The 121896-nt window shown below is 42.8% G+C and overlaps 7 protein-coding genes across 20 annotated transcripts in view; 4 read left to right on the top strand and 3 right to left on the bottom strand.

Moving 5' to 3' along the window:
* Positions 1 to 333: 333 nt before the first annotated feature.
* Positions 334 to 6357, bottom strand: prdm13 (PR domain containing 13). Its single transcript, XM_064342343.1, has 4 exons — positions 6120 to 6357; positions 4081 to 4212; positions 3854 to 3974; positions 334 to 1977 (listed from the first exon to the last, which is right to left on the bottom strand). Exons 1-4 carry the CDS (start codon positions 6258 to 6260, stop codon positions 506 to 508), a joined length of 1866 nt encoding a protein of 621 aa, XP_064198413.1. The 5' UTR covers positions 6261 to 6357; the 3' UTR covers positions 334 to 505.
* A 7026-nt stretch (positions 6358 to 13383) lies between these two features.
* zgc:172323 (uncharacterized protein LOC564165 homolog) lies at positions 13384 to 20341 on the bottom strand. Its single transcript, XM_064342329.1, has 11 exons — positions 20058 to 20341; positions 17188 to 17344; positions 16711 to 16860; positions 16071 to 16190; positions 15619 to 15714; positions 15275 to 15409; positions 14961 to 15071; positions 14625 to 14735; positions 14347 to 14471; positions 13789 to 14031; positions 13384 to 13553 (listed from the first exon to the last, which is right to left on the bottom strand). Exons 1-11 carry the CDS (start codon positions 20276 to 20278, stop codon positions 13550 to 13552), a joined length of 1473 nt encoding a protein of 490 aa, XP_064198399.1. The 5' UTR covers positions 20279 to 20341; the 3' UTR covers positions 13384 to 13549.
* A 6049-nt stretch (positions 20342 to 26390) lies between these two features.
* Positions 26391 to 30556, bottom strand: tstd3 (thiosulfate sulfurtransferase like domain containing 3). The gene is made up of 4 exons (XM_064342320.1): positions 30293 to 30556; positions 29712 to 29900; positions 29271 to 29430; positions 26391 to 27328 (listed from the first exon to the last, which is right to left on the bottom strand). Exons 1-4 carry the CDS (start codon positions 30432 to 30434, stop codon positions 27262 to 27264), a joined length of 558 nt encoding a protein of 185 aa, XP_064198390.1. The 5' UTR covers positions 30435 to 30556; the 3' UTR covers positions 26391 to 27261.
* A 3140-nt stretch (positions 30557 to 33696) lies between these two features.
* On the top strand, positions 33697 to 75800 carry usp45 (ubiquitin specific peptidase 45). Of its 5 annotated transcripts, none has more exons than XM_064342255.1 (18): positions 33697 to 33949; positions 36117 to 36225; positions 36581 to 36750; positions 37010 to 37110; positions 38100 to 38200; positions 50095 to 50243; positions 53298 to 53393; positions 55164 to 55294; positions 63103 to 63190; positions 67565 to 67646; positions 67916 to 68007; positions 68439 to 68495; positions 68747 to 68881; positions 69324 to 69915; positions 70871 to 70968; positions 71072 to 71158; positions 71299 to 71440; positions 72855 to 75800. In XM_064342255.1, exons 2-18 carry the CDS (start codon positions 36123 to 36125, stop codon positions 72983 to 72985), a joined length of 2355 nt encoding a protein of 784 aa, XP_064198325.1. In that variant the 5' UTR covers positions 33697 to 33949; positions 36117 to 36122; the 3' UTR covers positions 72986 to 75800. The 5 variants fall into 5 exon arrangements, with proteins under 5 accessions (XP_064198325.1, XP_064198317.1, XP_064198345.1 ...); XM_064342247.1 differs by having other exon boundaries at positions 36114 to 36225; XM_064342269.1 differs by having other exon boundaries at positions 33717 to 33736.
* A 4960-nt stretch (positions 75801 to 80760) lies between these two features.
* Positions 80761 to 89625, top strand: pnisr (PNN-interacting serine/arginine-rich protein). Of its 5 annotated transcripts, XM_064342218.1 has the most exons (13): positions 80899 to 81032; positions 81547 to 81664; positions 82509 to 82624; positions 82958 to 83137; positions 83739 to 83971; positions 84342 to 84495; positions 84813 to 85006; positions 85637 to 85783; positions 85935 to 86034; positions 86675 to 86728; positions 87119 to 87316; positions 87732 to 88794; positions 89239 to 89625. In XM_064342218.1, the coding sequence occupies exons 3-13, from the start codon at positions 82537 to 82539 to the stop codon at positions 89267 to 89269; spliced, it is 2442 nt and encodes an 813-aa protein (XP_064198288.1). In that variant the 5' UTR covers positions 80899 to 81032; positions 81547 to 81664; positions 82509 to 82536; the 3' UTR covers positions 89270 to 89625. The 5 variants fall into 5 exon arrangements, with proteins under 5 accessions (XP_064198297.1, XP_064198272.1, XP_064198306.1 ...); XM_064342227.1 differs by lacking the exon at positions 81547 to 81664 and having other exon boundaries at positions 80761 to 80908; positions 87735 to 88794; XM_064342202.1 differs by lacking the exon at positions 81547 to 81664 and having other exon boundaries at positions 80761 to 80908.
* A 25-nt stretch (positions 89626 to 89650) lies between these two features.
* On the top strand, positions 89651 to 95835 carry coq3 (coenzyme Q3 methyltransferase). Of its 3 annotated transcripts, none has more exons than XM_064342307.1 (6): positions 89651 to 89758; positions 91361 to 91510; positions 92752 to 92851; positions 93775 to 94017; positions 94427 to 94586; positions 94962 to 95835. In XM_064342307.1, exons 1-6 carry the CDS (start codon positions 89742 to 89744, stop codon positions 95180 to 95182), a joined length of 891 nt encoding a protein of 296 aa, XP_064198377.1. In that variant the 5' UTR covers positions 89651 to 89741; the 3' UTR covers positions 95183 to 95835. The 3 variants fall into 3 exon arrangements, with proteins under 3 accessions (XP_064198377.1, XP_064198367.1, XP_064198357.1); XM_064342297.1 differs by lacking the exon at positions 89651 to 89758 and adding an exon at positions 89941 to 90546 and having other exon boundaries at positions 91361 to 91498; XM_064342287.1 differs by lacking the exon at positions 89651 to 89758 and adding an exon at positions 89942 to 90546.
* A 22870-nt stretch (positions 95836 to 118705) lies between these two features.
* Positions 118706 to 121896, top strand: part of fbxl4 (F-box and leucine-rich repeat protein 4) — an 11500-nt gene continuing 8309 nt past the window's right edge. The window contains exons 1-3 of one of the 4 annotated variants that reach the window (XM_064342163.1): positions 118706 to 118861; positions 119824 to 120440; positions 121026 to 121344. In XM_064342163.1, coding sequence (XP_064198233.1) covers positions 119938 to 120440; positions 121026 to 121344 — 822 coding nt within the window. In that variant the 5' untranslated portion in view covers positions 118706 to 118861; positions 119824 to 119937. Of the gene's footprint in view, positions 118862 to 118921; positions 119180 to 119255; positions 119278 to 119823; positions 120441 to 121025; positions 121345 to 121896 lie in introns of those variants that run through there. The other 3 variants (XM_064342190.1, XM_064342171.1, XM_064342182.1) reach the window with 3 other exon arrangements.

Here is a 121896-nt window from a genome sequence, read left to right as displayed (position 1 = left end):
TCATTTATAGATTTGAACGAGTTTCAAATTCCTACCCGTAATTTGAAGTGCAGCCGTTGAATCGTGGCAACCTGTCCTTCTGTGTTCTATGGCTCGGGTATGATAATTTTTTAAAGATGTATGGAATAAGTGATCTGAGTGACTCACTTGACCGTTCTAATTTTATAAATAATTACAACAGTTTTTTAAACGGTGTGGACACTTAGATGTATTTATGTAAACCTGCCATTTTGATGGTTTTTTTTAAATAGACCATACAAAGTTAAGCCATTTAAATAGATACAATTACGGGGTGAGTAACAGATACAACTATTTCATTAATAAAACGAGCTGTTGTGATTCAAGAACAAACATTTATTTTGCATTGACAAATTTCCAACTTCTCTGTTTTTGCCACCCACTTGGTTAATTAATAAGCATTTTTGTATTTTTACTTGATTGGAAAACATAAATTATACTTAAATCTAAACATAATTAAATCATATACAATAAAATATACAATTCCTTATTGGTCATTATTTTTACTGGACTCCTGGTCGCTCTGGTCGTCGGTGAAGCACACGTCAACATCACTGTCATTGTCACTTCTTTGTTCCTGGTCCTGAAAAATACTGCCCGTTTTGTCATCGGTTTTTTTCATAGTTTGGCCCGGATGCCTTGATTTTACGTGTCTTTCCAAGTCTCTCCTACGAACCAGCACCTTTCCGCAGAACTCGCACCTGTAGGGCGTGTTCCCCTCCGCGTGCAGGCGAATGTGTTTGTTGAGGTTGCTTGGGTCTCCGAAGGGACGAAAGCAGACTTTGCATTTGAGTGGTTTGTACCCTGTATGTGTTCGCATGTGGATCTTTAGGCCGTATTTCCTGGAGTACAGTTTGCCACAGTAAAGACACAGGTGCCCTTTTTTTGGCTTGCTCGAGCCTGATGGGGTGGTGGGAATGGACTCGAGTCTGGCTCGGTTCTTCTCGACCGCAATCTCAGATAGTTGCTGCGCGTGCATGGCAATCTCCCTATCAATGTTTGGGATGGAGCTCAGGTCCGGATTGAGTGACGGGGCACCGAAATACGACATGGACTCGGGATACTTCAGGAGGTTGCTAAAATGAAATTTGAGTGGGTAGTAAGGTGAGCTGTAGAGCAATTCGCCGTTATAGACCGTAAAGGGCATGAGAGGGATATTGCAGTCTCCACTGTATGGCTTAACACCGTCAAACTGGGGGAGGGAGAAGCGCTCGAAATGGAATCCGGAGGAGATCTGAGAGTAGCGTGAGGGGGAGAGCCCTGAGTGCAGGCGGCTCTCCACGTGTTTGAAAGCAGAGGTTTCCTCGAAGTGAGGTAGTAAAGGAAACCCTCGGATGGCATTAGTGCAGGACACCATCGACGGTGAAGATTCAATTGGATGGGCGCACTTGGAAGGGTGGCTTCCAGTCAAAGGTTCGTTCAAAGTGCGCGTGGATTTCATATTCCCTAAAAGTTTACTGAATCCTAGTCCATTTGGTTTAACGTTAGGCTCCTCTCGTGGTCCCTCTGTGGAAGTAATTTTGGACAGTCCCGTGGGTTTGAAAGCCGACCGCACACCTGGATGAAATCCCATGTTGTTTAACATTGAGGAAGTTCCACTGAGACCCAAAAGATGGCCAGGATTCCGACCCGAAGTCACGCTCATGTCGAGGGCCCTGTCCTGCTCTTCCGAACTCGATTTCTTCGACATCCCAGCCTTGTTCAGAAAGGGCGAGGAAGACGCGGTCCGCCTGATAGAGTCGGGACCAGAAGTGCTTTGGCCGTTCCTTGGCGACGCTGTAGCATTTGGAGTATCCCCGGATTTAGGGGACCTACTGAAGTTTTCCGAGCTCCTAGCCTGCTCGCCGTTTACGAAGCTCCGTCCGTTACTTAAAGCGCATTGGAAGTGGACGTGTGCTTTGAGTGTATTGGGATATTTGAAAATTCTCCAACAGTACCAGCAGATGTACCGTTCCTCGCCTGTAACAGAAAACAACAGTTATACATTAGGTCATTGATCTATCTGTTATTGGTCTAGACTGAGGATAATATGATTACATTCGCCGTTGATAATGGAATTAAGTAGCATTTGGCTGTGTACCACTGTCCTTTCCTTTGAAGTTAGACAAGACACCAGTTGAGCTCTGACAATTTACGATCAATCATTTCGATGTAATGATTTTGTAATCCTTATGTGGTTGTTGTTTATGATTAGCCTAAAAAGAGCAAATGCCAGTCCAATCTGGCGCACAGAAGAGCCAGTACTGTATTCTGAATGGGGACTCTCTCTCTCTGTGCTCTTTTCCCGTGGAACCGATAGCAGCTGTTGCCTGAAATCGCGAGGCGCGACAGACAATGCGGCCGGCCCATCTGTTGACGCTGAAGAATAGGAAGCGTATGTCAAGGAGCGCGCGGTGTATTGGCCGGAGAGGAGCACACACAGCGGTACCTCGCAAATCAGGGCAATATACATCCCACATAAAAGTTAGCATTCATTAGACAACAATACCTTACCGTAGCCAGCTAATTTACCGTAGAGCACCTTTTTGAATTTATTTGCTTTTGAATACATGAATATTAATGATGGTGACATTTGTTAACCCCTCTTGGGTTGAATTATTATTATTAGCCACAATGATCAGAATGAGGCGATGCTCAACAATGCTTTTATATGTAGCATTACTCAGTATAGTGATTATTACAATCCCTGGAAGTATAATGATACTGAATAATACTGAAGAATAATTTTATTATGAAAACAAAAAGTTATGAATTTAGTAGTTTATTTTGTATGAGGTCCATGGTAAGGCGTTTGTGCTTTTTTGAAAAAAAGAAAAGAAAAATCAAATTATGATCATATGATGATCCCATCTTATAGTATAGGCCTATATGAAGTTGTTTTTGTTTAAATTAATTTGCTTAACCGCACACCGAAAATGTTGGTTGCCATCTAAATATATAAATATAAGGAGTTTTATGTTTTTTAATAAACAAAGTTTAGAATAACGCATAACGCACTCAAGTTTGGTGAAATGTAATTCATTTTTGAGCAGGTGCTGTTGTCTTTAACGCTGGCTCCGGAAGTCATTAATTCCGATCAACTTTTCCGTTTTTCCTCAATCATAAAAAACTATGATAATTCCTGCATATATTCCGTTATAATAATAGTAATAATAATAATAGTTATTATTATTATTATTTTTATTTTATTTTATTTTTTAATTTTTTTTTTTAAATAATAAAAGCAGCGTCACCAGCAGCAGTAGTGTAATTTATCTAGCTATTCGATGTATATATATATATATATATTATGCCCAGTAATATTTCATGATGTAGGCTGGTTGAGGCTTGCTAAAGAACAGTTAAAGGCTACTAAAGCCTGGTAAATATTGCTGTTATGTGGAATCAAGATTAGGAAATGTCGCTTACTGCTCACAAGTAGCCTAACCAAGCGACAACTGAACTGAATTTATTATTGAATTGGTCTTAACATTTGCAGTAAAGCCCATTGATTGGCCTTAAACTGCACTATGAAGGACTGCACAAAACATCAATGGACAGCAATAGGGATGTACAAACATTAATCATTGCCTGCACGCTTGTTGAAATTAACCTATATATTAATAATCCAAGCGTAAATTTGGAAGGGATTAATCTATTCACCCTAAACAGTTTTAATTTAAACGCATGTTTTATTTTAAATGACTAGAAATAACACACTCCATTGAATAACCTCTCACTAGAATTTGTTAATATATTTTAAGTACTGTATCGCCTTATTTCACCATTCAGAATATTGTTTTTTGAAGGAGACGCCAGCGTAAAACCCATAGTAAGATGCCATGCAAGATTTTACCTTTTTCATCATGTGTTGGTGTGGCGGTAGTGGGGATGTCGAACCATTGGGCCAATGAGTTGGAGTACCAGACGCTCAGCTCCTCTCCAGGCTGGACGTCTCTCAGCACGCGGTAGAAGATCTGTTTTATATGTACGAATAAACGTCACTTATTTTCAATGGACACTTGTGAGCCTGTACAGTTCCAAACAACGCGATAACATGTGTTAATGATATTCGAATCTTACCTGACCCCCGGGTAAGTCTGAGATCGCCTCAAGGTTCTGTTCTTGACCGTTTCTGGCTGAGCGGATAAGCCCTATCCAGTCAGACACTGGACCGCCAGCTTCGTCCACAAAATCCCCCCTTAGAAGACGAATCTGTTCGTTTCGGGAAACGAGAAGACCATTAGCCTATGAGTAAGCACATTTTTAATGTCTTTGCTTAAACAGATATAACATGGGATCATTGAAATTAAACAATTATTTATTAGGCTATTAAAATGGAAATGTGTGCTGAACTGTGAATAGGCACACTGGTAAGTGCACCCATAAAAGATCAAAACGCAACGTTTTTCAGCGAAGATAAGGCTAAATGTTCAAAAATTAAAAAGTGGAGTTTGATATGACATTAAAGGCTAACTATTTTTTTCTTTCTGTTTTCCTTTTTTATTTTTATTTTTTATTTTTTGCAGTTGCGAACCAATACCTGGGTGTTTCGAAAATTAGTGGGTAGTTTATTTTTTCCGTTTGATGTTCTTAGCCTTATTGCATTTCAGCAAGAAAGCTATTTTAAAGTTCAATGCCATTATTATTTTAACTTTTTTTTTCTTGGGGGCTAAATTAAATTACCTACCTGGGGGTATTTTTAACAATGCCGCCGTTAATGCGTCTTTATCTGCTCTATTAAATAGCGTTGATCATTTTCAAGGGAAAACGCCGTATAATTGAGTTGATACGAGAAACGAATTTGAAGAGTGTCAAAGCGTTTCTAAACTGTTCAAGCAAATTAAAAATTAAAGCGTGACATTTGACAGGGGGAGTGCACCTGATGATCGCGCGCAGCCCGGAGCGCTACACACTCAGCGGCATCAATCAAAGACAGACAGCATAATGACCGAGGGACGGTCTATTTACAAACCATTATGGCATTTAAAATCCAATTTTAAAAATATTAAATAAATTATTTAAAACCAAACATATCTAGGCTAACTGATATACTTATATACGTATATCAGTGTGTAAATATAAACCCGAGGGTCTGTGCACCCTCTTTAAATTTATTTTTGCATGTTACCGTATTCCATTCATCTATTTTTCCCCTTTCGTGATTTAATGATCTATTTTATTCCTTTTTTCATGACTGGAGGTCATGTTTCTAGTGCAATCTTTCCCTGGCCAGATTACATTAAGATTAAATTGTTCATCGAAATAACTAGCTTACTAGCCTGTAAAAATGTGAAGGGCGAGGGCATGGAATCTCACATATCAACTCAGGTCTCCCTATTAGGGCGGTTAAGTACTGGCGCAGATTGACAAGTTGTCCCACTAATATAGCTCAATTATTTCCAACCTGACAGCGCAAACCAATTAATAATCATACGACCAATGAATTGTGACAGGCCTGTTTCATGGTTAGAAAAAAGCCCCGTTCCCTTTACCTGCTCGCCGCTCCGCAAATAGTCCAATTAATTAAACGTTAGCCGAATGTAATACAATTATATATTTGCAAAATATATTTTTTCGTTTTCATTAAAGAAATTTAATTCTGGTACGGCTTTAGCAGATGAGTTACTTGCTTTGTGCATTTAATCTTCCTAGAGATTATAAACCGTAAGCGAAAATCTATTCACATCTATAACCCCGCATGGGCACGATTTCATAATGATAATTGAATGTCATTCATTCATATTATTATAATATAAAATATGTTTGGCTTTATTGATTTTGACATTTTTCCTATCTTCATCATCAGTAGTTTAAAAATACATGTTAATGATAATAGATGCTAAAACATTTATAATATAGGCCTAGTGCTCCTTAAAATATGAATAAATCTAAAATATTATGGAAATTTTGTGGTTCAATTTAATAAACTATGTAGCCTTATTTGGTTTAAAATTTGAAGTATACTTAAGTAGCCTAATCCAAGAAAGTTGTCGTATAATTATCGTGACAGTAACTTCTGCCGTTATACATTAATTGTGTCAGCGAAGTTGTGCTGAAGGAGATTAAAGATTATTCTTGTAAAAATAAAAAATAAGAATAAAGAAAACAAGTTATTTTACCTTCTTCTTTAGGCCGGGCTCTCTGCGGTCCGACATGTACCTCCCCAGTGTGCAGGTGCCCGGCAATGGTCCCATCCGAAGGCCGGCCGGGATGCTACAGTCTGCACTCACGCTGATGGTGGGCGCCCGGATCGCTTGCATGGCTAGCTCGGTGCACCGCGGGATCAGAACCAGGAATACCAAGCAGGGAGTGATTGAGACGAGCAGAGATGAGGACTGGCTAATCTCCGCCCGCAAAGTGACGCGGTGGCGTATGTGATCCGGCTTTTCAAATGGAGCAGCAAGGTGCCCCTCGGCACATGAATGCGCAGGGGCGCGCATGGGGCGCGCGGCGCGGTGGGAGAGTTTGGCTTCTTTAGCAGCTGTGGAGAATCCTCATAGAGGGTCACATGGAGTCTTTCCCTCACTCGGCGCATAATGAACCGCTCCAAACGGTCAGAAGACAATAGGCCAGGCGACCTTCCCATCCCCAAAATCCAATTTGTCAAGGGCAGAGAAAAGAAAGTGCTGAATGAAAGGTCTGAAGCGACCATTAATCCTCAGCATGTGGCTTTGTCCTCCAGACAGTTCCGATATTTTAACTGACAAATCCACTGTATAATTTCTCCATAAATTCTCCCTTCTCTTATTGTCTCCATACAAACCCGTTTTTGGAAATCAGTGACTACTTTAAATCTACTTCGATGCATCCTTTTAGCTTTAATATACTTCAAAGCTCTTTATTCTGTCCTCTTGGCTGCATTGTATGGGTCCGATTAACAAAAGGAGCAGGAATGTTTGGAAGACTTGTTAACTTCTATTGACTCCCGGCGTGTGCCAGGCTGAAATCGGGCAGGTACTCGACGGGAGAACCGGCAGAAAAATAACCACGATCTTATCATCTCACACTAGTGGTTTTCTTGTCACGAGCTTCCTTCTTGTGATGGTTTCATTGCTCATTATTATGCCACAATACATAGCGCCAAAGCCCTTACTGCTTAGCGAGTTAGAACATTTCTAAAGACTGTAGAGTTTATTTTTCTATTATTTTATTAAGATCGGGACAAATGCTAAAATTCACAAGAATAAGAACATATCATTTGAAATGTTCATTTATAACCATATCTTTGTGAGATATATATTTTTGATATCGGTTGTAGTAGGCTAGTCTACTATTTATTTGCGTCTGTAATTTTTATTAAATAATATAATTTATCTAACTGCCTTCTCATTTTATATTAGGACACTTTTGGGACACGTTTAAAATAGGCTGTCTCACAGGGGCAATTGATATAGGATATTCTGAATTTAGACCTATTGTGATTTGTCACCACGTCTTTTCTAAATGTTTCCGTCAATGTAATTTTGTTACAGTTGGTTCATATTACATATATTGAACACTTTGACCATGATGGTGCGAAAAATACAACAAAATCCAATGTCCCCCGTTTTAATAGACGATTTTGTTGAAGTGCTCATGCAGGGGGATTTGTGTTCTAAGAACTCTTCCAGGCCTATCACGGGGAAGGAGCGTCCAGCCGCTTTGTGACCGCAGGTTTTAAAACTGAGTTTGACCCCTTTGATCATTGGCCTGAATGGCACAACAGAAGACGGAGCAAAACAAGAATTTGTGGGCGATAAATTCAAGCCATGAACATGTCCTGCTAACCTCTGCCCTGGCGACTCCGCGATGACACTGCGGTGTAATTGGGGGAGCAGAGGTGGGATCTTTCGCCACGCAAAGGTACCCCACTGTTCCATTCCGGGCGTTGCTCTTTTACCCGCTTAATGAGTCAAAGAGCGTGAACGACACGCGAACAATTTTATCAATAGACGCATGTAAAGGCCGGCTGTGCAGAGGGTTATTTATTAATGTCGTCACTGGCGACTGGTTCCCATCCGCCCGAGAATAGAGAGTCCAGCCTCTGAAGCGCTCACACCAGCCAGCCAATTCTTATTCTTGTCCTGTGGCTCAAAGCTGAAGTTCTCCAAGTGAAATAAATTGTTCACAAAAGAGGGAAGGAAGACATTTTCTTTTATATTTTCCTTACCCCGAAATCAAGGGTGAAACCCATCTAACGCGTTCACTCGAGCAGAGTGCACCCTGAAAGACTGGGTGTTAAAAGTGAACGCAGTGTTCGAAGCAAATGGGATGGAAAATTAAATGAAATTAAATAGCTTGAACGGCGGCATTGTCCGCCTTTAGAAAGACACATTAATTACATGGTCGCAGCTTTATTCAGGCACAATATTGTGGGCTCAATCAAAACATTCCAGTACTCTTTTTATGGACTTCGCCGCTCAGAAAGTGGCAGTGAAGGATCGAACTCAGAACTGTAGAAAAGTTCTGGAAAAGTTATTTCACTCCCCGGGTTCTTACAGTCGGGACTGACAGGGCATCCACTTTACAATTCCGGTTTTAATGCGGGTTTTGATTTAGCAGATTGCCACATAATGAACCGCGATTGTACGGGAACAACGGGCATTTAAAGCGGCAAAATTTCGAAAGGCAAAATATCCCACCAGGGTAGTCTTTTCAGGGCGGCAGAGTGCGGAGGCTTCAACACTTAATCCACATCGGCCACAATGCCTTCTAGGCCCGCTGTCCAGGGAAAGAATATTTTGACATCCCCATTTTTGAAACACAGAGGCCCTTGTAAATGAATAAATGGGTATTCGTATTTAGTGTCAGTGCTTTGTTTCAATGCTTCTTTTTCAAATAATTTCAAATCCTGTTGGCCTACTCAATGCGAAAACTATATGACTTCCGTGAGTGTTTTTCTGGTTGCATTACCATACATTCTCGCATAACTTTTGTGCGTGTTTGTGATGCGAATTAGTAGTAACCAGAAACAGTTCAACAGGTTAATGAATCAATAAACAGTGAAGTTAGCACACACAACTAAATAATTCCGGCTACCCTTGAGAATTCTGGGGCAGGAGAAATTGTCCTTGAATATTTGATCCCACGGCATGATTTGTGTTATAATGACTTTTAAGAAAAAAAAGTCATATGGTACCTTTCACACACAATTATTTCCCAGGATGTGTAACGTTTAATGCGCTTCGCCTTTCACTCTTTCTGCGGGAAAGACTGGGCGGCACAAAAGCTGGACCAGCTGCGCTGCAGATAGAGATGCGGGTGGGACATTACAGGCGCTTTTGAATAGTAATTATGCTTGTATGGGAGTCCCACCAGATGACATGATTGGGATTTTAACCCAGACTAATATTCAAAATCGCATTAGAAAGTGGCGAAATAAGTGGCAACTGATTCGATGCTGTTCATGCGTGCTCTCATTCTTAAACGCTCTCCTCGGGAAAAAGAGGGAGCTGCTTCATTTCAGATTCAAAGCCTGAACAAAGTTAGCGCCGCCTTTTCAAGCGAATTTCCACAACTTTAGCTCACTTGTTTCGGTTGAAAAGGCGCGGATAAAAGGGAGTAAAGTTATCTGAATTGAAATGTTTCGGTGTACCTTATAAATTCATACCTTCTCTCACTCGAGTGCCTCAGAAAGACCTCTCTGTCTATTAGGTTCTCTGTGCTGTCGACCGCATTTAGCGCGGACTCTATTTGTGAAGTTCATTTCTAGGCAAATGTATTCAGGGAGGGCGGCACATGAATAGCCGTGTGTGTCAGCCGGCCCTAATTGGGATTAAAGCACTTAAACCATATGCAAGAAGTGACAGAAATTCTCAGGTTTCAGAGGAGACTAACTTTTGCCCTCGGACGCAGTGTGAGATCGTGGACTGGAAGAAAAAAAGGAAAATATTTTTCATGATGTGAAAATATGAAGATAGATATGTCGTTGTTTCGATAATAGGCTGCATGTTTTAATGAAATGGTTGCACGAGCGTGTGTATGCGTCAGTGTATATGTTAATTCATATATCGATCCAGGTCATTATTGCATATAATACTATCTGCATTTACTTGCTGATTGTTTCTAGACTAGGCTAATTAAGAGGATCATATTTTTCATATGGGCTATTTTTTCATTTTTGGAATTTCAATGATGTCATTATTCTCTCTCTCTTTCTCTCTCCCTCTGTGCGTGTGTGTGTGTGTGTGTGTGTGTGTGAAAGAGAGAGAGAGAAAATAAAGGATGAATGAAAGACGATGTGTCATGTGAACATGAAAATGGCACAAAATGTAACTAAGTGAATTTATGAGAATTATGTCTGTTCGTAGCCTACAGAATTTTAACAGCTGTGGAGTCTAGTCATGGACTTCCCAACTATGAGATGGACTGTACACATTAAACCCGGTGTTATGATGTGTGAATGTATAATTCTTGTTTTTATTTTTATTCTTATGCTTATTTTTATATAATAGGCTTTAAGATTCGGGTAGACTTTGATTTAATGTTTGCGAAAAGCGAAGAGGTTCTTACACCTTTTATTGCTTTTATATTGGCTTTTTATTTACTTGGTTGTATATTCGTTTCATATTGTATTGTCTTATTCAGTTGCAATTACTGTTACCCATTTCAGTTGTGTCATATACTTAAAAAATGTCTGCGTATAGTGTTCTTAATGGATAAATCAAATTTTCATTGTTATCTGTCGCTATATGGAATTATGATTTATTTTATTTTATATTTTGGAATCCAGTATCCCCATGACTGCAAACGGACAACTGAACATTAATCACAAATTATTAACTGAAGAGGCATACGCATGACGAATTTTGAGAGATCGATGCAGAGAAATGCGGAATGTCGAGAATATAAACACGTGAAATAAGAAGCTATATAACATGTGCCCTTTAGGTAGGCTATCTGGAATTCTTAGTCCTTGCGTCGACATGGCAAGACTGGGCGTGCAGAAGGGAATTAATTAGTATGTTATTATGGTAGTGCTAGCACAAAGTTACTGTTATTTGACATTTAGTGAGAACATCAGGGCGATGTGGAATTTAATATTAACACAGAGCGAGTCAAATTAAGGAACGATTAGGAAATGCGAAGGCTTTATAGTTTATTTATTAATATATTTGGGGCTATATTTTAACGTGTAACGGTGTTCATCTCTATTTTCTGCCGTATAATTGTACCAAGTTGAACGCTACAAATGTTTCTGTGCTAAGGAATCTGCTTTTTGTAGTAAATTATGTGTACATTGCTTATGGAAAACTTCAAGTTGAGTGAGGTCTGTATACAGATAGACAAACCACTCCAATATGAACATAGTATTGAAGAATAACATCTAGGTTTCCTGGTTTTTTATTTGTACTTTTTTTAAAGATGACAATGCTGTCGTGTACGCGCAGTTTAAAAACCAGAGGCGGAAATGCTCTTGACAGGACCCTGGATAGCTCCCGGTCGCGTGGCTTAGGGAGCAGAAATGTCCTGACCGCAGCTCGGCATAATGCAGTTAATTATGTAATACAGAGTGCTGGGCGTATTTGGCTAGCCTTTTTCATGGTGGTGTATTTCTTGAAAATTGAGAGACCTGGAATTTCTGTAGGTCGGGGGCACATGGCAGGGACCAAATATAAACTAATGATCTAAATCAGTGGCGGTCAGGGTAGGGAGACGGTTTCTCGGTTCCTCATTAGAGAGCGGGATTGACAGTTCTGGGTTTAATAATCTCCGGTCCATTTCTAGAAAGAATAAGACTCTCGTGTATTAATTACGCCTCTGTTTCGGGTGGAATGAGCTTGTGGAAATGATGGCCTGGGTAGTCGCTGGCTATTGATTAACTCAATATACATCTAAGTTCATACCGTGAGTCATCTAGATAATTGTAGACGTCATATTCAAATAGCCCACCATCCTGCCTTTGTTCTGGAAGCAGACTTTTCATTTTATACAAATGTTCAGCATATACTGGAAAGCAAAATTTAACACACAGACACATCTCAAAACATTTGTCCTTCATTCTTTATATGTGATCATCTGTGCCAGTTATGCAAGTCCAGTTAGTGTTTTTCGGTGAAATAGAAAATGATTCTTAATATCTGAAAAAATGTATGTGTTGAACATATTCTCTTTTCTATTGCAAAGTAATGGATAAAACAACAGGAGTGTGGAGGCCCTGGGACAGAAAGCTGAGTTTTTAAAATTCTGTGCTTGATATGTTACTGCTTGTGTTCATTGGGTTCTGTTTATGTTTATGTGTCTTATACATATCAAATGAATACTTTCCCTGATCTATATCATTGTCCTCAACTTCCTTTTTTTTACTTTATCTTTTTATTTTACTTTAGCTCAAGGATATAGTGGTGGAGGCCCAATCTTTAACCATAAGGCCAAAGTTTGTTCCTGGCAAACTCTTCAAAGTTGTGGAAATCATATTTCATTTCTGAATGCTATTTTTTAAACATTACCGGGCCGGTACGCTCTGTCTATTTTAAATGCCTACACCCAAGGCTCAGTCGGTCGCTGAGTGTGCTCGAATGAATCAGTCTGTGCTCTTAATTGTCCAGTGGTCACAGGACGAAGGAGGTTAAAGTTCACTGTACCTGGCTGGATTGACTCATATGATAAGTGCAGGAATTATCTACACATTCTCTCGAAGTGGTGAGAGATGTTCCTGTGGTCAAGCAGAAGACTAGTGTGGCACAAGCCCCTGACCATCTCCCTCTCATCCCAAGCGCTTCCATGGTTAAGGCCGCTTAACTCCTCTGTAGATCACAACATTTCTGCAATGAGTCCAGCTTGGTGCATGCCATTCAGGGAGATTTTAAAGTGTATACCAGGTAGCTACTTAGCTGTAATGTTCATTTACAATGTTTTTTATTTTTTTATTTTTAATCTCAATTGCCCCAGAAATAGAATATCTGCATTTCTGATGGATAACTGTTGAGATCTTAGTAACACAGCTCTGTCAAACTCACCTCACCTCAAGCCCCCCCCTCCCCCCCCAATCCCCAACGGGATGCTGAGAATTTTTGGGAGATGGGATCACTACCAATCGGCAACAGATGGAGAGGGTGTCTCTCACAAAAGACATTTTTCATCTTAAAGGAACTTTCTGGCAAATGAAGGTGAATTGGTGGGGAGAAGAGATCCAATATTTTTGAAACAAAAATAAATTATTTGCAATTAAACTAGATCATTTTGCCATTCTCTAACTCTCTCTCTGTTTGAGGAACCATGACTTCTTAATGTTTTTGTAAAAGATGTTTTTTTAATATGGCCACATAGCAACTAGTGGATCCATGTTATGTGAAGAAACAGAGGAACTCATTTAGTAGATTGCTGATCATTTTATTTGAGCTTGTAGGCACGTTGCAAAGGGCACGCAGAAGGTTTTAATATTTGTGGTAAAGCTATGCAAGGCACTGTGTTGCTGGGGAGTCTGAGCCAAAGCTCGACCCGTGGATTCCAGGCTGTGGAGGGGTTAGAGGAGGAGGAGCATCCTTGCTCTTCGTCCGTGTCATCAGCTGCTCCGGAGATGATGATGTTTCTCTCCTGTATGTCACTTTGCGCTGTGACACCTTCTGTCTTAACTGTTCCGAGATAAATGCAGACAATTATTAAGCACTTCTCTTATTGTCTTCTGTCAGACATTAACATTTTCAGTTTTTACTCTGGAAAACTTTTAATTACACTGAAAAAATCCATATCTGCTATGGGTTTGTCAAACATTTTCCTTATATTATTATTATTATTATGTTGCCATGGTATACATAGTACGTGTGCCCTGTGTTTCTATGCATTTTTAAAAAAACAAGCTACTGTTACCTGATGAGCACAGTCTTCTTCTCTGTCATTTCCACTGCTTGTCCAGAGTAGCTTTCAATGACTCCCCTCTCACCACTGCTGCCACCGCCCAGGCCTACGCCCATTCCGCCGGCCAGGCCTATGCCCATTCCGCTGCCCAAGCCCACGCTTGTCCCAGCACTCAAAGCACTCATGCTACTGCTCATTAGCGACATGCCCTGCACCATGCCTGTCAGTCGCAAGTCTTCTCCTTCAATCAGTTTCCTGATAGAAAAGAAAACAACACCAGCACCTGATATGTAATCAACCTGGAACAGCACAGTAAACAGAACAAGTAAGGCTGAAACAAATTGTAAGCCCTTCCTCTTTGGCACCAGCAGTTGGCACCACTGTACCAATCCAGTAAAAACAAAAGGATGACAGACAGTGTGGTGTCTTAGTTTCAGATGGATCCATCTGTTTAATCGTGTCATTGCTTGGGATTAGGGGAAATATTGACTACTCCAGTCAAAGATAATAAGCAGGACTGAATCCTTTGGGATCCCTTAAGCATTTTGAGTCTGATATAGTTGCTCTTACCTGTATGTGGTGATTTCAATCTCCAAGGCCATCTTTATGTTCAGGAGGTCCTGGTATTCACGGAGGTGCAGGGCAATTTTCTCCTTGGTGATTTTCATCTCCAGTTTCAGGCTATCTATCTTTGCCTGATAAATATTAATATACATTTATTTATATATACATGTATATACTTTATTTTTTATTTCTACATTTAGCCCTTCTTGATCAGAAAATCCTGCTGTGATTTATTTTATTACCAGAATTTCATTATTTCGTTTAGGTGATTATAGATGTCAAACCTGTAGTTCCTCCAGTTCCTTCTTGTACTTTTCTTGCCTCTCGCGGATTTGTGCTTCCAGTGTCTCATTTCTGGTTTTCAAGGCCTCGAGATCGCGCTCCTTGTTCTGGATCTACGCAGGATATATTGGCTTCTCAGCAATCGTTTCACTCATGGATACATTAAACTATGAGTCATGGATATATTTTACAGCCTTGATTGACTCATTTTGACTTTGCATCATGGGAAAATCCCCGTGAACAAAAAATCATCAGAAAGTATTCGTGAAATCAAACTTAATTTTTTAAAAATGTGCAGTAATGTGATTACAGCTGGGATAAAATCTCGAGTTACTCACGTCTTTCTTAGCGCCGGAAATCTCCTGCCTCACACCTCGAACACTTTCCACATGTTTTGTAGAAGCATGATTTAAGTCCTCGAATTTCGTCTTATACCAAGAATCCATCTCCTGAAAAATAGATATATAATATATGTCGGGCACGTGATTAATGTCTGTTCGTTTTAGGCTAAATTTCCTCCAGACGAAAGCATAAAACTCCAACGCATTAGTGACATAATCGTCCACTTGCAAACAACACCATACGCATTATCAACCATATAGCACAATTGTGACCGTTTGGCTAACTTAAAGCCAAACAAGACTTGGTATACCTGTAAGTTTTTAGCAGCGATGAAGTCGTATTGATCTTGCACTTGTTTGAGAGCAGTCGCGAGGTCTGGGACAGAAAAAGCTATATCCACTGTGCCCGATGCTTTATATATTTGTTGCATTAGCTCCTCAATTTCCTGAAAAAGAAATAGTTTTCAATAAATAAATAAATAAATAAATAATAATAATAATAATAATAATAATAATAATAATAATAATGCCAGTTACACTAACATTATTATTATTGGTATTATTATTATTATTATTATTCTATAGACTTTGAAAAACTGTATCAAAAATTAAGAAATTTAGAAAATTTTACAGTGAGTTTTCAAATCGATTTTACCTCCCTGTGAACCCTCCGGAGGAACTCAATTTCCGCCTCCAAATTCTCCAGATGTTTCTCCAGAGCAATGCGCGCGGATGTAGCTGCGTCAACATCCTACAACCCAAGAGAAGTCATGTAAACTAATGAAAACACATTTCTATAGCTGTATTTCAAGTGAATGTGAGGATTCGATTCTTCCACTGTTGGCCTACATGTAACTCATAACTTAAATGTCATTTGCATTAAATAAAGAATAAATAACTTTTCCAATTAGGCTATTAGACAACCTTCGATATGATATTTGATATGATATGTTTGTTCATTGTGAGGGAAATTAAGTTTTTTTTTTTTTTTAAATAAAATGCAAGTTAAGACAAAAGGTAAAACTTTATTAGGCTATATGTCCTCTAGTCCAACGATACAGGGTATTATTTCGGGACCGCTGGAGAAACGGTGACATTGGCTCTCACCGGGCGGAAAGCCTCTATCTCCAACTCGGCCTTCTTCCTCATCTCCACCGCCTCCTCATACTTCGCTTTGAGCATCTCGAGTTGACCAGCCATAGCATCTTTAGCGGCAACAGCCATGTCCTGGAAAAGGCAAGTCATATATGAAGCGTAGCCTACAAGACATGTTGTAAATGCATATGGAGAGCACCCCACATAGTAACATTTTATGAAACATAGCTTGTTATGGGAAATAAAGACGCATTTGTAGTAGGCCTAATAATAATAATGATAATAATAATAATAATAATAATAATAACGACAAATATAAATAATATTAATTAGGCTATTTTAAAAAATATTATTATTACAATAAGCAGGCTTTTATACGAGCAGATTCATTATAATTCTATATGAACAGTTAAACATGGGCACGGCCTAACCTTATCCGACGTGTACTTCCCTCCCTCTGCGTTTAATATAGGCTATAATAAACCATAGCCTCTGTAACGTATCGTATGCTCGTCTCGTGTATGTATATAAAGAACATAGACTATTCATAGAAAACAGAAAATTGTCGGGAATTTGTGCATAGGCCTGTGCGCTTTGATGGTCATCAATGAGGTAAACAATTTAACTGTTGTTGTGTAAACGAACATCATACCCGCTCCCTTTTCATCTGATCAGCGACCCTCTTCATCTCTCTCAGCTGTTCCTCGTAGAGCATCCGCAGACCTGACGGCTTTACGAAACGGTTCTGCAGGGCCTCAATCTCTGCCTCCAGCTGCTTGTTCTGCTGCTCCAGTGTCCGAACCTTTTTAGAAGGAACAAAGATCATAGATTATTCCATGCGCGGTTTGTGTGTGTGTGTGTGTGTGTGTGTGTGTGTGTGTGTTTATGTGTGAAATGTATGCTGGCTACTACATGCTCGAATATGCTTGATGACCATGTAACTGAAAGTAATGCGCGGCTTCTTCTCCGATGCCAGGAGGCGCATTCCGACACCGCCACTCTGTGTGGCACACTCAAGCGTGGTAAAATCAGACAAATTCTGTCACGGACGGGCCCAGACCACAGTGACGTTTTCCAAGCGTTGCCAAATATACAGCATAAAATGTGGGAGGCAAGGGAAAGGCCTTGCCTTCTCAATGTAGGCCGCCAGTCTGTCGTTGAGCACGACCATCTCCTGCCTCTCGCTGCTGCGCGTGCTGAGGAATTCCTGGTTTTCGGCGGCGGCAGCGTCCAGATCCAGGGCCACTCCGGCCCCGGCGCCGTAACAGATTGCTCCCATGGTTAAACTGTAATGAAGCAATCCTTGTAAATCACCTGATATGCTGTAATCGGTTAAATAAATAAATACATTAAAAAAATTATTTAAAAAATAGTCATGTATTTCTAGCTCGTGTGTAGGCGAATTGTAGCCTATTTATTTGCTTTCAGTATTCGCACAGACATTTGAAAGAATGGAGGGTGTTCACATTCCTCTGCACATACTACACAAATACCTCTGGAAGTTACTGATTTTCCGGCAACAATGTCTGCATCAATGTCTTGTTTAGGTGTAGCCTATTTTGTTCACAGCCCTCCTCGTGACCCTGGAGGTAAGCTACTTGTAGATAAATTAGCGCTTGTCTTGCACACACATATATCCGGCTAACCAGCTTACAGTATTACAAAGCAGGTCTATACCTTATCTGACGAAACGCAATTTAGGGAATAAAGGAAACACCAAACTTTAAGATGATATATTTTATTAATGTGTAAATGTCGATTTGGTTCCTCGTAAGATCGATTTCACATTTAAGAATCACCAATTCATTTACCTAATGTTTGATTCTTTTATTTTAGCTTCTTAACATATTTATATGTTGCATTACGTACAGCAAACAACGATCCGGCTCCTTTTTAATAGTAAAGACGGGAACTAGTATTATATACTTAATTACAGGAAACTGTAACCTTTTTAAAAATAAAAAAACTCGTGGCATAATTGGTAAATTGGCAATGTAGCTACACAAAGCGAGTGGAACAAATCCAATTAGCGATGGAAGTGTTTTTTTTCCATTAGGTCTTATGGCAAGTCTTGTGTACTGGCGTCTCCAATATCGTCGTAGCCGATATCGTCGTAGCCAATATGTGATTGCAGATAGTAAAATAGCCTTATATAGTCTAATGTGCCTGATAAAATGTCGAATTTATTTATACTATTATACTTTTCAACATATCTTTTGATGTTTTGAAAACTGTTTTGGAATAAACGCCAATTAAAACCCTATAAACACAATTATTATTATTATTATTATTATTATTATTATTATTATTATTTATTATTTATTTTTTTAATGCCTGGCTTGCGTACATTTTTGTAATGTAACGGTAGATTTTTAATGTTGTTATAAGCTTACTATCACTTCAAAGAACGGAACACGTTTGAATGTACAACTTTATTTTTCAATACTGAATTTTTTTTTTTTTTTTTTACAGGCCTGATCTCAACACAAATGAGATCAGGCCTGTAGCAAATATTACTGTCAGAAGGGAAAATGTTAAAACATGTAAGAAGATTAAATTCAGATAATTATTTTGTATGTTTTTATTTTTATTTTATTAGCATAGAATACGTTCTTATGTTTGTTGCTTTGTAAAATTAAATAAATAATGTGACAATAATAGTCTCCCTCCATGTATTTTGCAATAATGACGCACAATCAGTGGCATAGGATACTCTATTGTGCCATACACTTGTTTTGAAGATTTAGGCCATCAAAAATAGTAAATTACTTTAGCGCAGTTCGGATTCACTTAGAGACGTAGGCTAATATTTTGTTTTTCACGTGTTAAATGTATTATTTACATAATTATTGAATTAATAATTACATGTCTATATTTTTGGCCGGTAGTCAATGCAGATTAATGGTAAAAGTTCCTCGGTGATGCTCTGGAGGGAATTAGAAACTGAGGAAGTGAATAAAGCTCTTAATGTGACGCAGTACGATGTTCGATTTACATCATGGCAATGTTCTGAGGCTAAATTAGATAAGTAACATTACTTACCATTGATTCACGTTATTGAGAGACGCTCTTTTGATAGTAGTGACGTTCAACAATGTATATCATACAGAACAGTTAGCTCTGAATAATAGGCATACAGTGTCTAATCGTGTTTGGCCCTGGTGTGTTCAAATGCTGATTAAATGTAACAACGAAGTTCACATCGCATTGCTTGGAGAATTAAAAATGAAAAAAATACAGTAGTCGTTAATGAACTGGCGCATCAATAAGTATGTGACACAGACTGCTCAGATTTACACTCTAAGTAGTCATTTACATGAGGGTAAGAGTTGGAAGGTGAAGTAGACATGAATTATCCATGAAATCCGTTATTAAATAACGCTTGTCTTTTGGATAGTAGGTGAGGGTTATCATACTAATGGCAATCATGCACGAACAGTTTATGGAGTCAGTGCTAGAAATATAGGCTCAGTGTTAATGTTTGTTTTGTTTGTCGCTGGGCTGGGGTCACGTGTTTCATAATATTGCTTTGATAATATTGTAACAAGACTGCTTTCAAAATGTGGTTTGCATCCTTCCCATCTTGCTTTTTAGTATTAAATGAATTGTAGCCATCAAAAAATTATCCCAGTAAGGCAATGTGTGCATGCCATACCGTGTTTGTGGCCGTTCAGTTTTTAATTGAGTATGTGAGGAGCATCAGATGTTTACAATGTTCTGTTAACAAGTTAAGTACATAATTTGTACGATAGAGCAGATGGTAGGTGATCAGAACTTGGCTGCTGGGGACAGGAGACACTCTGGTTCTGGGCTGACCAGGATCAGAGGCTGACAGTCCCAGTGTCAAAGTCAGAGCCTGTAAGGATGCAGTTTTGTTTTTGATTTATTATTACTATTATTATTATTATTATTTGCCTGCTGGTGTATCTGTCGCAGCAGTAGGAGGCCAGGCAGGTGCTGTGTGTGTACACACCGCCTGGTGGCAAGGGCGTGTCCTACCTGGCCATGCGGGGACTACGCGTGATGGAGGCAGTCCTCCGGCCCATGACCTCGGCACGCATGCCGGTCGCCGCGGCGCTGCGGGTGTAGCTGGCGGAGCGGAGGCAGGCCTCCCGACGAGTGGGGGAGGGGCTGGTCACCCGAACCTGGTACAGTGAGCCGCCGGCGCCGTCCTCGAAGTGGCGGCGGTAAGAAGAGATCCTCTCAGGGCTGTGGCTCATGGCTGCGTGGCTGTTTCTTTCTGGGTCACTCGCAGTGAAACGGGGGGGAAGGCTCCACCTGGACGCTGCTGTGCTGTTCTCCCAAACCCTTCCCCGGGTCTTTATACCCCGCGCAGGCCCTGCCCTGCACATGAGCCGGCCCCTGTGGAATCTCGAGCGTCCGCTCCAACACACAGCCTGGCCTCCCCCCTCGCATATCTGTCGGGGCCTTGTCAAACGGGCCTAATCTGGTAAAAATAGCGTGGGTTAGCTGCACGGGCCTATTAGGCATTAGGTACCTCCATGATTTGATGTGCTCTGATTTGACCGGGGCAGGGGGGGGGATTAATTTAACACAGAGTGAGGCCAGGAGCGACCTGATGAAGTCATTCTGCTAAGGACGTCTGTTGCAAAGATTTGACATAAGTGGTCATTAGTTGATCTGCTCTCATGAACAGGAGAGAGGGCAAAACATGAGAGCTCAAATTAGCTAGTGTAGCCTGCGAGTTAATGAGGGGGTATGAAGGCTGGCAGGGGGTGCATGCCTGGTATAGCTGAGGGAAACCGGTGCAGACAATGGCAATCTGCACTGCGCATACAAAGACCACACAGGCCACATGCAATGAGGGGCCTCACAAGATAGAGAGCAGTGACCAGAGGCCTCACAAGGTCAAGTACAGCGACCAGGGGCCACACATACCCAGTGCAGTGGGTCACGCAGTGGTATTAGATTTTTTAAAACAAGATACAGCTGATCACGTTTAACAAAAAACAAAAACACCAGTTGAACCCAAAAATAATGATTTTTTCTTTTTAAATATTTATTTTTTTACCAAATACCCATAACTCTTACGTAATACACAAAGGTGTCTCTGCAGTTTTGAACTAAAACAAAAGCCCAGGAGTATCCTTTTGGCAGAGGCTAGGCAATGGAAGGAAACTTCACAGTGGTTCAGCGATCACACTTCAGCTGTTAAGCGGTTGTGATTTTTTCAGTCCCCGTAGCAACCTCGGAACAGGCAGGCATGCAACAGGCAACTCACCCCTCTCAGTAATGTAATCAAACGTTTAAATGAGCTGAAAATGCAATGAGCTGTGCTGTCCTCTTTACCATTAGGAATATTGTTGATGGACTTAAGAACTATTGTTAATGGACTAATACATCACTGCATAATGTATGTAAATACAGTATATTGAAATTCAAAGTAGATCTTATAGATGAGTTATCATATGCAGCTATTCTTGAGCTGTAGCCATTCAGCTTTTTAACTCTTTTAACACAGAGAAAGCTATGAGTAATTATTTAAATACAAATTCAGTTTGGAAAATTCCAATCTGTTTTTTTGTGCAAAGCATAACACTGAGACATCTATAATTAAAGTCGTAAATGACATCAGAGTAAATTAATAATAGAAATCTTTCTGTCCTGGTACTTTTAGACCTTCATGCAGCATTTGACACAGTGGACCATGAAGTCCTAATTTCCAGGTTAAAAAAATAGGTTGGTCATTCGGGCACAGTTCTTACTTGATACAGATCGGCTAGGTAGTTAATGCTATGTCTCCCTTTATGATTTCTCCTCAAAGAGAGTCAGCATCACATGCCCATTTCAATCCTAAGACCCAGCCTATTCAGCTTATTCATGCTTCCATTTGGGACTATCATCTGCAGACACAACATACATTTCCACAGTTTTGGATGATACCAAGTTATGTATCTTTGTCATGCCAAATGATCTTTGTCTTATTGATACTCTTCTAAATTGTATGACTGGCCATAAGAGTAGTGTGGTGCTCCCAGTGAGACAACCTGCTTTGTAGATTTCAGAAAACACAATCGGGCATAAGGCCAAATGGAAATGTGGTGACAAAGATGCCCACACCCAGACTCTTTATCTCTCAAAAGCTGTGTATACAGCACAAGCACAGATGGGATTTACATATAAATGTGGCTGTGTAGGCATTTCATTGCAATTAATAGGGAAAATGGTAGGGACACTATGTTCTGTTCCTGTGAAGCTGAAAGATGTAATTTTGCTATATAGACTAAATATTTCAGCTGTGTATGTGAGATGGAGCCGTGTGTAAAGTAGTACAGCATGTAAGAGAGCTTGGTGTGTCAGTGTAGAGCAATAAGCCTCATTCCCTACACTGCTCAGGGTGTAGGACAGGATCAGCCTACGATTCCACACTTTGCATTTTGCATAGTGGTTTTTCATGGTACCTGGCAACTGCAAGAACATTGACTTGTAATTATTTATTAGATTACCTCTACTTTCATTATTATTATTATTATTATTGTTATTATTATATTTTATTAAATTATTTTTTATTTTATTTGTAAGTCATTTTTACGGTACCAGTGTTTTTCATACTCCTTACTTTGTACTCAGTTTTATCTGCTTGGCACTTTTACATTGCATTACATTACAGGCATTTGGCAGATGCTCTAGACTAAACCCTAGAGAGAAGACAGAAGTACCAGTCCAAGTGCAGGGAACAAGTAGGACCCTGTAGGTTAATCTGATTAGCACTAACACAAACAAGAACAGCAACAGCGCAGTCTATGCAAAAAATACAAGCAGTAGTTAAGATGAGTGCATTAACTAAGTCAACTAAGAAACAGCTACCTAGATAAAACCTTAAGCTTACAGTCAATTTAGAGATTGCGGGGAGGTAGGGAGGGATGGGAAGAGGTGCACCCTGAAGAGGTGAGTCTTCAGTTGACGCTTGAAGGTGGTCAGGGTCTCAGCTGTTCTGACCTCCACGGGGGGGTCATTCCACCATCGTGGGGCCAGAACAGACAGTAGACGTGATCGGGAAGCGCAAGCGCAAGTGCGAAGAGGGGGAGGTGCCAGGCATCCTGAGGTAGCGGAACGGAGGGGTCTGGCTGGCATGTAGGGTTTGAAGATCTTGTGGAGGTATGCTGGGGCTGATCCCTTGACTGCCTGGTATGCTAGGACCAATGTTTTAAATTTGATGCAAGCCATAACAGGCAACCAGTGGAGGGTAGTGGGCAGGGGAGTGATGTGGGATGTTGAAGACCAGACGAGCTGCAGCATTCTGAATGAGTTGCAGAGGTCTGATGGCAGAAGCCGGTAGTCCAGCCAGAAGAGAGTTGCAGTAGTCCAGGCGGGATAGTACCATTGCTTGGACCAGGAGCTGGGTTGAATAGGTGGTGAGAAAGGGGCGGATTCTCCGGATGTTGTACAGAAAAAATCAGCACACCCAGCTTACCGCTGCGATGTTCTTGGAGAGGGACAACCTGTTGTCCATCACCACTCCAAGATTCTTGGCACAGGATGATGATGTCACTAAGGTGACTAAGGCTCTTTTAATCTTAAATGTATGAAAAGTGTTTAAAAATATTATTTCATCATCATCCTCATCATCATAATTTAGATTTTAGAATTTACTGAGAACAATTGTGTACATTTACATAATTGCCTTCAAAATAGTTTGTCTTTAACCAGAAAGACCAAGCGTCTGACAAACAACATACGAGAGAAGGGGAAAGGGGGCGTGGCTAGGGTGTGGGTGAGAAATGAGGTCATCAGCAGAGAGAGGACTCTCTCCTGAAGACCCAAGATGACACCAGCTCCACATGCCTCTGTCCCGGGACAGAATCCTAAATGCGTAGGCTGCCTGCAGGAGCCTGGGATGTAGCACTGCGGTGTGAATTCTGACTGCTGGTGTGTGATGGTGAGGACACACTGATGACCAGTTTCCATCGTCTCAATGTCCTTCTCCCGTTTTGTCAGGTTCCAGCAGGTCTTTCTTGGCAAGAGGACAGATTATGAAACTTCAGCACCCTGTGAACAGCACTTCACACCAGAACGGTTCATTTGCCTGTCATGTCACATCGGAGACGCATGCATTACGCACTGTTGCTGTGTCGTGGTTTTAGCTCCAGCTGATGTTAACAATTAAGTTTGATTGATCTGTTGAATGCATATTTGACATTCTTCATTATCAGATTTATGTAACTTACAAAATAAATGTAATGTGTGAGGTGTATGCAGTATTCAATGAGTTTTGCTTTAAGCATTTAAGCCCTTTGAAAAAATGAGGTCACATTTAATTGTATTTGTTATGCACCCCATTGTACAGCTTATTGTTCTAAATTAACTTACTATTACTATTTAATAGAAACCCCAGTGTGACTGTGCTATATCACGTTAACCCCTCCTGTACTGCCCCGTTTTAACACAAGCCTGAATATGGCATACTCAAAACAAAATGGTTACATTATTCTATAACCCTTTCAACTACCGGCCTAATCCAGATACCCTTTGGAAGTTTGTTTTCCAAGAGTCAGAATTACTCTAAATATTAATGAAACAAAGTAACAGAATATGGGGCCAGATTAGGGTCAAAAGTTTTGTAACTGGAAAAAAGAAACATTCACGATTCCACAATAAGAAAGAGATGGCAAAAATGGGACTCATGGGAGAGCAGCAAGGCAGAAACTACTGCTAACCAAAAAAAAAACATCAATGCTCATCTCACATTTGCAAAAAATAAATAAATAAAATAAAATAAAATAAATACACCTGGATGATCCCCAAGCCTTTAATAATGTTTTTAAAGACAGATGAGTCAAAAGTAGAACTTTTTGAATGACACAGGTCCCCTTATGTCTGGCATAAAGCAACCCCCCCACCCCCCACTTCTCAGTTGGGATGAGGTGTTGGTGAACAGGGCTTTTCCCCCTACAAACACAGCATTGCACATTCCTCCTAAAAAGTTCAACTTTTGTCTCATCCATCCCTAAAACATTGTTCTAGAAGCATTGTGGAACATCCAGGTGGTCTTTCGCAAACTTGAGACGTCCAGCAGTGGTTTCCTCTGTGGGGTCCTCCCATGAATACCATTCATGTTTACTGTTTTTCCCATGGCACGCAGGAACTTCCACCATGGGTCCTGCGTGGAAAATTGTAGTCACTTACTCACGGACCATCTGAGAGGGAATTTTAGTAGGACGCATGCGCAGGTGGTGCTTCATTTAGTAGTAGGCGAAATGCGAACATGTCAGGGTTAGCTAAAGTAATGTTATGCAATAAAGCTGTGCTTAAAAATGTCGTGCTGTTCGAAGTGGTGATTTTGGGAGATGTAGACAGATAAAGGTGTTGCGCGAACTAGGTTAACCTAGTTAGTGCGTAAGGATCACTTACTTTAGTTAATGTAGTTAGCACGTACGGATGCTATCCTGCACGCATAAGTAGGAGCTAAGGACACAGCTACAACCACAATACAGATGTATGGACACACGGAGGACAACAAATAACGTTACAGAGGTGAGGACATGCCATAGCTACCTAGCCATATAGTTAGTACAGTTGCTCCATAGGTCTGGACGGTTTCGTGCTTGTTTTTTATAGTGGAGACATGAACAGAGACTTCAGCAAGTTCAAGAGATTTCGTCAGGTCTCTCACTGTTACCGTAGAGGTCTTTTTTTTAACTGCTTCAGCATTGCATGCTGCGCAGGATGCCCACTCCTAGGGTGAGTAGTAACAGTACTGAATCCATTCCCTTTTTTACGCAACTTGTCTTATTATGGATTGATGAACACCCTGGCCTAGAAATGCTTTTGTAACCTTTTCCAGCTTTATGCATCTCTGCAATTCCCTTTTCCAGCTGTATGCATCTCTACGATTATTCCTCTAAGGTCCTCTGAAAACTGTTTTGTTTAGAGCATGGTTCATATAAACAGATGTTTCTTGAGAAGAGCAGACTGTCAATAACCAAACTTTGTGTGCCTTTTTTATAGGGCAGGGCACCTCCAACCCACACCTTCAATCTCATTGATTTGAAACCTGGCTCCTATTAGCTTGGGAGGAAAACTGTCCCAAAAATATTTGGAATTGTCAAATTTTGTTATTTACCAGTAGTGTTCTGTAATTTCATGTTATCATTTATCATTTAGAGAGTAGAAAATTACGGTCCATAAAAAAACAGAATCTATGCAAATAATCCCGCGCTGGCTCAGTGCGATTTAAAGGGTTAATCTTAGATGTCCCATGAAATGGGAAGCAGGCTGCTATGTGTACTGGCATAGTTCAAGTCAGATAACTTCAATGAATTACCGATGTACTTAGATCTCTTTCTGAAATGCTCCACGTTTGAGAAATGGTATAGACAGGGGTAGATGTTTATTGAGGGCTTGCACAGACGCAGACCAGAAGGTATGAGGTACAGGGGCACCGCCAGGGTACCCCAGGCCACCCCACAAAAAAGAAAAAGAATCCATGATTTTTATTACTACATTTTCAGTAAAATATTAATGTCAGATTCAATAACCGACCAATGAAAAGTCATGAATATTATATTCTAATATTTTTGAGGGCCCCTGTCATTCAGGACCTTTGGAATCATCCTATTTCCTATGCTGCTTTGGCATGCAGTCCAAGAGCACCCAATCAATCAGTAAGGGTCTCTAGAGAGTGATGAAACGCAGACCCCTAACCGAAAGTCCTCTTGCAATCACCAACTGCGCAAGCCCTATGAAGCTATAGTAGAGTCACATCAATATTTATCATTATATGAGAATATATTCCTTTTTATTATATGCAACTCAGGCAGTACAATGTACATTATCAAAAATGAAAGATTTGTGCAAATCAAAACACATTTTCAAAAAATGTGTCTTTACATAATAGTTTGAATGTTAAATATATTATAACTTTTTTGTCATTTATATGTATATATATATATATATATATATATATATATATATATATATACACACACATATTTAAATGAAATATATTACTTTCTTTTATTGATCCTGACACTGGTCAAAAATGACAGCTTTAATCAAAATTATTTCTCAATGAAGAGCCAGAATGAGGACAGTTAACCTTCATTATATAAAATCAACTCAAAAGCCTGACACCATTTAAAAATATAAAAATGATTCCTTGCATGCAGTCCTTTACTTGAAACATTTTCGGGAACCAGTGCTTGCACAAGTGCACTCAGACATTTGGTGAAAGAACGACACTTCAATGTTTAGTCGGTAATACTTCATTCTTTGCCCAATCTTCAAATCCACCAGGATAATGTTGTACTCTGAAGACAAAGAGGGTGAGAGAAAAGAGAAGTAATTAAAAATATGGCATCTTAATATCCAGAAATATGTCCATTTCTCAACATGGTCTCAATGAAGATTGACAAAGAAGCATTCACTTGGCAGAAGCCATACTCATTGACACTGATGCATTCTGGGAAATGCGCTTTATTACCTCCATAGGAACACTGCTGAGTTCTACACTCCCTACGGCATCAGTCAAACACAGTTTCTCTCTTCTGTCTCTTGCATTTTAAAATAAGCTTTAGGTGGAAAACATGCCTAAACCCATCAAACTGTTACCTCCATATCATCACAGTAAAGCTACTTCTTCCAGGTGACACTAGAACCCCAACAGACAGAACTGTTTATCTGTTCTAGGACTTGTGTTTGTCCCCAACATTGTTTCAAAACACAATGACCATTTTTTGGCACAGGCAACCAAATTTCCTTATTTTATAGTGAGACCTAGAACCATCAGAGCACAATCACGTCAATTTATTTGTTTTTTTTTTTTTGTTGCCGTTACTCCACCACTTTCTCAGTTCTGACTGAACCACATGGCCTATTTTACTGATATGACGGAGCTAAAGCTTTTATGGTTGTTCATAAGATGCACCGTGGCTACCATGCCAAATTTGAAGGAGTCTCTCCAAAAAACACCAGCGAATACACTGTGGGAAGCTGGATCATTGGAGGAGCTTCCCCCCTCTGCTACTCCAGGTGCTAAAAATGTTCAGACGATCAATCTGATGTGCATGCAGCAATACAGATCTATTTAGCTAAGCATAAAATAGAAAGAAATATTATTTTAAAATAATAAAGCATTTTACAAATAGTACATAAGAGAGTGAAATCACAGCACTCACTCAAAGGCCTCCTAAAATGTATTCACTTAATGTTTTATGCAATTACTTTCATTGTACAGTTGAGTGCTACATTTTGTTCACTCGCAGTTACTTGCATCTTTGGTGCTGTGGTTAGTTGTGGTAGGTTGACCATTGTCCTCCCCTATACTTCAGGAAATATTACACCAACAAAAAGGCTATTTACATAGTGAAAATCTTAGTAGCTGCTGTAAAACATTAATACGAAAGAAAATGAGCAGTGATTGCTTTTAAATGACATCTTCCAATTAAAAGATGGAATTGGTTGATTTGCTGATAAAAGGCACTGAAAATGGAAATAAATTAGCCATCTACATATTACAAAGGAGAGAAATGAAAGAAACAAGAGCTTTAAAAATGTAGACATCCCAAACCTTCAAAATGAAATTTAAATATATGAGAAATATATTCCTGTATCCGTGGGTTAAAATTGTAGTATCGAGACATCATATGGGGATCAACAGATTTTCGGTTGTTTGTGCAACTATCGATTGATTGATCTAAGACACCACTTAAACGCTCTACAAGTGGTCCAAGGCAGTAATTAAGTTACGATGGTTTTTAAGCTCAACATTAATTAAGAGGGGATAGGGAAACAACTCCAGCATTAGCAATACACTGCACCAGGAATCTTATACAAAGATGGTTTTGGTCCTGGTTGGTTTTTATTAAACCTGGCACACTGATAGAGGGGTACAGTACATGGCCAGGGTACAATGACCTAAGGACATGAAAAGGACACTCAATCCTGCATGCCACAAAGTAAAAATTTGCCTCAAGGACCCTTAAAGTCTGTCATATTGAATTTTACACCATAGAGTTAAAAACTAAAATAAATATACTAAATAAACTGCTTAGCAGTTTGACTGTCTTGTACAAAAGTTGGTATGCATAATGACTTTACCAAGTACAGTTCAATAACCTAAACTACCACAATACTCACAAAAATGCTAACAAATGCAAAATGTTCTGTCATATAATATGAAATATGGTGCTCTCATTGACAGCTATATGAAGCATTTGCAGTACACTTCAGTTAAAAGACATCTTCACTCACTTGGAGTATCCTAAAGAGACAGCTGTGTCCAGGGCTTTTTTACTGCGAATGCCAGCCAGGCAGGAGAAGACGATGTTGTCAGAGTGAGAGGGCTTGTCTCCTCCGTATTTCTCCTTGAACTTCTCAGGGTTGAGCTGCAACGCCAGATCCACCTGCCCAACTGCAATAACACACGACCAGAATACAAGGTAAGACTGCAGAAATCTCACTGGTAATTTCACCGAATAGGTAAAGAGCATGTTTAGAATCTGGCTGAGGATACAGTGCGTGAACTTTTTTAAGGGGGAGAGCCCAGCAGGTGTGAAGGTAGGCCTACTATGCACAATTGGGGCATAAACACCCTAAACATGTAACAAGCAAAATGTAAATAGGCCACTGTGACGGATTTAAGATGTTTGGCCACAAACGTTCAGCTAGTGTGGTTAGGAAAATTGAACTGACGAGGAATATTAACTGTTCCAGGAATGATTCCGTATTCTCGGAGTTCCCATGGTTCACGGACATCGATGACCACACCCGTCCGACTAGCGAGTAGCTGCTTCAGCTGCTCACGGGAGATATTTATTTCTGTATCCGACGCGGAGGAGTAACTGCGCAACAAAGTTCCCCTGCTGAAGGTGACATTCGATGCTGTGGAGAAAGTGCAACTAATGTTAGTCTAAGGAAGAAATTACATTTCCCATGTCAGTATGTTTCTGTCTCCCAGCTACATTTACGCTGTTACTAGCCAGGTTTGACTAACTACGTAGCACAAAAACCAGAGCGCAGCCAACAAGCTAGCGCTGCGGACTAGCTGCCTCACTAACTAGTTAGTTTAATTAGGCTAGGCTAGCTACGGACTTTGTCTGACAAGCTAGCGAGCCGATTCTATTTACGTTATCTACGCTTTCTAGGCTGTATCCATGGTGGTAACTTCAATGCAAACGAGGTAATGCGACCCTACTCGAACTGTTAACTCGTGTAAATGTAAATAAATCTCTGACAGGCATATGCAGAAAAGACCTAGCAGTAGTAACACTCACACGGCACATGAACAGATTGAGTCGTGCAGGTGGAGCAAGGCAAAAATGATCTTCTAGGGTAAGCGAGTGAAATGAAATTCCTTTTGGACAAAATATGTGGAAGTATTCCGGTTATCTTCGAAAATTCTTTGAAAGCCATCATGGTGATTTTTTAAATGTTTAGATAAGGAAGTCCTACGGCAGTACAACAGAGGTTGACCATCTAACGTCACTGTTCCCAGCTTGACTTTAGTTGACAGTTACGTATGCCGGGCTCGTAATGATGCGCATGCGCATGTGTGGGCCTGTTGCTGAATGTGAATCGAATGAGCTTGACCGTCGGCATTAATGTAACGTAGGGGCAGCAGGGCCGGATCAAGGTGCAATTTTTCATGTTACGAGTGGATACTCAAGCCAGGTGTGTTTAGCACGAAACCCTGTATGCAGTTGCGTGTTGTATCGTAGTTCCTGATTGGAATATGATTTATTACAATAAAAATTATCACCAAAGCGGGGAGGATGTGAGGAAATTCTCCAAGAAAATGGACGAAAAACTGTTGTGGCACAATTCTGATATTAACCTCCTGACCACATTCACATAACTGGACATGTGTATAAAATTGCACGGAAAGGGAAAAGATAGGGTCAGTGATCTTGAGTTTTTTTACGTTTTTATTTTTAACCGGCGATATAGCTCAGGAGGTAAGACCGATTGTCTGGCAGTCGGAGGGTTGCCGGTTCAAACCCCGCCCTGGGCATGTCGAAGTGTCCTTGAGCAAGACACCTAACCCCTAACCTCTAACTGCTCTGGCGAATGAGAGGCATCAATTGTAAAGCGCTTTGGATAAAAGCGCTATATAAATGCAGTCCATTTACCATTTACCATTTAACCACCGAGCAATGCAGGCATGTACAGTTAGTCATCATTAAGAAAAATAAAGTTGAACTAAACTACAACTTTAGACAAGAGAAAATAATATACAGTGCGATCTGTAAGTTTTTGGGCAGTCGCACAATTTTTGTTGTTTTTCAGCACATTGGATTTGAAATGAAATGGGGTTAAAGTACAGGCTGTCAGCTTTAATTTGAAGGTATTTACAGTACATCCATTATGGGTGATCAGTGTTGGAAGTTCAGCCCTTTTTATACACAGTCCCCCATTTTGTGGGACCAAAAGCAATTAGACATTTGGCTGCTCGGCTGGTTCTTCTGTGTGATTTTTGCATCATCAGTTCATGCATAAGAAAGCTAACATAAGCTCTAGAGTCTATTCTAGGAGTGGAATTTCCGTTTGGAATCTGCCGCTGTTGTCTCTCGACATGAGGATAAAAAAAAGTGTCAGTGTATAACAGGCCATCATGACTGTGTCAAAATCAACTGTTTGATACATGCACTGGTGAGCTCAGCAATAGCAGACAACCTGGTAGACCACAGAAGACCACTGTAGTGGATGTCAGAAGAATACTTGCAATTGTAAGGACAAGCTCCTTTTCAGTCAAACAGATCAAGACGACACTCCAGGTTGTCGGCATAAATGTGTCAAAGACTACCATAAAGACTGCACCAGCATAACCTCAGAGAGTTCACCACAAGATGCATACGGTCAGATTACAGTTTGCTACCAGGAGTTGCAGCCCAGTGGGTGAGCACAAAACAAAAAGAGAGAGGGAGCCTCAGAACTTCTCCAGTTCACCTCCTTATCTAGGTAACTCTTTCAGAGGAAGTCTTTACCTGGGCCTCCGATAGGTGTGCAATTAGAAATATGACACCCGTGCAGACCAGCGCCCACCACTGAGTGCAGAGCAATGTAACAAGGAGTTTTTCAGGGCCAAAAACTGGAATGGTCTTGGCTGGCCAAGTCAATAACCCAACATAAATCCAACTGAACATGCATTTCACTTCCTGAAGACAAGACTGAAACAAATAAGAACCAAAGATGGCTGCAGTTCATGCCTGACAGAGCATCACCAGGGAAGATACCAAGCATTTGGTGATGTCCATGGGTGGCAGACTTCAGGCAGTCATGGAATGCAAAGGATTTGCAACCAGGTACTAAATATGGGGGGTAAAAATGGTTGTAATTCCTACACAGATCACCCAATATGGATGTAAATACCCTCAACTCAGAACGAACAGTCCGCACTTTAACCATGTATCCACGGTGCTGGAGTACAGCATCAAAACAATAAAAATTGTGTCACTGTCCAAATACTTGGTGACTGCACTGCATATAATACACACTGCAACATACAAAGAATGAAAAAAGCCTGCAAACTGCATGACAATCAGAGCAGTCTAGATCTGGTGCTGAGGGGCAGATTAGTGTCTGGAGCCCTGGTGCTTGCCACTCTTTTTCATTTAGATTACAATAATATTATTTCCAAGTTATGTAGTGCAACTTGAGTGCCTTTACACAAATTAATGTTTCAATAAAGAATACAAATGATTTCTTCAATAATGTTGTGCTAAATACAGATAAAGTTTTATTCCCCTTTCTGTAACATTGTAGCTGTTCCTGGGAGGGGTAATAAGAAAAACCAACCGCCAGGGGGTGCTAATGTAGTACAACCACACCACTCCCATTTTAAAGAGGCGGAAGCCCTCTTTACCATTCATTTCTAACACATGTAGCCAATGCGTGAGATGGCAGCTGCACACATTTTGTCAATCGGAAACAGCAAAGAGGAGAATTAACTTATGCACCCCAATTTAATTATATCATCCCAAAACACTGAAAAAATAAGAGTGTACAAACACACATAATAATACACTGTTTAATCAATTCATGCTTATCTAACTAAATTGTACTCGCTACAGTAGCCTGTATACAACACTGAAAAATCAGCCATATAAAAAATGTAGCTCAGTTGGCACAAATACTTAGTTATTCAATGTGTTTGTATGGCATTAATCACAGTAGATCTACAACATGACCATACAGCACTGGACCATTACATAGCGAACTATATTTGCATGGATATGTATCTGATTTACAAGATAATTGAAGACAGACCACACCAAACTTTCAATAATACTGTCAAATTTTTACACTACAATATATATGTAAAATGTGTCAATTAAAGTTAATGTCGGCTATATTAAATAATTTACTGGGAAAGAGCATCTGCTAAATGCCTGAACTGTATCAACCATTTAAAATGCAGAAAATTTATATTTCTTCAAGCTCATACGAAATTCACAGTCCACAGATATATTCGCTGTCAAAAGCCATGTTGTATAACCCCTAATAACTCTATCCTTATTGAAAGAAAACCATTTTGAGAGTGTAGTGTAGCTCTTGTACATTCCTATGTTTATGAGAGGATAAAGCCTGATTACTCTTCATCAATGACGTTAACGGGGTACCTTATGGAAGTTTCTGCACTATGTTTTAACTATTTGGGCTTCCGTAGTTCGTCACAAATTGCTTTGGCAATGTGACCGTGTGAGTGGCCTGACAGAGGGGTGTGTGATCCGTTGACTTGGGAAACTGAAACTAGTATTTTGTAATCTGTCTTCCTTCAAAATATATGTGATATAACATTACTATACTTCTAATTATAAATTGAAGCGTAGAATACCAGTCCAACTAATCAATTTAATAATTTACCGCAACGTACAAACTAACCAAGCTAGCCAGCGAGCTAGCTAGCAAAACAGACAGTCAGCACCAGAAAGGTAAGCAAGCAAGCATCTAGCAGCTAGAAGCTAGCTAACCATGTCTACCTAACTTAGCAAGTCATCGATAGCCACTCTCCGAAGGGAAATTCCGTTTCAATATTCTTGAGCGAAACATCTCACTGAAACTGATTGTTGCTGTCTAAAGACAGTTAGCTCACTCATTTAATTTAACCAAATTGGCTTGGTAAAACTAACGGTAGCACTCGTGGCTATAACGTTAGCAATTTTTTTCGAAAGGGACATGTCGCTAGCTTTATATCGCCAAGAAAATACATTGAAACTATTTTTAATTTCAAAGCTGTCGTTGGTGTTACCTTACGTTACGATATAAAAGCAACGTTTAAGAACTTGGTGGCATTACTATCTACATGGATCATCTTCCCAAGATTGATTTCGCTAAACAGCTGGCGAGCTATCTTGTTAGCGACTAAATAATGCCTGTCCCCAGGTTGTCAACCTTGGATATTAAGTGTGTGGCCTGTCGTTAATGAGTTTAAAATCGACAAAGATCCACGTTGTAAAGTTAATGTTATTTTACGTCATGTGGGTCATTGCTTAAAGGCGATTTCAGCTACGCTAGAGAACATGTGGAGGATGTAATTTCTATGACAGCGATAATGAAGGGCAAAATACAGTGTCAGAGGAGATCAGCATAAATCAGACGCTGGTGACTGTTCGGGAGCTAGCATAGCTAACCTTAACTAGTTCACCCCGCTCACTAACAAAATTGCACAGATGAACCTTGTTGTGAGTCTGGAACCTTTCATATTGACACTTTTCGGCTAATTACCTGGATTATTAACGATAGTTTTCATTTCCAATTTATAAAAAGGCAAGTTACTCATGTAGAAACCATATCAATTTTGGGATCACATTTCCCAAAATCTGTGTAGCAAATTATTCATATCGAAATTGTCATCACTTGTTTGCTTTCTTCGAATTTTAAAAACTTTAAATATAATATTGAGACTTAAAGGATGTTGCACGAGAACCCAGCACATGATCATATATGTAATATATTTTATGTTTAAATAATATATTTAAAGAATTTTCACATTCTTTCTAGTTTCAGTAATGTTTGTAAGGACCGAGAGTCTGTAGCCATTGTGGTCATTTGGAGAATTTGGAGAAACCTTGAAAATTGCCAAATTCTCAGTGATGCTTAGATACTGAATATGACCCATCAACCCATACATTGGCAGATGGCATACCTGGCATCCCAGTATTTTCAGAATATGTTGGTTCAAACAATGGATGGTTTGCTGTGGCTTTATTATTTTTTGGCTTTATATTTTTTTTGAGGGAGAAAAACTTTAGGGCAAAGATTGATTCCTGTATAGCTAACAATTTTAGGTACCTGTGCTTGCACAAGGTTGTTGTGAAATTTTGCACCAATGGAAAATAAAACTTCATATAATAAAACAGTTTATGCAACAATGATTTTATAATTTTGAGATAAGAAGCAGTGGATATAATTAAACTTATGGTCAGACTTTCAAATATTGCTCAATAGGTTTCTAAAACATCTCAAAACAAAATAGGTAGTTTTCTATATTGAAAAACCTGTGAACTATAGGTAACAAACTTTAATTCTCAGTCCCATGGATTGTCCCCTGATTGTAATTGTAATTACACAGTAAAACATGTTTCTCTGTCACCAAAATGTATGATATAGAAAGGATTCTATAGAAAACAAAGTAATAATACGCTTTTTACATTATCAAAAGGAAAAGAACCTTTGAGTTAATGTATTAATCTACAACTTAATGAATCTGCTATTCTGTCCATAAGTACATTGGTGAGTCATATGTAAATGGTGAGACACTCCTCCATTGTCCTCAGTTCAAAGGAAACCTCTGACATCCTACTAAAGTGTTTAATATTATTATTGCAGTCATAATGAAATGCAGAAAGGGTATTCAAGAACTCAGGAGTCTCATATAATAGATAGTTTAATGTATGTATGCTGCCATGTGACAGAGAGAGGGATTTGTATAATCAGAATTCCGCATGATTCTATCCTTTCATGTGGTTAAGTATTCCTGCACGGTTTGATCCATGTTCCAAGGTGACGGTTCTTTTTCCTCACTGACGGATCTCAGCACACTGCAGCTGTGACACAGGCCGAGTGAAATGCACTGAGGTTTGTCTCTCCCATCAGCAGGTCCCAATGCGGCTAAAAGACCCGTTTTCTCTAAAGACCGCCGACATGACGAAGCGGACGAACAAACCGAAAAAACCTCGCGGAGAGGAATCATCCGACGAAGTCAGTGGTGAGAATTCGGTTCCTCCTCATCTCTCTTCCCTCATCAGAAGCACATGACCCAAGTACAGCGCTGTTTGATGAAGTGACTAGACCATGCAAAGGTTTGATATAATATTAAAACATGGATTATAATGTAGTTTATTAATCTCTGCTGAAGAAATTCACGTTGTCACCAGAAACAGAATTAAATCACTCAACATGTAGCCTTGTATGCACGGAATAGACAACTTATTCAAATAGCATGAAAAGCAAAATGCAGAAGGTTGACAGCATTTAGTAGTTTAAGAACAGTGTTGTGAATGAACTTGACGGTGCATCTACAGCATGCATCCATCTAAACATGTGACCATTGCCTACCCCAGGGTTGACTTGCCAGCATGTCAGCAAGGCAGTGGACCTGAGCTCGGTGAAGAAGGCTGTCATGCAGGGGCTGTGGTCTGTCTGCGCCGAGTGCCTGCGGGAGAGGACTGTGCACGACGGGGATGCCGCGGGGTCCTTCGACATCCTCCTGTGTCTCAAGTGTGGCTTCCAGGTGAGTCACGCACTCTTTGAGCTGGGTTGAGGCACCTGAGGCTGCAGGTGCTGATAGTGTGTCATTTTGGTCATCCCTGCAGCCGTAAGGATTTTTAATGGCTTGATGCTTTATTGAGTTCAGATTCTTGATTCCGAACATATGGTATGTAGATACGAGATAAGTAGTTTTCTCTCAATCTCTCTCTGTCCCCCTCTCTCCCACTCTCCCATCTCCCTCCCTCCCTCCATCTTCCTCAACCCCTTCTCCCTGCCCACAGGGCTGCAACCAATCAGAAGGTCAACATGCCACTAAACATCAGCAGGCTTTGCACCCAGAATCCCACTGTATCACCGTGAGCCTCAGCACGTGGAGGGCCTGGTGAGCCATAATAATGCGTCTACAACATTTAGACAATGTTTATACAACACACATACAGCCATAACTAGGTTTAACCATGCACAGTGTCTAACTCAAGACATGGCAGGTTTGGTGAGATAATACAACATTTGCATAACAAAATTCTGGTGGTTATACTACCACAACTAGTCTTGACCCTGCACGCGCATTTCACCACCAGCCTTAGCACCTAAAGGGCTGTGTGAGTTCACAGAATTCATACATATTTGTAAAATGTCATCCCATCCCCATGCAACAAAAGATTACGTACTGTATTTTCATCAAGATAATTGAATTTGTGTGACTTTTTCTTTTACCTAATTTATGAATATGAACTAATCTAAGTATTGTAAATAGTACATGTGTCTTTCTTCATTTAAGGCATTTTTCAAGTCTCTGTGATGCTCACGTCTGGAGTTGTAAAGCCTTAAATAGAACACCCTCTTAATGGTCATTCACTTGATCAGAATCCAGTTGAACAGAATCGTCTTTCATATGTGGAAGTGAAAACTTAAGGCAGCTATCCCCCGAAACAAGCAGGATCTGAAGATAGCTGCAGTACAGGCCTGACAGAGCATCACCAGAGAAAATACTTAGCACCTGGTGATGTCTATGGGTCACAGATTTTATATGCAAAGTATATGCGACAGTACTAAACATGACTTTCATTTACATAAAATGAATATGTTCCTAAAATTATACTGCCCTGAAATGGGGGCCCTATGTATAAAAAGTGCTGTGATTTCTACATGGTGAAACCAAAATGTATAAAAATACATAAAATAAATGAGAAGTAATTAGGAGTGCTGCAAGTTGCGTAGTTCCAGGCATGTTACCATTATATCTCCCTTCACAAAACGCCTGTGGCTGTGTGGAATATCAGGTAGCAACAATATTTATGCAGCATGTAGTGTCCACAAATTGTAATATGTTACGTCAAACTGAGACCTGACAGTTTCTTCTTCTGACAGGTGCTTTGAATGTAATGAGGAACTGTCCACTCACTGCAATAAGAAGGTCCTGGCTCAGACTCTGGACTTCCTACAGAAACACTCAACGAAGACAACCTCAGGTACAGCACACGTGGTTCCATGTCCAGAAACTGCAAATGCTCTCTTTCATGCCCAGGTTCTGCATGCACAGGGTTCTGTGCTCAGGTACAGCACACTCAGGTTTCCATGCTCAGGTACAGTACACACAGGTTTCAGTACTCAGGTACAGTACACACAGGGTCCAGGTTTGACACACACAGGGTTCCCTGCTCATGTACAGAACACACGGGTCAAGAGCAGTATGTGTACTCGCTATGGACAGGTTCAGGCTTGTAGGTTTGTCATGGTAACTGGGATCTCAGTTAACCGGTTGTCTCTGGTTAACTGAGGTATACCATTCTGGGTATACAGGCTTTCTCAGGCAGCACTGATATGATGCACATTTTTCTTCCACTGAGTAGTCTTTTTTTCTGTGTGGAGTATGGTTACTTTAATCCTGGAGAGTCCACTCTTATCCGAAAAGGGTGTGGGTGTAGGTTTTTGTGCTAAGCACTACAACACCTGATTCATCTAATTGACTAATCATGGTCTTCAATCAAGACTTTAATAAGGAGAATCAGGTGCGCCCACATTTGGCCCTTTTTGGATAAGAATGTCCACTCTTAGAGAAGACCTTGTTAAAAGTGGGGCACTTGCTTGTGACTAGGATCACTGTGGCATGCTTGCCCCCCCTAGTGGCTAATACCAATAGCTACACATATTTGACAGTTGACCAACCTTGCCTAATTATTAGTCATTCATTATTTATGTTTGAAATAATCATATTATTGTGCAAATGTTTATTTAGTCAGTACATTTGCTATTTAGTAAACATTCTTATCCAGCTTTTTCTTTCACATTTTGATTAGAAATGTGGAATAAATATAAATATTGTAATGTCCACGTTGCTGTGTTTTTTGTGTGTACATATGAAAGGCAGTAGGGTGGAGTACTGTGTGGTTTAGTGGGTGTGGGTGGCACACAGGTGACTTGAGAGGCACAAATGTCAATTCCAAATTGGAGGAAAGAAATATGTTTAAGCTATGTGTCTTGCATTTTTATCTGGGTAGGCTTGGTGAAATAGACAAGTTTTACTCATATCAGCCAAATATTAGGTGTGATGAATGGGCGAGCTTTTATTTGTATTGAATAGTTTTGTTAATTGACATTTATTCTGTTGAATATAAGTTGAGAAATTGTACTGTAGTTCTCTGTTTAACCGCTTAACCACTGCCCCAGAGGTGGTGCGAAAACATGTTTATGATATTCAGTGTCTTTGCACTGGTTTTTGTTCTTGCTTGAACAGTTCAGGAGGGTGCTAAACATGCACTGTACTAAACTCAGCACCAGCACCATCTCAAAGCAATGCATATAAAAAAATCAGAAGTTGAGGAAACATCATGGCCTGGCCTGTTGGTACTTTGCTGGGAGTAAATACTGCGGTTTGTACTGTGGGTTGGAATGAATCAATTATGAATGAATCAGCTATCAGCTATCACCAATTTGGACCAGCCACCCAGGTTGCTGCACAGAAGCTGTTTTGGATCAGCGAGTTGGAATCACCCAGGGGCAGATGTGTCAGGTTAACTGCCAGAGTGGGGGTTTGGCCAGGTCTGTCTGCTATAAGTGCCAAAGAATCTTTAAGGACCACAGTGGGCCAATTAAAGTCTGGTTTAAAGTTTCATCCTTAAGATGCAGTTTCCTCTAGCACATCCCCGTCGCTGTACTGGGTCCGCTCCCCTACTGGCCCACTAACGCCATTTCAAGCAACAGCCGTCTTTTACCCACGTCTCCTGTCGAAGCACAAACCGCGCCTAACCCAACTTGGCAATTTAGCTTTTAGCAGTTTATTGATTGTCTGCTCTCTTATTATAGTAGCAATGACTATTATTGTTTTATGGGTCCAAGGAAAAGTCTTTGAATTGGTGACATAAGAAACCCTTTGTGGGGTTTGCTGTATACAGTGGGCATTATACAGTGATCTTTAATTTCTGTTTATATTATACATATTTCTTGCTGCGTATTTACACATTGCACTGTGGTATTTACACTATACAATCAGTATTACATATTAAGATTTACTGTATGCATTATTTATTACGTTGTGGTGTTAACTCTATGTAATAGGTATTATATATTGGTTATTACTGTATACAGTGGGTATGATATCGTTTTAACTGGATACAGTGGGTATTATATAGTGACATTGTATAAACTGACAGTTATGTGCATTGCACTGAGGTATTTAATCTAGATGGTATTTAATCTAGAGGTATTTAATCAAGAGGTTTTTCTGTATACAGTGGGTATTGTTCACTGGAGTGATTATTACAGATTGCGATTTGTGCTCTAGCGTACTATACAGTGGGATTTACTGTATAGTGGGTATTACCTGGTGGGGTGTACTGGTACACTGAGTATTAGACGGTGGGTATGTTGTGCATAGTGGGTATTATAAAGTGGTCTTTAGTGCATAGTTGATTTATTGTACATTGGGTATGATGTAGTGGTGTTTACTGGATACAGTGGGTATTGTACAGTATAGTGTACTGGATACAGTAGGTATTATACAGTGTAGTGTACTGGATACAGTAGGTATTATACAGTGTAGTGTACTGGATACAGTAGGTAATATACAGTGTAGTGTACTGGATACAGTGGGTAATATACAGTGTAGTGTACTGGATACAGTGGGTATTATACAGTGTAGTGTACTGGATACAGTAGGTATTATACAGTGTAGTGTACTGGATACAGTAGGTATTATACAGTGTAGTGTACTGGATACAGTGGGTAATATACAGTGTAGTGTACTGGATACAGTGGGTAATATACAGTGTAGTGTACTGGATACAGTGGGTAATATACAGTGTAGTGTACTGGATACAGTGGGTAATATACAGTGTAGTGTACTGGATACAGTAGGTATTATACAGTGTAATGTACTGGATACAGTAGGTATTATACAGTGTAGTGTATTGGATATAGTGTGTATTACACAGTGGCATTTACTGTATACAGTGGGTACAATACAGTATAGTGTACGGCGTACAGTTGGTATCATACAGTGTGGTTTACTGTATACAGGAGTGTTGTCTGTGCAGTTTGTTTAAATCACTGTAATGCGACTCTGAAACTCCAGCTGAGGTAAATGAAAGTGTGTCTAAAACCAGAATGCATTGCCCCCACCCCAGTGATGGTAAATACAGAACTGTGGACAGATGGCCTGGTTGACATCTCAAATCTTGGGCAGTGGTTGCAAATGCAGTATGGCCTGAATAGGTGCCGCACCCGAACGGCCTCCCTTTTCTCCCATCATGCCTCGGGCCTGACGACGACACCGTTGAACCTGCGAGGTTCTCCTCGGCAGCATGCTGCTCGGGACGTGCTCCCACTGTGCTGGAGAGCAGCGGCACCAGGCGGCCCGCTCTCCCGCCGCCCCCCCGCCGCCACCCCCCCACGCCGCTCCTCTGCCTTCTGAGCCCGTCGCAGTTGGGCCGCGGAGCGGGAGCGGCGCTCCAATTACGTTAGCGCCGCCTGGCCGCTCTCATTAATGGCATTAGCCGCTCGAGCGGCGCTCCCTGGCCGGCTTCCCTGAAGAACCGGAGCAGCTGTGCCGAGTCCAGACCGTGTCCCCGGCCTCGTGTCCCCGGCACCTCTGGGACCCTCCCCCCCCACCCCAAAACCCTCTGCCCCCCCAAAGCTAGGCTCATGGGATCCAGGGCCCCGGGTTGGACAGGGACGCAACATGGCGGGGGGGTGTAACCAGGCTCTGCGGCTATGAAGCACCCCAGTGCGGGGCCGTGTACCGAGCGGCCCTCCTCGCTGCCTGTCACATGGGCACGTGGTGGCGGCCGACAGCAGGGAGTCTGCCAATGGGGCGCTGAGCAGCTCGCTTAACAGGTGCAGGGTTTTAATATGCACCGGAGAGAAGAAAACCTTGGTCCCATTGGGAGAGGTATGAAGTGCCACGGCGCATTTACATTACATTGCTGTTAATAGGGGAAAATTCATCATACATAACAGAGCAATGTATTTAGCAGTTAACTGGGTCTTCTAGTTGCCTTTTTTCTATACTGTACTGTTCTCTATAGAATTTTCTCTATATACTTTTCATTACACAATGCATACTGAATATACAAAAAGAGCAGTAAGAAAGAAGTGTACAGGTAAAAATCTAGTCAGTGATTGTGTTATTCTAGGAAAACCTTACTGTAGCTATAGAATACTGTATTTTACAGGACCAAGGTCTATTCGTACAATCACAGCAAATGTTTGCTCGTAAATAATACTTAAAATTACAATTAAACCGATCATGAAGCTTTAGCATCTCGGCGCAAAATGTTTATTGTGATTCAGGGACAAATACTACCTTTTCTGAGCGTTCTCTTACTGGATTTGTTCTGAAACGGACCTTCGCTATTCACTCCTTTCTCTGGAATGAACTGTAGACTACCCTGCCCGTCAGTGTCGAGCAGAACTCTTAATATGAACACCCTCCATGTGTCCTCCGGTTTTATCTAGTCCATGGCTTCTCCATGGTAACCACATTTTTATTTTTCAAGGAGTCCTAGTCTGGAGGGGAGGGGGGGGGGACGTGAGTGCAGGGGGCAGTTTTTGAGCTGTTTGGGGGTGGGGGCAAAGTGGCCAGGACCCCCACTGTAACAGCCTTCCTAAGCTCTTTAATTTACCTGTTGCCATTATTACTAGGAGATTGTTCGTCACATGGTTGAAAAACACAGAGAAACAGCTTGCATTGTTGCACCAAATAGACCACTGCTCATCGAGGAGGCTGGTGAAATTGCATTTCAGCTGAAGGCCAGGTTTTAGTCGGAGATTGTTGTATATTTTTTCCCATATACCCTCCGCACAAAAGGGCCCCAGCAAGAATTTAGAATCCATAATAGTTTTGTACATCAACAGCTTAGGAAAGAAAGAAAATCTATTAACTGCGCTCTCACGCACAAGGCCTTGTGCTCAAGTACCTGAGTCTGGTAAAAAGAGACTTGACCTCAAAGAGACATCTATGGGTTTGAAACACAGCTGGGATTCTTTGTTGAGGAAATTAAAATGTTTCCCTGAATAGGCATCAGAGCCTGGCGCTGAGGCATTTTGGCCATTATTTTCTGCTATTGATTTTTCATCCATCCTATTGAGTTTTTCTAATTATTCCGGAAAACATTGCCGCTGCGGAGAAGCACACATGAGGGGGAAGCCGGAGAGGAGAGAAAAACAAACACATTGTATCTCTCTGTGGCGGTGGTGGTGCAGATCCCGTTTTTTAGGACATAATTTGTTGATTTTTACAAAGCTTAAGCTCTCCCACCTGTAATGAGGTGGCGATATTTAGACTTTTGTTTGGCCTGCTCCCTGCTCCCTGCTCCGTCCTCTCACGTGGTCAAAAAGGAGGAAATGTGAAGTCCGCTGGCTACAGAGCTGGTGACTGAGAAATCCATGGCATGTGCTATGTGGACAGGGCCATTGTCATTCTGGAACATTCCCCTCCCGATAGAAAAGAAATGCCAATATGTTCTCTCTATTGAAATTTCTTTGATTCATTCAAATGTACCTAAAAATGTTCTATTGAGAAAGCCTAAACAATATAGTAACAAATTGAAGTAAAACATTTTAGGTTCTTTTTTCAGTGCAAGTGTGCCAAACCCATACCAGGAAAATGCACCACCCACCAATACAGAACCACCACAGCCTTGATCTGTTTTTAAGCCAGCACTCAGCCCCGTAGGCTTTTTCAGTGTTCACCATTCATCCATTTGTCGAGAACATTGTGAAGGATGATTCCTCTGACCTTATCGCATTTCTCCTCTGCTCGGTAGTATTTCCTTTGCTTCTTGCGCCATTCTTTATGCAAACGCACAGTGGCGAGTGTAATGCCCTGTTGAGATCTTGACGAGCCGTCGTTGATGGAGCTCCCTGTCTGTGCCCTAGATTGAAATTTGCATTTGGTTAATTTGGAGTTGCTCACCTGTTTGTCCTTGTTCCTCAAACGAATGCACAAACATTATGATCCAGGAGTCTGTGCATTAGGTTCTTTCTCAATCACTGAACCGCACTAAACTCACTACACTGCACAGACCGAACCGCACTGAACTGACTATACCGCACACACTGAACTACACTAAACTCTCTATACGCACACACTGAACCACACTAAACTCTCTATACCTCACTCACTGAACCACACTAAACTCTCTATACCTCACTCACTGAACTACACTAAACTCACTATACCTCACACACTGAACTACACTAAACTCACTATACCTCACACACTGAACCACACTAAACTCTCTATACCTCACTCACTGAACTACACTAAACTCTCTATACCTCACACACTGAACTACACTAAACTCTCTATATGCACACACTGAACCACACTAAACTCTCTATACCTCACTCACTGAACTACACTAAACTCTCTATACGCACACACTGAACCACACTAAACTCTCTATACCTCACTCACTGAACTACACTAAACTCTCTATACGCACACACTGAACCACACTAAACTCTCTATACCTCACTCACTGAACTACACTAAACTCACTATACCTCACACACTGAACTACACTAAACTTGCTATGCCATACACACTAAACCACCCTAAACTCGCTATTCCACACACACTAAACCACTCTAAACTCACTATTCTGCGCGCACTGAACTACGCTAAACTCACTATACCGCACGCACCAAACCACTCCTCCTTCCTCTTATTCTTCTTCTCCTTCTTCTTACACATGACACACTGAATGTCCATAATCCACACTAACTGACATAAGGTACTGAAATGATTTATATTTAGTTAAATATGACTTATTCTGTTCGACGTGCCGTTTTTTATTTATTATTCATTGTTTTGCGGGCAGACTTGTGCCCGGTGCAGGATGAAAGTCCAGGCATGTGTATGAAAGTCCAGGCATGTGTATGAAAGTCCAGGCGTGTGTATGAAAGTCCAGGCATGTGTATGAAAGTCCAGGCGTGTGTATGAATCACGGCAGCGGCTTCTCCGGGCCTCAGATGCGGAGGAATGGAGATTTTCATGCCCTGGAGTCACAACAAATTAATAAGACATTTGGTGCGCTGCTCGTCTTTCCCCCTGACTGCCCGTCATCTGCAGCATGAGAGCAGCAGCGCTCAGCTCCGCTCATTCGCTTAATTAGCGACATTGCTAATGCGTGTCTTAAATTAGCTCTTAAAACCGCGTACTTTTTGCAGAGAATCTTCTAGAATGGGGGGGATGGGGGCGTGTTTGGTAGTCAAGCAGAAATAAAGGGTTGTGTTCATGCCAATGATTTTGCATCCTGCAACAATACGACCAGAGAGAAAGACTGAAAAACACTGGATAATACCAGGCAGTTCAGTTCTGGAGGCACTTTTAGTGCTGCTGTTCCCTGTATTTTCATATTTCTGATTGTTGGTGGTAGTTTTTCTTGCATTGTTTATTTGCTTTATCTCGATTAAGTTTACGGATTTAAGCTAATCTAGAAAGTGGGGGGTTATGATATGTGAAAGTGGAGCAGGGTATTTAAAGTTGAAGCAGTGCCTGTGGCCACCTCTGTTACCTCTGTGGAGATCTGGGGTAGGTGCGTTGGGAGGCCCCATTTTGGGCAAAGGAATTTGGGATCCTTGAGTCTGCCCCTGGGATGGATGGGGGTTTGGGGGATCGTTTAGTCTGCCCTGAGGAGAAGTTGTCCACAGTGTCACTGCTGCACATACTGGGTGGCTGAGCATGGAGAGCCAGGTGGTGCAGCCGAGCACAGCACAGTCAAGCGTGGACGCAGTGCATGCCCACATTGGCCTGCGCTCACTGCTGCAGGGAGGGGAAAAATCTGCTTTTCCATATGCTTGTGAATCCCCCCCCAACCCCCAAACCCTCTGCCCCCCGCCCCACTCTCCTGCACAGATGGCTCCCTGAGCATTGTTTACCCTGAGTTCCTGTCCCAGATGCAGACTGTGACCATAGGCATTCCCATTTCTCCCTGCCCCCCTAACCCCCAAGCTCTCTCTCTTCCTCCTTTTCCTCACCCCTTTTCTCTCTCCATCTCCTACTCTCTGTCCTGTTTAATCATCTCTTCTTCACTCAGTCTCCCTGCCTTTATATTGTCCTTCACTCATTCCTTCTAACTGAACCTCTCCATACCCCTGTCCTTCCTGCTCTCTTTCTTTCCCTCTTCGTCTTGCTCTCGCCGCAAGCCCATGAAATTAAAATTACGTTCATTCATACTATAAACATAAAAACGGTGTTACCAAAGTAGAAGTATCGCAGTGTGATTCCCCGTTATAGAATAGCACGCAAATACAGAAGCTACAGTAAATAAAATGGATGTAATGTTTGACAAGGATAAATTGTAATTCTTAAATGAGAAAAGTGTGGGGATTTAAGGTGTGCTGGAGGTGACTCGCTGGAAGTCTGCGTGGTGGAACTTCTCTGATCCTCTCTGAAAGGATGGGCTGGTTACATGTGTCCTGTAGCTCAGGGAAGTGTGGGGTACGCTTTTTTCCTTTTTTGGCAGTAAGTGGATTTAGCCTCCCTCAGCGTCTCGCATTTTGTGATTACACGGGGCTCTGTCTTGACATCTGCAGTGCGTTCCTCCCCCTCTCCCCCCTCCCTCTCCCCTGCTCTGTCTCTCAGGGTGAACACTTGTTTGCTCTCCCCTCAAAACAGATGGCTGCTCCCACACGCACAAGCATACAGATGTTCTCTTCGGGGACAGATGTTAGGATTTTGCACAGCAGACCAGACAGTCGGACAATTCACAATTGGCTCCTGTCCATTCGGGTGACGGGCCCTTGAAGTAAATTGGCTGAAGATATTTACTGTTAAATGTATGATTCAGTGAGAGTGTATTTTTGAGTGGTTCGTGGCAGTGGGCTTTGTAATCGGTAATTCATTTGAGGCAGCGGGAGTGGGGCCACAAGTCTGGCCGTGCTTAGGTAGAGTGTTCAGGAAAGATTAGCACTCTGTTAATGAGTCCAAATGGTTCTAGTTCGGCTGAAATGGTATTGACGCGTTTTGCTGGTGGTCAGTGCGTCCATCTCCCACTAGGCATATCGGGCACTGCATCAAGGACCCCGCCTTCTAGCCCTGGACCCCACCTTCTCGCCTTCCTTTGACAGCAGAAGAATCAGAAGGTGACACTTTTGGCGGGGACCCCAAATCATTTTCTCCCTAGAGACCCCAAATATCTTGGACTTTGAAGGAGTTACTCATTAAAGGGTGCCTTCTGGAGCATGCAGGAAGCAGGAGATCCTGTGCTAGGGGTTGTGTAGGGTAGAGGGTAGGACGGGAGTGCTCTGTGCTGTTTTTTTGTTCTCTCTCTCTAGAGAGGAGATCAGAATTCAGACCGTCAGAGCCCTGCTATCCGTGCACCACCTTGTCCTTCCTGTGTGCCGTTAGCCTCCTGCGCTAACACCGCCGTTCCTGCGTGCGTGCGCGCGGTGCCCTTTGTCATCTCCCATAGAGATGCTGTGTATGCCAGCGACTGGGTGATACTATGAGTGATAATGTGGCAGAGGCACGGGTAATGGCCCCTTTCATTTACAGGTCCTGCTGGAAGGTGTCGCGTCAGTCTGTGGAGATTGAAGAAATTCAGGAATCTTTTGCTCGGTTTGACTCTGGCACATAATGTTGAGCTAGAGAGGGAGAAAATGTAATTCTTTCTTCCTTTGTGTTTGCATCTCTCTCTCTCTCTCTTTCTCTATCCCTCTCTTTTTCAATGCAAAATCCAATTTCAGTTTGCTTTATTAGCATGACAGCCATACATTTGTTTTGGCTTACATTTGTTTTTCACATAATTAAAGAAGGGAAGACATGACTAAATAACAATTTACATTGGTAAGACACAAAATGAACTACTTTCTCTTTCTTTGTCTCTCTCTGTTTCGCTTTCATAGTGAAATTATTCTTCTATTTAACTGATGACAGCAGTTGTCCTTGAAACGCAAATAAAAACAAATCAATTAGGTAATCCCTACAGCACCTTCCAACCCCTTATCCAGTAGAGACCCAGAGCTGGTTCAAGCCTGATGCAAATGAATGTGCAGAGCTCATGGTTAAACGAGTTCACGTTCCCTTGAACCGTAAAGGGTTCTCAGTCTTATCTCCTCGGTGCTGTTGCTCTGTGAATTAATGCTTAATGCGCTGGAACACTACTTGCCTTTCCTCTCACACACTGCACCGTGCGACATGATGAGAACTGATGGCCGGAAACACGGAAAGTGTGTTCATTGTTTTAGAATTGTGAAAACACGGAAAGTGTGTTCATTGTTTTAGAATTGTGAAAACACGGAAAGTGTGTTCATTGTTTTTGAATTGTGAAAACACGGAAAGTGAATTAATTGTTTTAGAATTGTGAAAACACGGAAAGTGTATTCATTGTTTTTGAATTGTGAAAACACAGAAAGTGTATTCATTGTTTTAGAATTGTGAAAACACAGAAAGTGTATTCATTGAAACACAGAAAGTGTATTCATTGTTTTAGAATTGTGAAAACACAGAAAGTGTATTCATTGTTTTAGAATTGTGAAAACACAGAAAGTGTATTCGTTGTTTTTGAATTGTGAAAACACGGAAAGAGTGTTCATTGTTTTTGAATTTTGAACTGCAACCACCCACTCAGTATAACACCACACCCCCCAATGCCCCAAACACAATTAGGATTCAGTTGTATTGCTTTTTAGAAATGGCCCCTGGTTTTCAAACTGTTGTTCAGTAAAGCCATAAAACATAGCCTGCAGCTTGTGTAATAGTACATGAAGATTCATGTAAATTGCTAAAATTCCTAATTTTTCCAGTAGCGGGAATTGGTGTTTGCCAACCGTCATCTGGAAAACTTGTGTGCCCGCTGAAAAAAGTATATGCTTCAGGGACACCAGGGAGGCAGAGTACTAAAAAAAGACCCAGCCCCATAGTTAGATGCCATAAGCCTCCCCAGACTAGTGAGTGTCATCCCAGGCAGTTGTCACTGCGGTTTCTCCCATGTGTCTTTGTGCGCACGTTTTTAAATCTCTCCTGAGCGTGCTCGCCGGGCTGTGGGCTTCTCGCGGTCGGACGTTAGTAGCAGCTGGGCCCAGCGTCATTATATCCTGAACCAGCGCAAGCGCCTCCAGCTGTCATCTGCTCCCCCAGGTGACCGCGTCCTCCCCCCAGCTGCCGCTGAAAGGCGTTAGCCTACTTACAGCAGGACCATCCGCAGCCTCTGCCCCCGCAGACGGCCGGGGAGCCGCCCCGCACCCCGCCAGCGCCCCCCAAAAGCACAGTTGTCAGCTTTTCCAGGACCTCGTGCCGTTCTCCGGCGGGTCCATAGTTTGGGCTTCAGGCCTGCTTATGGACTCTGACCCTGGTAACCGGGTTGGAATCCATTCAGAATCAGAATGTTGTTCGTCGGAATCAAAAAAATAAATGTTTTTGGAATTAACAAAAAAAAAAAAAATTCAGGCCCATTCTTTTATTTGAGAAAATGTCAATATTAAGAGAATGGAATTGGAATAGAAATAGTTTCAGGGGGAGTGAATTTTGATTCCTTTCAATTCCATGTAATTACGCTTTTAAAAAAAACTGAATGTTATCATATTTATGATATATCATTGCAGTAATAATACTGACTGTTCAAGGATTCAAATGTTATTTTACTGGCTGTATGGCTGTATTGTAATCATGGCTCAAAGATTTCCTGTGGTTGATTTCACATTTTTGTAATTGTTCTTTCGTCATTTAATTTTACAAATGCCTTCTGTCATTTTGTCCGTGTCAGTGTCTGAAAGTCTACCTACTGAAATGAAGCCAGCGCATGCAGTTTAAAACAATACAAGAAAAAGCAGTGATGAGATTGAATATTTTGATGACAGTTCGACACCAGTCAGCCTTTGAGGTTCTTCTGATTTACTGCTGTGGTCTGTCCCATCTCAGGAGCGACGTCCAAAATAATCAGACTTCGAGAGGAGCCCACAGAATGTACGGACACCCTGAAGGGAAGGAGCCCGGTCAACAGTACTCTTGTCCCAGTCAAAGGCATCAACAACCTGGGGAACACCTGCTTCTTCAACGCAGTCATGCAGGTAGGGCCACAGTTCTTCAGTGCAGCCATGCATGTTTAGTCACATGTTCAGTGCGTGTGGACGTCAGTACCTGAATGGTGCCATGCATGCATGTCTTTGCAATATGGATGCGCACCAATTTGTTTGTGTATTTGGATGCATGGGTGCGTGCATGTGTGTGCGTCTGCTTATTTGCTTCTGTGTGCTTGTGTTGCATGCAGGGCAGTCCATAAGTATTTGGACAGTGACAAAATTCTTGTTGTTTTGGCTCTGTACTACAGTACATTGGATTGGAAATATAATTATGAATATGAGGTTGAAGTGCGGACTGCATGGGGTGACATAGCTCAGGAGGTAAGAGCGGTTGTCTGGCAGTCGGAGGGTTGCCGGTTCGATCCCCCGCCCTGGGTGTGTCGAAGTGTCCCTGAGCAAGACACCTGCCCCTAATTGCTCTAGTGAATGAGAGGCATCAATTGTAAAGCGCTTTGGATAAAGGCGCTATATAAAAAATAAATTAAAAAATTCAGTCCAGACTGTCAGCTTATTAAGCCTAAATTAACACACAACCTCTGAGCTTTGCCTCTCTGTAGAGCACCTGAAAAATCCGAGCCACACAAACAGGAAATTCCACCTCAGGTTGAATGAAAGACTACCGTAAAGAATGGCTACACCAGCATAACCTCATAGGGCTCCTTTTTTCTCCACTCTCCATTTTTGGCGCAGGTTGATACTCGTCTCATCTGTTCATAAGACAGTGGTCCAGAACTCTACAGTTTTTAATGCACTTTTTAGCAAGCTAACCTGGCCATTCTGAGGGTCAGCTGTGGTTTACATCTTGCGGTGAACCCTCTGGTAGTCTCTGACACATCTGTACCTACATCCTGGAGGGTGTTCATGATCTGTTTGACAGTTGAAAAGGTTTTTTCTTCACTATGTAAAGCATTCTTCAGTAATCCATTACAGTGGTCTACCAGGTCACTTGCTATTGCTGAGCTAAACCGTGCATTCTTGCTTCTTAAGAAAGTACAGTGCAATGAAAAAATATTTGCCCCCTTCCTGATTTCCTCTATTATTACATATTTGTCACACTGAATGGTTTCAGATCTTTAGACAAAATGTAATACTAGACAATGTTAAACTGAGTAAACACAAAACATTTTTTTAATTATTTCATTTATTTAATGAAAAGGTTTATCAAGCACCAATAACACCTATGTGGAAAAAGTAATTGTAATAGTTACTCAATAAATGAATTAACTAAATCTAATTGTTAATTAGATTCAGCTGATTGAACACAGCCAGGCTTGTTTGCAATCAGCCCTGTTGAATCTAAACCTCACTCATATTGAACGTTGAGAGACAACAGCAACAGATTCCAAATGCAAATGCCACGCCTAGAGTCTAGACCTCTAGCCCTTTTGTTAGCATTCTTGTGCATTAACTCACAATGTTAAGATGCACAGCTGGCCTAGGATCTACTTAGATGTCCAATTACTTTCTTAAAACTTTTTTTCCTAAAATGGGGGGCTATATATAAAATGGACTGTAATTCCTACATGCAGGTACCCTTAAATTTGACAGTATGCCTGTCAACTTCATATTCATTGTTAAATTTCAAATCCGGTGTGGTGGAGTACAGAGCCAAAATAACAAAAATTGTGTTAGTGTCCCAATACTTACAGACTGCACTGTGTATGTGTCCATGCATATGCCCCATTGTCTCATGGATAGATTTGGATACTGGAACCTGGTAGCACTATGACACTGGTTCCTATACATTTGGTACCTGCCAGACCCAATCGCAATGCAGATTTATTGTGCTTCATTTCGGTGCCGTCTCATCTAATGTTACACTCACTCTGTCGACTCAGTCAGTGACAGCAGGTACCAATAGGAAGCTAGCTATCGTTAGACTCGGTGAAAATGCCAAAAGCGAAATTGTCTAAAGTGTGGCTATCATACCCAAAAGCATTCAAACATTAGGACCTGCCTTTACAATAAAAAACGTTCTTTAATGTTGCCATTTGCTTCTTATTTTAAAGAAGGTAGACAACCGATTCAGGGACTGTTTAGGCACCGTACTGATTCAAAAGTACCATTTTAGTACTGGTATCGTCAAAATATAAACGATTACCGTCCATACACATGGATGTGTGCATGTACGTTTGTGTGCATGTGCGCATGCTTGTTGAAGTGTGTTGGTGCCTGTGTGCACAAGAGGCATTGTTTCCCCTAGTCGATGTGGCCTTGCTCGCCGTTCTCCAGCAGTGAATGCCTTTGTGAGAGAGACTTTTATTTAAGCCCCTTCTGTCTGCAGAGGAGTCCACTCTCTATAGACGCATTGGATTGAAACAGAAATCCTATTAGCTCCTGCATGCTGCTGGGGTCATGTTTGGTGGTTTGCCAGTGAATCGGGAAGCTTAACCTGAGGTGGAATTCACAATATTTCCTGTTTGTATGGCTCGGATTTTTCAGGTGCTTTACAGAGGCGAGGCTCAGATATACAGCCCAGTTTCTATGTGAATGTGCTTAATTACAGAAAATTCATTGACTTGACACTCCAAACCAGTTCTCGTGATATATGCACAACTGTGGTGGAACGTCGGTGCGTATAAATTGTAAGAATCTCAGGGCTTGTCCTGGTTTATTCCTTACAAATATTTGTGTGTGCAGTGTTTCCCCTGGAAATGTTTTATTAGTGGGTGGTGGTTTGCACGGGCGTGGGGGCGGGTATCTTTTAGGGGCATACAGGAGCCAGTCTTGTCTTCACACCCTCTTGTTGGTCAGGCATGCCTTAGCCCGGTGGATCTGCTGCCTTTATGACAAAGCTGAGGCTTTAATAAACATAAGGCTCTTTTTTTGCCTCACTACATGTCAAGAGCACTCGAGAGTTATTCCTTTTGCCTTGAGGTCCATTGAGAATTTTTACAAACGTTTGACAAAGTGCTTTTCATAACAGAGAAAGGTTGGGATATGTTAAGACACATGCCGTGTTTTGCAGGGCAGAGTGTTTCCTGAAAGATGTCTGGTATTCTTGCGCGTTGCGAACATGCTGTGGTGAATGTTGTCTCGCAGAACCTGTCGCAGACGCACGTGCTGAACGACCTCATTCTGGAGATGAAGGAGAAGGGACACAGGCTGAAGATCTGCCCCTCACCTGAGACCAGCCTGGTGGGTCACCTTCACTTTTCATGAGTAGCACAATCGCCCCTCCAAAATTGAACTTGTGTGCAGCGCAACAGGATGATCTTAAATTTGTAGCATTCTAAAAAGCTAAATGTGAAAACAGCTTAACAAAAAATATATAACTTTGCGGGGAGAAAAAAGAAAATATTCCCATGTGTAGGGCACCATAGGACTGAGCAATGGTGAAAAGGAATAGTTCATCTGTTTTGAATTTTTTGTTAATCCATTTTGTGAAAAACTGCCCTGATAAGGCGGCTTAATGAGCTAATTTTGAACAGAATATTATACTAGAGAACTAACTAGAGTCAGAGGGTGTGTAAGATAAATCCGGAAGTTTTTTTTTTTTAATTGTCAGAGCCAGGATTTATGCGAAAGCAAGGAATTAGTGTAGATTAATGGCATAAAATCATCATGAAGAAATTCATTTTTTATTCAGGTAACAGAGGTATGTAAGGAAATACTGTGGTGAAAATGTATTCCAAATAACTAGACTAGATCCCCAGTTGAAAGTGAATGGAACCAATTGAGCTTAATGTGGTTTAATGGCCAATAACTGATCTGAAAAATCTCAAGTAAATGTAGAGAGCCCTAACCCCATCCTATGACCTAATGACCACTAAAAGGAAAACACAAAGTTGCATCCAGAAGTACATGTAATAAATTAAAGAACTGGTAAATTGCTGTAGAATTACCCAAAATGAGAGCTTAATTAATGTGGCTCACTGACCTAAATATGAGTCAGAATGAAATCAAATTAATATCAAGTGCACTCCATAATGAGGCCTTGCTGTGAGAACAAGAGGGCAAAAGGGCAACACATTAAAAAAATAATCAATAAACATCAAATTGAGGCAAAAACAAGTGTAGTGTAACTTAATGACATTAAATAAAAATTAGGAAATTAATCTTTCAGAGAGGAGAGGTATGGAAGGAGATGGTATGTGGTGAAAATTTTAAGTCAAAATAAAACCAGTGTGTTGGACAAAAAATCTTCCCCAAAGATCCCCAATTGAAAGTGAGTTTAAATAAATGTTTACCCTTTATATTCAATTAAATACAGTAAAATTGCTGCAACACTTAAAATAAAGGACGACAAACATATACAGGCAGTTTCAAACCAGTGCATTATTTTATGAGGTTAAAACAGTATAAATTCTTTCTGCATGTCAGATTAACACTTGACAAGTGCATATGCTTTTTGCTTCTTCTATAGTGCCAATTTATCTAAACTGAGTATAAAATTTTCCACAATGCAATGGACTTATGATTTATCTTCCATATAAAAATGATGACAAAATACCGAATATATCCGAAACCATACCAATTTGAAAAAACCTGTTGTTAGAAAGTTGTTGTTACCGTTCACAGCTACCTAATTATTTATGGACTTTGTTCGTAGTTACAGGATATTCTGAAGTAAAATGTTGGTTCTATTTGACTTCGATCAGCTGGGTAGGTTACACTTACACTGTGACTTTCTCTCATTTCTATTGGTCTATTTCTTGAGTTCTCAGGGCAGCGATGTGCCCCACTGACCAGGGCGAATCTTTACTGTATGTGTGACTGACTGTGCCTGGGACACAGTCACTTTTGGGGAGGTTATGCATATTTGAACTCACGAGTCATGAAGGCCCAGTCCTACACTTATGATCAGACATTTCAAATGGGGTGAAAAAGAAGTAAGTGGGTAGAGCATGCTTTGCAAGACAAATAGAAGTGTGTGTAACTTTGTGTGATGTCTTTCTGTCTTTCCAGGAAACGCTGACAGTCATCCTGCCCAGCCCAGAGCCTCTCACCTCAGCTATGTTCCTGTTCCTGCAAAGCATGAAGGATGCTGGGAAGGGTCCTGTTTCGCCCAAAGTACTTTTCAGCCAGCTCTGTCAGAAGTGAGTCCACAGGCAACCTTCAACCCCTGTTTTAACCACACCATAGAAAACTTACAACCACCCCTTTAACCACACCATAGAATACCTACAACCACCCCTTTAACCACACCATAGAATACCTACAACCACCCCTTTAACCACACCATAGAATACCTACAACCACCCCTTTAACCACACCGTAGAATACCTACAACCACCCCTTTAACCACACTGTAGAAACAACCCCTACCAACCATAGAAACCAAAACCACCCTTAACCACACCAAGAATACCTACAACCACCCCTTTAACCACACATGAAACCTACAACCACCCCTTTAACCACACCTTAGAATACCTACAACCACCCCTTTAACCACACCGTAGAATACCTACAACCACCCCTTTAACCACACTGTAGAAAACCAAAACCACCCCTTTAACCACACCATAGAAAACCAAAACCACCCCTTTAACCACACCATAGAAAACCAAAACCACCCCTTTAACCACACCATAGAATACCAACCCTTACCATAGAAACCTACACCACCATTTAACCACACCATAGAATACCTACAACCACCCCTTTAACCACTAAACCAAAGCACCCATTACCACTAAACCAAACCACCCCTTTAACCACACTGTAGAAAACCAAAACCACCCCTTTAACCACACCACAGAAAGCATGTAATCACCCCTTTAAACACTTCCTAAAAAACATGGAACCACACCTTTAAATTGGTGAGTTTTTAACCACACCTTTTAGTCACAGTACTCTACCATGCATAGAAAACCTGATAGCACCGTCTGACACATTGTTTGGATAAGCTGAATAGTAGCGAGTTTAACAGCGGTGGATAATTTTTTTTTAAAGCTACCAGTAATTGGACATTTCGGTGACATTATGGATTGCAGGTCTGTATTCATAAATCACAACAAAACAAATTTTCAACATACAAAAATGCTAAGTTACTTATAGCATGGTCTATAAGTCATTAATTAAAACTTGTTAAATCTAGGCCGTTAAAAGTATTGATATCAAAATAAGGCCAAGTTAGAACAAACTGTATTGGCTATCTTAGCTCACACACGTTAAACAAGCTTTATTCCAAGACAATGCTCGCCTATGTTTCCTAAGTTACATCATTTCTTTTTGTATTGTGTTCTGAGTAACTGGTAATGATAATTAAATCTGGAGAGAGATATGCAAACACATACATACATGCAAACATATATACATTCTAGCTCGAAGAAACACATAGGTGTGGATTCAGTCATTTTTCTTTTACCATGAATTAGAAATAAATGGCATTGTTTGGTATATTATAAAATGGATGATGGTAAGTATTTTTAATAGATGATGATAGATGATGTTGTCTATATGCCTAACTAACATTAATTAAAAAATTTGGCATTTGTATGGTAGCTACAGTACCTTTGTTAAATAGTTAACACTAGAAATGCCACAGCACTCAATTTGACCCTTGTCACTTGAAATAAATCGAAGGGTGCCCCTTCATGATTTTTCCTAAACGTATGTACTGAACATTCTGATATGACTTGAATAGAAATATTGCATTAGGAAATAAAGTTAGAAACACTTACTTAATGGCGATGAACAGTCAAATTGATCGTCATTTATTTTGCTTGTGTGCTTGATCATTTTGATCGCTGCATGCACAGTTGAGGCCAAAAGTTTACATACACCTAAGCTAAAGACATTCAAACTCAATTTTTCACTACTCCACACATTTCATGTTACTATACATGTCCTGTGTTAAGTCAATCGGGGTATCTACTTTATTTCCATAAGAGGTCATTTCAAAATAATAACTATGAGACAGATTTATTTGAGCTTTTATGTACTATGTCAGATTTTCAGTGGGTCAAAAGTTTGGCCGATTGTATACCTGCCATCCCAATAATTATGCAAGTACTGAAATGTTTTGCATTTTATGTATGATGTGCATGCATATCAGCAATGTTTTGCACGAGTTCATTGTTGCTTATTTTAATGGTATTGTTTCAGTTTTCCTTTAAATTGTGTCCTTGGTCATTGTTTCGTGGGGTGGGGATGGGGATTCTCTCTCTCATGTTCATTTAAAATAAATTTTGCACCTTCTTTTAAAAAGCAACTTTGTGCATTGGCTCACGCCTGCTTAAGCCACAACACCATACTGCACTTTTGACACGCAGACATATCTGTCTCTCTCTGAAGATGGATTCTAATGATGTCATGCACATCGTATCTGAGCATCTCATTGGCTGGTGGACGGTTGCACTTCCTTTAAGTGTTGGAGACAGGTTGTTGTAACTTTGCAGCCCTGCATTGCTTTACATGGGGGTTAAATTATACTTTGAAGTTGTAGTTGAGCAAGGTTATGGAGTGGTTGCTGTCATATATTTGCTGTAAGTTTGTACAAGGTCATAGGGTTGTTGTACGGTTGATGTGATGTTATGATGATGGTTTTGCTGGAGTGTGGCAGTAATGTTGCAGACAGGTTAGTATGCAGACACCGTCGCTACTGCTGTGATATCAGGGCGCAGCCCGAGGTGGTTGGCATGGCAACCTCCTCTCATTGGGCCACAGCTCTCACCTGCTCTGGAGTCAAGCTGCCATGGCAACCACTTCAGAGCGGAGAATGGTGCCGACCTGCCGGGGCCTGCCGGCTGCGCCCGCGCGCTCGGTGTTCCGCCACACGCCTCAGAGCGCCGAGCCGCGCGGCGCTGGCTCCCCGCCGCCGTGCACCTGCGGCGTGCGCTCAGGTACCCAACCGCTAACGCCCCCCCCGTTTACACTGCCGGGCTCCTCACCTGCCCCTGCCCCTTCACCCCTTCATCCTGTTCACACGGTAGTCCAGCGCGCGCGCGCGCGCGCGTGTGTGTGTGTGTGTGTTTGTGTGTGTTTGTGTGTGTGTGTGTGTGTTTGTGTGTGTGTGCGTGTGATGGCCTGAGGGTCGCATGCTTTCCCCTGTCTGGCCAGCTGGACGGGTCTGGCTCGGGACAGCGCCAGGCCCAGCAGTGCCAGGGTCAGTACCACACACTGGGCTCTGGTGCCAGTTAGAGACGCAGCTTGTAACCAGACCTGCCCCCCCCCCCCCCCCCCCCCACCACACCACACACACACACACACACACTGTTAATCTGCTCCTCATACACCATGAACATGCGCGTGCATACGTAATCATGCGTGCGTGTGCTTCCCTGTTCTTATTTCAAGTCTTTGTTTGCGGTCCACTCGTGCATGTCTGCGTCTGGTGCACACGCATTCATCTGTGTGTGCGCTTGCGCCCGTTTGTGCGTTTGCGTTTGTGCGAATGCGCCCTCGTTTTGATTATTCGCGTTTGTATTTCCTGTAGGGGGTTTTTTTTTTGTTTGACATTTATTCTCCATTTTTTAATAACCTGAACTTTTGTCTTTTTTTTCTCTATTTGCCGTGCTCCTGGTGGAGTGTTGACCAGGTCTGTGAGTGTGTGTGTGGGGAGGGGGGCATTCCTCCTTCCCCGTACTCCTCTCTGATCCAGTGCGAGGCAGTGGCATTGAGGCGCACACAATAGCAAACATTTTGCATTATGGTCTCCCCCGCGCCACTGTTCCGCAGGGAGGCTGGCACAAAGGAGCTCACGTTATAGACATGCAGCGCGGATTTTTTATTTATTTATTTTTTTGCCTTTTTTCCTTTTAAAAGATTGAATTTAGTTCAGATTTTATTAAACCTGTGAGCGTGGAAGAAAGGATAGTATAGCTTTAAAGGGATTCATTTAACTGGTTTCAACATGCAAGAAAGGAGGCGGCCCATTATGGAAGCAAATAACTGGGCCATTGAAGCTATTAATGAGATTTTTCTAATGTTCTATTTCTAGGTGGATCATATGAGAAATGATCACCGTGTATTTGTATTAGGGGTCAGCACGCACATGCATGCATTTGCAGTTTGTGTCCATGTGTGTCTGTTTCTCTGTGGTGTGTGTTTTTGCATGCAGGCTTCTGTCTGTGTGAGTTTGTGGAAAATGGAGAGCCAAATCAAGAAAGAATTAAATAAAATATAGCTCACTGTATGTGTGTGTATGTATATGCAGTGAACACCATAATGTTTGGGACAGTCATTTTTTCTTTATTTGTCTCTCTACTCCACAATTTTAGATTTGTAATCAAATGTAGAATTTTGCCAAACCATGTAGAAATGACAGCACTTTTTATGCGTAGTACCCCCATTTCAGGCCATCATAATGTTTAAGACAGATGACTTCACAGGTGTTTCTGATTAGTCAGGCATGTTCAGTTGCTTCCTTACTGCCCATGTTGTGCCAATGAATGTCAAGGAAGCCCTTATGAGGCTGACAAATAAGAAAAAACATCCAGAGACATAGGCCAAACCTTAGGCTTATCGAAACCAACAGTTTTAAGTGTCATTATGAAGAAAGAGTGCACTGGTGAGCTCAGAAATCACAGAGCCTATATGTGTGTGTATGTAAAATGTATTTCGTTTTTGCACGCTGTTGAGTGTGAGTGCGTCCATGTGCCATTTGTTGGCGAACGTGCGTATATTTGCAGATGCGCGTGTGCGCGTGTATGTGGGTGCACGTGTGTTTTCGTATTTGTGTTTGTGTGCGTGTGTGTGTGCGTGTGCGTGTGCGTGTGTGTGCGTGTATGTGGGAGCATGTGTTTTCGTATTTGTGTGCGTGTGCGTGTGTGTGTGCGTGTGTGTGTGCGTGTGCGTGTGCGTGTGCGGTGGTGTGCGGTGTGTGTGGCTGCGGTCGGTGCTGCTGCGTGCGTGCGGCTGTGCGTGTCCGTGTCGTGGGGCGTGGCGGTCGTGCTGTGCGGGGCTGGTGCGCGTCTGCGCTCTGACTGCTTGGCGTCTGGTACTAACTCATCCGCTGTTAATAGCGTTAGCGCTGCAGCTGTCCCTCGGCTGCTGGGGCCAGGCCGTGGCCATGGCTGCAGGGCCCTTCTAGCTCTCCTCACGGCCCCTCTCTGAGTGCTGCGATGCGTCTGTGCCCCCCCCCCCCCCCACGCTCCCGCTCAACTGCAGTCCCTTAAAGCCGAACCCTGCTCCTCTAACTGCCGCGCAAGTGTGCTTTACCTCGTAGAGGTGGTGCCCTGCGTCAGGTCTTACTTCAGGCAGGAGGAGGAGTGCGGTCTGCACATTCATCACAGGCTAAGTGCTGGGTGAGTGGAGTGTGCTACTCTCCCAATGCATTCTGGGTAAACAAGGCTCTCTTTACCAACTAAACTGGGCACTGGGGAGGTAGGGACAGTGTTTTTTTAGTTCAGTCATTTTGCTGTATGTCTCTCTGATTATGGCACTGAAACATTTGTACTGAAAATCACAGCAAAACTACCTGAACGAAAGACTACACATGCTTAGTCAGTTTTGACTTGAGTTATATTACCATAGTATTCCCAAATACCATAAATTGTTGTCCTTACTTGGAGGCCTTATTTTGCATAGCGTCATCCTTTTGAGAAGTTGCAAAGTTATCACTTTAAAACAACCTGTACAATCATGTGTCTGAAGAGCAGATTATTTTCTTGCGTGAAAAGAAAGCAGAATCAGAGAAGATATGTGCTTTACACAAAAGATGAAATGGTGTAAGATCCAGTATGAAAGATTTCATGGGTCTGTGGGTCCTCTTTTCCTCTTTAAATGGACCTGTGTAGCAGTTTTAGCGACTCTATGCCCCACCGGTCCATGTTTTGTTTGTACGGTTGTCTCTGTACGGCTTGCACGTTTCTTTGAACATGACGTGGGTGGTTTGATGTTTTTTTGTGTCACTATGGTAGAAAATGGTAGGTGAAGAAAACGATAAAAAGGTGAAGTGAACAATAGGGTTTCAGCACCAGGGGCCCTCATGGTAGTGTGGGTTGTGGATTAGGTGACTGGGCCCCATTGAGTTCAAGTGAACTTGAGGGAATGTGTATCAGGACAGGGCAGGGCGTGACAGGGCATTTGAGCTGCACCACCATGCGTCCTCTCTGCCCTCCGTGCTGACCAGCTGCCTGCTCAGCTCAGACCTGCTCAGTGACCGTGCTGTCAGCAGTGCCCAACAGGTTGAGCTGCTGCAGTGCCAGCCTCACATCTGTCCCTGCATCTGCTCCGCTCCACGGTCAGGCTCAAGGAGAACTGCTCTGTGCACATAAGATGCCATGCTCCATTTTCACCTACAGCTATAGCTCCACCTGCTTTTGCCCCATGCTCCACCTTCACCTACAGCTATAGCTCCACCTGCTTTTGCCCCATGCTCCACCTTCACCTACAGCTATAGCTCCACCTGCTTTTGCCCCATGCTCCACCTTCACCTACAGCTATTGCTCCACCTGCTTTTCCCCCATGCTCCACCTTCATCTGCAGCTTCTCCTGCTTTTGCCCCATGCTCCACCTTCATCTACAGCTTCTCCTGCTCTTGCCCCATGCTCCACCTTCACCTGCAGCTTCACCTGCTTTTGCCCCATGCTCCACCTTCACCTGCAACTCCACCTGCATTTGCCCCATGCTCCACCTTCACCTGCAGCTCCACCTGCAGCTCCACCTGCATTTGCCCCATGCTCCACCTTCACCTGCCGCTTCACCTGCTTTTGCCCCATGCTCCACCTTCACCTGCAACTCCACCTGCAGCTCCACCTGCATTTGCCCCATGCTCCACCTTCACCTGCAACTCCACCTGCATTTGCCCCATGCTCCACCTTCACCTGCTGCTTCACCTGCTTTTGCCCCATGCTCCACCTTCACCTGCAACTCCACCTGCATTTGCCCCATGCTGCACCTATGCTCCTGCTATGCCCATGCTCCACCCATTTGCCCTACCTGCTAGGTCACTGGGTTGGTGAGAGAGAGAGTACAGAGTGGGTGGTGGTTGGTGTGACAGGGACAGGAGAGGATGCTGGAAGGCAGGAAACAAAACGGCTGAAACAGTGACACCAAGCCATGAATCCCCACGCACGCACACACACACACACACACACACACACCACCACACGCACACATACACGCGCACTCACATACACTCAGATACAAAGGCCAACGTGAATCTCCGTGCTCTCATAAATCTACGGTGTCTTTCTGTCTACCTCACGCAAACACAGATCATTTATCAATTATAAAGCGAGTGTGCTTTGTTTTTAATGTTCTGAACGCATGCAAACAGATGCAGTAATTCCTGATAAATGATGCTTTAGTGTTAGCGCATAAAATAACTGAAAAGCTCTTTGCAGTCCTGAGAACCTCTGAAGGTTGGCAGTTTTTGAAGTAAATAAAAGCGTGCAAAATAGAAAAGTCCTTGGAACGCATGAAAGTATATGCATTTGGACCTGTGTGTGCGCATGCAACCAGTTTCTGTGAGTTTGTCTCTCTTTTGTGTTTCTTGTTTCTTCAGAAGGAAAATGCCCCTGACTATGCTTTGTGTCATTGCTGTGTTCTGTGTGTTTGTGTGTGAGTGTGCGTGTGTGTGTGTGTGAATGTGCGCGTGTGTGCATCTCTCTGTATTTCATTTGTTTGTCTGTGTTCACAGTGTGTCTCTCTGTGTGGCTGACCGCATTTTGTGTATGTGTGTGTGTGTGTGTACATGTGTGTGTGTGCGTGCGTGTGGACATGTATGTCCGTGTTTTTGACTGTATTCTATGTTATTGTGTGTATCTGTGCCTAAGTATAATTTCAGTCCATGTTAATTTAAAAAATAGACTTAAAAAAACGTCATTGATGACAATACACAGCCGTGTTTCCATGCAGAAAAATGTGTTTAAAATGCAAACGTTTATGAAACTGTGTGAAAATAGCTGATGAACGTGGTCCAGTGTCTGACTAAAGCCCCTGTGCTCCCCCCCAGGGCCCCCCGGTTTAAGGGCTATCAGCAGCAGGACAGCCAGGAGCTGCTGCACTATTTGCTGGACTCCATGAGGGTGGAGGAGACCAAGGTGAGAGCCTCGCGCCACTGTGCCCTGGTCACTGCTACATGGCCTCGCCCCTGCGCACACCGCTAACCCTGCAATGAGTGGAGCAATGAGCTGCCAATCATCAGTTGTTTCAACCAGTGAAAAGGTTTCGGCCTCTATAGCAAAACGCAATGGTTGGTTCAAATCAAGCGGCCAAAACCAGACTTCGTTTTTGAAGCTCATTTCCTGGTGTTGTAGTTCCTGGTTGCTCACTAGCGCCACTACGGATGGCTCCAGTATAGGTGTTTTCATATCCGGTTTCCATGTAAGTCTACGGTACAAATGCGATCAAAATACAAGGTCAATAATTTTTTCTCACAAGAACAAATAGTCATAATAGGTCTATTTTATTGGTCTTATTACTGTCCATGGGTCGATTTCATGATTTATTGCGTCATTTGGGCACAGTGCCAATATTTGTTCTGGACCAATGAGGTACAGCTTGCGTCACTTCCGGATTACTGCGGAGGACTCAGCTACAGTAGGGGCTACAGTCTATGGTCACTGGGGTGGGCGGTGGCGCTTCTTGGCCTTGCCATTGCGGCTCCGGCTACGGTCCGCCTGTGCTAAGTCTGAAAATGCAGGCATCCCATTTCGTGGTGATTTCATTATGGCGTGTGCTATTTACAGCTGCACTAGACGACCATAAAATAATCCTCCTCTTAAGTTTTTCGGTAGCCGAGTCATTTTTACTATTTCCTTTAGCCTACTTAACCAAATAATTACTTGGCAGAAAGCGTAATCAGCTTGCTATATTTGGTAGTCCAGTAGTAGCCTGTGCTAAAACAGTTCGCAACTTCGGCTACCAAGCCATTTGACTAGCTAGCTAACCTTAACCGGCAAACATTCAATCTGTCAAACGTGTTTGGCGGCTTGTCAGTCGTGTACATTCCGTAAATGTCTACCTGGGCCATGCTTCACGCATGTGACAAAGCTACTATAATCCCGATTTTGGGATAAACACTTTTTCAGTTTCACGAAGCGAATTAAGAGTTTCAAGGTTCATTTGCTGAATATACAACACACGATGAAATCACACACACAGAATTTAACGAAATTAACCATCTTGGCATTTAGAAAGGAACATGTTTTTAGCATTTAAGAGACCGACAAGCTAGGCATTTAAGACAGTGGTTCTCAGAATCGGTTCTGGGGGCTCCTTGCGTATATTGGCTTTTCTCCATTGGTTTTGATGATTTACAAGAAAAAATAATAGCCTAATAATAATTAGAAATTCAACGTAGGCTACATTATTTTTGTCTTCATGCACCAGGTGGAAAACTTGCCGTACAAAGTGCGTTGTCATATTTACACGCCTGCAGATCAGTTATTAAAATACTTGGTAGATTTGTTAATCGCCGCTGAGTGTTAATTTTTATTCGGTAGAAAGTGATTTGCGAACGATCGGTCAGCTAGCGTCACCCAGCAAGTGAACACCACAAACGGCGATGGAGTAGCTAGTAGTAGCAGGCTCATTAACTGACTGGCGAAAACCTACGACGATAACTTGCTCGGTTAACAGCAGATCTACCAGACAGTTATACGAAAATTTGCCTAGTCAAATCACCAGTAGCCTACACATCTCCGATGGATTGACCATCAGTGTAGTCAATGTTCTTCCCCTGTGGTTCATATTGCTAACGCGTGAGCTAACCACGGATAGCCTACCTAGCTCACTGGCAAGCTGATATGCTAGCTAAGCATATTCGTTTTGCTGAGAAACATAAATTGAAGATAACTGAACATAGCCTAATTGTATTTTTAATGTCATACATATAACGTGATTACATGACACAGTACAGTCACGGATGGAAATTAAACTCCGTAAACATCTGATAATATATTTTAAAACATAACGGCAGACAGTCAGCTAGCCTCGTTCAGGTTGAGGGGCTTTTCCGCACCGGACTGTCAATCAAATTGTAAAAATCACAAGACCGCTTAACTCTATGGTTTTGGCTCCAAATCGAGAAAATGGCCGCGCCCGCCATTGAGCTTCAAAACGTGTTTTAGAGACCCACGGAGATTCAATGGGTGACGTCACCGTAGCTTTGTCCATATTTTTTACAGTCTCTGGTTCAAATCCGGTGAGTCAGCAATGGCACACGGTAGCTCCGCCCATGCTGCTCCTGTGAAGACTCATCCTCCTACCTGTGGTCAAACATCCTTGGACTTGTACACGTTACCTGGTTGCGGTGGTCACTGTCGTGTGTGTGTGTGTGTGTGCGCGCGCGCCTGTGTTTGTGTACGTGTGTGTGTGTGCGCGCGCGCGCGCCTGTGTTTGTGTGTGTGTGTGTGTGTGTGTGTGTGCGCGCGCCTGTGTTTGTGTACGTGTGTGTGTGTGTGTGTGTGTGTGTGTGTGTGTGTGTGTGTGTGTGTGTTTGTGTTTGTGTACGTGTGTATGAGTGACGTGAGCAGGGAGCAGTGCCCCCCCAGTGTAAGCGTGTTTTTGGGGGGGTGCTGCATGGGGTGGCCTCGGGGTGTCAGGTGCCTGAGTGGGGTTAGTTGAGACCAGACCAATTACAAAGCCATTCAGCCCCGGATCCACAGATCCACAGAAGCGGCCAGCAGGTCCCTGTGGCCAGACGCCGTGTGGCCCCCGGCCAGGCTGGGGATGGGCGTGGAGCCCCCGGATCCATTCAGACCTGTGAACGATGGCAGTTGTGCCACTTAGGAGACTGCAAGTGCGTCATTGTGCGCCTGGGAACCGCACAGCTGCTGAATGGGGCTTTGTGTTCGAGTGTCACAGCAGTACGCTCCATAGTCAGAGTAACCCTGCCCTGCTCTCTCTCTCTCTCTCTACCTCTCTCTCCCTCTCTCACTCACTCTCTCTGTACCTGTATGCCTCTTTATCTCTAACTGTATCTCTCTCTACCTCTCCCTCTCCCTCTCTACCTCTATATCTGTCTCTGCCTCTATCTGACTCTCTGTTTAGTGAATGCAGTATTTCCTCAGAGGCCTGTGGATTTTTTGCTGTTAAGCACCAAACTCTCCATATCAAAGTCAGTTTGCTGTTAGAGTTAGTGCCAATGGTCACCACCTTAAATCTTCACCCAGTGCTCTGTGGGTCAGTCCCAGATGTGCTTTACCCCGTGGGTTACTCTGGAGTCTGTCCCCTTTATTTAGTTATTTGATTTTTTTAGGGGCGGTTGTAAGAGGTTGCGCTGGTCGCTGATTAGGGTCATGTGTGATCGTGTCTGTTTGCCTGGGACTTCGGAGGGCAGGGGGCGGGAGGTGGTTTACTGAGGCTTTTGACCTAAATAGCCAGTCCAGTGTGTTCAGCACAACTGTGGGGTGACTGGTCACAGCCATCATGAGAGGCCCATGACCAATTATCTATTGATTGGTACTGGGGCCGAAGGAGTGAAAGAGGACAGTGGAGCCGGTCACTGACTGTCACTTCTAATTAAGACACACACACACACACACACACAGATACACACACTGATACACACACACACACACACACACACACATACACACACTGATACACACACACACACACAGATACACACACTGATACACACACACACACACACACACACAGATACACACACTGATACACACACACACACAGACACACACGCACACACACACACACACAGATATACACACTGAGACACACACACACACGCGTGCGCACACACACACACAGATACACACACATTCACGATTGCCCTCACTTCTACATGTCCCATTCAACACATTCTCACCCAGTCTTGCATGCACTAACACACATATGCACACTCTCATATGAACAAACACGCATGTTCACCGGCAAGTATATACAGTACATTACACATACACATATTCTCTCTCTCTCCCATACACGCGCTTGCACAAACTGTTTAGAAGTTCAGTACAAAACAAAGCAAAAATAAACCAGTGCTTTGAAAATTAAGTCATGTCAGGGTAAAATAATTTTGAATTAATGTCTAGAAGAAAGGTAGACATAAATTCATTATTTTTTTGACTCGTAAATTTCCGTAGCATTGGATTGTTTTAGTATTATGACAGGTGTTGGTTGAGTAATTGAATTTATGTGAAAGTCATTTTATTCCTTCAGTTTTGTGGTGTTGCGTGTTATACTGTATTTTATCAGCAGATCGATATATAGTGTATAGATACGTATCATAAATAGATTTCAGTATGTATACATTAACTCAATATAATATTTCCAGGAAATAATTCAACAAAAATGTTTTGTCTAAAAGCATTTCAATTCGATATGGTATTTCACTGCAATTAAGGGCTCCAAATATAGCATCCAGCAAAATATGCATGTTGTGGTAGTGTAGGGCTATTTCTCTGCATAATTTAAATGTTTTATTGTTTATTATGTTCTATGTCTTGCAGCGTATCAAAGCAGGTATCCTAAAATCGTTCAACAATCCGACTGAGAAGACGGCCGATGAGGAGACCAAACGCCAAGTGAAAGGTTCCCCTTTACCGAAAATACATGGACCAACAGCGCCATCTGGTGGCTGCGCCCAGCATGCAGTACCTTTGACACTGACACATTACCAACTTCCACTACCCACGTTGAGACTAGCTTAACTCTTCTTTGACTTATTGTGTCTTGTATCGATTTCCTTTTTTTTTCCTGCTATAACTTTTAACTTCTAGCCACTGATCTTTAGCAAAGAAAATGGTGCTGCCGTCCCCTGAACCCCCCGCAGGTCTGAATCGATCTTTCTGTCCTTTCAGCGTACGGGAAAGAGGGGGTGAAGATGAACTTTGTGGACCGGATCTTTGTGGGAGAGTTTACCAACACTATTATGTGTGAGGAATGTGAGCATGTAGGTGTTTCTGCACAGCCGCGCTGGTGCATGGCCTTTATGGGCATGTACCTGTTAGCGTCATTTATGGTTCCCGTTCTGTGTACTTCAAATGCCTCACAGCTGAACTATTCATAAAGTTTGTTCAAAATCCCATTCAACTAAGTCTCAGCTAACTTATATAATATTTGTAAATGCTCAAGCAGAAGTAATTCACTTCTTGCTTTTCCTGAGAATCCCATTGTCCCCAGTGACTTCTTTTTCGTGACTTTGTAAATGCAGTACAGTTCTGTGTTGTCATATCTATGAAATGTAGAGACATTTCTGATATGTAATAATCATTTCTGTATTTGGATTTCATGGTTATGTGTACAACAGCTGACTGAAGTGCAGCTGTTGATGATGGCATGTGTGTGTGTGCGTATGTGTGTGTTCTGTGTACTACTGCATAGATTTCAACAGTGAAGGAAGCGTTCATTGACATCTCTCTACCCATCATAGAGGAGAGGGTGAGAGAATTGCTTTTTATTTTTAAACATACAAGAACTTTGTAAATGCTGAGTTCCTGACTCCCAGGTTTCTGTTTGCATTGTAGTGTTTTGACCATGTCCTGTGGCACTTTATGGCTGTACTTTTTGTGCTTTTGAGAGTGTATGTCAGTACTTCTGCAGACTGTAATAGTTGACAGTACTTCCTGCGCATTTGACAGTTTGTGAAAGTATTTCCTGTGCCTGTGACAGTGCTTCCTGTGTTGATCCAGATTTCCAAGCCTATGAACCCAGGAAGAACCAGCAAAAGTAATCGTGAACTGGACACATTGATCTCCCATAGCAATGACACACATTCTGCACAGCTGTCACATGGCAACAAGAACAGCAGGAAGCCGGGAGTACAGGTAGGGGGCGCTCTTCGCCGCTCACAAGACACCTGTGGCATGGTGTTTGTATGCAAAACAGTGGAATATTCACTTTGACAGGGCAAGCACAGTGTCTGTGTGTGTGTGTGTGTGTGATATAAAATCTTTTAGATAAAATGTAATATTAGACAAAGGGAACCTGAGTAAACATGAAAGCATATTTTAAAAATTATTATTTCATTAATTAATGAAAAAAATGTGTTGGACAATTTGTTTTTCACATGGGTGATTATGGGTTTTTGATAAATGGGTTCAAATAAATTAAGTTGTTAAAATGTGTTTTGTGTTCACACAGTTTCCCATTATCTATTGCATTTTGTCTCAATAACTGAAAGCTTTCAGTGTGACAAATATGCAGTAGTAGAGGAAAGAGGAAGGGGGCAGATGTACCTGTGCATAAGACAGTGTGTTGCTGTGTCAGGGTGGGGTGAAGCAGCAGGCCAGGAGGCCCTCTGGGGGCCCGGAGGACAGAGGAGGAGGGGACTGCGTCTCCAGCCGGGCTGAGGAGGAGTGCAGCGGAGCGGGGCGCGGCGTGGGGGGGTACAGGGACACGGCGCTGGGCAGCCAATCAGAGGGCAGCGAGAAAGACTCGGGGCCGCAGGACAGCAGCAACGACGCGGACAGCGAGGCGTCGGAGAGCGAGAGCGTCCCGCGCCCCGCCCCCTCCCCTGCCCCCGCCCCCTCCGGCAGGCCCCACCAGGGCGGCGCCGTGGAGCAGCTGGTCAGCGCCGTGTCCAAGCTCAGCCTGGTCCACGCCCCTGGGGAGCCGCCGCCCGCCGGCCACGCCCACACCCACGGCCGCGCGGAGGAGCAGGCCGACGCCCCGCGCGAGCGCCACCACCAGGGGGCGTTCCAGGCCCTGTCCCACAGCTACACGCCCAGCTCTAAAGAGTGCTCTGTGCAGTCCTGCCTGCACCAGTTCACCTCCGTGGAGCTGCTGATGGGCAACAACAAGCTGCTGTGTGAGAGCTGCACGGAGAGGAGGCAGAGAGCGCGGAGGGGCGGGGCATCAGGTCAGCATCACCCCGACACACGGCAGCGGCAGTGCTGAACTAGTACACTGCAGCCTGCTTCTGAGTGTATCAGCTGTAGGCATAACCTGGACTTACTGATGAAAAAACAAGATGGAATTGTTCCTTTGCACTGTAAAAATGTGAAATAGCTGCTCAATACACGTATGATACAATATGTATGTGCTGTACATATTATGTGTGCTATACAATATTTATACAATCTGTTAATTCCCTGTAATAATATATTTTTTAGATATTCAGCATCAGTGAGCTAATGAAAGGCATCTTATTTTAAAATGTCCAATATCATGCAACCTCACATAAAATGTTCAAGTAAAACAATATGACATACACTGTATGTTCTTCAAAATTGTAGCAAAAAGAAAAGTTCTTTGCCTGCTTGAATCCTGTGATAGTCTTAAGTTCAACCAATGTCAAGCTGCTGAGGCTTTTAACGTTTTCCACGCTACGCTCAAGCGGCCAAAATGGTGAAAATGAGGGCGGCTTAAAATGAACACAGACTTCCCATGCTAGTTTGAGCGCTTAAACAAGTACTTTATATTTGTTCAACACTGGACAAGGCTTTTCAAGTAACCTTGTAATGTGATTGCTGCCAAATCGCATAATGTTGTGAGTGAAACCTCTCAGACAGATGCTATTCTTATGAGCAGGTTGCGGTGTAGTATGTTGAATGAGTTCGCAATCACATTGTCACTACAGTAAAATCATAATACTGTGCTCCTGTGCTATAAAGTCCCCGTTACACAGTCACATTCACCCACAGCCAGAAATTCCTCATGTAAACATACGCCCAACAGAAACCAGTGTCTTCCTTTATTTCTGCCCCACCGTATCATTCAAAGTGCTAGAGCTCTGTTTAAACTGCATTGTTTTACATTGACTGTGTTTACGCACTGTTGTCTCATGTTCGCTGTTTGTGTTTGTGGGCCTGCAGAGAAGAAGACGGAGAAGGTGTACACCAGTGCACGAAAGCAGATGCTGATCTCCACACTGCCCCCAGTGGTGACTTTGCATCTCAAACGCTTCCACCAGGTCAGGAAACATCCTCTCCCGGGTCCATTTTGGCTCTGGTTGTTATCTGATTATGATGGGCTGCACTCTGCATACTCAGGCCGTGATTGGTCCTGTATTTTAGGCTGGAATGAATCTGCGGAAAGTGAATCGACATGTAGATTTTCCCCTCGTTCTGGACCTCTCCCCCTTCTGCTCGGCTACTTGCAAGGTACTGTTCCCCCGTGGAAACGTTGTTTCGGTCATGGCCACTGCCTAAGTCTTATTCTGTAGGATGGTGTCGTGAGTTTCTCAGGAAAGAGATTAATAAATGAGATACAGGTGTGAGAGTGTTTGTGTGTGTCGTGGCAGAACATGGTGTCGGGCGAGCGGGTGCCGTACAGCCTGTACGGCATCGTGGAGCACAGCGGGTCCATGCGCGGTGGGCACTACGCCGCCTACGTCAAGATCCGGCCGCCACAACGGAGGGCGGAGTCACGCAGGCACCTGTCAGGTGAGCGTCCCAGAGACGGAGAGAGAGAATGGGTGGAGTCAAGGTCTCAGAGAGAGACTGGGAGAGCTTAGCCTGGCTGTGGGACAGCAGCCTCTCCACAGTTGCCCTGATGACTAAATCACAAGTTGACCAGCAGAGATACGCTTCTTCACAGTGCACACAGGGGCTGCTTGGTTCTCTGTGCTTTATTATATATTTTTAGCTGCAACCGCAGCTGTATAGCGCTGTCTGTCTGTCGGTCAGTCGGTCAGTTGGTCGGTTGGTCCACAAAAAGTGTCCCATCCCGTAGCGGCCACAGTTTTTGCCCCAGGAGGCTGAAATTTGGCATGGAGGTTGGTCATGACCGAAGGTCGAGCTGAGTAACTTTCAAGGCCGATTGACCAAGAGGGGGCGTGGCCTATGACAAAAAAAGGCGCATAACTCCTGAATGGATTCACAGATTTGTACAAGATTTTGTGGAAAGTTTGGTCATGAGCCAAAGAAGAGGTCACGTGTTTGTGTGAGGGTGTGTGAGGGGGCGTGGCGATGGGCATAGCCTATCACAAAAAAAGGTGCATAACTCCCGAATGGATTCACAGATTTGCACAAGATTTTGTGGAAAGGTTGGTCATGAGCCAAAGAAGAGGTCACGTGTTTGTGTGAGGGTGCGTGCGTGGATGCGTGCGCACATGGATGCGTGCGCGTCTGTGGTCGCAGCTATTGCGGGTTTGCGCTTGTTAAAATCAAGTTTCATTTCTAGGCCTTCGGCTCATTTTGCTGGTCTCATTTTTACTTCGCGGAGTTCACACTGTTGAAGTTGTGTGGCTCGTTGTCTGTGAGAGTGGACCCTTATTCAGCCATGAAGACACTGTGGAGGAGAGCCAGATGCTCTTTGGAGAGCTACATATATATTTTCTCTCCTACTCAGAGAGAACACACAACAGCTCAGCACAATGAAAAGCTACTACTGTGGAGCCAGGCTGGTGTCCTCAGGGGTAATCTGCTAGAGAATACAACTTGAGGTAGCATTGCTGGGCTGGCTTTTATAAGCACAGAATGGCTCTTTAGCCTGACTCAGGATTCTCAGGAGGAAATGTGAGCCACTGGCCCTCCACCCATGTGTTTCCTTCTCTCCTTTTGTGCTCTGAACATGAAGGCCTTCTATCCTGGGGAGACAGGACTGCAGTGGTGAAGTACTGGTCAATGCTAACAATTGTATTTGGCATGTTCCTCCACCGGGTCATCCTCCACATCTTCCTCCGTATTTAAACCTGTTTGTTGAAGTTTCAGTTTAGGTACCCTGGCACTAAATTGAAATTGGAGATCAGTCCTCCTGTTGTAGGGTCCTCCAGGAGCCTACAACAGGAGGTGTAGCAGTGTAGCAGTGTGTAACCGATGTAGCAGCGTGTAACCGGTGGTTCTGTCCGTGTTCCAGGTTCGAGGGAGAGCATCGCAGCCCCACCCGGTCAGTGGGTGTACGTGAGTGACACCACCGTCCAAATGGTACCAGAGTCCAGGGTCCTCAACTCTCAGGCCTACCTGCTCTTCTACGAGGAGCTGCAGTAACTTCCTTCTCCTGAAAAGGTGGGGGGTGTGCACATCAAAGCATGATGCCGTGCATGCTGGGATTTCCAGTCCTCCCCCTGCCCCCCACTCCTACAACGGAGCAATATTAGGCGCATGTATGTGCATTTCTCTCATTAATTATGAGCCGTTGCGGTTGCTTCTTCATAACACCGAAAGCAGCATACTGTATATGGAAGAAGAAAAAAACAATAGCAGAGGAAACTTTTGTAAAGTTTATTTATATTTTACAGTCTGAAGTGCTAAATATGAACATTATAATATTTTTTGTAGAAAGTACGAGTGCGTGTTTATTTTTTTAAGTGTGAATGCCAAAGATTTAGTGAGCAGAAGAGTGAGAGAAAAGAAGAACATCCATAAGAAGAGTGTTATGAGTCCAGTGCCAAACGGACTGTGTTCTGATCCGGGTCTGACCTGGTTCTGACCCTGTTCTGAGGGTGAAACGGGAGGCCAGACTGTGTCCAGCTGTAGGTCTGTTACAGGTGCTAGGCTGCGTTCACAGTGCACCTGAAGATGGTTTGGTTCTGCTGCTCTGCCTGTTCTACGGTCAAAACCACATAGAATGCAGATGGCACTGCTGTAGTGAGCACTCTTGCTGGAAGCTTCTTATGAACACAGTTGTTAATGAACCAGAGATTATAAATACAAGGCACCATATGTGGTCTTCAGATGTATTTGAATAACTAGTAGTAGCTGCACATTGCATTTATTTTATTAGCAACACCAGCAATAAAGATGCTAGGCGGCATCTCTGATTGCTTTGTGAAATCTACAGTACAAGCATTCACGTTTGCTCTTGGACTAGTGCATCTATTACCAATAACAACAATAAGAGTGTTATAGCCTGCTAGTAAGGCTAATTTTAGATTAGCCTTATATCGAGCACTACACAGGGTTATTCATCCTTTATGTTAAATGGATATGTAATTCTAAATGCCTGAGCCTAAAAACTGTTCATCCAGGTGATATATAGATCAGTGTATGCTGTAAGCCAGTCCCAAACTTGATCATCCTGGAGCCCCATAAAATGACCAATCAAATGATTGACTTTGGAAAGCTTACCCTACATCAACCACAGGCTGGTATGAAGTGGCTGTTTAATGCATTAGTGCATGGAAGCATGTCTGAATCATGTCATATCATGGATCTGTACAAGATGCACGTATTTAATAATTACAGCCTTCATACTATTGTTTTTTTTTATGAACATCTAAAATCTATATCATTGACAAAATATGAAATTAGAACAGAATATTCTGAAAAGGAAGTAATTGTCCATTTTGCTGAGGACTTGTCCTGAGACTTCATGGGAGGATTCCATTTTGTATTCCACTCTCTATGGTGATCACATAAAATAAAAGAGAATCATGTTCTTCAGATGTTATACCCAAGTACACAGTAAAGGTGTGGTGTTCAAATACAGCCCTGGACAATGAGGGTCATATCTTCTGTCCCTAAGTGAAATTTTTTCCTGTGGTGTCACGTACAAATGAACTGCCATTTGTGTCCATGGTTAGTCGGGTAATTGAGTGGCCCATCCCTGCTGTAAGTCACACGTGTGTCCCAGCACAGTCTGGAGCAGGTTTCTGAAATGGCACAGTGTGTGTGGAGCGGTGCATGTGAAGGTAGCCCCAGAGCCCCTGCGTCCTGAGAGCAGAGAATGGACATGGAGGAATCCCATCCGCTCATGCAAGGACTGAATGCCCTCTCAGTGACTTTAGCCAAGGCTGTCTCTCTTTCTTAGCTTTTTAATTTCCTTTTTTTTTGTTCAACGTGTTCCTTTAGTGCAAAGACCGAGGACAGAGTCAGGGATCAATCTGAACCTTGATCTATCAGAATGAAACATGCATTTTTTATCCCTGGAAAAAAATGACAAAAATGTGTTGCATTCTTGGTTTTGCTTTGAATTCCTTTAAAAGTCACTCTTCAAAAATGAAATTACATGCAGTGTCATAAGTAGATATAGAATAATAGTTTTCTATTATTCTGTTGCTTATCTGTTGCACTTTTTAAAATGGAAAATTATCCACCAGTGGTATAGATTATTGGATAAAAGAAATGGTTCAAGAATTTTGCATATTTTTTCTAGAGCAGCATGTCATAGAATTCAACATCAGCATCATATTTTAATATGACAGAAAATGTTATTTATGTATTTAATAAATAATTATGGTTTGCAGAAGTCAACATTTATCTTCAACAAAACATGTTTGAAAGTGTTTGCTCTCTAATCACAATGATACTGTTCAATATAATTGAAAACAGAGACTTGTTAGCCTGCAGCTAATTACTGAAGTATTCAGTGTTGCTGACCTCATTGATTTCTGATGAAGAAGCTTCTTTAGTGTACTGTGAAAAAGAAGGTTTTTAAGATTACTTCTGTTTGAACTGTCAAACGGTTCTACGTGTGAATACATAAGTCAAAGGTTAGGATGGCTGATCTGACCTAAGACATCAAATTAAACCTAGAATGCTTCAACCTACTAAGGTAGGAGTTTGGCTCAATTTATTTTTAGGGGAAATGTCACAATTATAAATAAATTACATATCCTGTCAATGAAAGCAATTATATTAAAAGCAATTATATTTAGCAATTATATTACAAGTGTGAAATATGCACCACAACTATGGTACCTTACTCGCCTCTGGCCTATCCTGACCCAAACGGTTTCTGGTTGAATATGTAATTATAAATTTGAAGAGTGATCTTTGTGTTCTAATTTTAGGATAAGTTAAAAAAAATATTAAGATATTAATTTTTTAAAATAAAGAATGTAAGGACTACAGTGTGTGAGAAGACCAGTGTTGTACTGAGTTTGTGAATCATCCTGTCCCCTTGTATGCTTCTTTGGAAAACTACACGAGATGCTGCGTTGTGGCACACTTGAATGTCAGTCGTCTCTGGATTCGGGGGAAGAGATGCACAGAGACGTATTCTGACTTATTAGCCCACGCTGTCACGCCCGATCGCATGGTGCCATTTCCCCGGCCGGTGGGTGGCGGCGATCCGCGGCGACGGCGGGGAAGGCGCCGTTTGGGAGCGGACACGGAGCTGGTGAAGAGGAGGTGGGTGTGGATGAGGGAAAGGGCAACGTCAGAACCATCCCGTCGGCTGCCACGCGTGTGTGACACCCCGATCAAGCCCGCTCTCGCGTTTAAGTTGCGGTGACAAACTGAAATGCTGAAATCTCTTGGAACGTGTCTATTTTTAAAAGCGGGCCTTTGCCCCGCAGGATGTTTTCTTGAAGGTTAAAGATGAAAGATTTAATCTCAGTAATATGAGGCCTGGTCCCTCAGTCAGTGTGAACATGAAAGGCGACAGGGGGCCTCTTCATGTCCCCACAGACTATGTGCGAGACCACTTCTCCTTCCCTGCTGTACTGGTCACTGCTGTCATAAGAGATCTGGTTAGGAATGCTCATCTGCCTACGTCCCTGACACATTAGAAATAAGCAGGAAAAATTGGCTTTTTTTTTTCTTTTTTTTTTACACCAGTGTGCCCCCCGCCCCCCTGGCAGGGCGCTTCTAACAAGTTTGGTGCCAGTGGATGCAATGTGACTGCTTTATTCCATGTTAAGCTGAGAAGGTTATTATTTTTTTTTTAATAGCTGGTGATCTCCTTGACGGTGTCAGTCTTAACTTATTGTCTGGTGGTACCACCTGACAATAGGTTAGTGGTCACTGTGGGAAATTATAATTACAGTTACAATCACTTATCAGATGTAGTTACTGTATACAGAACGACATACAGAAATATGTTACAGCAGTTGGCCCGCCATGCACAACTAGAAGATGGCCAGTTTCAGACCTTCTAAAGATTGATGTCCTCAACCTCACACTACTGACTACAATACAAATGCCGAAACGCTTATAGGGTGTGTGCTGCAACGTGTAGATGATTGATCTCCAGACTAATGATGTCAGAGGAATGCGCTCTAGTGGCTACACAGCATTTATTGGAGCACTGGAGGGGAAAAGTATGTTAAATAGATTTCATTGGATGTTTCTCAGTTCCAGGATTGATCATCATGTACACTAATGCATTAATTTGGTTTTCTGATCTTTCAGTTAAACCAGCAGCAGTGCAAAATATTTCAAACCTATACATTTAATTGGGCCAATAATAATGTGATGATGCCACACTCAATGTTAAGATGTGTGTGGGAAATGTCGTGTTTTGTTTTTAACTGGGGGAGTTCTGGGACAGAGGCAAGAAAATCTTTTCAAATATTGGAAAGAATGCTAAATTAAATTTCTCTGTTCCAACAAACTTGATGCACAAAAATACCTGTTTATATGCAATTATGGACATACATATTCAGTCACAAAGTTTGAACCTTAGGTTTTTATTTAATTTCACTTTCAATTTCATTTTATGTTTTAAGCCATTACATTTTTTATTAGCCTACTGCTGCAAGTCATTACATTATTATGAATTGCTTTCTATATATCATTCATTTGGTCTGGTGATATAACTGCTTTTTATGTGTGTAGGACAAGGACACTGAAATCTGGCCCAGTAGTACTGCTGGTTTTCTTTTCTACCTCATAGTTAATTCTTCAATAAATGCCACTGATTGGCCAGAGATTTAACTCATCTGGGATTCCAAGTTTAAATCAGTCCTGATTAGAGGGGTAGAAGGAAAACTATTATGACTGGCCTTGAGGGCCAGATTTGAGTATCCCTGGGGTGGGGTACTTCCCACAGATTAAAAAATAATGGTATTGCACAACACTATAAAATATGCTGAATGTACTACACTGAATGCAGCTAGTGACAGTGTGGGATCATTTCTGTCTTACATTATTAAGTGGCAATTGACTCATCAATGTGGATGACTGGGGGTGTGCGCTCAAAGACAGCTCTACTGACCTCGTGCTGAGGGATGACTGAAATACAGGTGAGGAAACTAATTTGGGAAAATATGGAGAACCAAGTCATTACATATCACTACCCATCCCACCTCTCACACCAGCATGTAAGTGGGAGATTTTGAGGAGGTGAAGAACTTGCTTGACAGATGTGTAAATTCAGCCCTTGTCTACAATGATGGCAATACCATTCAAAAATCCCTACCAGTTGGCAAGGCAGAACTGCTGTTTTACATGGGTCTTCCTAGTGACATAACCGTGCCTGATATGGATAACAAAATCTTAACCTGGCCAGGGTTTACAGAATAAGAAATTTCATGCAAGGTTACAGTTTATACAGTTGCTATGTGACATGCTATTTACTCAACTCAACAGTACTTTAATGTTTCCTGCAACCTATTGACATTTATTAGACCTACTGTTGACTAATCATCAACATTGTGTTTTAATTATAATCGTTATTAATATTAATTTTTTATGTATTAATAATTTAAGTACATAGTATAATGAAGTGTGTATTCAGCAAAACTGCACCATTTTCTAAATATTTTTCACAGTCCTTTTATGCTTGTCATTCCCCAAGACATCAAAAACTCATGTATATTAGTTGTCTTGCGTGCAAAATATGAAAACAAATTTTTTTCCACATTTTATGTGAAAATTAATTGGTGTTTTTTAGGCATTCAACAATGACAGAAGGCATGAAGGTTTGCAAGTTATGGCACAGACAGCTTGACGTATATGTGCCTAGTGCCCCAATGGTACAGTCAGCACTGAAAATGCTGTCCTTGTTAGAAGGCAGCTGCCTTCTCTGTTGATCCCCACAAAGTCAGTTGCCTTCAAAGACAGCTGCTGTTGTGGGCACTTTCACAAATGAGATTATTTATTTTATTTTTTATATGTCCAATTAAAAATCGGGACCTAATTAGTAATAATATATTTCTTTAAGTAAATTAATTGAACAGCACATTCTCCTTTTCAAAACTATTTTATTCATTTTCATATTCATTAACAATATGCAATAGTGTAGAAACATTTAATAACATTGAGCTTTTAAGATAGAAAGAATTAATCGTGAGGATATTGTGATTATAGCAGAGCGAGTGGACAGAAGTGGGAAAGCAGCATTTATGTGGAAGCACATATGTTGCCACGCTTCTTTCTTGCCTTTTGAAGTGATCCCGACTCCAAATATTCCTTTAATAATGCAACTTCCATTCATGAACCAGTTGGGCAAGTAGTCATGCATAGCTACAAGATCAACCCTGCCCTATCTCTTAGCTTAAGAGTCTGTCTCAGCGGCTTTATGAATAGGAAACGCTTAGCTGAGGACTCTTAGTGGTAAGATAAATGGCCATGAAAGGTCATGCTGAAACAGGAAAGAGCCATCCCCAAGCTGTTGCCCCAAATTTGGAAGCACAGAATCGTCTAGAATGTCATTGCAGTAAAATTCACTGAAACTAAGGGGCCTACCCCAAACCATAAAAAACAGTCCCAGACCAAGGGGCGTCCATATACTTTTGGTCATATGGTGTACATTTAATGTAAAAAAAAAAAGAAATTGAAACACATATTTTGTGCAAACATATTCTTATCACTTTTCCGATGTGGTTCTCGCCAATACAGCCAGAGCAAAATTAAGTGTACTTCCTAAATTTATGGTCACATGACAAAAGTTACACAGCTACCTAAGCTCCATGAAGCTAGCAACAATTCTGCAAAGATCACGTGATATTTTTTGTCAATATAAAAGCAGGGACAAGTATTGGTTGATAACGTTGCATAGAAAGTTTAATCAAAACACTGGTTTTGGGTGTCTTTTAGGTCATCTTTAGTTGATGATAACTTGGTTTTCAGGTTGAATAGACATCTGATAAAGGTTACACGGCATTATGTTCTTATCTTTTTATTCGAGTGAGAATGCATGGCTTCATATTCTATTGTTGACATTATTTATCTATGTTTAGCAATTTTGCATGCTTAGCAATTGCGAATGCTTTTGTAAAAGGAATCATTTGTATATGCTTAAGATGAACTAAGAAGATCACAGTTTGTTATCAGTATGCTATATACCTTCCTTTTGCTTTGTGTTTAATGCCAAATACTTGTTTTTGCATTATTTTAGGTGTTGTCATGTAGGACTTTTATTATGACACATTCTGGGACGGTCCTCCACGAAATTGTGGCAGCTGTTTCTAGCTTCACACTGTTGTTGCCAAGATACAGGGGGTGGGTCAGCTTTCCCGATAGCTCATCTTACCACACTCTCCTCCTATATCTATGTTATTACACATTCACGTATTGCGCAAAAGAGCAATACGTGAATACTCCACAGAGGGCCTATGGTCTGACAAAAAGTAGCAAATAACATTTTTTATGACCAGACCGGGACGTGTCTTGAAAGGGCAAGTGTGCAAAAAATATACGGCCTTTGCGCATTGAGCAAGCATGTTAACTTGCTTGTATTTAAATTAGTTTTCCATCACCACTGATTGGTGGAAAAAAACATTGTGGTGTTTTCAAGTCATGTTTTAAAAATGATACATAAGTAGCTATATAAATACATTATTATCATGATGAATACTATTTATCGAAGTTGTTGTTGCTGTTATAACCATTACCAAATGTGAAAGTAAACATCCATTACAAATGGGTATAACTTGGACCTCAATTTTACGGCTATGAAACCTCCTTCTAACTATGTCGCCTATGTGCATCTACGTCGCCTATTTGCGGCTATGCAACCTACCTGTAACTACGTAGTCTGCTATTTTGTTTCAGTTTTAATATTGTTTACAAGTTGCTTGGCGCATAGGTGTGATCTATGTGACGGTGCCGCATAATCAAAGTTGGCAACCAAAACAAGCTGTCACTTCCAATGATAATAAACAGCAAATGTTAGCTACAAGTATCGTTTGTCAGTAGGGGCTGTGAACAAAAGGTCAGGGTATTTCCTTTTCCTTTGTGTTTCCGGGTCGAAACATTCTTGCCGCCATCTTGTCTGCAAGGCGGAGAAGAAGCGGCTTGGAGGAGGTGGGAGCAATACATCGAGCTCATATTATAAAGATTCGTTGTCTCTTTATTACTATATAAAACGACAGGCGAATATATGCATTTGTAGTTGTATGCTAGCAAGTACAAATATATCACTTCAAAGGTAAAGATGTGCAACTTTAACCGGTCTGTTTTTTATTATGCGCCGGCGAGGCCCCGAACTGAGGTAGCTAGCCAGCAAGCTACATCAACGGAGTTTGACTGAATTTAGGTGGCCAACAACGTCGCATTAATCGGACACGTTCTATAGATCAATACTCTAACAATGTTTTAGCGCACTCTTTGTATAATTGCATTGATCAGTGGTTGTTTTTTGCTGAGTTAATGGCTACTGTGTGTCAGCTGACGTTATGTGCAGTGTTATTGCAACTCTGATGTTTTCACGTCGAAGGCTTGGATAGCTAGCAGTTTAGAATCTAGTGAATCAGAAATGAACTGTTACGCTTTGTCTCGGTAGATGGCTTACTAACACGTTATACCCGTTTAAATGGCCAATTATATGAAAAGTAGTCGCCTTTCAATATAAATGGAACCGACACATACTTGAGTGCCTAGCTAAGTATGTAGCTTATTAACTTATTTGTAGGTAACGTTAGCTCACTATCACAAATTTAAAGGTATCTTGAGCGTCGATGTTAATAGAGCAAATCGGTGGTGACCAACAACAAGCCTGGGCAGCCTTTTTCCTCGTCTTCATGCTACTAGATCTCCTGGCGTAGCTAATTGCTTTTAACGGTAATTGCTAACATAGAAAACCCATGCATTACATTACATTACTGTTACATGCTGTTATTAAAATACAGTGCACTAAAATGTCAGTTATTTGAAACTGCATTTGTCAGTACCGGAGTTTGCAAAAATACATAGACTGCATATGACACAGCCGAAAATCTGGAGGAGGAATGTTGGTTAAAGTTGAAAACGTTAAATTCTCTCGCTTTGAACTTGCCTTGAAATAATGTAGCTGTGTAGGACTCGCACAAGTACGGTAGAAATGTTCATTCTGGAAGTTTAAACCGTGAGTAATGTTTTAACCACAATGTTTTGTAAGTTGTCCAATTAAACACAGAACCACAATTTGCAGTCCCCAGATTCCTGGAGGGTGTATTTGCACTTTTGACTACGTTGTTAGTTTTTAAGTGCTACAGTAAATATCTTGAGGTATAAAATATTCCACATTTGACCTCAGTCGCCCTGAACTCCAGTAAGTAGTAAGGAATTTGCTGCGAAATCTGACTGATGTTGCCCTTTAGGAGGTGTGTGATGTCTCTAGTTTAAATTAAAGATTAATGTCATAATACTACTTGTAACAGTGATTTTGCTTCATGATGGCCTTTGGCTTCCCCTCAAATGGTTAACTAACTCCAATGTGAATCATATTGCTCACAGGGTAAATTAATTTAGTACTCCAAACGCAAAACCGGGGTTTTATCAATGTACATTCTGCTAGTGTCATGTGATTTAACAGTTCTTGCAGTCAATTGTAGTAATGCCACCAATGTCCATAGCCCCCCACGGTTACCTCGTATCTGTAGATTTGTAGTCTTTTGTCATGGTTTTGTGTTGTTGTATTTTGTAGGTCCCAGCTGCAAGAGCCATAAGGAGAGATGTGGGATCAGGGTGGACAGCCCTGGCCACAGTGGCCTTTGAGCCAGCAGCAGTGGATGCAGTCCTTTCAACACCAGCAGGATCCAGGTAAGGGGTCACCTGCAGCTCCACTAGCTAATGACAGGCTATGTTAGCTGCCGTAACACGCAAGTAACTCACACCAGCTACCAACATGCACATACACAGAAGAGTCCACACACACATCAGTGGCTCTTTTATTGCTACACAGAAGATGTTCACACTATCAATCTGGAAAGCAAGCCCAAACGTAAGCCTGGACACCCCCTCTTAAAACATAAGCTGTTGGTTCAGGTGAAAATGTACTGCTGTTTAGTTATTGTTACTGGTGAAAGGATCTTCAGTAACCACGCAGGGCTGGGTGTGGTACATTTCTGATGGTCTGTGTCTCTATGGCTTCAGGTCAGGTGGACTGGGCAGCACTGGCCCAAGCCTGGATTGCTCAGAAAGAATCAACGGGTACCCCAGTGGACCAGCAGCCCCTTCAGCCGAATGGGCAAGAGGTCCAAAACCTGGAGCCTGTGCCAAACAACCACGGAAACTTCCAGAATGACCAGTCATTCAACCGGATGTGGCAGCCAGGTGAGGGAGTGCATAGTTTTTTTTGTTTGTTTTTTCCCGTCCCCTCCCCCTTTTTCCCCTTCCATTTTGGAATTGTGAATTGTGCCTCTGAAGGCACTGCTTTGCTGCTTGCATCTGGGTTAGGAGTGTATCAGCTGAAGTACATACACTCCTCCTGTGCACTCACCTGTGAACCAGAGGCCATTTTACACCCTACAGGCCACACTACAATGGGAGAGCTAGCACTGATCTAAGGGCAGGCGCCTCACTGACTGCTTGCTCATCAGCTCATTGAATGAGCTTAAAATTCCTGCAAGTGTCTGGGGCGTTTTTTAAATAGTTATTTTTCATTGTGGAAGAGTAGGAATAATGCACTGTGTAATGCAGTTTCTTTTCAGCATGTTACTGTTACTTTACATTACAGGCTTATCCAGAGCGACTTACACAACTTCATTTACATTGCATTCATTTACATAGCTGGGTATATACTGAAGCAATGCCAGTTGCTCATGGTACGACGGCAGTGTCATACCTGGGGATCAAACTTGTGAGCTTTACGCTACAATACTACTGGCAAGGCTGTTTGCTCTCAATAGTCCCCTCCTCACTCCTCTGTCTCCAGAATGGGGGATGCACGGGCAGCCGCCTCCCCCGCCCCCTGAACAGGCCTGGATCCCCCCCGGGCCCGGGCCCATGGAAGTGGCACCCCCCTCTGAGGACAGCAACAGTCAGGACAGTCTGGAGTTCGGGTCGGACGCCCTGCACGGGGCGTTCCCCCAGAACAGCCACGGCTTCTCGAACACCCCCGACAGCTTCTCCATGGCCCCCATGGCCGTCAACCAGTTTGACTACCAGGTACAGTGCGTTGATTTTACCTGGGTTATATGTAGCTCTGCATGTTTGTATATACCTTCATTTTAATGAACTGGAACTTATTTTATTAAATATTTTGGTCATCGTCTGGATGAGCTTTGTTTTCTGTAAATGATGTGCATGGGTCAGTGGCTGGCGTTTGCTTTGCGTTTGGAAGTTCTAATGCTGGGACAGCACTCGGTTTTGAGGTTTTTCAGACTTTCTGTTGGTATTGCTATTGTTTTGTTCTGCAGCTCTGGTGATTTGTTTTGCGTTATTTATGGGAATTTGAGTTTGAGAGGAAAGGTAAGTGTGCAAAAGCGGCGAGTACAGCCTGTAGCGTTGCTGATTCGGGGTCCTTTTCTGTCTCCAGCATGGGGCTGCTGCTTTCGGACCCCCCTCCACAGGGTTCCACCCCCCGTACTGGCAGCAGGGCCCGCCCCAGAACAGGCGGGACAGACCCCCGGCTTTCCGCGAGCGTCAGAGGTCCCCCATGCAGCTGCCCAAGCAGGAGCCCCCAGCTCTGGGTGAGTGTGTCGGGATGCAGGTGTTTTCTGCTCACGCTGGTTAAGCTATAAGGCTTTCTCTCAAATGGTAGGGATCAGGGGTCCGGTTTGCTACCGCTGTACTGATATCAGCTGCCGAAAGCTGTTCTTAAATCTCCAATGTACAGTTTGCTCACGAGACGCATGCATGCATGCACACTTACGCGCACACACACATGCACTCACACGCGCACACATGCACGCACAGATGCATGCATGCACGCTCACATACGCACAGATATACACACACACGCATGCACGCTCACAGTGTTTAACCTCTCCTGCTCTTTGTGCTCCAGATGCAGTGAAGCGGCGCACTCTGCCCGCGTGGATCAGGGAGGGGCTGGAGAAGATGGACAGAGAGAAGCAGAAGAAGCTGGAGAAGGAGAGGATGGAAAGACAGAGAGCCGAAATGGCCAAAGATGAGGAGAGAGAGAGCGACTTGGCAGAAGAGGAAGGCGATGGACCTAGACTGCCTCGAAAAAGCAAATTTGTAAGTGTTGCTTGTAAACTGTCCCCGGTATGTACACTGAGAACACTACTGGTGACAAACATCCCGCACAGCCATAAACTCACCGTAATTAACACGCATCGCACTCCGTAATTAACACAAAGTAATTAAGTCTTACCAAAACATTGTGTGTTGGTCTACAGTGCTCTAAGTCTAGCAGGCTTTTAACCGAATCAGAGGAGCCTGGGCTTCCTGTTATGAGTTTCTCTCTGATTTCATTGGCATGTTCCATGTGTGCCCTCCCCTCACTCAGAAGGGAATCTAGAAATTTGGGACCCCTGTGGTTCTGCAGTGGAGTCTGATGGGCTCATCAAAATATTTTTTATCTTCTAAGAATTTTTGTCTTTCCAAAAATCATAGTTTGAATGTGAGATTTAAAATATTGAATATTTTGGGAACATAACCTTGTACATTTGAGGGACTTACATTAAATAAAATTATATCTCATTGAATACAGTAGACAGTATATGAAATCCCTATTTTAGGTGCTTCTTTAGACAATACTGTTTGAATTCCAAGTCACAAAAGCATTGATAGTTAATCATTTTGTAGTAGAAGCGCTCATCTCTGGGGTCTTTGAAATGTAAGTGTTTGGGAACCCTTGTCGTACAGGACAGTGATGATGAGGACGAGGAGCAAGAGGAGGAGGAGGTGCGAGCTCCCGTAAGAAAAAAGGAGTTTGTGAGCCGGAGCCCGTCCCCTCCCGTGGAAGACCAGAGCGAGCCAGAGCTGACTGAGGAGGAGAGAGAGTTCCAGTTGGTCAGTGTGTCTGTCATGTCACCCATGTCTGACTTGCGATTGGCCAGAATATCCACCGCTCAGTTTTGGGTGGTTCTGCTTGGTCACTCAAGGAGATTGAAGCCAGGGATGGAACAAAAACACAATACATTTTTTTTGCCGATTGCCACAGATGTTGTTGACCAAAACCCTTCTGACGGAAGTGTTGTTGGAGGTCACCAACGAGGAGATCTTCCAGGTGGCCAAAGAGACCCACCGCAAGGCGACTAAAGGTCAGTTCCCCGGCCGGCCTACTCTCACGCACACCAGCCTCTTCCCTGTACAGCAGGCCTCATCCTCACCACTCAAATGTTAAAGTAGAGTTTTAACCCTGTATTCAAGCCTGAAATGATTCAGTTCTTCTTTGCATCTTTTGTAGAACAGCTCTGGTGTTCATTGGCCTACTGTGTACTGTGCTGCAGAGTTAGAGCGACATTGTCAGCCATTTTCCCTCAATGGACAGACACTGGCTTACAGAAAGAACTGAAAGATGAAAGGCCTCAAAGTGACAAGCCTATTTCCTCATCCTGGAGAAGTTTTTTTTATTTTTTTTTTGTCCTTTTGCTTTTTGTGACTTGACTGGTGTGAGCGCTGAGCTGCTAACTGGCCCCTGGGTGCTCTTAGGCTGGCCCCAGGAGGAAGTGCTCTTAGAGCAGAGCGCCACAGGCGGGCGCCTGTCGTGTGCTGAAATGCGCTGTGATCTGCATGTGAGGGGGACTGTGTGCTAACCTTCTCTTCTCTCCTCTGTGAAGGCAGCGCCGCGTCGTGCCTTTTATCTGTGTGCCCCCCCCCCCCCCTTCTCTAGACTCATGCCTTTGAAAATGGTGGCTGTATGTTTTAACATGTTGTTCCTGTTGTTGATGTGAATCAAAGCTCCTGCCAAACAGCTGGCACAGTCAAGTGCACTGGCTTCTCTGACCGGCCTCGGTGAGTGTGACCCCGCCCGCGCGTACGGGAGGGTGGTGGGGGGGGGGGTTTGAGGGGGGAGGGGGGTTTAAGAGCAGGCTCGTCGTCTTCACTCTCCTAGACTGCCTTATTGATTGATCTGACAGCCCCACCCTGCATTTGAGCTTGACGTCCACAGCCGTCCTCGTTGGCAAGCTGAGCGGCTCAATTAGGGTCAGGCTTGCCCCAGCAGTACCTGTGTCTCTCTATGCTGTTTAACTAGAAGCATGCTTTCAGTGAGTGGGCTTTTGTCTCAGTGGGGTAGAATGCATGGTTTTAGACAGCCAGAGCAGGGGGGGGGGGAAGATGCGGGGTAGGTGTGTCTGTTCAGCGTCGGTCTGTTGTAAAAGGGGCGGGGCTTTGTTGCCACAGGGGGACTGGGGGATTATGGCTCTGACGAGAGCGAGGGGGAGGAGGAGGAACGCAGCGCCGGGGGCTCGGAGTCATCCGACACGGACGAGGAGGAGCTACGACACCGCATCCGGCAAAAGCAGGATGCCTTCCGCCGCCAGGAGAGGGAGCTGCTGCTGCAGCAGGAGAGACACGCGCTGGAGGGACAGCGTGCACACGGTGAGGGGAGGCGCCTCGCCCATATTTGGTTGCGGGAGGGAGGGTCCCTGCCAAGAAATGGTGTGAGCTGGAGCCTTGCCTTATTATGGTGGGCGGAGTGGGGTCGACTCTCAAATGAAGGGGTGTGGGCGTGGCATCTGTTTACGTCAGTCATAGCATAGTCTCTTAGCCTTCCCTCCTTTCCCTTTTCTTTTAAAATAGTGCACGTTTTTACATTTACATGTATTTATTAAGCAGATTAATTTTCCCAAATTACTCTTAAATTATATAGTAAGATTAGATGACCACCAGCATAGATTTAAAAATGGAATGTAACTCTGTGGTAAAAATGACTGGCAATCTGGAAAGCCATTGCTTTATTATGTATAAAGACTGCATTGTAACGGAGGCCTTTTGTCCTGTGTTCCTCCCCCAGAAGACATGGCAGCAGGGGACAGAGGGGGCAGGGACAGGGGGGACAGTGAGGAGGAGCAGGCAGGCAGCCCAGAGAAACAGGAAGTGAGGGAGAGGGAGGCGGAGCCGGCTGCAGAGAGGCGCAGGTCCCGCATCGAGCCGGAGGTCGGCGAGGTCAGGCGGGCGGGCGCCGGGCGGGAGCGGGCGGGGCGGGGCGGAGGGAGCGGAAGCGCCACGCCCAGCGAGGCCCGCAGCGGCGGCAGCAGCTCGCGCTCCAGCTCCAGCAGCTCCTCCAGCCGCTCCTCGTCCTCCTCGTCCTCCTCGTCGGGCTCCTCCCGCAGCTCGTCCCGCTCCTCCTCCCCGCCGCGGCGGAAGAGGCGGCGCAGCAGCCGCTCGGGCTCCCGCCGGGCGCGGCCCCGCAGCCGGAGCCGCAGCCGGAGCTCGCGCAGACGGCGCGGCGGCGGCGGGGCCCGCGAGAGGAGGCGGGGCAGCCGGGCCCGCAGCGCCGGCCGCCGGAGGAACCGCTCCCGCTCCCGCGAGCGCCGCTCCAGCAGGGGGCGCAAGAGCAGGTCCAAGGACAGGGCCAGCCGCAGCCGGAGCAGCCGGGAGCGCAAGCGCAGCCGGGACCGCAGCCGAAGCAGCCGGCGCAAGCAGAAAGCCGTCAGCAAGGACAGGAGCCGCAGCCGCGAGAAAGACAGGAAGAAAAAGGAGAAAGAGTCAGAGAGGAAGAAAGACAAGCAGAAAGTCAAGGAGAAGGAGAGGAGGCAGGAGAGGGAGAGTAGCTCCACAGTGCAGGAGGAGAGGAATGGCAGGTCTAAGAGGAGGAAGGAAAGCGAGCACACGGACTCCCACGGCGAAGCCGCCAAACTCTCCCGGCAGGATAGCAAGGCTAGTAAGAAGGGCTCGGGTAAGCCCAGCAGGAAGTCGTCCGACTCGGAAACGAGCAGGAGCAGGTCTCCTTCCCCTCAGATTAGCAAGGAAAAGAAATCCAAAAAGTCCAAACGTAGTCGTTCAAGATCGACGGAAAAATCTCACAAGTCTGGTAAGAAGGCAAGCCGCAAACACAAGTCTAAGTCACCATCAAGGTAGTATTCAATTTTTTTATATATTCCTTTTCACAACTATTCTTGTGTTTTTCTGTGTCTTGAAATCTTGTGTAGCCAGTGCTTTTCCATCTGATTTTACTGATGAGATTGTTATATCTTATTGTTTGACTTAAGAAAAAACGTCAGCTTTTAACTATAAAAAATGTACTTAAAAAAAATAAATACATCTCCACGTAACACCATTTTCATTGTTGGAGGAAGAGAAATTCTCCATAGTGCCCCCAACAGAGCACACTCTGGGGCTTCAGAATGAGGTCATCACTGGAGCACAAATGACTTGTCTGCTGATTTCTGTAACTTCATCTGTCATAGTCTGTCTGTGAAGTGTTCAGTGTCTGTGTGACTGCTTTGAATGTTGACGCTGCTGGTGCTGGAAGGTGTGCCTGGCGTGCTCAGTAATGCCTCGTCCTTTTTCTCTTGCAGGTCAAACTCTCCCGCCCGTCGCTGGCGTTGAGGAGTAGTTCCTCCCTTGATACGTGCACTTATTTTAAAATTCCATGAGTTTTAAAGGCTTGTCTCATTATAGAGGCAACGGTGTAGGTGACCTCGCCCCTGCCCCTCCCCCAGGCCTAGTTCCCCTCCCCTCCCCTCCCCTCCCATTGACACAGAAACTATGTAAATAAGTGTAATATTTTTAAGGTCTGTCTGCAATACAGGACATTTTGAACGCTAGGTTTTGACTTGTACGACACAAAGCCAAGGAGGGTTAGTTGTCAGTAGAATCTTGAAGTTGTAACATTTTAAAAACACAAAAAAGTGAAGACTCCACATATTGTAAATTGTTGTCCAATAAAAATGAGTGGTTCTGGCTGGGTTGTGTCTCTATATTTTCCTGGGAGGCCCAGAAGGCCCATTCTCCACGTGATGCATTCTGGGAAATCGCCTGCAGCAGGAGAGCTGAAGGTTTGCCAAACGTGTGCACTTAAATGAGAAGGCATTTGAGGTAGCGTGTTTCAAAAGAATGTTCCTGCACTTTCACTTTTAGACTGGGTATATAGGAAATAACGTAATATTTAAATCTTAATAGAATTACGACGTGTGAATTCAAAATATATTTATCTCAAATGTTGTTCTTCCCATGTAAACGTTCATCATAAAATATTGGTATCGCACACTTAAAAGTTCATCGCTAAAGGCCCAACCCGATCCGAATGAGACGTCATCTGGATCCTCATCAATCACTGACAATGCTTGCGCATAGTTGCTAGTGGCGCGACTAATCATGAAAACGAGTAGTGCTAATTCTAGGGGTGCAATGGGGATTTTTATGAAGGATGCATTAATTTTGATAATACGTATTTCTAGAACAAACTGGTCGGCGATGAGGTAAACACTTGATTAATCGGGATGCCATTTGGTTCAAGAGTGGGATACAAATAGGAACTGTTGTGCGTCTAGTAGTTCCTAGTCGAGCACTTCTGTCGGCGGAATGGCTCGGTCACATTGACAGTTCACGCGTAGAGCTAGTGTGAAAGGCAGTTGTATGTACCTGGAAGTCATGTATTCAGCAAAACTGATGTCTTCTACGTCTTTTGGTCTCTGTGCTGGCGTGAAGTACCGACGTGTAGCAAAGTCTGTGGAAGTCACTTCGACACTCGTTTTTTCGCGTTCTGTGTCCCAGTGGATTACGGAGTATGGACAACAGAAACATTCTCCCAAACGTCATGCGTTCTGGAGGAATCTTCCGCTGAGTGCCATGTCCCGTGCTATAAGGCATGCTAGCACGACTGTGTGAGTTCACTGCATCGCTGCTGTTGATTTATTCCACTCGTTTACGTGTATATTGTGCCTACACCATGACTAGTGGGCGTGTGTTGTTTTAGCCAAGTTAATCAGCCCCTGGTTGGATGCCATCAAGTTCACAGGTTCATGGTCATAATGCAAAGTTTTACGAATAAACTCGTCTGTTCATTCTACTTTCGAAAAATATATACATTTTTAACTCGAAATTATTTTTAAAAATACAATTTTAGACGAATGTAGAACCATTTTTAGCCAGCAAACTACAGAATGTATATTTTATTTAATATGATCTTTAGACTGATTGGAATTCCGTTACGTATTCTAAGTAGCAGCCAGTAGGTATTGGATTGCAGCGCTCCTCTCGCTGTTCATTTACACTATCGGACGTTCTAGTTCAGTGTATAAAACTGACAATGCAGCAGCCATGATGGCCACGTTTAAAAAAGGCATCAATCTTTCAGCCTACGGATTGCATGTTGGGAAGGGGGTAGTTAAGTGACAAGTCTTGTTACGTTTTCTAAAGAGATTGAGAATAATGTATATTATATTATATTATGTGGCGTCAAGGGCCATAGGGCAATATGTAATATGTTAAACACACAAACTTTGCTAAAATCACTTAAACGAGTGCAAGGGATTTTTTGGAGAGAGAACTGAAATATGAAAGCCCTTAACAAGTGCCTCTGTAACTGAACTATGTTCTGAATAGGCTATCATAATGGTCATGCAAATGTACTTCTTTATTCCTCAATGTCAGTTCTGCACTGTGACTTTACCTCTCCCCCTCATGCATGGTGTGCAGTGTTCGAGCTGCGGCACAGTCCACCCTGGACCCCAGTGAGGCCAAGAAGTTCCAGCTGCTTGCCAACAAGTGGTGGGACGTGCAGGGTGAATTTGCCCCCCTCCACTCCATGAACGATCTCAGAGTCCCCTTCATACGGTGCGTGCTTGTGTAAGTGTGTGCGCGAGTAAAGAACACTTCGATCCGCCTGTATTCAAGGACATCGGTCCTTAATCACAAAGCGCCTGTTTCACATCTCAAATTCACAACCAACAGTTTTTTTTCTTTCTTTTTTTAGATAGCCCAGATGAGTTGTATGGTCTGTCACTGCTGCGGGGGATGCAGTCTCCCTTAAATAGGCAAATGCGAGGTGACACTGTAAAGCCACATTTGTGAGGCTGTCTGCTAAAATATCAGTTTCATGTTTCTCAATGTGGGTCAGGCTTGGGCAGAGACATGCCAGTGCTCCGGTAGGATGGAGGCCTGAGGGTGCTTTGTGGATCGAGCTGTAAGGCCTGGGAACGCAGAATGCCTGAGCTAACTAGACAGAGGAAGAGAGAACAGAGAGAAAAGGGAACAGAGAGCAGGAACAACAGGGAAAGGCATGAAAGAATGTGGCCATCGGTGAGGAGGAGAGGTTGAAAACGTGACAGAGCGTACTTGCGTGGATCCTGTGAAAGTTGAAGTGGGGGTGGGCTAACACCAGCCCAGCTGCCCCTCAGCATATTTCTGTCATTCTCCAAACCCACCGTTGTCACGGTTATTCTCCACAGTCCATCCCATAATGATCTGCTCCCCACCGCCATTGACATGACCGGCGAAGTGTGTGATTAGGCGAAGTGTATCTGCAAGGTTTAGCGAGAGGTGATTTAGACCTGCCCTCAGGGCCTGTTTAAATGAGGCCAGTGCTGCCACCGCTGCTGCTGCTGCAGTTCCTGGCTGTTTGTTTCTGGGCCCGTACTGCAGAAAGCGCAGCGGTGCAGGATGTAATCGGGCGCATTAGAAGCTCATGCTGAGACGGGGCAGGGTGGGAGAGGGGGTGAAGGTCTAGGTTTCTCCTCACGGCCCCGCTCGAGTTGCCCGTCTCGGTCGCCCGAGGACCGATCTATAACTGCCACACAAACGCAGCGGTTTCGTTTGCGGTAACAAGGGGGGCACGGTCAACGTCGAGCTCATTCTGAGCTCATCACCCCGGGGCTGTGTGTCGCTGGGTTTTCAGGGGAGGGGGGGTTGGAACTGTAGAGGGTGTGGGGCACAGAGCCCCACCCAGCATGTGCTGCCTACCCTCTGAAAAGACACATTCCTATGGTTTCAGCACTGATTAGTGTTCCCAGTTCTGGATTTACAGTGGAGGGTGATGGCATAATCGCCATAGGGCCTTGTAAACTGTGACCGTTGACCTCTCTTTTTAGGGATAATCTGCTGAATGTACATAGCAGCCGGCAGTTGGGCAGACCCCTTTCTGGGATCCGGATACTGGACGTGGGCTGTGGAGGTGGACTGCTTACCGAGGTACTGTCCACTCACCATGCACACGTGTGTATGAGCGTGTGTGTGTGCGTGTGTGTTTGCGTGGGTATGTGTGCATATGTGTACGTGGGTGTGGGTGTGCTTGTGTGTCTTTGAACGTGTGTGTGTGAGATATAGATTTTTGTATGTGTGTTTGTGAGTTTGTTGTATGTGTCTGCTGGCTGTGTGTGTGTATGCATTAAGTGGGACATGCTATTTTAAGCCTTTTGTTATGAAGTGCAAATAGATTCTGTTAACAAAGAGAATAATGTTTCCAGATTCAGTCAGAATTTCATCCCACAGCTTTAAGAACAAATTGAGCGTCAGGTGGATTCACATTTGATGCTCTGGCAGTATTTCTGGATGGTTCTGTGAAATTTGTGCTTATAACAAGAGTCACATGCTCAGGCAAAGGCCTTTTTGTTGTTCTGTTTTATTTGAGTTTGAGTGGAGCAGGCGCTGTCAGCCTTGCTCACACATTCTGAGCCAGGCGCCGTCCGTCAGGGCTGGTTTGTATCTGATGTCACACAGAATCTCATCACCTTTACACACCACAGGCCCGGAGCTCCCTCTGTTTAACTTAGCAGCTGTGATTTTGACCTCCACCCACCAGGGGTAGTGGTGTCAAGAGGAGGGGGTTGTGTGTGAGATAATGATGAGTGTCCTGCTGGTATGAGGTCCGACACTGGCAGAGATCTGCTGCAGTTTCTCTGGCAAACATCTGTCAATATGTGACCTCGCACCTAATCTCCCCCATCTCACTCTCTATCTCTCTCTCTCTCTCCCTTCTTAGTTTTAATTTCAGTTTGCTATTTTTTGCTATGACAAACATACATTCATTTTGCAAAGCATATAAAGGTAAAGGAAAAGAACTGAACAATATCGTACATACTGTCGTATGAAACAATGAACTTGCTCTTTCCCAGCCCCTGGGTAGGCTGGGGGCAGACGTGCTGGGGATCGACCCTGTGGAGGACAGCATTCGGACGGCAGAGCTTCACGGGTCGTTTGATCCGGCCCTGATGGAGCGGGTTCAGTACCGGGCGTGCACTCTGGAGGAGCTGTCTGAGGCGGAGGCCGAGGGCTTCGACGCTGTCGTGGCGTCCGAGGTGGTGGAACACCTGGCTGACTTGGACACCTTTGCCTGTTGCTGTCACCAAGTGCTGAAGGTGTGTCATGACAGGCTCTCTTCACACCAGGCAGTAGTATATTACTGCATCAAATACCTGTAAAAAGGTTTAGTCGATACCCACAGTATCTCCATCATGGGGATCCCTTATTTACACGCAAAAACCTCTGCTTTTATTTAATGCCACAGGAAATAATTCTGCTAGGCTTGTTTGGTGTTTTGGTATTGTTTATACCAGTGCTGCCCAACCTTATTCCTGGAGACCTTATCTAGTGTCTTGTAGGTTTTCACTCCAACTCTAACAAAGCCTAACTCATTCAACAGCTAGAGATCTCATTGAGCTGCTAGTTGGTAGAATCAGGTGTGCCAGTTTAGGGTTGAAATGAAAACCCTGATTTGTACTATTCTGGGTTTTTATTCCACTGTCCCCTCTTGTGTGGGCCTTACAGCCAGGAGGGTCCCTCTTCATCACCACCATCAACAAGACCAATCTTTCATACGCGCTGGGCATCGTGGCAGCCGAGAGGATCCTCCGCATCGTGCCTGCGGGGACGCACGACTGGGAGAAATTCATCAGCCCTGTGGACCTGGAGCGCCTGCTGGAGTCTAGTGAGTCTTACACTGCATTCATTCTTTCTTGTTTAAAAAAAAAAATAATATGGCAACCACCAATCTAGTTAAATTCAGTTCCCCATTACATCCAAATCCCACCCTAATTTGAATTATCCAATTATTATTTGTAGGCGCAGTCATACATGACCCCTCAATGCCAAATCGTATGAAATTTCACTCTTTCACTTTTTCACTCTCTCTGGTGCGGTTTCCATCCTGTTTTTATGTGAATTTTGAAATCGCGCATTAGTAAACCTGAGTGGAAACGGCTAAAATTCAAAGAAACGCAGAAAAGTTTTTCCATTTACAAAACTTTTGGATGAAAACTCACTGTCTCTCTCTCTCTCTCTGTCACTCCCTCCCGTGTCACAGGTGGCCTCTTTGTGGAGTCGGTCCGCGGCATGCTGTACAACCCAGTGACTGGATCGTGGAGCTGGACCGAGAGCACTGCCATCAACTACGCCCTCCATGCGGTGAAGCAGAGAGAGGAACCCCCGCCTGACTGCGCCCAGTCGCCTGCCGCCGAGGCCCACGCGGGCGAGCCAGACCCCGGGGCCGGAGGGGCCCCTGGAGTAGGGGCCGGGCACCACTGAGATCCCGGTCTTCTGCTGTGAAGAGACGGACGCTTCAGCTGCTGCCCACACAGCGCCTGGACAACACCGAGAGCAGAGAGCTGGGGTCTGTCTGCACTCTGCTGTCTCTGATGACTGGAAGGAAATGATGTGGAGGAAGTGCTTGAGACACAGTTTGGGCAGTGTTGCTAAAGTAGGGAGGGATAAGATGGATTGGTACCCAATATTGGTCCCTGTATAATCCATGGACTGGAAATGGCAGATTTATGATGTTGTCTTCATTTTCCCTTTCAAAGCCACAGCAATACTACAGGTGCTGTTGGACTTTTACTGCACTACATCGTGTGTGCAGGACTGTGGAGGTCCATCTGCCTGATGGCCGGAGTCACTATCACGGCCTCAGAGGGATTGCTGGCCATGCTGTCATGGCCCACCTCTGTCGGTTTGCTTTTGTTCATGAGCTAACCGTGCTGATGGTTTATACCATGCAGTTTGGTAGTACCTGTGTGCATAACTCCTTTCTGGCAGCAGCAATTCAAGGAATTTGTCAGGAAACGGATGAAAAATACCAGGAGTGATCCCAGTCCACTTAAGAGAGCTGTACTTGGCTATGGCTATGTGACAATGTGATTCATTTACATTTCAGTTTCAATAAAACTTGACTATAATTGTTATTTTGTGTGTAATTGTGCTTGGGTGCATCACTTCATGTTATATAAATTGTTTACATGCTGCACCTGATAGCAAAACAGGATCATGATGTCGGAATCCAAACTTCCAAATCCATGAAATACTATGCAGAGACAAATACAACCAGCAATTCATAAGTTAAGTAATATTATTTAAAAATGAATGCAGTAGTCTATACTCCAATTCATAACAAACACAAGTTGTTCTCAACAATGTTTGGTTTTTTTTCTCAAGAAGTTTGTCCTAAATGGGTATTTCCCCCTTTTAAATGGTTTCACTCTTCATGTAGTGAACGCATGTGGTGACACCATGTCAGTATCAGTTTTACAGCTTGTCGGCTAACTATCTCAAATTTTTCGAAACTCTTCTATAAGTCATGTTATTTACGAATGAAAATATTGTTTTGGGATGTTTTTATATTTTAATATTTTTATTGTGGCCCATAATCCTCATGTATGCTTTTTATAGTGCACTGGAAAACAAACGGAATTCTGTAATTAGTGCAGTGGATTTATCAGTCCCATATAATCGAGTGAGATGGGACGTCTTGTATATGAAAAATAAAGGATTATCAACAATCTGTTTCACTCCCTGATCAAAACCAGCACGTTGGAAACATTTGTCCTTGTGTGTGAACAATAAAGCAACGCATTCAGAAGCCAAAGCAGCATGTGGGTGCTACTGCTCCATATTGAGTACTTTTTGCCTTGGACCTGTGATTCTTTGGATGTGTGTGACAATTTTCTGCACCATGCTTTTTCACCTTATCTACAGTACCATGCCTAATAATACACCCCTCTCCTGCTCTGCTGCCTTCTCACCTAGCTCTCACCTGCTCTGTTGCACCTTAACTTCTTTACTGTACTTATTCAGTGCCAGTCAGCACCCAACCAAGTGGACTATATTAATATTCCATATATTCAAGAGATAAAAATGTCTTTTCAATACCATACATGCATTGTTTTAATATGTCATAGATGTCACAGTAAAAATGGACTAAAAGCAGCATTCAGCTGCAAGATACAGTACTTATGCCTGTGAACAGGGAAAATGCCCTCTACTGGTTATACTTAAGAAATATATTCTGCTCAAGTGTAGTTAAACATTGCTTCCACTAGATGGTGCACATAGACTTTGTAATGATTTTCAGTGGCCGTGGTGTAGTCCTTCATAAAGAAACGTGTAATCAGAGTCCTAAAATAAACTTGAAGTTCATGTGAAATTGCACTTTCCTAGTCCAGTTTTAATAATATTTTCTGAGGTCTAAAGAAAATGTTTATACTCCCATTTTATCTTGGAGTTACACTTGTGCTTCCTTTCCAACATGAACAGAAGGACTCATCCTATTGTCAAGCAACAGCCAATTTTATGTTCCAACATAGTGCTAGACCTTCCATAGACTCACTTTAGGCACTGTAGACATTTTTGATTATCAATTATAGAACTGTTGCAGACTGTTGTAGACGTGGCATAGACTGACTGGAGCTCATGATAGACCTTCCCAAATGGTAGATTTTTACTACTGTATCTCTGATGTAGAAATTTAATCTTGTGGTCTCCTTATCCACCCAGATACTGGATATTTAGGGAGTCTTATGGGTGCTGTGTGGATGTCACCTGCCAACAGATGAGCTGGTAAACCTGGCCATGTACTGCGAGCGGTTTCGCTGGGACTTCTGGCTGGAGTGGCACGTGTTCCGCGATTCCTTCTGCTCAGATGATGTGAGCGAGGACAGTGGCGACCCCTTTGAGCTGCTGGACTTCGGGCTTTTCTCTCCAACTGAGACCTTTGAGGAGGAGGTGACCGTGAGTAGCCTCGCCTGCTCGCTCATGGCCGACACCGACTGCAGTGACCCCACACCCTTCCACTCTGACACGAACATGGATGCCTCTGGCCAGGAGCAGGAGGAGTGTTAACCCCACCCCTGCATGCCACACCCCCCACCCCTCCCTTGGGTGTATGTCATCCACCCCAGGAGGTAGACAGGCCTACATTTTTCACTTTTGTTTCGTTTCATAGACCGTACATCAGGGACTGGCCAACTTAAGCTTTCAGCGACTGGCACACCTGGAGTTAGGAGTGATGTCACTACATGGTGAACCAATGAATAGGACCACCTTCCTTTTTTCTTGTATACTTGAAGGAGTCAGGAGCAACACGTATTTACATTGTAATATTTAATATTTGTTTTATATGCCATTTTAGCTTGATATGTATCAATTCCTGTAAAAAGAACCTTTTGTGAAATGGATCAGCATTAAGTAATAATAAAGTTGAGGAATCAGCAGAGCTCTTCCTGTGACTCTTGCTCTTGCAGGTGTTTGTGTTTGCGTGATATTTTGTCAGATATAGAAACAGCAGAAGTGTTCTTGAGATACTGGCAGCTCTGCTCCTGCTATGTAGATATCAGTTCTGCTCATTTGCAGAGTCTTATTACACAATTACTGTTCTGTGTGTTTAAGCACTTTTCTGTACATAGATCTGCAAAACTTTGTATGACTTTAGAAGAGATAAGACTTATTAATCTACAATAACCAGATGGTTAAACATTGTGTAAAAATACACATAGAACTGTTTAATTAAATATAACTGTGACAATTGTATCAAGAAGAATTTTTAATATTTGGATTCTGAAGTTGATTCATCAATATTTATTCTACTTATTACAGTGTGTATTGAAAACAGATTTTTCTCATGGGTGTGGTTGCTGGATGACAGAATTTAGTTATTATTATGTATTTAATGTCATAATATAAATTTACACAGTTTTAGGTTTAAGTTTGTATATATATATATATATGTGTGTGTGTGTGTATAATTGCATGTATGTCTGTATGTTTGTGTCCATATGCATTCAGTGGCCACTATATTAGGTGCACCTACTCAATAACGCAAACAGCCTGCTCCTCCAAACAGCAAATCCTATGGCTGCATCTCAACATACAGACAGCTTGATCGACCTTAGGAATAAGAAGTATTGATGAAATAATAGATGCTACACTCAGTGGCTACTTTGTTAAGTACACCTGGGGCCTCATTTATAAAACGGACTTACGATCAATTTTAAGTATGACTTACGCAGACAATCATGTATAAGTAGTTATTTATAAAACCTTACTTTGACGTGGAAATGATCTTATCTCTACGCAAATTTTCCTGCTGGCTATGTAGGGGTATTGCAATATGGGACGCATATGCGTCCAAGCCTGTGATGAACTTTGCATTAGCTTCATGAACAATTTGTTCACTGCAGTGGCAACACACTACCAAGCTACTTGTTTGGCTTTGTTTGTCAACCCACTATTTAGTCCACCGAATAATACGTGTTGCCTGTCTTCAATCTCCTCTACCATTGCCGTGATCTCATCTTCCAAAAAGTTTGCTTTTCTCTTTTGGTCCATGGTTATTCCTGACTAAACCCTCATTTGTACTAGTATTATATAAGGGGAAATCGTTGATTGTAAGGCACGTTCAGGAGACGTCTTTTTAAGTTAGTGCTTAAAATTTACAAATGGGCTTCTTAGAACCTGCATAAACAAGGTTTTTTATGCTCAGTATCTTTTATGAATTAAACGTAAGCACACCATCGGAAATGATCTAGACTAAGTTCAAGTATAAATCTAAGAACACTTTTATAAATGAGGCCCCTGCTTGTGAACAGAAATAGCCCACTCCTTCTTACAGCTAATCATTTGACTGGAACCCAATATAGAGAGTATGCAGACATGGTAAAGAGGTGTATTTGTAGATGGACAAAATATTGGAAAAGACAAGACAAGTAATCTGAGAAACTTTGACTGTGGTATGATAGTTGATGTCAGATGCTGGTGCTGGTTCCAACATCTCAGAAACAGCTGCCCTCCTGGGATTTTCACACAATACCATCTCTAGAGTTTACAGAGTGGTGCGCAGGTGCGATAAACATAAAAAATACAGAGGGTGGCAGTTCTGAGGGCGATAAGACCTTGTTAATGAGAGAGATCTGTGGAAAATGGAAAAACTTGTTCTAACTAACAGAAAAGTCACAAATGCTGAAATAACAGTGACGTGCAGAAGGGCATCTCAGAACGCAGTACGCATCAGACCTTGAAGCAGATGGGCTACAGCACCAGAAGACCACGCTGGGTTTCACTCCAGCAAGAACAGGTAGATGAGGCTACAATGGGCACATGATCACCAAAACAGAATGACTGAAGGTTGGAAAACTTTGCTTTGTCAGATTAATCTTGTTTTCTGCTGCAACATGTAGGTGGTAGGGTGGTGTGGTGAGGGGAATGTTTTCTTGGCACACATTAAGCCCCTTAATACCAACTGGGCACCTTTTGAATGCCAAAGAATGCCTAACCATTGTTACTGACCATGTGCATCCCTTTATGGCCACAGTCTACCCTTAAATGGATGCTTCCAGCAGTATGATTGCAATGTCACAAATTACGCATCATCTCAAGCTGGTTACATGAACATGACAGTGACTTCAGTTTACTCCAGTGGAATATTCCCCAGATCTCAATCCAATAGAGCACCTTTGGGATGAGGTGGAATGAGAGGTTTGCAGCATGAATGTGTGAAAGAAAAATCTGCAGGAACTGTATGATGTGAACTTAGTCAGCATGGACCAAAATAAAAGTTTCTAGCACCTTGTTGAATCCATTTTGTGAAGAATTCAGGCTGTTCTAGAGACAAACTGGGGTCTTAACCAGTGAGTATGTATACATGTCTGAATGCGTATAAAGTGTGCACAGTACAGTATATGTAAATTGGGTGCATATTGAGCATGTATTGGTGCATGTATTTGTTGTACATAATTCTACTTATCGGGAGGACTCAGAGTATGTATAGTACATGCATAATGTGTGTACAGTGAGAGTATAGTTAAGGAATAGCATATGTGTCATTTCTTTATAGTGAGTGTATAGAATGTGTATAGTGTATTTATAGATTTATAGGTTATGATGTATGAAGTATGCCCGCATGACATGTATAGTGAGTGCATGGATCACATGAATAGAATGTGGAGTGCATGTTTGGAGTGTGTGTAGTATGCATAGTGAGTGCATAGCATGTACTGTATAGAGAGTAGGTATAGTATGTATAGTGACTATATGGGGTATGTGTGTATTGTAGGTATAATGAGTGTGTATAGTGTATATAGATTCTGTATGGGTGATGTGTATGTAGTAGGCGTAGTGATGGTGTGCTGCTGCTCTCAGGCAGTCTCCATGCTGGTGAATGGCGGGGGTCCAGCTGATTAAGAAGCTGCCAGGCGCTGGGGGCGTACTGGAGCGGGAGGCGGGGGCGCTGTGCAGGGAGAGGGACATGGATCAGGAACCATGCTCCCATGGGACGGAGCAGGTGCAGGCTGTGAGCGAGGCCTTTGGGCCTGATGGGGCAGCCAGAGCTTAAAACAATCTGCAGCTCTTTTTAATTTGGGTTTGTGCTTACCCGACCCCTCTCTCTCTCTCTCCTCTCTCTCTCTCTCTCTCTCTCTCTCTCTCTCTCTCTCTCTCTCTCAAAGCCATGCACTGAGGGGCAGAGAGAGACCGAAATTAAAAAGGAAACTCCCATGGCACCAAAACAAATTAGAGCAAACAAATTACACCAAGTCAACAGATAAACACTGCAGCATCTGTCAATCTGGCCTGGAGGAGACGGTGGCAACCACAACTGCCACCATCACACAAACACACACTGACAAAGCTTCATATACACACAAACCTATTCGCACATGCGTACACGCACATGTAGACACTGCCACATACACAGACCCATGCATACAAACAGCAGAACCCTTTACATGCGCAAACTGACACATTCTAACAGGGGTACCCTTTACATACATCGACACTCACACATAAAATCAGAAGCACCCTCACAAACACATACTGTCACATACAAACAGACGTGCCCTTTACTGTACATACACTGTGTGGCTGCATCTTCCTTTATGTAATACAGGGCTTCAGTTCAACGTAAGTGCCCAGGTGAAGGGTAAATTATATTACATTTATTTGGCAGACACTTTTATCCAAAGTGACGTACAATAAGTGCATACCAAAGGTCATTGGAACAACTACAAAACACAGGTCCGATAAGGTACAATACTCAAAAATCTAAAGTGATCAATGGTCACCAGTCCATATTTCAGTGTGAGATGTACTACTTTTCTGCAATCAATTATTTTAAACCTATAACAGTTATAATATGGATGTTTCAGAATTGACCTAACTGTTATTACACTGATCAGTTTTATTATGTTATTATTGTTCAGAACTGCAGTACACGGATCTGACACTCCATACAGGCTGTCTCTCAGCCCGACCCATCCTCCCAGGGGTCATCAAGTGTGCTTTATGTGGGAAGGATGACATCTGGGAGATTGTTCAGACTTTGTTAAGTATCTGCTGATAAATTAATAAAAGAACTGTCAGAAACAAAATGTGTGCTTGTGTGAACATCACATAACCATTTGTCAGTTCTTTAAATACAGACGTGTGCATGTAAGAGAGTCAGTGTGTCTGCATGCAAGTAGTATGTCTGTGAGTGTGAGCAGTATGTGTATGTGAGTGTATGTGGGTATTGTGTATATGTGTGTATTAGCGTGTGTGTGTGTGTGTGTGTGTGTGTGTGTGCATGTATGTGTGTACTATGTGTATGTGAGTGTGTATAGTATGTATATGTGTGTATTAGTGTGTATAGTCTGTAAATGTGCATATTAGCGTGTGTATGTGTGTATGTAGCATGAATGTGTGTGTATGAGTGTGTGCTGCTTTTACAGCTATCTGAAGAGAATGTGAACAAATCCCAAATCATGCTATAAAAATCTATAAAATGAATATAAATAATCACAAAAATATATGCCCAAGGACAGGATATCCATCCACAGGATATGCATCTATACACTTTCAATATTAAGATTGCCAAGCTATATAACTGGCTTGTCTATATATTCTGTGAGATAAAACCTGAAGTATGTTTCCCCAACTTAGTACCTACTATCCAGTGCATGCTACTTAGCACATACTACTTGGTACATACTACCTAGTGCATACTACATAATACATACTATCCGGTGCATACTACATAGCACATACTACCTAGTACATACTATGCAGTGCATACTGCTCAGTACAGACTACTGAGTGCATACTATAGAGTACATACTGCTTAGTACATACTACCTAGTGCATACTACGTAGTACATACAGTCAGTTGTATGTATGCATTAGGTAGTAGGTACTAGGTAGTAGTTATTAAGTGATTAAGAGAGAGTCTTAAAGAGACCTGTGAAATTGAAGGCTCGATTCGATTCGCTCAGAAGTCAGCACCAAGTTTCTCAATAACACACACATACAGTATACCTGCAGAGAGACAGTGAGTGAGAGTTTCCTTTAACACTAGATAGGCCAGAGCAAGGCCATTGTGCTTTGGGGAATTTATAATTAAAATGACTCCCAACACCGTAAATGCTATGTCCTCCTCCTTCTAAGACTTTCCTAAATATTTAGGCTTTAAATAACTGTGTTTTTAAAATTCTAAAAAAATCCACTCAGTAAAGAAATAGTGGAAGTCTGTGCTATTTTCAAACCCCCCAGCAGACAATAGGCAACAACAGGTGCAAATGTGTCGCTCTCTACTCCAGCATGCTATTCAACAATTGAATGACCTGGTGCTTTAAAAATAATTTCCCAAAAAAGCACTATCAAAACTAATTTTGCACGTACAATCACCCAAAATCCATTCACTGCAATTGTGATGAAGTTGATAGGGTATGGATGAATAAGTGTGGATATTGTAGTTACAGAAACGATCGGCCTAGAGGTCCGCAAAGATAATTCCATTAACATATTTTCTCTGAGTTCTCTCTGAATCTGAGACTTTGAATAAACTGAATACAATAGCTACACAATAACTGCGTGAAATATCACCGATTTTTGTGCTTGCGTTCTCTGTGGAATTGAGGAGAGCAATGGTGCATAGAAAGCGCATTCCCAGGAGAAGGGAGGGAGGAGTGCGCTGAATGACCAAAGAAATTACCTTTTAAAAATATTGCACTTTGTATTTATTTAACTTTCCATTATGTGTTTTGTCATGCACATTTTCGGGCTTTTCTCAGTGTACATTTTCCCTTAGCCTATATAACAAAACCACTATAATTTAGTAATACAAACGTTGTATGTGTGTAGTATGTACACGTGTTTATTAGCATGTGTACATATGTGTGCAGTATGTATATGTGTGTATTAGCATGTGTGTGTGTAGTATGTATGTGTGTATTAGTGTGTGTGTGTGTGTAGTATGTATATGTGTGTATTAGCGTATGTATGTGTGTAGTATGTATATGTGTGTATTAGCGTGTGTATGTGTGTGTGTAGTATGTACAGTATATGTATGTATTAGTGTGTGTATGTGTGTGTGTAGTATGTATATGTTTGTATTAGCATGTGTATGTGTGTGTAGCATGTATATGCGTGTATTAGCGTGTGTATCTGTGTGTACTATGTGTATGTGTATTGGTGTGTGTATGTGTGTGTGCAGTATGTGTATGTGTGTATTAGCATGTGCATATGTGTGTATTCGCGTGTGTATGTGTGTATTCGTGTGTGTGTGTATTAGCATGTATATGTGTATATTTGCGTGTGTATGTGTGTATTCGCATGTGTATGTGTGTATTCGTGAGTGTATATGTGTGTAGCATTTATATGTGTGTATTAGCATGTGTACGTGTGTGTAGTATGTATATGTGTGTATTAGCGTGTGTATGTGTGTAGTATGTATATGTGTGTATTAGCGTATGTATGTGTGTGTAGTATGCATATGTGTGTATTAGCATGTGTATGTGTGTGTAGTATGTATATGTGTGTATTAGTGTGCATATATGTGTGTAGTATGTATATGTGTGTATTAGCATGTGTATGTGTGTGTAGTATGTGTGTAGTATGTATATGTGTGTATTAGCGTGTGCATGTGTGTGTAGTATGTATATGTGTGTATTAGCATGTGTATGTGTGTGTAGTATGTATATGTGTGTATTAGTGTGTGTATGTGTGTGCCTCTGGCTGATTGGCAGACACAGTGCCTCCATCTGCTCCATGCTGCCTGTATTCCTGGAGGCTGTGACCTGCAGGTCATCTGGGCCCTGCTGCTGCCAGACGGACCCTGTGGACCTGCACACCTGCAGACGCCTCGCGCCCAGGATCAAATGCACCGCACAAAGGCAGTGTACCGGGGGTCCACACAGGCAGGTGATGCTGTTTTCTTTACTAATTACATCTTTACTCAGTCACTGGCATCCAGAGAGCTCCAGCTGCCTCCATATACTCCAGCTGCCTGCGTCCTGGACTGTATCCAGCATGTACCAACAGAAGGCTTCCCCGCGGTCAGATGCACCCAGACTGCTTCTCTATGGTCACATGCCTTCAGTCCACTTCTCTGTGGTCACACACGCCCAGAGTGTTTCTCTGTGGTCACATCTTCCCAGACCTCTTCTCCTTAGAGTCACACCTCCATAAACTGCTTCTCCATGAACTGCTTCTCTATGGACATGCATCTCTAGCCAGCTTCTCTGCGGTCTCCCATCTCACTTCTCTTTACAGTCAGACTCCTGTAGCCTCATTGTGTAGTCCTTTAGAATTACATTAATGATGCCACTCCCTTCGAATGTTAAGTATTCAATGGGTATTCGATGTTTGTTTGCAACATAGGAATATTAATGAATGCCAGTAAGCATTTACTCTGAAGGAAGTTCCCTGCTAGATGTTGTTCCATTTAGGTCACTGAATGCAACCCCTGATAGCCAGGAGCTGCTTATGTGCTCCACTTGTGTGTAATAAATTCTCTGTGCAATCTGGAGCTCATAGAAGACTGAGTAACTTGCTATGTTGTACTGGTACCTCACAGAGCATAGATGCTCTAAGCTCTAATAGTAGCTCATAGAGCAGACACATTATAGCAGCCACGCTACACTCTAATAGTACCTCATAGAGCAGACACACTATACTTCAACTGTACCTCATAGAGCAGACACACTACACTCTAATAGAACTTCATAGAGCAGACATACTATGCTCCAACAGTACATCAAAGAGCAGATACACTACACACCAAAAGTATGTCATAGAGCAGACACACTACACTCCAAAATTATGTCATAGAGCAGACACACTACACTCCAAACGTATGTCATAGAGCAGACACACTACACTCCAAAAGTACATCAAAGAGCAGACACACTACACTCCAAAAGTATGTCATAGAGCAGACACACTACACTCTAATTGTACCTCTTAGAGCAGACACACTACACTGTAATAGTACCTCATAGAGCAGACATACTACACTCTAATTGTACCTCTTAGAGCAGACACACTAAACTGTAATAGTACCTCATAGAGCAGACATACTACACTCTAATTGTACCTCTTAGAGCAGACACACTACACTGTAATAGTACCTCATAGAGTAGACATACTACACTCTATTGTACCTCTTAGAGCAGACACACTACACTGTAATAGTACCTCATAGAGCAGACATACTACACTCTAATTGTACCTCATAGAGCAGATACACTACACTCCAAAAGTACATCAAAGGGCAGACACACTACACTGTAATAGTACCTCATAGAGCAGACATACTACACTCTAATTGTACCTCTTAGAGCAGACACACTACACTGTAATAGTACCTCATAGAGCAGACACACTACGCTCTAATAGTACCTCATAGAGCACACACACTACACTCTAATAGTACCTCATAGAGCAGACACACTATGCTCCAACAGTACGTCAAAGAGCAGACGCACTACACTTTAAAGTATGTCATAGAGCAGACACACTAAGCTCTAATAGTACCTCATAGAGCACACACACTACACTCTAATAGTACCTCATAGAGCATACATACTATAACAGACACCCTACGCTCTAATAGTACTTCATAGAGCAGACACACTACGCTCTAATAGTACTGATAGAGGGCAGACTCACCATGCTGTACTGCTACCTCAGGGAGAGTTGATAAATTCACCTCCTGCGCCTGATGTAACTCCCCCTCCATTCCTCCACTATCTCACCTGCCACCCTTTCATTAATTTCTGCTGATCTTCAGCTGCTTATACCTTAATACCCTAATTGTTGTGCTCTAAAACAATCATTAGCAATCCCAGCGAGATTGGATGAATTTAAGAGCTCCTTTCTTCTGTTTCTCTCCCTCCTTTATCTTCTGCTGTTTTCTCTCAGAGAAGGTGGGATGCTGGCAAAGCCTCTTTAAACTCCTTGGCATTAGGCTGGATTATTGTGCTGCTAGATTCAACCTGCCTCTCCTGGTTGCCGCAGACACAGAGGGTAAGTAGTTCATGTCACACTTGATTGCATTTAGAAATGAGAAACAGTGAGACAAAGGGACGGGGACATGGACATCATAAAGCAGAGGTCTTTGGGGATGAATTGCAGGCTGCACAACAACACAGCGGCAGGTTTGGGGGGGAGGGGGGGCCAGGGTGAGGCCCCCTTGTCTGGAGCTTGGAGCAGAGTTTAGACAATCTCCACACAGCCATCTGCCACTCACCCTCCTCTCTGTGGATATGAATTTGGCTCATTTCTTCGTCTGTGCACACAATCACCCCACAAACGCACACAAACAAACTCAAACACACGTACAATGTACAACACACACACACACATGCATGCACACACATACAGACCCTTCAGTTTGAGGGTGATGAACCTAAGGAGTCTGTGAACCTAAAAATCTGAGATCAGGATTTTCTCAGGTGCATAAAAACTGTGTATTGCATATTCAGAGGTCACACATTGTTGGTCAGCTGCTTTGCTAGAAAAACTATAATTTTGCTATTTATTGTTTTTGATTATGATTTTCTTGGGCTGAACATTTATGCTGAAAACAGTGTTATGTCTGTTCTCTGATCTGCAGCAACAGGTGATGTTCTCAGGAAAAGACAGCATAAGTTTCTTTTTCTGTAGGATCTTTAACTGAACATGCACAGATGTGGTAAAATACTTTGGTGAGAAGCTTGGCAAGGTTACAGTGTATGACTGAAGTGTAGAAGCAGGTCAGATCTCTATGACTGATGTTACACTAAATTAGTGTTGACCTGTTGGGATGCTGCATGTAAATGCATATTGTATCCATTATTTGCTAACCCTTTCCAAATCTTTTTTTTCCCTTATTCAAAAATTGATAAGGAGCCAGTGCTTCAGGGCACTCCCTGTATAATCTTCAGCAGGGTGACCATGATGCAGGGTGACTGCCATTACTGGTTTCCCAATATGTACTGAGAGCAAAATCTCTTTCCCTCTGTGCTCTTCACTCACTTCACCGTTGGCAGGTTTACCTGTACATTTCACCAATACACATTTCACAAGCACTCTCTTTTCAACTATAATACCGTACCTCTTTATATCTGTATGTGTTAATTCAGTGCCGCAGCTGTGTGTGCGTGTGAGAGAGAGAGAGATTGAGAGAGAGACAGAGCGGAAGAGAGAGCCCTTACAGGAATAATGTTTGCATCTTCACACATATCAGTGGCAGTTATTGCGCCACTTTGCATTCAGGCCCACAGAGGGCAGTGTCACCCTGCTTCAGAACGTATGTCATTGAAGACAGTTGTAGTATCATGACAGTTTAGTTCTGTTTCTGGACTTCTGTAATGCCAATTATGATATGATCCATTTTGAGGATCATTCAATTAATAACATCACTGAAATGTTTCTTCATAAAGGACATTAAACAGGCTTACCAAATTCAGACAAAGTATTACAAAGTGTTTGCTGTTAGTATATGTAACAAATTGCAATTTAGAAGATGGTACTGCATTATAATGACATCCCAGCTAGCACTACCCCTCCTGTGCACTGTGTTCAGTGGACATTCTTATGATGTCACAACCTCAATACCACAGCTTGATTATTCAAATCACACTCTTATTACGTCACAATAACATCGCAGCCCGATGATGTCACAGTTTCTCAGTACCACCACTCTGGTTAATTACATTCGGCTGATATCCTTATGATGCTACAATAACCTCTCAGCATCACTTGTCTGGTTAACTGTGTCAGCTGCTTTACTGTCTTAATTAATGCTTGTAAATGTCCCATAGATCTCCTAGAAGAGTCCAGCATTTGAGGAAATGCGTAGCCTAGTCAGTTTACTTGATGTATAGTCTGCACATAGGAGGTCCAAAAATGGAGGATCGATTAAAAGCACTACCGGGGTTATATCACGGTGTGCCATGTTCTCCAATGATGAGAATGATTCTAATGATGTATCCAATCAATGCCTAACACTTCCATGTTTTGCTATGTAATCACTACCTACATTGTGAGTTTAGCCATTCCTTTAAATTGCGGTGTCTGTTGAGAAACTGACATTTGTTGTTCTAAGAATCTTGTGTTTTTAAAATGAGAACATGACGCCACTGTTACATATTTGTCTTGAATAATTTATGTGAACAGCCCGAGTCATGAAACCATACACACATGTATGACTCCACCGGTTTGTTTCTCCTCTTAAGTGTGCTATATGTAAAAGGAAAGAACCACATTTTAAAATAAATTGAGTGATTCGATGAAATTGATTGTTTGGAATATAATTTAGCTTGTCAGAAATAAACAAAGCAGTTTGCGTAAGTGATTTTCCAGCCGTTTTTTTACATGGCTTCACTACACTTCGTAATCGTTGAGGCCAGGTTCTCAGACCTGTGATGACTTCTGTTCTTCAGCCTGTTTGGCACCGCTATTATGGTCTTTGTCAAAATTGTTCAGTAGACACTACATTTTGGAGTTTGAATAGCCTACCTCCTTTAAAACCTATTCAATGCATAGTTGAATATGAATAGCCTAATGCGTCAACACATAATCTCAAAAGTTTCACTTAAAATGAAACAAAAAGTAACAATGCATGCTGTCAAAAAAAAAAAAAAGTAAAGAAGAAAAATCTCAAATTTTAATTTGAATGACATTTGAGACAGGTTGCACAGTATCTGTCAAATGCTACACTGTTCTCTCCCGCGACTGCGCGCAGGCTGCCTGGAGCAGCACGAACCTCTAATATATAATCTGTTGTTGCTCTGTCATCACGAGGAGCATTCTAACTCCTTGGAGAGCCTGTAAAAATTCATTAATCTAATTAAATATGTCCTATTGCCCAAACGAGACGCTAGAGCCGCTTTGCTGTAGGATAAGTGCAAAGTAAGACCGAGTCCCAGCAGAGGCAAACAGTCGACTCGCGGTAACGGTGGAAGGCTTCATTAAACTCTTAATTACCTATTGTTTCTAACTAGTTCGTACTGTTTTAATGAGAATCCACAGGCAGTTAAATGCAATCTAAATTTTCTAATCTACTGGTCCATTACCAAGGAGTCAAAATGTTATTAGTTTTATTAGTAATCATACTTTTAAATGGCACTGATCCTAATCCTGCGGGTAAACCAGGCTGCTGTGGAGTAATTGAATTCAGACTTTCGATGGGGAGGAGTCTCAGATATCTTAAAACATCCCTGCCCCACCTCCACCCATACATAATCCCCTGTCGCAGATGTTAAAATACCCGTTTCTAGTCGTGTCAGTAAGACCCATGGAAACAACATGTGCGTTGATGTGTAACCTATGACAAATTGTTATTGCGCATGTTGATTTCGTGTCCATGTGTGTATCTATGTGTGCACACATACTGTATATGCGTTCATACAAAACTACTTAAACACTCTAGCTGCCACAGTTTAATAAAAGCGAGTTTTATATGTAGTGCCTGGAAGTGACTCACAGCAACGTATCTATAATAGATTCCCTTATGAATATAATGAGGGTTAATGAGAGGCACACACCAAGTGCTGATTAAATCTAATGTTACTTTATGGAGGAATCAATCAACAGGTGGAACATCCAGTGTTGTGTCATTTTGAGGCATTAGCCACTCCATTCCAGAACACTGTCCCCCACAAAAGCAATCTGTCCTGACCTGATTGGTTCTTCATTCAACTGGTTGATTCAATTGATGTAATCCGGGTGGCATACGTCTGGTCAGAGACTCTGTGGGCAGCTCCAAAATCAGTTCATATTGCATTGCTCTCACTGTTGAAATGTGGAATGAAAATGTGTTAACTAATGCCAAAACAACTGCATGTACACTTACTTATGCAGCACGTGCAAATAATGTTGTGTTAGTGTGGCTGGTTCAAATGTCAGTGGGAAGTATATGTACTGTATATGTACTCTGTAGTATATGTACGTTTTTGATATGAATATCTGGCAACCCACTTCACTACCTACAACAACCCAACAGTGGTTGCCAATTTTTTAGTAACCACTGCTTTAGTGAGTATTTAGGATGTTTAGACCCCCATCGTCAGGCAGGGCAAAGCAGGACAGCAGAAGGAGAAGCGAGTCGACGAGGAAGATTGAGCTGTGACGGGGTGTCTACTGCCAACCTCCAACGGAAGAGGACGTTTCGTTATCAAATTCTCCCAGATTGCTTCTCCACACTGCGTGTATTTATGGTCTGGCAGTGACTGATGGTGTGTCTATGGAGGCCTCTCCTGTGGGGGGCAGTATGTGGATCGTTGCTGCTGTCAAAGAGTGGAAACATCTCCCACAGTAATGATGAACACTTCCTGATATAGGGCTGAGGGAGTGAATGTGGATTTATGCTTTGCTTTTCTGTTTTGTATTTTTCCACAAGGATGCATCTTACTGCAAATCATTCTACATGTTAAATAAAAAAATTTGACCGAATTGTCTTTCCTTCTGAAGAGTTCCTAAAACATTATTTGATGCTTTGTTATAAAGTGTTCTTTTTGAACTGAGTAGGCGGTATCAACGGTATTTTCACACGGAGTGAGTCTGCTCTATCAGCTGTAGCAGGAGGGTGCCAGCCTCTCAGGAACAGACCTTGCGGTGTTTAGATTTATGACCACTTTCATGCTCAGGAGGAATGTTCCTCTATCACCATGGCGCAAAATGACCGGGGACAGACGCACACACAAATGCCATCCACCAGCTAATGAGGGGCATTATTCAAAACGACCACCTTTGTCAAACACCGCACACTTCTCTCAGTCTCTGCAGAGGCTTTCATCTGACAGACATCATTTAAATAGCCCCCCAAATTCTTCAAAACACTTTATTTCATTCACTTCAAAGCTGGAAGAACTGTTATCATTTTTGAAGCTACATTTGAACATTTTTACATTGAAAGTAGTTTTTCCCCAAAAGAACAAAATTGTGCTCTTAATGTGAATGTTTATGGTCAACAATGCTCCAGCAGTTGTCCTGATCTCCATGTATCCTAAAAATGTGTACCTTGGGCTTGTATTGTCTGGCTAATGGTTTTGTTTATGAGCAGGTAGATAGAGAGCCTTGTTCGTGGTTTCAGTGAGTCTGCAATGCGCAAATAAGTGTAGGGCCCCCCCCCACCACCCATGAGGTCTACTCCATGTGTCACAGACCAATTCCTCTTTGGAAGGAAGGCTGAAGGGTGAAAATAATATGATACTTTTTACAGAAGCCTAGAGAGAAAGGGGGCTAATTGAAGGGATAGAAAGGATGTGAACTAAATGTGGACTAAATCAATAGCAGAGATGCAAATTAAATAAATAATGTAAAAATCGACCATATTTTTTTGCTATATTTGCTATAATTACTTATCTATACTTAATAGTTTTTTATAATGTTATTTTTCTGCATTATGAAATCCCTAACCACTGCTCCATACTGTTGCTCTGACCACTGCTCTACAATGTTGTCCTGACTGCTCTTTGCTGCCACGGTGATGGAGAAATATGTGTAATTGAAATACTGATCTATATCCTCAATATTGTGCACAGTACTTACGCTGCTGGCATTCTGCGTGTTCTGCATATCTGCACCATTTACAAAGGGCTTTCGATTGCGGGCTTTTTCGCTGGGTAACTTGGTTGGAGGTGAGATGTGAGGAGAGCGGAGCACCGTTTGTCACAGCGGCGCGCTGTTCGAGGCCGGGCTCATTACAGACATCTCTCGCGGGCTCCGGAGTGAAATATTCATGCACGAGGAGCAGAATTATGCAGCCCTGTCAGGGCTTTGGGGGGGGAGGTGGGGGGGGGGAAGAGATATCGCCCCAGTGAGCAGCGCGAGGCTGGATGTGCAAAACCCCGCGGCTCCGCTGGGACACCATGCCAGGAGGTGTGAAAGGCACAGGGAGCCGACCTTAGTGCCAAGAGGGATTGTGGGAGAGAGATAAGCGCATCTCTGAGCTGGCACACACACAAAAGAGTCTGCGTGTCAAGACTGCAGAGAGGAGAGGCGAGGAGAGGGAGAGAGAAAGGACAGAGAGAGGGGAGAAATAGGAGAGGGGGAAGGAGAAGCAGCAGCGATAGATAGCGGGCTAGAGAGGAGAGATTTTCAAGCAGGCAGTGGGTGTCACTGTTCAAGCGCCACGCTGGCGCAGTTATCTCAAGTCGCTGTGGAGGAGACACCTCATGCCAATCCGACTTGATCAAAGAGCATGTTTAGTAGACAACATGAGCTTTTTCACCCACAGTCTTGTCTGCAGGTATAGTAGGCACTGAACTACAGCCTGTCTTCCAAACATCTTGCTTGTGGAGCTACCTCTACCTGAGGACAGGTTTTCCCTCCTTATTACCCTCTGTATATAATCAAATGGGACATATATAGTATAGGGTACTGGAAAGAGACAGCTGAAAACTATTTTTTACACTTTAGCTTTAGCTACCATCCACCTACATTGTGACAAAGCTTGCCCTATAGTCAGCTATTGAGAGCATGAATGATATGTAGTCAAATAAAATCAGATAATGATCTAGAGAAATATGCAACAGATGTATGTGACCGGTTCATATCGAAGGGTTGTGATGAAAATATGCTAAATGCCTATATGTCTACAGTACCTATTGTTAAAGAAGAGAGCCTATACCTCCCTACACCATCAACTTGTGGTTCTAGAGTTCACATTTTTTCCTATATGACATGCTGGGAGAAGGATTGTAAAAAAAAAAAAACATATCGGCATGTGCTGTCTCAACCATCCCACTGTGAGTAATGTTTCATACTCAGCCACATTTTGCCTTTAAAGGTGCCAGAAATTAGGGGGAATATGTAGTTAAAAAGAACACCCCTTGATACTTTATTTTGATTATCCTCCCAGGATTTTACCTTGCTTGAATTGTGTAAATTACAATGCAATGATAAAAAATGACACCTTTCCCCATCCACATGCTGGGATGCTGTTTAAAGTAAGAGGTTGAATCGCAAAATGTGTTGCATACCTATTATAGTGTCCTTGTAGGTTGTACTATGTTGATGAAACCAGAGGAGAACTGAGAATTAGGTTTTCAGAACATAAGTAATATTCGATTCTGAGATTAAATGTCACCCGTTACTGGACATTTCAATAACCAGGGTCATGATGTGTGCTCCCTGAGATTTATGGGAATCAAAGCTGGAGATTCCCTCAAACGTGTAGAAGATAGGAAGAGTATTTGGTTGCTAAAGGTAGCTTCTTAAATCAATTTGTACTGTTTCCTAAAGGCCTCCATGGAGAGTTAATGTTGGGGTGTTTTTGTCATTTATATACATCTTTTTGTAATGTCCAATCTTGTTGTGATTTCCGTGTGGTGATGTAATTTGATCCTGATTTATTTATTTTAATTTTCTTATTTTTCATACATCTGTAAATGGGAGCATAGCCTCAGTCCATTATTATTTGGCATGGCATTGTCAAACTAGAAAGACCAAGTGGCATGAGTAGAATCCCTTGCTCAGCCAACCCCCCACCCCCAGCCCACCCTTGGCATGACCCCCACTCCGGCTGGAACTGCCCCGATCAGAAATCTTGCAGAAATTACAAATTGTATTCACAAAGCACCTTTCATGAACCTCAGGGTGTGGCTGAGACCTCAATCTCCAATAATATGTTTAGGTGGGGTTCAGCTACCATTCTGAGCCAGAATGCTCACCACACATCAGCTGAAATGGAGAGTGAAGGACTTGTTCTTCAAATTAAATTTGCTGATGATCAGAGGGCCAGATAGACAGATCATTGATGTGATTTTTGTGATCTTCTCTTTGTGATTGTCAAGGATAAAACAGCCTGGGTCATATCATAATCAGTGAATATATTAAACATATATACTATTATATTGTATATGTATAAATTATACAGCTGAGTGTCTTATGAAAATCCATGATATATTGAAATCATGATTTTGAAATGCTTCCATGTACTACTGGTGCACTGAATAGCCATTGCATTGGAGCCTGTGGTGTGTGCTGCGTAAAAGCGCCAATTGTTGCCCCTTTTACAAAAGGTGGGGTCCTCTGCCACATAGTGGTAATTTTATGGGCCCTTGAGATTAAAAAGTTTTGTGATCCTGGCCCTTTACAATATTGAAGAATTGTTTAACCATCTGAGAGTATATGCAGCCTCTGGCTTTATAAATATCTATTATGTAGAAAAGTTGCACGGGTGAAAAGGGTTTATGCGGAGTGTTGCAGTGTCATTGTCTCCTCTGTTTATCTGTGAAGTCTTCGGCTCCGAGCCATTAATTAAGCATCTCTAATCAGAACTAAACACACAAATCAAAGCTATCTACTGTTGTTTAAGTTGAAGAGATTTGCATGCATTTGGAAAATCTCTATTATCAAGAGGGAAGATCGAGATGGTGACTTTCAATCACTTTCCTCTTTAGCACGTTTGAAAATAATTCAACTCACTGGTGAAGTTCAGCTGGAGGACTCGGCAAGGAAGACAATAGCAAACGAAGACAACAGGTTTTCTGCTATCTCACCCTATTTATTACACAGCTAATTATATTTGCAGATTCTGTCATTTAGACAAAAGGCAAAGAAGTTGGGGTAATCAACATGATCAACATATTTGATTGGATTTTTGTAATGGTAACATTATTGCCCTTTAAAAATGCAGTAAATAATAAACTAATCTGTGCAGTAATCAGATCTCACTTTTGTGGGAGGTTATGTTTTGTGACGTGATGGGTACAGAGGGTTTGGAGGTGATGTGTGTGTGTGTGTGTGTGTGTGTATGTGTAGGGTGAATGCTCAAAGAATACAACCATTGCTGATCTCCTCACTCTGTGGTTAGTAGAGCAGTGGATGTTGATGGACTGTGGGGTGTTTAATGAGGAGGGAGGCTGACTCCCACTCTGCCTCTCCTGGTGCACAATGAATCCCTCCCCAGCCACTCTGAAGAGTCACACTGGGGCATGTTCATTATTTAGCACCAGGTTTTAACAGCTGGGGTAGAGCTACGAGTGAGAAACAGCCATATAACTACATTATAGCCTCTGCAAGCACTGTGTGAGAGTGCATGTGATTGTGCATGTGTGTTTGAAAGTGCATGTGAGTCTGCATGTGTGTTTGAAAGTGCATGTGAGTCTGCATGTGTGTGTTAGTATGCGTGCATGAGAACCAGTTTGTGTATTTGGGTACTGAGGTTGGTGAATGAGTTTCTCTCTACCACCATGCTACCATCATGTTACCCCTCTGGTATGACAAACACCGGCTTCTCCTCTTGCTTGGATTTGCCCACCATAAATGATTGGCCCAAATATGGTCCTTGAGCCACGCTGTGTATGCAGACTGTCTGTAGTGCAGACACATGTAGTCACTGAAGCTAACCCATTTGTGGACAAGTCAAAAGGCAAAGCTAATGAGCCAGACCTACACTGTGTTTAAATCAATCTAAACACAAAACTGTGGCAAACACGTCTTCAGCCCGAAGTACTGAATCAACATTCTTAATTGGCCAAGAGATCGGCTCAAGCTAAAACCAGCATACATGGTGCTCCAGGACTGAGTTTGGGAACTATTGGCCTAGATTCTTTTAGTTTCTGCAAAGGCCCTTGCGAGTTTAAGTTTGAAATTTCACTCTAATTAAAAAAACACTTTATGTATGTCTACTCTTCTGTTGTGGTTGTTTTGAAAGCATTCGATGGTGAAAATATTAACAACTTTGATTATAAATAATGCAGTTCACTCAACATCCTAATGAATATTGCTGATTTATTCATGATTATTCATCAGTACAATCTTCTCAGAGTTGACAGCTGATAGTATGTTAATTGGACAAGGCAATGCAAATATCTTCTGAAATTCCACCATGGAATGAGCAGGATGAGTTATGCTTATAATCTCCAATTATTAGTACCATTTTCTACTTCTGAATTATTATTACTATTATTTTTTACAAATATTTTTTTATTAGTCATCTGTGAGAAATTCCTAAGACACTTTGTTGATTTGACCTTACCGCTGTCTCTTCTTTTCCCACAACAGAGTACTGTCTGACTTTTAATGAATCAAACAGAGTATCTGATCACAAGATAGGCAAATAATTCAAGTGCTCCATTCAGAAATAATAATGAGAAATGAAAAAGCAAATCAAAAGATTAATGCACGTGTGTTCAAAAGACCATTTCTCCCACTCTGTTGTTAAGAGAAAGAATTTGACTGACATTTCTGCCTGTTGGTAAAGTTTCTCCAAACCCATCTTATTGTGAGGATCTACACAGCGTGATGTGTTTTTGAGGAAGGGAAAGCGGTTACTCAGAGGTAATTATCGGCTTTCTCTGTGACACTGGCTGCTGTCGAATGGAAGACTGGCCAGCGAGCACTCCACAGGGACCGGATGCTCTTTGTGTTGACAATGGCAGCCCGATTCACTTGGGAGCGAGCGGCTGGACAAATCATTCATCTATGCAAATGCCAGCCAAGAGCGGTCACACGCGTCCGTTACTCTCTTCATCAAGGCGAGCGCCGAGCATGTGTGACGGATGGCCTTCAGCTCGCCCCATCGAGTGTGACACACCCGCGAGCTTCGCCTCCTCGCAGGAAGGACAAGGGGCCGCAGGGAAACTCGTCCATTTATTGCAAAATAAATGTCACATGGCCTCGTTCTGGTGCTGCTCTGACTGACAAATAGTTTATTCAACAAATCGAAAAATCGTTCTTTTTTGTTTTTTCAGACCTAAAATTAGAGGCTTCATGTCTGATATGAAGCTGTATTTGTGTTTGGGAGGGCAAACAGAAGCACGCACTGGCACCTATACAGGAGCGGAGTTAGTTGAAAACACATGTCAATCTCAGCACTGTATATGACCACTGATTAGCCCAAGAGATTATTGACCCCAAATAGTTGTCACTTTGTCCATCGGACCACATTTAAATCTGTTTGTGGCGTTTTGTGCCCATGCGCCTGCACCTTCTACATCTTTATGTATTGATGTTCAAACATGAGAATGTGCACAATTCATCAGCTTAACTGTAAATATATATATATATATTTTAATAACTAATGTTTTTATTTAATCATTTATTTCTACATTAATTCATTTGTTTATTTATGATCTCTTTATTCACCTGGTGCTCCATAGACCAAATAATGGCTATGACCACCAACATAATGTTCGGTAGCCAGTGTTGACTGCTTCAACTACTTGTTGTTACTGTTTTGTCATTTGGAGGTGTAGTTAACCATGGGGACTATCAACTACTTCGGGCTTCGAATATATGACGTGTCCTTCTCCGAAATCGCTACAATATTTTTCCCAAACACCTTTGACCAAAATACCGACTCCTCTCTCTTTTTTTCCTCTAATCCTGATTGGTAGTTTGAACTACATTTTTGGAGTAATTGTAGTTTCTAAAGCTATATTTCTCTTTAGGGAACGTTTGTTGTAATTCAAGTACTTTCAATGTAAAAAAAAAAAAAAAACATGTTTGTAGTTTGTACCATTATTTCTCAACATTGTCAGTGGCGAACGTCAAAAAGGGCACACGAGCTACAGATACAAGGCACAAACACATTATCTGACTACAATACCCATAGTACCTTGCGTCTAGCTGAAATCGGAAGAAACCGGATGTTGACACTCAAGGTAAACAGAAAAGAGAACCTGCTGGTTGTGCTGCCGCTGAGAGAAATCCCGAAATGGAAAGACGTAATTTTAACTGGTATTTTAATATACCGTAAGTACCGGTTGCATCGAGGCGCCGCATACGCTTTTGAATAACTTTATTTGGCTTTATCTTGCTGCCTAACGTATTTTGACAAAGATTCACAAACAAACAAAAATACCCGGATAATACTGGTACCTAGCGAACAGTTGCCAGTGAATTTGACAGGTGAAGGGTGGAGCGGCGGTGGACAACTACGATATATTAGTTTTATTGGCGGAACTGCATAATGTAGGGCAGACTGACAACAAGAAGCAGCGGTTGCGTTGATGACAATGACAGCTTGAGAGACCGCGTGGTTTTATTGGCCGACGTTATCTAACAGCATGTGTACGTTCTAATTTGCTTCCGTGTTTGCTTTTAGAAATTAGTACGTTGTGTTGCATAGCTGTTAGCGCCTAAAGAAAAGCTAATTGAAGGAAAACAAGGTAATTCAAGGTAACAGGTAATTCTACGGTAACTGGACACATTGGTAGATGGTATGTTGTGCCTCCCGTCACTGGAAGGCGTTTTTAAACGCTTAGTTAACTAGCTAGGTTGCAGGTTTTTGTATACTCCGGGTCATATTGGTAGGTTTCTACATTGATCCTACCCGTTAAACAGTGTACTACATATATGTGACTGAGAACATGCAAGGTGTCCACATAGGGTTGATGTATGCAGTTGTCTCCTAGCATTATATTAACAGTCACTAACAGGCAACAGAATTCATGATTACATGGCTGTATGCATTGTTGAAATACTAAACTGCTTGAGTGGTGTGCAATCCTCCCCCCCCCCACCCCCCCACACCCCCTCCCCCCCACCCCTCCACATGTTGACATTGTCAGGACTGGATCTCTGTATACTTTTGTGAACATTTGAAGCCCCCACCCCCCCTTCCGTACTGGTGAAAGTTAATAGCACTGACCCCTGCAGGACAAAGTTGGTCAAGTGTCCTCATGCTCTTGCATCTCTCTCCCTTGAACCCACAGGTCATGCATGTGGTTGGGGCTGTAGGCTGCACTGTGTAGAGCAGAACCCGGCCTGGTGCTACTACTGCTGCCGCCGCCGCTGCTTCTGACCCGACCCGGTCCGGCCCAAGCCCAATGTTCCCTATGCTAACCCTTCTGAGCATGTTTTACTATATCTGTCTGCGGCGCCGGTCCAGGAGCGGGACCCGAGGCGAGGTTCTGAACAGCCGGAGGGCCATGGAGTCCAGCCAGAGGTCCCTCCCTCTGAGTGTAGAGGTGGAGCAGTACGCTAAGGAGGTGCTGGACTTCAGCTCGCACTACGGCAGCGAGAACAGCATGTCCTACACCATGTGGAACCTGGCTGGCATGCCCAACGTCTTCCCCAGCTCCGGAGACTTCACGCAGACCGCCGTATTCCGCATGTACGGAACGTGGTGGGAGCAGTGCGCCAGTGCACCCCTCCCCTTCCGCCGGACCGCCCTCTCCTTCCACAGCCAGGACTACATCGAGCTGGCCTTCGAGGAGCCCGTGTACCCCACCGCCATCGAGGTACTGGAGACCTACCACCCCGGAGCCATCGTCCAGATCTTGGCCTGCTCACTTAACCCCTTCTCCCAGAACCCACCCGCTGACGTCAGGTAAGGCTCTGGGGACACATCACCTGCTTACGATCCTACACCGTATCATATTGCCCTGTTACACACCCATGCTGCCCAATATCACTCTATCCAAACCAACATCACACCTTCACACACCCGCATCACCCAGCTTAGCCCTGTCCCCACCGACATCACCCTGTGACACACACACCGCACCCAACATAGACCTGCTACACCCTACTTCCGCCGTTACAACCAACATTGATCAACATTAAACCATTAACATTATACATTTTTCATATATTTAATTAACAGCTGGTATTTACCAGAATGACTTTAAAATATATTGCATGAAGTGCTGACAGATGGTAGGTAGCCTTATAGGTGATTTGGATCTAAAAAAAAATGTCCTTTACAACTCATGTTAATCAACGTTTCCAAGTTACTACTGGCTAACGTTGCCTGACAATGCATCGTCTCTTTGTAGCCCAAAACCCCTGAAGTAACCTTCTAACACAGAGAGATGCCCCAAAATCATGCTTTGTGGCCCCCGCAGTAGCCTGTGCCCCCCCCCCCCCCCCATATGGCCCTGTAGCCCTCAGTGTCACATGGTGCTCTGTGCAGGTGGGAGGTCCTGTGGGCGGGGGAGCCCTCCAAGGCTCTGACCCCCCAGGCGCGGCAGTTCTCCCCCAGCATCAAGCAGATCAACTTCGCCACCAACCTGATCCGGCTGGAGGTGAACAGCTCCCTGCTGGAGTACTACACCGAGCTGGACGCGGTCATCCTGCGGGGCGTGAGGCAGAGGCCCGTGCTCTCGCTCTATAAGATGCCCCTGATCGACATCAGCGACTTGAGCGACAGCGAGGAGGAGAGGGAAGCGGCCGAGGCCATGAGTGGCAAGAGCAGCACTGGAAACGGCTACTTCGACAAACTGCCCTATGAGGTGCCCACACACACACGCTCACTCCAGTACGCACACGAAGCCTCCAGACCTGGGTCAAATACGCATTTGTTTTGGATTCAAATACTGTTCTACGCTTCACTGATCTTCTCTGGTGTATTGGAACCATTGAAATGCAAACCCCGCCTTCTGGTCACATTGGCAGGCTCAATTACACCAGGCAAGATCAATAGAGCACAGAAATGTATTCAAATACATATTTGACCCAGGTCTGGCACCCACACACAGACACTCTTATACGCTGTGCAGAACCTCAGATACCTACACATACATGCACAAACGCACACACACTCAAAAACAAACATGAACACACACAAATCCTAAGTGCATAGCTCATTTGAATGGTCTTCACAACCCTGGCACTCGGTTCTTCCGGTGGTATTAGCTGTTACCTGGAAACACTTCGTTTTCCATAACCTAAAACATGTTGCCATGTTGTCCTACACAACATTAAAACAATAAAGATCCAGTGTTGTTCTTCAGCCCTACCTCCTGTCTCTCCTTCCTCCCTCTACTCTGCCTTTCCCTGTCTTC

The sequence above is a fragment of the Anguilla rostrata genome, chromosome 1 (genome assembly GCF_018555375.3).
Source record: "Anguilla rostrata isolate EN2019 chromosome 1, ASM1855537v3, whole genome shotgun sequence".
NCBI classification, from domain to species: domain Eukaryota; kingdom Metazoa; phylum Chordata; class Actinopteri; order Anguilliformes; family Anguillidae; genus Anguilla; species Anguilla rostrata.
Note: the sequence above shows the minus strand (reverse complement) of the source record. Positions and strands in the feature narration are given on the sequence as shown.

Excerpts from the sequence above, each read along its gene's own strand:
- prdm13 (XM_064342343.1), bottom strand. The coding sequence starts at position 6,260 with ATGCAAGCGATCCGGGCGCCCACCATCAGCGTGAGTGCAGACTGTAGC. Across the intron at positions 3,975-4,080 it reads CAGACTTACCCGGGGGTCAG|ATCTTCTACCGCGTGCTGAG; the intron begins GTAAGATTCGAA and ends CATATAAAACAG. Across the intron at positions 1,978-3,853 it reads ACCAACACATGATGAAAAAG|GCGAGGAACGGTACATCTGC; the intron begins GTAAAATCTTGC and ends TTTCTGTTACAG.
- zgc:172323 (XM_064342329.1), bottom strand. The coding sequence starts at position 20,278 with ATGAGCCACAGCCCTGAGAGGATCTCTTCTTACCGCCGCCACTTCGAG. Across the intron at positions 16,861-17,187 it reads TGGCGGCCTACATTGAGAAG|GTTCGGACACTGGAGCAGCA; the intron begins GCAAGGCCTTTC and ends CCTTCTAAAAAG. Across the intron at positions 14,032-14,346 it reads ATTGAAATCACCACATACAG|GAAACTGATTGAAGGAGAAG; the intron begins GTAAGAGCAACT and ends CTTTTCTATCAG.
- tstd3 (XM_064342320.1), bottom strand. The coding sequence starts at position 30,434 with ATGATGGCTTTCAAAGAATTTTCGAAGATAACCGGAATACTTCCACAT. Across the intron at positions 29,901-30,292 it reads TCAATCTGTTCATGTGCCGT|CATCGAATGTCACCTTCAGC; the intron begins GTGAGTGTTACT and ends CTTTCTCCACAG. Across the intron at positions 29,431-29,711 it reads TGGAACAGTTAATATTCCTC|TTGGGCAGGTGGATCTGGCG; the intron begins GTCAGTTCAATT and ends GTGTTATTGCAG.
- usp45 (XM_064342255.1), top strand. The coding sequence starts at position 36,123 with ATGCGGCTAAAAGACCCGTTTTCTCTAAAGACCGCCGACATGACGAAG. Across the intron at positions 68,008-68,438 it reads TGTGTGAGGAATGTGAGCAT|ATTTCAACAGTGAAGGAAGC; the intron begins GTAGGTGTTTCT and ends ACTACTGCATAG. Across the intron at positions 70,969-71,071 it reads ATCTCAAACGCTTCCACCAG|GCTGGAATGAATCTGCGGAA; the intron begins GTCAGGAAACAT and ends CCTGTATTTTAG.
- pnisr (XM_064342202.1), top strand. The coding sequence starts at position 82,537 with ATGTGGGATCAGGGTGGACAGCCCTGGCCACAGTGGCCTTTGAGCCAG. Across the intron at positions 84,496-84,812 it reads GCAGGAGCCCCCAGCTCTGG|ATGCAGTGAAGCGGCGCACT; the intron begins GTGAGTGTGTCG and ends TTTGTGCTCCAG. Across the intron at positions 86,035-86,674 it reads CCACCGCAAGGCGACTAAAG|CTCCTGCCAAACAGCTGGCA; the intron begins GTCAGTTCCCCG and ends TGTGAATCAAAG.
- coq3 (XM_064342287.1), top strand. The coding sequence starts at position 90,299 with ATGTACCTGGAAGTCATGTATTCAGCAAAACTGATGTCTTCTACGTCT. Across the intron at positions 92,852-93,774 it reads GAGGTGGACTGCTTACCGAG|CCCCTGGGTAGGCTGGGGGC; the intron begins GTACTGTCCACT and ends GCTCTTTCCCAG. Across the intron at positions 94,018-94,426 it reads GCTGTCACCAAGTGCTGAAG|CCAGGAGGGTCCCTCTTCAT; the intron begins GTGTGTCATGAC and ends TGGGCCTTACAG.